Below are 144179 nucleotides of genomic sequence, written 5' to 3' on the forward strand. Positions count from 1 at the left end.
TATTGATTTTCTTTAATTTTTAATCGTTAAGTTGCAAATACTTGGTCTTCATGTATATTTAGGACGTGAACAACTTAACGATCAATTGATTAGGTAGGTTATGAAAAATTGGTGTACCTTGGAAACATTTAGTTATCATTTGACGAAACATAATAGTTAACAATCCCTTCCCGTCAAGACGTGGTTGCGTATTTAAACATCTCGCACACTGTCCGCCAGATGGACACCCTTCTTTAAAAATGTGATTTTCTGTTGGATTGGAGAAAATCATGTGACCTTATTTCTATTCTATAGTGAACCTTTTGTGGTTAATTATATAATTGAATATTTTATCTTATTGGAAGGACCTATTAATATTTATTTTTAACAAAGTTGCATGCTCTATGTTTTGTGAATTTGCAACCTGGTATATATATATATATATATATATATACTCATTCATTTATATTGATGTAATGATAACCCTAAGATTTATTCTTGGTTGAAAAGGAGAGCTCTTATCGAAAAATTCTAGATTGAGTGGATGCTTATATGTAACGTCCAATGAAAAATACAAATGTAAGACTTTCATAGCTAGGACACTAACACATTAATAAATATAAACAAACCTTATTTTTTCCAATTTGCATACGTCCGTTTACGGGACGTATTATGGTCAAAAACGCTTTAACCAATCTGCATGAAACTTTGGTGAATTGTTTATATCTATTGACACGAGCTCCCTTTCGATTTTTATAAATTTTAGATTTTACGTTTCCGAGTTGTGTGGTTTTATTCATTAAAAAAAGGGGATTTTCCAGTTTTCGGACAATAACTCAAAATGCTTTCAGCAGTTTTCACGAAAGTTTGGTGAATTGTTTATATCTATTGACGTAAGCTCCTTTTCGATTTTTATAAATTTTAGATTTTTACGTTTCCGAGTAATGGGATTTTATTCATAAAAGGGGGGGGGGGGTGATTTTCCAGTTTTCGGACAATATCTTTAAAGTACTTTGAGCAGTTTTCATGAAACTTTGGTGACTGGTTTATATCTATTAAGATAACCTCCCTTTAGTTTTTCATAAATTTCTGAAATGACATTGAGAAGTTATTAAACTTTATTCTTTAAAAAAGCGACGGGCGTATCAATGTTTATTAACGTGCTACATGATCAGAAGTTCACATCGTTTACATAGTCCACACGAAGACGAACCAACATTCCAAGGTACAGTTTTCTGACTCCGTACCACCAGTCTCTGTTCGTACTTTTAAATGTTCGGTAAACAGAAAAGCAGAAAATACCATTTTTGAAAGTCTTTGAGCATTAAACCCATGACCTCCCGCATTCGAGACAGGCACGTTGCCACGAGCCAAAGGCGTTTGAGACTGTAGAACCAGAACGTTTGCGATTGTTGTAATTCATATATATATATATACGTAAATCAATTGTTTTATAACATTTTTTACGTATATATATATATATATAGGTTTGAACGTTGTTTTCAATTTAGACTTGTTTATATTTTTTCGTTTGGGCTTGTATTATATTTGCCTTCGTGTTTATATGATCCGTTCATCCTATTTCGACTCTTTTAAAATTCAAGAGTCTATCCTTAATTTAGGTAAATTATATGGCCTTCCAAATACCGTTTCGAATCCTAACATCACTGAAGAGACATTAATTGTCGAAATCCGGATATGGTGTACAAATTTTTGCACCTCATGTTTGCGGTATACCATCTTTTCCGAAAGTTTATTGTTTTCTGTTTGGTAATAAATTATTGTTAGATCCATTTTGTTACATCTTGTGATCCGTTTATTTGGCAATCGCCAATGGCAGTCAGCAGGGTTTAAGAACATCAGTTGTTCGACCTGCTAGTCAAATGCGTTTTTTTTAAATATACTTTTTCACTTTTTTGGTCTTTTGGAAAATGTTGTTTGTGCTGTATTAAGACCCCTCTACCAAGAAATCTGTTTTGCATGCACACGTATAAAAAATGCGGTTTTTATCCAACGCAATCATAGGTTTGAACGTTGTTTTCAATTTATACTTGTTTATATATATATATATATATCGAACTGACGAGATAGAATTTTTCGTTTATAAGAAACGCCATTTCCAATCACCGTCCTGACTACGATATGCATTAGTCATTATGGAAGAAATATAGCTAACAGCAACCGTACGGAGTTCATGAACTTACTTAACCGGATACAAACTTGGCATAAACTTGTCATCATCAATTTGGTTATATCAAATATTGTATTGTAATGCTGATGTTTCAATAAGTTGAGGAAAAACTGAAAAGATTTTTGTATTATGAACTTAAAATTGATCAAAATTTTGTATTCGGAAATTGTCACAGATTCGGAAAACCAGGATTAAATGGCGTAAGACCGATCGTAGCCCGCTTTATTTATCGGAAAGATCTTGAAACAGTTCTAAATAGAGCATAACATCTTAGAGGGAAACCATTCGGCATCAAGGAGCAATTCTCAGGCGAAGTCGAAGCAAGACGAAAGAAATTATATCCCGTTATGAAGAAGGCGAGGCAAGATGGCAAACGCGTGAACCTAGCTAGAGACAAATTATACATCGATGGAAAAGAGTTCATTGCCAAACCGGAAAATTATTTATTAAACAATGACAGTATTAACAAACTCAATCAGCAAAGCCCACCCATACCACCAAGACCAGGAAAAAGAGCAAGAAAAGACTCATATGAACAGGGCTCCGTTATAAACGATGCCGACCAACAATCATCCTCCCAAACTGGGTACACTTCAAGCAACACAGGGCGAAGGAAGTTGGACAGGCCAACAAGAGGAGTGAACTGTAGGGTTTTAAACATTCAGGATATTAAATTGTGTTGTCTAAATGTCTGTGGAATCAAGTCAAAATTACTAATACCAGATTTTGAAGTTTTAATAACGTCATATGATATATTAATTTTTTTAGAAACAAAACAAAACAAATTAGATATATTAAATCTACCAAACGGCTATACTTATATTTCAAAATGTAGGAATAAGTTTCGGAGAAGATCTGGTGGTATAACTGTAGTTTTTAAACAAGAGTTTGAAAACTACCTACAATTTCCTAAAACAGATTCTGAATATGTACAATGGGTTAAATTTTCTAGAGATCTTTTTAAAGATGAGTTTTTGTTAGGATGTGTGTATATACCCCCTGATAATTCAAAATATTCATCAGTAGATGCCTTCTCTGAAGTTGAAAACGAATTAATTTCATTATCAGATAATGATAAAATATATGCACTGGTTGGGGATTTCATTTCAATGCAAAAATCGCAGATCTTCCAGACTTTTGTAGTCCCGATGATAACTTCTTACAAATTATGAACATTAATAGTGATGAAGAAATTCTGAAATATTTTCATGACCATAATAATATTGTTATGACCGGAATATCATTGTACAGGTATACACAGTGTAAATGTAGACCCAACACTTTCGGACATAGACTTTTATAACTTTGTAAGTAAAAAAATGTATACATTGCAAATTCTAGAGTAGATTGTGACAAATATATAGGAAATGTTACTTGCAATGATACAAGTGTTGTGGATTACTTGCTTTTATCCTCTAATCTCTTTTCTTATATAAATATGTTCAAAGTTGAGAGCTTTAATCCCCTGTTTTAAGATGTTCACTGTCAGATTAGTTTCTCACTATTAGTTGATGTAGTTGTTAATGAAACAAATGACATTGTTACACAAAACCAAAATATAAAATGGAATAGTAATAAGAAAACAGAATTTATAGAACACGTAAGAGTAAATGAAGAAACTAATATTAGAAATATAGAAACTTCGTTAGATGAGTTACTCTCAAAATATATTACAGTCTGATATTGATACAGTTGATATAATTTGTGTGATATGTTTAAAAAATCATCTGCTAACGTATTTGGTAAGACATGTAAAAATTCTAAATATAAGAAATTTAATAACAAACCTTGGTAAAATACAAAATGTGCATCGAAAAGAAAGCTTTTTCACAGAGCTAAAAGAAAATATGGGTATTTAAAAAGTCAGCTAAATAAAACTTCATTAAAGAAGGCAAGTAGAGAGTACTGAAGAGAAATGAACAAGCATTTCCAAGATTATCAGATAAAAACTGCTAATACTCTGAGACAAAAATCTAAGACTGATCCTAAAGGCTTATGGAAAATATCAAACAATATTGACAAACCCAAATCTAGTTATAACGACAAGGTTACTTTGGATACTTTTTATGAATATTTTAAAAAGTTGAATGAGAATGCTGATGGGGATGAAGAACATGATATTAATTTTGATAAAATTCCTCCAGAGAATATTGATAATATTCTTAATTCTTCAATTACAGAAGACAAAATTCTGGCTGTTGTGAAAAAACTTAAAAACAATAAAGCCTCTGGATATGATAATATTGTAAACGAACATATAAAAAATACAATTCACTTTATGATGCCTATATACTGCAAACTATTTAATATAATATTAGATTCCGGAAAAAATACCAAGCTCTTGGTCAGAAGGTATTATCCTACCAATCTTTAAAACTAAAGGTAATATTTATGATCCAAGTTCATATAGACCTATCACATTAGTGTCTTGTTTGGGTAAGACTTTCACTGCTATCCTGAATGAAAGACTTAGCAAATTGTCAGATGAGATAGGATTAATAACAGAAGCTCAAACTGGTTTAAGAAAAGGATATAGCACAACTGATAATATTTTCACTTTGTATGCTTTAATTTCTATCTACCAGTCACTTGGCAAAATATTATACTGTACCTTTGGCATTCGATACAATATCTAGAGCCTCATTATGGATTAAGTTACAAAATGCAGATATAACTGGAAAAATGTTCAAAGTACTGCATAGTTTATATGATAATGTTAAATCTTGTGTAAAAAGCAGTCAATAATGTTCTGCATTCTTTATTTGCGACATAGGAGTAAGACAAGGAGAGCATCTGTCTCCTTTCCTTTTTGCAATTTATTTAAATGACCTAGAAGATTTCTTTATCCAATATAATAATTGCAGCTTAGAAAAAGTTGAAAGTTTATGTTTTGATAATCTTGATATTTATGTCAAATTATTTGCATTGCTTTATGCTGATGACACCATAATTCTTGCAGAAACACCGAAGTCTTTACAAAACGCTTTGGATATCTTTGAAGCCTATTGTACTAAATGGAAGTTGAAAGTGAACTTGAATAAAACGAAAGTTGTGACTTTTTGCAAGAGAAAATCCAAACATAACCCAATTTTTAAACTTTTTGGCAATAATCTAGATATAGGAGATTCTTACTCTTATTTAGATTTTTTGTAATTTTAAGTTACAATGTTTCTTTTGTTAAAGCCAAGACAAAATTAGTCGAGCAAGCGCAAAAAGCATTATTTAGTTTGTACAGAAAAATACGCATTATATCATTACCTGTTGATTTACAGATTAGCTTATTCGATACCCTCATACTTCCCATCCTGACTTATGGGTGCGAGGTGTGGGGGTTTGAAAACATTCAGATGATAGAAAAAAATCACCTACAACTTTGCAAAAATAAACTTAAGTTAAGAACCACTACTCGTAATTTCATGTCTTATGGAGAACTTGGTAGAACTCCAACTGAGGTAGCTATTAATTTAAAAATGGTCTGTTTTTGGAATAAACTTATTGTCAATCAAAACAAATTAAGCAGTGTGCTATATAGAGTAATGTATAAGCTTAGTCAATCAGGTAATACTTGTTTAAGTGGATAAATCATTTAAAGTCTGTTTTTGATAACACGGGACTCAGCTATGTATGGACTCAGCAATTTCCAGTTAATTCAGTCCAATTAAAAGTTACTGTAAAACAAAGGCTCGTAGATCAGTTCATCCAAAAATGGTATAGCCAAATAGAAAATTCATCAAGAGGAAAATTTTATGGTCAATTTAAATCAGAATATATTCTGGAAAACTACCTTCTAAAATTATTTCCAAGAGAACGACAATTATTAACAAAATTGAGGTGTTGTAATTTAAAAATACCTATAGAAACTGGAAGGTAGACAAACATTCCAAAAGAAGAAAGAATATGCCACTTATGTCATATAGGAATTGGCACTGAATTTCATTACCTTTTTGAGTGTCAGTTTCCGATAGTCGTAAAAATACGAAACAAACATATTCCTATTTACTTTACTAGATATCCATGTTATCAAAAAATGATAGGTTTATTGTCACTAAGTAATGTAAAAGTGTTAAAAAATCTTAACACTTTTTATTAGTAAACTTAAGAACATTTTGTAAAATGATTGTTTAAAAATGTATTTTTTATGTTTTTTCCTTTGTTATGCCCACCATTGTTTTGTATTGCTTGTTTATATGTAAATATTGTATTCCTCTTGTTACACGTATGTATTGTGTCTGAGTGATCAAATAAAAGTTGTTCAAAGTTGAAAAAAATAAATAATTACAAGTCAGAGTAAACATTAATTAGACAATATAATAAGAATAAATAATTCTGTGAATTGATACTATTCAAAATGTATACAAAATCATTCGGTGGATGAAATATTGTCAACCGTAGATGTTTGAAAGCTTTTTTACATAAAATATTTATTTTCGGCACATAAATGTGAATAAAGAAAGCAGAAAATTTTAACAGACACCAGTCGCATCATAAATTTTGGTAGTAAACCATGTGATATTTAAATATTCATATAAGATATATAAAAAAGGAACTATTGAAAATACGGTTATTGACTTGATACCTAGATACAAGAACACAACGTGTAAACACAGAACAACAAGATACAATATTGATTCTAATGCATCATTTGCACATTTTGAAGAAAAAAAATCTCATCATTGGTGTAAGATACCATACATTGTGAAGTTCATAGTGTTTAACATCGTTCAAAAGCACTGATGATCTTAAATAAAATATGAACTAATCTAAAGTTCCCTATCCTACCTTTATAATTAATATGTCATTAAGGCAAAATACACTCAAAACCAACATTTAAAGCTTCAATCAAGCTGGTAATAATTGTTCAATACATAATTTGTAATACAGCAGTTGTTAAAGAATACAATATTTATGCATTTTAAATATCTCGAAACAAATAATAAAGGTATGGTTATGTGTCTGACCACCACGCCATTCTATGAATGTCACCAATTCTAAGAAACATCATCAATCATACTGTTACTGCTTCTTCTTGTCAGCCCTGGTAGTCATCAACATATATATTTAACAATAAACTGTATTGCGTTTTTTATTTCACTTCGACACGTGCCTTTTATACAGATTGGATGTTTTCTTCTTCGTAAATAGCATTTATTTTATTTTCGTTATAAATCATGTAAGATTTATTCAATGAAACTGAATCATATAATTGCTAAATGCTTTTTTGGATAAAGTTCAAATTATATAAAACATGATGTATCATTTTATTTGAAAATACTATATTTTATTGACATTAAATCATGCAAAATGAAATATTTCTGACAACACATGTTTTCAGACAAGTCAATAAATCATGAAGGTCAAACACAGTTAAATAAATAGGCATAAAGACGAGAATAAAACTGTCCGTTATACCACATTTTTTGAGAATAAAATAAATCATAAATCCAGACATCGTCGTAAATCAAGCTGTTTGGTTTTCTCTTTTGAGTTGCTTCACATTTTGTCAATCTGAGGCCTTATATAGCTTACTGTACATTATTGGTTTTGCTCATTGTTGAAAACCATATAACCTATTTTGTTTACATCTTCGTCATTTAAATACAATTTCCTATCATACAAGGAACAAAATTTCTGAACGTCAAAAGTGAAAATCGTCAATATCGATTTTGACCTCCATTGTGTCGTCGGTAACAATATATCAAAAGCATAGGATGAAGTTTTTTTTAAGATATAGCCCGGCAGCCCGCCCGCCCGAAATCAACACCAAATTAATAATCATCGAAAAACCGTGTAAATTTAATGAACAGCAACATTATTTGATAAAAAAAACTATAAAGTGTCTTTCGGATACAAATAAATTTATTTCGTTTATCAATGTCCTTTGATTTAAATTTCAAAATTTTTACGCTATCGTGTAACATTAATTTGCAATGTTGCATTATACTCGTCTGCGACAAACATGCTTAGTACAGCTGGACGACATTTTTTTTCTGAATAAAGAGGTAATATCATTGAGAACTGTTTATGAGGATTTATTTAGACCTATAGATTTCAAATCCTAGTAGGTTTCAATAACTTTCTGTTTTGGCCTTGTGAGTGAAACCAATCCAGGACACGACTCCTCCGTGACAATACATTATCATATAGTCACAGTAAATTGTTGAAATCCTCAGATATATGAATTTGAATGCATTTTGATTATTAAAGTTAAATTTTCATTGCTTCTTTCATAAATCTTTTAAAGTTTTCAATAAATGTTGAATTAACCGTAGGTCATTGGTTCGGTATCCTCTATGATTTTGTAAATCCTAAACAATACCATCAAATGGTACATTGTGTACATGTATAATCAAATGAATGCTAATTGCATCATTTCTATGTTGAAAAACGCATCTAGACGAAAACAATTAACCAAAAGGCCATTAATAGCATGTCTTGAACATTTAATTTCAAGCAATTTCTAGACTTGGATGGGAATTTCATGTTCAATGGAGTTATTTACGTGCAAGTTAACAAACACAGGAAGACGAAGATTATAGGGATGTTCGGGGCCCGTTGGATTTGTTCATCTTCTGTCAGTATAAATAATGTTATTAAGGTTATTGTAGAAAATCGATGTTGATCAAGACCTTATAATTCAATATTATGGGCATTATCAAAGACTTGGGTACGTAATAAATTCCAGGAAGCCTTTCATTAAAAACGATCAAGCCACATTTCCTCCGATTAACCATATGAATTACAAATAGTGACAGACAAGTTCTATAAACCATTTTTTATTACTTTTTTTCTCAAATATGGTCAATAAAATGATGCGACGTGGTCAAACGAAGTTGATTGTTCTGAAACACAATTTTTATATAAATCTCGCAAAACAATATAAAGATACAATAATGTATTTATAGTTGTATTTTTTTCCAGTTTTCAAAATTTTCGATATTGCATAAGTAACCAATTGAAAATTACTGGGTTCTTCAACAGCAAGATGAAATTTTCACCAGTCTGAGCAGAAAGTTGATGAACCAGGGTTATGTCAAAGAACGTCTCGTCCTTTTTCTTAAAAAAAAATTCATCGGAAGATACCAAGACAAATATTCCGTATCAACTTCACAAATAATACATGATGGTTTTGAAGTATAGATTCTAGGTACTGACGTTGTTTATCATCTTAATTACGTGTTAAAGTGTTCTTTTATTTGTCTTAGTAAATTATTAACCTTTACTGTTTAGTCCATTTTTGGTAATATCCTTTTGGCGTGGCTCGGTACTTATACATCCCGCCATTTTGTTATTGTGCTATGTTCATTTTTTTGTATTCTTGTTTTTATTTTTGCCTATGTGCTTTGTCTATATGACATTGTTTTTCCTTGTTGGCATATTTATTTGTTTTCATAATGGTTAAGCTTATAACACAATGTTGACTGCTGTACCCCTATTTTTGACATTATTACCTATTATGTAAAAATAATGAGATGTGGTATGATTGCCAATGAGACAACTATTCACCAAAGTTTAAATGAAGTGGATGTAAGCAATTATAGGCAACCGTAAGGCATGTCTGTTTGTTGTTGTCAACATTATGGAATTTTATGCGACTGTCAAGTGATTGGTTTAGCTAACTATAAAACCAGGTTTAATCTACCATTTCCTATATAAGGAAATGCATGTACCAAGTCAGGAATGACGTTTGTTTTCCATTCGTTTGATGTGTTTGAGCTTTTGATTTTGACATTTGAAAAGGGACTTTCCGATTTGAAATTTCCTTGGAGTTGTGTATTTTTGTTATTTTACTTTTTTTTCATTAATTCTCAACCGAAAAGTAGAACATATATTGACTTGCTAGTGAAGTTAAAACTTGATACTATTAGGTTTAAACTGGTATTTCTAATGACCCCGCCCATTCTGTATGTACCTGTGCCTAGTCAAGAGACTGCAACTTAGTGGTTGGTTCTTTGGTTGCTGTCGGTTGCTGTCGTTCAATTTTGTTTTTCGTTCTTGCTTTGTTATTAATCAGGCCGTTGTTTTTTCGTTTGAATTGTTTCTCAATTTATCATATTGAGATTTTTTATAACTGACTATACGGTATCGGGTTTGTTCATCGTCGAAGCCCGCACGATAATTGCATTGACAATCATACCACATCTCCTCATTTTATACAAAACCCCTCCTTTTGAAATAAAAATTCTTTTTCATTTAAAACAATATTTTTTTAACTTTTGGATCTATATACAAATATATATACATATAAAACATGTTTTCCTAGTCACACTTACAAATGATTTATCTTCGTATTGCATCGTGCACTATTTGTGTATGCGTTGGGTTGAAGGAGAAACACAATACACGTAGCTTATGATTTTATAAATATAGCTGGTACCTTGGAATTTGATTACCGAAGATAATTTTTTAACTCCGAATTTCTAAGCAGTGCTTATTTTTCGAAAGGTGGTAAGTGATTCGTCACTTCATAAATGATAACGGTAGTTTTCATATGTGAATAGTTCTTAGAAAACAGGAATGTATTAATTGATTGATTGGTGTTTAACGCCACTTTCAGCAATATTGGCTGTTTCGTGGTGGTCGGTTTTTATTGGAGAAGGAAGCTAGAGTGCCTGGAGAGAATCACCGACCTCCGGTAGGAAAACTGATAATCCAAGTCAATAAGATTAGAGTAAAATATTTGAATAGTTCTTAGTAAATGGGAATGTAATATTTTTGTTAGAGTGACTGTGATTTAAAAGCACTCTTGTGGACAACTGTATTCTTTATGTTATCTTTCTAAAACTATTAAATGTGACGCAGGGTTCCCCAAAAACAAATTAATTAAACAAGTAGTGCTTCTTTAATTAATTTTATGGAACTAACTGTTCATAATAATTGTATTACTTCAGGTTTAATACTCACTATTAATTATCATCATTTTTTTTTAATTTCCTCTTTTTTTGCAATACATATACATTTCGCCTCGATCAATGTCACACAAGATTTGAATATAATGCGATATACATTAGATGAAGCCTAAATATTTGAGACTTGATACAGGCTATGATGTGTAGAGCTCATTTAAATCATTTCAAAATAAGAGCCAGATAACATTTTGTACAACTGTTTCACGTAACGTGAAAGTAAAATTATAATGGACTATACAAGAACCGCAAACGTTGCCTCGATGGTCCATGCTCGACTCGAGTACTGGAAGTACCTTGGCAAGGTCTTCACTGCGAACCTGCTATTTTCAATCAATAACGTTTTACCAGCACGTGCATATAAAGTTTTATGTATCTCATAAATATATTATGTCCCAGAACTTCTGTTAAATATCTCGATTTTCTTGATACATGTAGAAGGTTGCTGCGTAACAGAAAACCTCTAAAACAAAGATGTATAATGGTAAAATTGAAGTTTTCTCTTCGAACGTTTAATAGATGCCATAATGACCGGTTAGGTTGATCGTTACACATTTTGTTTGTCTTTGTCGTAGATAACCAAAACTATGTTCCATTTGTTGAAGCAAATATTTTATGCTTTCATTGTTTATGATTTTTACCAGATCTATCACTTTAAATGGCCTCTGACTTTTTCACATATTTTTAATTGCAAGATCATGCTGAGTCGTCAAATTGATTTTTAAAAGTTCTAATACAGACTCCCATTGAAAACTTGGCATCGTATGACCAATTCTGCTTATTTTCAAAAGCTAGACAGACTTACGCCCTGTCAAACAGCAAAAGATAAGGAGATACTTTACAGCCGGAGATGAAGGATACTTTCGTTAATCTATTAAAATGTCTGGTAATTTATCGGGACACATTGATTTGGCTAGCTGTTCAGTGCTTAACTCAGACAATATAAATGTTTGTTAAATTTATAATTTTCTAATGTCCTCCTTGAATTTATAATTTTATTCAAACATGTACAAAATGAAAACAACACGTTATAAATGTCATGCGTCCAAAGCGCTCTTCTGGATTTACCTTCATCAGGAAAGCTCAAAGCCCAATAATTGAAAGCCAAGGATGTATAAGGACCGAAACTTTTGAAAAAAGGTACAACTTGCAACATTTAAAATAGTTATGTCCAAACAAAGTTTCCAGGGCCGAATAACATTTTGATCTTATGGATACTAATAAAAATCACAAACTTTCCAAATCTGCCTCTATACATTAAAGAAATAAAGGTTCATCCCTAGACTTTTCCCACCCGTCAGTTAAAGCTTTACTAAACAGGGCGCCTATACTGCTTCGTGTGATGTACAAATATGCAGTTATATCGGATCGACACGAGGACTATAAATTCGATGCCTCGAGTAAAGAGATTTCAACGATCCGTGCACGTAAAAGAAACCTTGCAACAAATATCTGAGGGGTCAGTAGATGGCCTATTTTAAAGCAATCCTTAAAATTTCCCTTTCCAACAGTCCTCGTCTTCCAAGTGGCAGTCGGAGTTCGCGTCCTTCATCCCGGTCGACCCAGTTTGCAGAACGAAAGGTTTAATAGTTATATATGTCCTGAAGATGCATGACGTACTTGCTAAAGGACATTAAGCAAAAAAACAAAAAACAAAAAACAACCAATGTACCATTTGTTACTTGTCTCATTGGCAATCCTTCCACATCTCCTTATTTCTTTTTTCAGCTGTAAAAAGGCAAATACAGAAACAATTGCTGCAAGGGTGACGTAATCTTGGTGATGTTGATGATATATTGGTGTTTAACGTTCAGTGGCAAATATGCACATCAGGATGAGATCATGTTAAAGTGAGATGAATATGAACCCTGCTTTGTGCTAGACCGAAACGCTGAGACGAATTGTTTACGTGCTTCTTCATTATGTTCATTGTAACCATTCGTAGAAAGACATGTTACCCTACCCTGCCAAATCATTCGGACTCATCAGTCTGTGTTCTTACTCCTATATGCCGCGTGATTAGCGGAGAAGCAGCAAATGACAATTTCCAAGTCTTTGGGTTTGATCCGACAGGAGATTGAAGCCATGCTCTCCTGCACTTGAGGCGAGTACTTTATCACGAGACCGTTAAGGCATTTTGTTACTCTTGACGTTTAACAATTCACTAGCAGCGGTATCCTCCCTTGATTATAAATCAGAGTAAAATATCGCAAAGATAGTTTTTGATGCACATTCCAACCGAAGATAAATATCAAGCAATTTTGATAATTACACTTTATTTAGTTTTCATTTCAAAGAGTGACCTTCACACAAACACTTCTCCCTGGAGTTCTGTTTTGTGATTAGAATTCATACAACTTTGATTTGTCTTCAACAAATATCGTTTACTGAATAATCTTACCGTAAAAAACAATTAAAACGTATATCGAGTATTACATTGGTGTGCGAGAACCTATCGATAGTCGCACAGGGAATAATTACTCCGGGTCTATTTCTTATTCTAAGCGTGACTTACCTAATCCGCTTATAAGACGTAGGTCAAGTTACGAATACAGATGACAAGTTTCCCTTTATATTGTCAATAGAAATCAAGGGGAGTGCAAAAAAATAAACAAAACTAATTTATGTGGTCATAACATATTATAGTCCTGACCACATGGTAATGTTAATGTCAATTATTATCGTTTTTCACAACAAAATCAATTTTATGAAAGATTAATAGTATGTTGTTGACAAGTATGCCTGTTCAAGGAACTGTAGTCGTTTTCTTTTGCTTAAATGCGGGAGGTCGCTGGTTAGATTTCATGATGGTTCAAAATCGATATTTTATTTGCTTCTCCAAGCATGCAGCGTTTAGGTGCAGAAGCCAAGCTAGCTCCAAATAGGAATAATATTTCTGAGTAAGATGTAAGTCCTTCTGTTCAATGTGTAATATTAAAATAAGGAGGTGTGGTATGATTACTGTCCACAAGAAACCAAAGGACAAGGATTTAAACTGCTTTTAGTCTTAGGTACATGATTTTTTTATTAGTTGTCAACCGATTTTTATAGTTTGTTTTTTGTTATACTGTTACATCACTGTCCCAGGTAAGATGGAGGGTTGGGCGTTCGCAAACACATTTGACCTCGCCACGTTCTGTATGTGCGTCTCCCAAGTCATGATCCTGTAATTCTGTGGTTGTCGTTTGTTGCTGTACATCATATTTGTTTTTCGTTTATAGTTCGTACTTAAAATAAGCCGTTCGTTTTCTAGTTCGAAATGTTTTACGTTTGTCACTTCGTGACTTTTTATTGCTTGCTATGCGGTATGGGGTTTTCTCTTTGTTGAAGGCTGTACGGTGACGTATAGTTGCTTATTTCTACGTCATTTGGTCTTTGGTGGAGAGCTGTCTCATTGGCAATCATACTGCGTACATCTTCTTATATTTATAAGTCATCGTACCGTACCGCCTCCAAAAATGAGACTTATCTATTATACCGTATGATACATACACATGTAATGTGATATCGTATTTATTAGTTGCAAAATCTCGTCTTTAGTATCATTAGATATCATTAAATTTCTGCTGTGCATAAAAATCCATTTATCATCCCATTCCATACATACTAGTCTTAATTAGTTGTCTCTAGTATGCTTTTATGATATTATTAAAACATATGGCCTAATTACATATTATGTATGATAATTTTAAGTTTATTGGTTATCTGACTGTTATGACATGTTACCCTACTAGTATCAGAGAACTCCAACAGTATGTCACCTGTATTACTTAGTTCAAATAAAAACGTCAACGGTACTGATTTTACTGAACATGACGTTTCACTAAACTAAAGGATGTAACAGTTCATACGTACAGATACACCAGGATAATTTATGATTGTTTTCACATTCAATGTTTATTTCCTTCTACTTTGATGAAAGTTATGCTTTTAACATATCTGCAAATTAGTGCTTTGCTATTTAATACTTGCATGCATGTGTCTTTGTGTAAACTTATCAAATATACCAGGCTTATAATGGGCGCTTGTGTCTTTGAATGTGATGACCATTTTGCATTTGCATGCTTATGAATTACGTCTTGTGTGTATATCAATAAATGTCTAAGCTGCTTCTATATCATATATTTTTATGTTTGTCAATCCCTGCTTGAAAATTCTGTAGAGCTTTTGTGGTTTATGTTATTAACAATCAGACTTCTATATAGATTAGACCGTTGGTTTTCACGTTTGAATGGTTTTACACTAGTAATTTTTGGGGCCCTTTATAGCTTGCTGTTCGGTGTGAGCCAAGGATCCGTGTTGAAGACCGCACTTTAACCTATAATAGTGGTTTACTTTTATAAACTTTGACTTGGATGGAGAGTTGTCTCATTAGCACTCATACCACATCCTCTTATATCTATAAAAATAAATCTTTTTGTATGTGTATGTTGAAAAAAACATTTTAATGTCATTCAACATACAATATCTTGCATTGTAGAGGTATAAAAGTCGCTGATAGTCATGTAACCGAAAGAAAACAATGCTGTCCGTAAAAATAGTTATTTGTCCTCTCTGTCAAAGTAAAATATCGATCTATACGAGTGGGCTATCGTGGATTCTCCTTATACGGAAGAATGTCATGATAAGAAGAAAAACAATCGAAAAGTCATGGATATGTTATTTGTGCATTTTAGTATAACTGCAATGACAGTTTTACCTCAAAGCCTATAAATACTGGGACTGAAAGAATATATACTAATTTATCATATATTTTCTATATGACATTTTTATAAGACTAACATGATTCTCTGTTTTAGAGAAGGATATAACGATGTTTTCAATTTAGACTTATTTATATATATATATAAAAACAAGTCTAAATTGAAAACAACGTTCAAACCTGATTGCGTTGGATAAAAACCGCAATTTTTATACGTGTGCATGCAAAACAAATTTCTTGGTAGAGTGGTCTAAATACAGCACAAACAACATTTTCCAAAAGACCAAAAAAGTGAAAAAGTATATTTTAACAAAACGCATTTGACTAGCAGGTCGAACATCGGATGTTCTTAAACACTGCTGACTGCCATGGCGATTGCCAAATAAACAGATCACCAGATGTAAAAATGGATCTTAATCTATTAATAGTAAACCAAACAGAAAACAATAAACTTGCGGAAAAGATGGTATACCGCAAACATAAGGTGCAAAAATTTGTACACCATATCCGGATTTCGACATAAAATGTCTCTTCAGTGATGTTAGGAATCGAAACGGTATTTGGAAGGCCATATAATTTACCTCAATTTGGGATTGACTCTTGAATTTCGAAGAGTCAAAATAGGATGAACGGATCATATAAACCCGAAGGCAAATATAATACAAGCCCAAACAAAAAAATATAAACAAGTCTAAATTGAAAACAACGTTCAAACCTATGATTGCGTTGGATAAAAACCACAATTTTTATACGTGTGCATACAAAACAAATTTCTTGGTAGAGTGGTCTAAATACAGCACAAACAACATTTTCCAAAAGACCAAAAAAGTGAAAAAGTATATTTTAACAAAACGCATTTGACTAGCAGGTCGAACATCGGATGTTCTTAAACACTGCTGACTGCCATGGCGATTGCCAAATAAACAGATCACCAGATGTAAAAATGGATCTTAATTTATTAATAGTAAACCAAACAGAAAACAATAAACTTGCGGAAAAGATGGTATACCGCAAACATAAGGTGCAAAAATTTGTACACCATATCCGGATTTCGACAATAAATGTCTCTTCCGTGATGTTAGGAATCGAAACGGTATTTGGAAGGCCATATAATTTACCTCAATTTGGGATTGACTCTTGAATTTCGAAGAGTCAAAATAGGATGAACGGATCATATAAACCCGAAGGCAAATATAATACAAGCCCAAACAAAAAAATATAAACAAGTCTAAATTGAAAACAACGTTCAAACCTATGATTGCGTTGGATAAAAACCGCAATTTTTATACGTGTGCATGCAAAACAAATTTCTTGGTAGAGTGGTCTAAATACAGCACAAACAACATTTTCCAAAAGACCAAAAAAGTGAAAAAGTATATTTTAACAAAACGCATTTGACTAGCAGGTCGAACATCGGATGTTCTTAAACACTGCTGACTGCCATGGCGATTGCCAAATAAACAGATCACCAGATGTAAAAATGGATCTTAATTTATTAATAGTAAACCAAACAGAAAACAATAAACTTGCGGAAAAGATGGTATACCGCAAACATAAGGTGCAAAAATTTGTACACCATATCCGGATTTCGACAATAAATGTCTCTTCCGTGATGTTAGGAATCGAAACGGTATTTGGAAGGCCATATAATTTACCTCAATTTGGGATTGACTCTTGAATTTCGAAGAGTCAAAATAGGATGAACGGATCATATAAACCCGAAGGCAAATATAATACAAGCCCAAACAAAAAAATATAAACAAGTCTAAATTGAAAACAACGTTCAAACCTATGATTGCGTTGGATAAAAACCGCAATTTTTATACGTGTGCATGCAAAACAAATTTCTTGGTAGAGTGGTCTAAATACAGCACAAACAACATTTTCCAAAAGACCAAAAAAGTGAAAAAGTATATTTTAACAAAACGCATTTGACTAGCAGGTCGAACATCGGATGTTCTTAAACACTGCTGACTGCCATGGCGATTGCCAAATAAACAGATCACCAGATGTAAAAATGGATCTTAATTTATTAATAGTAAACCAAACAGAAAACAATAAACTTGCGGAAAAGATGGTATACCGCAAACATAAGGTGCAAAAATTTGTACACCATATCCGGATTTCGACAATAAATGTCTCTCCCGTGATGTTAGGAATCGAAACGGTATTTGGAAGGCCATATAATTTACCTCAATTTGGGATTGACTCTTGAATTTCGAAGAGTCAAAATAGGATGAACGGATCATATAAACCCGAAGGCAAATATAATACAAGCCCAAACAAAAAAATATAAACAAGTCTAAATTGAAAACAACGTTCAAACCTATGATTGCGTTGGATAAAAACCGCAATTTTTATACGTGTGCATGCAAAACAAATTTCTTGGTAGAGTGGTCTAAATACAGCACAAACAACATTTTCCAAAAGACCAAAAAAGTGAAAAAGTATATTTTAACAAAACGCATTTGACTAGCAGGTCGAACATCGGATGTTCTTAAACACTGCTGACTGCCATGGCGATTGCCAAATAAACAGATCACCAGATGTAAAAATGGATCTTAATTTATTAATAGTAAACCAAACAGAAAACAATAAACTTGCGGAAAAGATGGTATACCGCAAACATAAGGTGCAAAAATTTGTACACCATATCCGGATTTCGACAATAAATGTCTCTCCCGTGATGTTAGGAATCGAAACGGTATTTGGAAGGCCATATAATTTACCTCAATTTGGGATTGACTCTTGAATTTCGAAGAGTCAAAATAGGATGAACGGATCATATAAACCCGAAGGCAAATATAATACAAGCCCAAACAAAAAAATATAAAGAAGTCTAAATTGAAAACAACGTTCAAACCTATGATTGCGTTGGATAAAAACTGCAATTTTTATACGTGTGCATGCAAAACAAATTTCTTAGTAGAGTGGTCTAAATACAGCACAAACAACATTTTCCAAAAGACCAAAAAAGTGAAAAAGTATATTTTAACAAAACGCATTTGACTAGCAGGTCGAACAACGGATGTTCTTAAACACTGCTGACTGCCATGGCGATTGCCAAATAAACAGATCACCAGATGTAAAAATGGATCTTAATCTATTAATAGTAAACCAAACAGAAAACAATAAACTTGCGGAAAAGATGGTATACCGCAAACATAAGGTGCAAAAATTTGTACACCATATCCGGATTTCGACAATAAATGTCTCTTCAGTGATGTGAGGAATCGAAACGGTATTTGGAAGGCCATATAATTTACCTCAATTTGGGATTGACTCTTGAATTTCGAAGAGTCAAAATAGGATGAACGGATCATATAAACCCGAAGGCAAATATAATACAAGCCCAAACAAAAAAATATAAACAAGTCTAAATTGAAAACAACGTTCAAACCTATGATTGCGTTGGATAAAATATATATATATATATATTATTATTATATAATTCGTCTTAACAACAGCCCAACAATGTTAGATCTGTAAATTTGCGGAAGCAAATTTTTTGTTCTTCCCTGGCCGGGATTGCGTCCTCATTATTCAGCAATGTGTCAAGCCTAATAATGAGAGACGATTTGTTTTCTTCACAAAGATTTTAAAGATGAGGCCATTGTCTGATCAATAACTCTATTTGACTGTCAACCGTTCATAAGTCAACATTGCTCGTGTCAGCTTGACAGTTCAACAGATCAACCGTTTTCATTAATTGCCTGGATATTTGTTCATTGGACTTTAACTTATTATTTTCTATTAAGTCAAGACCTATCTGACAAAATTTGATTTATGGAAATCTAGATCTAAATTAGTTCTGCAAAGAAGTTAATTAAGGGCATCAAGCATAAAATAAGCCAGTCTAGAAATAAAACACATACAGAACACTGTATTGCACAAATCGTTTACATACAGGAAATGACTTTCGCTAGCCTATTTTGAAGCGATTAATAGCTTTATTTAATAAAGTCGTACTTATTTGCTGGTATCTTTCAACAGACAGATGTTGATAAGACAATATCTATATGTATTTTCTTGATAAATTTCTCTCGGGTTTCGAAAACATTATCTTGCCATTTATTATTTATCAAGGTTGTATTTTATGAGAAACAGTTTGAAGGTTGAAAAAAAAACTTTAAAGAACTGGTAATATTGATAAAAGAGAAACGAGATATCAATTATTAACGATTGCTCATATTTTGAAAAGTAGAATGCATGTACTTAAAAAAATCAATTGAATATAATCTAATTATAGTTTTATTTTATCCCTAGTTTGGGTCAATTGCAATCGCCTGGTCCGTCCGAAACTTTCGTCTCATGCTATTATGTTTCTGTAGACGAAATAATAACTTGATATTAGTTATAATCAATTTTACCGTATAACCGATTTCCAGCTGTTGGGCTGTCACTTTGTGGCTGTTGAACTCTCCTTAGAATAACGTTTTCATCAAATCCACTCAAATGGAACTAATTTTACTTAAGTTTGCAAGAATAATGGATGAGGGTCACCTATAAAAGATCCTTTTTGGGTTTCAGTGGAATGAAAACCATTATCGGCAAAGGTACTCATTGACCCTGTATTGCGTCTGCTTACCCTTCCGGTGCACCTGAAACCACCCCAGTTTTAGTGGTGTTTGAGTAGTTCAGTCTTTAGTTTTCTATATATGTTGTGTTTGTTTACATTATTTGTCTTTTCGTCGTTTTTCTTTATTTGCCATGGCATTGTCAGTTTGTTTTCGACTTGTGAGTTTGAATATCCTTTTGATATCGTTCGCTTCTTGCTCTCTTGTCAGTTTTCTAATGCCTTCTTCTCTTAAACCACATGGCTAAATGTTTCAAACTTTGGGGGGGGGTTCGTGATAATAAAAGCGTGTACAAAAGTTTATAAGTTAATGTTGATCGGATGGCAAACATGGCAGTAGGGGTAGCATATAGTTTGTTTCCTTTGACACCAATGTCAAATCTCATTTTCCTCTTGTCGGAAACTGCTGAACATATTTGAAGAAGACTTTGGAATATTGATTTATCGAAGCTCCCCATTATGCTCTGATTGAATAAAAATCATAACAGCCAGACTTCGACACTTAATGGCTAATAAATATTCAAGTCTTGTTGAAAATACTTAGAAAAATGTTTTGAAACTTTTAGGGCAACACGCACTTATTTGTCGGAATTTTATATATCACAAGTTCTTTTTAACAATTCAGGTTAAATCTGCCAGGTGAGCTAACAAGGTGCAATATAAATCTGGCATATAGTGGGAATGATCTGGCTTGACACGTACTTACAATCTTTATTGCTTTAATCTATTTCTCATGTATAATTGATATAATCAATGAAAAAGATTAGTCTGGTGAAGGTAAAATACATACAGAGTACACAATCATCATACTTACGCGATGCAGTGGAAATGCTGTATTTGAGAACTATCAGTAAATTAGACTTTTTTAGGTTGAATCACGGTATATCGCCATCTTGGATTGTACAATAGCAGTACACAATCGGTTCTTTGCCTAAATCTGCAAATTTTGAGACAGATTTGCAATTTATCTGCAAAACTGTTTATTTTTATAAAGAAAAAAAGTCGTTAATTGTATTATCCAAAATCTTTAAACAAATACCAAACATTTGTGTTTTTTATAATCAATTTTTCAACGTAGCCATTTAAGGGGAGATAACTCTTATAGTATTTTTTTTTTACTGAAATGATAGTGAAATTTTCATTTTTTACTTGTAGCAAGAAAACATGTTTAGTGACACCATTTTTTCCTTTTATTTTCTTAAAGCGTATTATAAAAACTATCTTCTCATTTTATTTCAAAATTCTATTCCATAGATTTCTTTTTATTTACAAAAATGCGTTTTTTCATTAACCATCTATGCAAATTTGGGCAATTTTGCACGACTTGTAGCTTGAAAAATAGCACGGTGACCTCTACTTTTTATTTTATTTTTGAATAAAGCATAGTAAAATCTTCATTTTGGCAAAGTATAAGAAAATTCTATCTGAGGAAATATATACCGATGATCCACCTTAAAAGCTTCCCAGTAGTTATGTAACGAAATTGTTCCGCTAAAATATTATTTTTGCATTAATTAATTGTTAGGGGGCAATAAAAAATCTCTATCCAAATGTGTTCTTTTTCCAGATATACTGATTCCTATACTCAAGCACATAAGATCTGTTATTGGTTGTGTTGAGTTCGTCCAGTAAATATGCTTTTATTCTAACATGCGGTCCTATTTCTATATCGATTTTGATGCGGGCAAGGACTATGGAGTTATCTTGTCACAAAAACAAAACATAAAGCTATTCCATTTAAAAGGAACTAGAAAATGACACGTTACGATTAGAACACATTGAAATGTAATGGTTTTGTTATACACTTGTCGTGAAACCGCTATATGTTGGTGAACATGTTATAAAGCGCCACATTTCATATATGACTCACTCGATTTAAAATTTTGCAAATGCAAGAAAACGCGTGAAATTTAAAGCTATTTGACGAATTGCATAACATCTCATGATATAAAAAAGATTGTATCATAAGCAAGCAATTTTCTATATTGATTTATATTCCAGGCTTGGTGAAGGTAAAAGTCACTATTTTCATTCAGTCTTATCGGTTAATAGCAAACCATCAACACAGGCACATTTTGCTATAGTATGAGTTGTCATGTCCATTTGAAGAAGGCTGTAATGGGTCCAATTCGGTTAATATAACACTAGGTAGACTAATATGATGCTTTAAGACTGGTTGATTGTTAGATTTAAGTCCAGTTGCAAGTATTTCGTGAATATTTAGGATGGAGCAAAAACTAAATGAATACAAAATATAGGTTCTGAGTGGGTCGACTAGAAGGAAAGACGAAAAACTCAACTGCCATTGGAAATCAAAGGGGGCGGACGTTTTGCAGTCAAAAAGAAAATGTATAAATTTAGAGAAAAACACGAAAATAAAAGACATGGTCAGTTTGCGTTGTTGGTTTTCATTTTTTTTCATTAGTTAGGAGTGGAAACTCAAGTGCATTGAAACAATTTGGAATATAACAAAGCAAAGTTACGGATTATTGTCACTTTTCTCTATTTGTTCATTTTTTGTGTTTTTCTATGCGGTTGGGTAGCTATCTCATTTACAAATATCTAACAATTATTCCTTTATCCATACTAACAAATGAAAATTAATGAGACGATATTTAATAAAGTAAATCTTTTTGGTTTGAACCTTCTTGTGATTCAGGTGGTTAATGACGTCACCAATCGATTACTGCTATGAAACTACATTCATATAAAAGGGAATCAAATCAAAGGCAGTACATTGAAAGAGTGGACGAAATATATTGACTTCTTTTTGAAATTATGAACATTTTCTACTAGATAACATATATGTACGTTTCGGCGATAAAGAATATCGTCAGGTAGTAGGTATTCCTATGGGCACTAACTGCGCCCCTTTAATAGCAGATTTATTCCTGTATTGCTATGAATCTCAGTTTATGACCAAACTCAGTACAGCCACATCATTGTTACATTTTGTTGATACATTCAACAATACCTACCGTTATCTGGATGATATTTTTTCGTTAAATAATCCAGAGTTCTTTAAATATACTACCGAAATTTACCCAAAAGAACTTACTTTAACTAAATCTAACATAAACAGCAGCATTTGTCCTTTTCTAGATTTAGACATTTCAATTTCTAAAGGGAAACTCCATACTAAAATTTACGACAAAAGAGACGATTTTCCATTCCCTATTGTTAATTTTCCTTTTTTAGAGGGCGATGTGCCTTTGGCTCCATCATACGGTGTTTATATATCCCAACTCGTTCGGTATGCCCGTGTGTGTAGTGATGTCATAGATTTTAACGAACGTGATCAATGCATCACTGATAAATTATTAAGTGTGGGATTTCGTTACCATAAATTACTTAAAACTTTTACTAAATTTTTTCATAGATACAAAGATTTGATTAGTAAATTTGGCTGTACCTGTAGAAAACTTATTAAAAATGGTATTTCACATCCTAAATTTTATTGTAATATTGTACTTAAAGCGCGGAAATCATTATGTGATCCGTGTAAACTCATCGAACCTTTAAACAAACTTATTAGTAAGGGTTATCGTACCAATGTTGTAATTAGATCTCTGAATATAGTTTACATTGGCACTAATATCGATTTTGTCATTAGCAAATTAAAACATAACTAAATTTGTATTTTCTTTCAAACGGGATGTATAGAGACACACACACGTTCATTTTTATCTATAAAGAAGTCACTCCTAACTATCCTACTACCTGTCGATACATTTATTTTTGGCATTGCACAAGTCATGTCTTCTTTTACTGTTCATGACGTTAAAATACTAAATCCCTGGGATGTATTTTAGTTGATTTTAGTCTCTGATGCATGATTTTTTATTATTAATTGTTTTGGCTTTTAACTAGCTGTCAGTAACTGCGAGTACTCTCAAATCGTACTTTCTTTTTAATTTGACCTGTTGATACTATTTGTAATGCTTTTTTGTTATTTAATGTTAACATGGATCTTGTCTATATACCAGCTTTGATTATTTGGTATTTGATTTACTACAAATTTTCACTTCTTCGTACTATGAACATCAAAATTATTTCATTTTTCCTTAGATGCTGTTCTTGGACCTGTACAGGAAGTTTTATCTAGCACTAATTGTATATTTTTATTGTTGATATTCACCCCATATGTACCAAGTGTTAGATTAGTTTTATTGATATTAAAGAAATTTCTTGGTATTCCTAAACGGAAGATTTTATACACACAGAAGAAGTATACTTAACAACAAAATTATTTTCATTTACCTGTGTATAATATGACGCAGGTTTTTTCAAAAGTGATGATTTTTCTAAAAATTGTTTGAAATTTCACTGTGATATCATACTTTAACTTTGTTTAAACCTGTTTATTTACTTTTGACTTTAATTATTTATCCCTTGTAATTTTTTATTAACTGTGTATATGCATTCAGGTGTCACAGGTCAAATTTATTCGTTCATTGTGTGTTAATTAACGTTTTTTGATTGAGTTAAGCCTTCCAATTGATATTTTATAGTGTGTTTTTCTATGTTGTGATGTTATACTATTGTTTCAGAAAAGGGAGAAGGTTTGGTACCATTAAACCGTTTAATCCCGCTGCAAATGTTTGCACCTGTCCTAAGTTCAAGAATCTGATTACCATATCCAGAAATCAACGCCACTTTCCTTATTTGAATATTATAATAAAGAAATCGGATACGGGTCACGGAAATTATATTGAAATAATAGGGAATTTTGAAAAAAATGTCTGTTTTAACTTTAATTTAAGTGATAGACAGGTTGCGGGGACAGAAAATATATATACACAACAATATACACCATTTAAACGAAACATAATGACTGTCGTTGCAAAAATCAAGGTTCCTGAGCTATTTTAAAAATCGAAGCGAGAGGCTTTTAACATTGCAGTATAAAATACAGGCTGAAATGGCTGAAACGTCAAATATGCAAACTTCGTGTTGAAAATTGGCTAACAAGGTCATTACAAAAACAGGTTGCCGGGATGAAACTTGAAACTTGTAGGTTCCCACGTAAAGTTAAAATGCCCCTATTTCAAGAAGAATAAACTCACGAAAACACGAAAAAATCACTAAATTCACGTTCATTGTTTTGATTTTGACAGCCTGACAACTTTACGGAAATATCAGAGTGATTGTTAACAAGGACTCTGTGACGGGCAACTTATAATATCCGTGTTTTAAAGGTTTTAATGATATCAAACCAGTCCAGTTCAAACTATTATCACGTGGTACAATTCTCATTTACATTTTATGAATATTAATTAGCAAAAGTACTACTAATTTCTTGCTATGCAGTAGTTGTCGTCTGTTTATGTAGTTCATACGTGTTTCTCGTTTTTATATAGATTAGACTGTTGGTTTTTCCGTTTGAATGGTTTTACACTAGTAATTTTTTTGGGGCCCTTTATTGCTTGCTGTTCGGTGTGAGCCAATGCTTCGTGTTGAAGGCCGTACCTTGACCAATAATGGTTTACTTTTATAAATTGTAACTTGGATGGAGAGTTGTCACATTGGCACTCATACCACATCGTCCTATATCTATGGCAGGAATTAATTAACCTCAAAATGAAGCCACTGTTTGCTGTCTTGTTACATTAATGTCAAATACCGGAAAAATTACATATAAATAAAAAAGTTTTGTTTGATTGCCAAAAAATCAACATTCTTCCATAGATCAAATGACGTAGAAGTTAACAACTATAAGTCACCTTAACAATGAGCAAATCCCATACCGCACAGTAAGCTATAAAAGACCCCGAAATGACAAATTTAAAACAATTTCAACGAGAAAACTAATGGCCTGGTTTGTGTACAAAACAATAAACGAAAAACAAATATGATATACAGCAACAAACGACAACCTTTGAATTATAGGCTCCTGATTTGGGACATGCACATACAAACATGTTTGCTGGCGCCGAACCTTCACCATAACCTGGGATAGTGGTGTAACAGGACAACATAAAAACAAACTATAAAATTTATTTGAAAAGGACTTAACTCATGAGATCGATACAAAGCACAAAAAAACTCTTAACATAAACACAAAGGACTCAAAGAATAGATCTGAGAGTACTCTCAGTTACTGAAAGCTAGTTTAAAGCCAATAATAACTACTTAAAAAATATGTATTTAAGACTTAGACTAAAATATCAATCATTACACATGCAACATCTAATGGATTAAGTGTAAAGACGTCATTAACAGTAAGAAAAACATGACCTTGTGCAATGCATAAATTTAGGTAGCAACAGATGATAAGACCGAGAATGTACATATGTCATAGTGTATAACAATAATATTTTGTTTTAATTTATTGATAACATGATCGATCAATATCTATACCGATAAAAACAATATTCAAAGATTTAATTATAGGGTTGAATTAGTAACCGTTTAGAATAAGTCTTGGTAAAAGATCAATATATTTACCCGGATCGAATCTAAATTTACGGGACCGGTAATAAAAAAAAATTACCGTAAATATTAGAATGTGCTATCCCGTTTTTAATAAGTTTTATACAGGTACAGCAAACTTCCATACCAAATCTTTATATATATGAAAGAATTTAAATTTAGTAAAGGTTTAAAGTAATTTGTGGTAACGAAATCCGTAACTTCGTATTTACCAGTAATGCATAGATTACGTTCGTTGAAATCCAAAACGTTACTACAGACACAAGCATAGCGAACAAGTTTTGATATAATAACTCCGTAAGGAGGTGCCAAAGGACCATCATCCTCCGAAAAAAAGGATAATTAACAATAGGAAACGACAACTCGTTCTTTTTGTCGTAGTTTTGATTGTAGTTCCCGTGTAAATCTTAATTCTGAAATATATAAAAGGACAATAATTGCTGTTTATATTTGAATTATTTAAAGTAAGTTCCTTTTGGTAACCTTCGGATGTATATTTAGAGAATTATTTAACGAAAAAATATCATCAAGATAACGGTTAGTGTTTTTGAATTTATCAATTTAATGGAATTTAAACATGTCATTACTGGGTTAGGCTATACACTAAGATTCATAACAGTACAAGAACAAATCTGCTATTAAAGGGGCGCAATTGGTGCCCATACGAATATATACACCCTGTCGATAAACTTTATTGACGAAACATACATTAATGCTATGAAGGAGGAAATTTAGAGCTTAACTCATCTCAGCACATCTCTAGTAAGTATATCGAGCATAATTACCTAATTATATAAGTTTATCATTCTAGAAGATGGCTTTAAAAGAGATGCAGCAAATTAATTTGCAATCATTTTTCAAACGACCATTTAATTGACTAGGAATATTTTTTTTTATTCAAGATTGTGTGGAAGGGTAGTCTATGGAGTTGAATAGTCAATATTGTATTCCAAATTAAAAGGACCACCAAACGTACGTAATTTATCTAAAACATCAAAGAGTTTTTACACTCCAAAAATAGTTAATTCCACTTTCCTGTAGTAATGATATGATTGTTTATTCGGCTTTGAGCGTTCCTGATGAAAGTAAATCCAGAAAAGCGCTTTGGACGCATGAAATTAACAACGTGTCATTTTTTTTACAGCACTGGGTCGATACCTCTGCTGGTGGACTATCAGTCCCCAAGGGTATCATCAGCTCAGTTGTCAGTACTTCGTTACTTACCTGATTTATAACAAGTCTTTTTAAAGTTGTCCGTTTATATATTTTGAAATTATAAAGAAACCAAGGTTTCAACTCCCTCAGACAAAGTTGACCTTAGATGAATTTGGCTATTTGTTAGGTACTTTTTGGTCAAATAGCTCTTCAACTATGTTGGTTCTTATATATCTTCGGCTATCAAATATTTGGCTTTCTCTTATACATCTTCGGCTATCAAATATTCGGCTTTCAGCGTCCCTGATGAAGGTGAATTCAGAAAAGCGCTTCGGACGCATGAAATAAAAAACGTGTTGTTGTCATTTTTTACAGCACTGGGTCGATACCTCTGCTGATGGACTATCAGTCCCCGAAGGTATCATCATCTCAGTAGTCAGTAGTTCGTTACTGACCTGATTAATAACAAGCCTTTCTAAAGTTGTCCAATTATAAATTTTGAAATTATTAAGAAACTAAGGTTTCAACATCCTCAGGCAAAGTTGACCTTAGATGGATTTGGCTATTTGTTAGGTACTTTTTGGTTATATAGCTCTTCAACTGTTTTGATTCTTATACATCTTCGGCTTTCAAATATTCGTCCGGTTTTGAGCGTTCCTGATGAACGTAAATCCAGAAAAGCGCTTAGGAAGCATGAAATTAATAACGTGTTGTTGTCTTTTTTTTAACTATATGACTCTGTTGAGCCCACAGATTTGAATGTGGAATAATTTGTTATTTCATTCTTAGAAACTTCCTGTAGAATTTACGTCATACCACAACCACATGTTTGGCTGCTTTGTCGGTCGTTACGAACAAAAACCGGTCTCCGAGAATTGAAGCTTATTTCTTATTTTAGAAATAGGCGTATAATGTACCCTTTTATCTATTTCCAAAATGTGAAATTCAAATATCCACACTATTCAAACATTGATTTAAATAAGAATCAAGAAATGTTTAACAGATTTCCCCGTTTACACAAATTTTTACTATGGAATGCAAGAGCGTCTTTAATGAGCTGACGAATATCTATTTTAGAAGGATGACGATAAATTTGGTCCGTTTTCAAATTTTTTTGAAGCTATCGGTCTTTAACAATGTTGAGGTCCCCCGTAATTACATAGCCAAAGGGGACCATAATTATCTGAAATTCGACGATTCACTGTCTCAAGTTAATTGAGCATAATTTATCCACACTGACGCCTGATGTAATCAAAATTCAAACTTCTACTGTTTTTTGTATTTAAACGAAATAATTGGTGGTTCTATATTATAAAAAGGGGGAGGTGTAAAGTTTTGAATGATAGAATCATTACATATACTAGATTAGTTGATAAAATCAATACCTCTGTTAATATATTTAATTTTCAGAAAATGCCGTTTATGATCTACATGTTTATCAATACGTAAGAACAGCCTATGGTGACAAAAACTTTAATTATACGCGCACATTCATAGAGTGAGCTAAAAAACAAGCTTATGTCATGCTCCATGAGGATATCATGTAATTTACTAATTGGTATTTGACCAAGTTTACATAATATTGATGCCTACCATTGTTTTTTAGATAGGAGATCGTCAAGTGTATCATTTATACGATGTTTTAAATTAGTCCGTTGATTCCGATTGATGTGTTTGCAATGAGACCTATTAATACGTTGTCTTTATCAACTATTATCATGATATCAATAGAGGAAGTTTTCGATAATTTTACTACAATCATCAAATAGTTAATGCGATATCCTTATTGTTTCTGGATCGCTTTGAGTGGTTGGAATTTTATGATATTGTGATTGTGTTTTCCTAAATTGTTGGTAAACTATACTTTTGAATTTCTTAGATTTTCGGTAGCGGTATAGATGTTCCTGTGCTCTTTTAAACAATTCCCGGCCCGTTTGTTCTGCAAATTGAATACCATACCATACATACAAGTTATTTATATTTTTCATATTGTTGAAGATGTTTAGGCTAAGGCGTTTTTAGATCTTTTTTTGTTGTTTGACTGGTGTTTCAATGACGTCTATTCCAAATTTCCCTTTATTCATTAAGAATTTTAAGTCCGATGGCGAAGGTAAACAACTAAGAGTGGAAAAAACGGATAAATTTGTTTTTGCGTCTGCCGTAGTAGGCGGTAAATTATGATACCTTTAGTTTCCTTTACTAACTGCTTCAGACCATTATACAAACATAAATATGGCTAAACACTAAAGTGTCTAAACATCTATCTTTATCTGCGTCTTCCTTCTTGAAATTAATGTGCTGGTCGCTGCCTCAACAAATTGCTGTCACGAACTTTAACATAAATCAATGATCCTGTGGAGCTACTGAAAGCGGTTCAGGTCAAGTATAAATTGTATATACAAACGGCATATTCATTTGAACAAATAATACCGACAATACAAATTATATTTTCAATTCATTTTAGCTCTAATTTTTTTTTATATAAACCGAAAATACAATTTAAAGTTACAACTTTGTAACTCGTATTTACGATTTCCTAACGCATATTTGCTGAATTTGAAAGTTAGAATTATTCTAACTTCTTATACTGACAACAAGTACTATATTTACAACTTTATAACTAACAGGAACAAGATCTGCTTACCCTTCCGGAAAATTCAATTTACCAAACTAAACAGAAAGAATTAATTATAATTACAAAATTATCACATGCATTTGCGTTTTTAGGAAAATTATGTCATTGCCTTTAATTTGTAGCTATTAGATAAACAGGCATTTTGATGGGATCGTATTGCTGGCGAAAATTTTTCGACCGAATCTTTAAAATATCCCATATCCTTCCGAAATTGGAAGAGACACCCACTTTCGTTGCCTCGTCAGTTCTTAAATCCTAGAGTTATAGGCAGTGCTTTTATTTTTACCTATTAAATATTACAATATTGTGATTGGATCGTATCTCTGGCCAAAACATTCCTAAGGTCCGAAAATTTCGTTTGAATCCTTGAAATATGCCGTATACTCTCTGTTTTGGAATCCTTGTACCTTTTTCACGGTAAGTTTCTTAGTAAAATCGAATAATTAGAATCATTTGATAAAAGTGTTTCTGCATTGACCCTGTCTCCTCGAGTCTCGATGCTAGTACAGTTAACCTCGAATCTATAACAGGGCTATTACACAAACAGCCAGTTATCAACACAATATTATTAACTTGGTGATTCTTAACAATAAAGGTATAGTAGGGATTCAATTTTGAGACACTATTTAGCATTGTACTTTGCCAGCTACTTTTATCTACGTTTGGAGTTTCCAGTCATCTAGTGTGAGTCGGAATGAGCCATGTGGTGCTATATTACGAATAAAGAAAGGCAGATCAACATCCATGCCAAATGTGTGAGTTGATGTTTCTCCAGATATACTTGGTATTAAGCTGAATCGTTCCGTTGTAGATTCAAGTTGAACAAATGTGTAAAATCCCACATCATACTCTACTGTACTTTCACTTTCACTACTATTACCGTCTTCGTGCATTGAATTATTCTACTCCTGTAATGTAGATGTTTGTTTCACAGTTGTACAGAAAATTCTATCATCTGCTGGACTCGAACTTGAATCAATGTTACAATATTTCTGCTCTGCATCATTCCGTTGTTTTGGATTTTAGCTCTTTTTCGAATGTGTTTACCTTATAATTCTCTGTACTTCTATATGAAACTATGAATCAGTTGCTTTTATTTCTTCTTTCCTTTTTTGGTTTTAAGTTCAAGCTCGTTCTGGTTCCCGGTTTTTGAATTTTCATTGGACAAAATTAAAATTATTCGATCACCTATTTCATCAGGTAGATATTGTGTTGAAACTCTTCTGTCGTATTACTTGGAACACGTGTTTCCGCATTCTTTTATTTTGTTTCGATCATGTAATATAGGTTTTTTTGTTGAACATTTTTTTACAACAAATGCTGTTAGTCATCCCCTGCTATACTCGAACTTGAATCAATGCTTCAACATTTTTGCCTTAATTCATCTCGTTCATGTCGTGTTATCATTGGAAATAAAAATTCTGTTTTCACCTTTTTCATCACGTAGTTATATGTTCTGTCAAGTATTTCCGCATTCTAAATTTTCGTTTCGTTTATGTAATGTAGATTTTTTTCAAATTTGTACAACAAATGCTGTCATACCATACTGTACTCAAACTTGCATGAATGCTACCAAATATTTGCCCTGAATCCTGTGTTTTTTATTTGAGTTTAATCTTTTTGATTTTTACTTTAAGTACAATCTCGTTTGCATCTAAAGCGTCAAAATTCACTGCGCATTTAATTTAATCAAGGGTTTACTATTTTCATTTGAATCTTGAGTTTTATATCTCCAGTATGTACAGTTTTGCACATAATGACATCACAATCTGTTGTGCTTTGTATGGTTCATTATTAAAATAAATCATACAAAATCTCCTTTTCGAACTCCAATCTATGCATAACCATTGCTATTATAGACAATATGGTTTTACTTTTAAATACTATTCTCAGATGTTTCACAAAACTATTGGTTAAAGGTTGAGTTTAAAATATTTTGAAAAACATTAAATTCAAACGAAATGAGACCAGGTGCTCCAGAAGTCTCTCATATTTTATAGATGAAAGCATCAAAGGAATACCAGCCATTATTTCACTACATTACGCATTGTCCTAAATATAGAGATATATTGTAAAGGCTTCACGTCACCATTTCTAGTTGAAGTTTTATCTCTCAACAGTTTTAGGATCGTCTTTCATTTACATAGCCAAATTAAATGAAATTCATTGGAAAACATTGCAAGAAAGATGACGATAATTATAATATATGTAAAAACTATTTTATGTGTATCAAAGAATTGCGGTTTTGTATATTGATGTTAATAAACATTGTACGAAATGGGTGCTTATTCCTGTTTATTTGTTGCGTCCTTACATTTTTAAGAAATTCTTTTATCTAATATTAGTCAGGTTTTTTCTTATACCTTGTGTAAAAAAAGTAAAATAAATAAAATACCGAACTCCAAGGAAAATTCAAAACGGAAAGTCCCTTATCAAATGGCAAAATCAAAAACTATAAATCACATATACTTACACGTTTAACTGTTCTGTTATTTATTTATTGGGAAAGTCCTTAATCATTGATTTTACTTTCATAACATTATTTTTCTTTATAAATTATGTATAATGCTTATCAACTACTGACACAGCCAAATGAGTTTAATTTGTTTAATGAAATATACAACACCCTTGACTATTTCATTACCACACCAAACAATTTACATTTAATATAGGTAAAAAGTATTTTCTCGGGAATGTATCAAGACAAAAGATTTATATGTTTAAGTTATGTTTATTGTTCTTTTCCTACGGCTCATACTTTGTGCATGGTTTTACGGAACCATACATTTCTGGCATATAGTATAACCTCCTCAAACAGTTGGAAATCTAGTGACAACATATTTCCTCTCCTGTAATCACTGAAAACTAGATCTTTTCAATGTTTGTCCAATTTTAGCAAGGACGCTATCAATTATGGATTCACGGGAAACCGTTCTGGTAAATAGTAAAAATAGAAATAAGTTGAAATAAAAACAAAACTTCCATTTAATGTTATCATTTCCCTCCTTAAGTACCAAACGACGAGTACAGCAGGCTATAGAAGCTTGATGTAAAATTGGTTTAAAATATTGCTATGCGAATAAATTCCTGGAATACCAACTTCAATTTATTTGTTTACTGACTGTATATCTCTCTGGAACATGCTAATTATCCGTATATATATACAGCTAGATCAGAGAAAGTCGGGGAAAAAATTCCAAAGGAATCGATTGAAATGCAGCAAAGATTGGCACTTTTGAAATTAAGTTACTAAGCAAATTCAAACGGACCTTATCTCGATGTAAACATTGAATGTGAATAGATCAAGAAGACCGCAAATACATGTACAAAAATCGAGACGACCTTTTCTTTAAATTGTATAAAAAATAGTAGAAAGATACCTACTTTATAAGAATGGTTATCTTTAATTTCTTAACCTGCACAGACAGACTTTTAAATTGTTATATTCACGAAAAAGACAATATTTCTCTATTGAATGTACATGTGACAAGAGCAGACCAGTGTGCTCGATAACTTAGGTGTGAAAAAATAAGTATACTTTTGGAAATTGTAACATGGTAAGGACTTTGTGGAACACTCCGAAAACTGGTGACCCGAAAGATCTTTCGATATTGTCTGTACATTTCTTTTCTAAATTTTTACATCAATATGCAGCAAAGATTGGCATTTTTTAAATTTCAATTTTACAAGCTTCTAATGCAATTATCTCGATGAATACTGAACATAAAACATCGTGTATTTGCATGTATATTTCTAATAACACAGTTTAACAAATAGTTTCTTTAAAAAGTACAATTATTATTTAGAAATAAATTTTGATCAGTATCGCCACCGGCATTGTTTTATTATTGACTTTCTCGACTCTATCATAAGGAGAGTGAATTTTCTTTTGTTTTCATTCACTAGATTTCCAACAGCAAAGTCTGAGCTATGATTCAGTTATAGTTTTTTCCACTGATTAATCTGTTGTGATAAATTTCAAATGAAGTCTATGTATTTTGTGCTACATAAAAGATGTGGAAAATAACCTACGACACAAACACCAAAAGACATAATCATACATTAAAGAGGTGTACATAATGTCATAATCAATAGACAATATAACTTATTTTAATAGCCCGAGTCTAGAAAAGTTCCTAATACATATACTGTCGTAGATCTTCCACTAACACTAAAATAAATGAAGACAAAACAGATATGATTTAAGCAACAACTGACCAGGTGTCTAACTAAAATGCTTTCTTGGGCCATGTTTTTACGTGTTGAATTTGCCGTTCAGTTGTTATTTGTTTTACGTTTACCCACAATTCCTCAATTCCTTCTCTTCATAAATATTCAAACCAAGTAGAGCATTTTATTTTTTAAACTAAGTACTAATTGACTCTCAGTAGGACATTTCTATATTAATCATATTTAATAAACCAGCCTGTATATCATGTGTATACATTAATTACTAATACAAAATCATAATTAGATAACAATATACCAGACAAAATCTAACGCATTTTAATGTTAGTACACAAATTGAGAAATAATTGCCATAGTGATCCGCCGAATTAATATAATACAAAGATAGAAAAAAATTATGACAATATTTGACAATGAAATATTCAAAAACAATGATATTTGTTGAAACTGTTTTCTATTTTTGAGATATTTATACATCACAAAGTAAGAGTAATTGACTTTAGATTATTGATGTATATTTTATTCCCATTATTTGAATTTAAGTAGGACTGCTCATTTAAGATATTCAGATCGACGTTAAATGCCAATGCGCATGGACACATGCATCACGACGGATTTCTTGATAACAGAACGAATCTAAAAAGACATCGATGAATTTCATGAAATTTAAAATACAAATTAAATTTGTTTTCACCCCCTTCTTTATCCGCTTTGTTCTGCTAGAGTTTCATTTGCTTTTTTTTTATTACTAATTATGTATATTGAGAATCAGATACTGCTCTTTTTCTTTTTTTTTTAATATAATTATATTATATATATAATTATATAAGATAACTAATCCGTTACTTACCTACACACTCTTTCTATTATTGTTTGTCAAGATGTACGAAATATCCTTATATTTTTTTATTTTCTTTGAACTTTCATCAGTCTAACTGTTGCACTATTTTGGAAGCTAGAAAGTGATAAATGTATATTCAAATGATTTCCAGTCAAGTATACCGAGAATCAGTGACAGTTTTCAAGGAAAGGTTTACCGTTACGATTAATTAACATATTGGCATCTACATGTTACTTTCCTTCCCTTTGGCTAGCTACACTTACTCCATAGGCAATGATAGGGAGAGTATTACCAGCCCAGGAACCAGTACTTCGGTACTGGCATAAAATACAAATAATGTTTGATTAAAATTTGCTGTTATGAAATTTTGGTAACAATTTAAAATTTTTGAATATATCTCCCTCGTACAAACCTCTGATTCCTTGTCCGGATTTGGCTATACGTTAGGTCTTTTTGGGTTTGATTCGCTCTACAACATTTGTATTAGATTTTGAATATTCAAATATTTTGGCCTCGAGCATCACTAAAGAGACATTAATTGTCAAAATGCCCATCTAGTGCCATACAATTAGTACCGTTTATGTTATTCCATCTATTCTTAATATGCCCTTGTCTGTAGTGGTGTTTTACATTTCAATGAACTTTATCTATTTACAACTAATGAATTGTTAATTCAGGGTTTACGTTACCGCACATTACTAATAAATGGTTTATTGATTCTTAAATACTCATAGATTTGGTTTAGAACTTTGGTTGAACCTCAAATGTCTTTTGTAGACGAAACGCGCATCTGGCGTACACAATTTGAATCCTGGTATCTATGGTGAGCGTATTGTAACACATTCGATGTCACATCTTAAATTTAACGAGCTGCTTATCACATCTTGACACTTAATGAATTGAATGTGTACTGGTTGAAATTATAGTCTGGGATAATATGTAGTATTTATTGATTGAAATTGCGTTTTGAAATGCGAGTACTCTTAGATCTGTACATTGTGTTTATATAAGCTTTTTATGATTCGTACCGGTCTGATGATTCAAGAGCTTTTCAACTGTATTTTACAGTTTGCTCTCATACTGTGTTGTTTCACCACTTTTCCAGATTTAAAGGGATGTTGTTTGAGTAATCGTTAATATGTCAAATCAGGTCACATTCTTTATGTGATTGTCCAAAACCATCAACCTTTAATCCAGTGATTATCGTTGGTTGCTGTTTGTCATACTTGTTTTTCATTCTTTGCTGTAGTATAACTTCAGATCGTCGGTTTTCTCTTTTCAATTGTTTTTCATTTTATCTTACTATTACTTTTTAGCTTAATAATGCGTACGGGCTCTGCTCATTGATAAAGGGTGGTACTGTAATTATTCACATCTTTGTCCTTTAGTCTATATGGATAGTTGTCTCGTTGCCTAGCATACCACATTTAATTATCTTTATATCAAATACACCCCATTACTTAGAAGAGGAATATAACGCATTTATTGTTCCGTCCTCTGTGACATTCAGTTCACATTAATTCGACATACCTTTCAAGGTTTGAAGTCAAAGAAGTGCTCCTCAACTTTATGACAAATCATTTAATAGAGTATATGATAATTTTCTACCTCAACAAGTTTTGCATCATGTTCCTTTGTAAAAATTCAATTCAACCACCTTCATTTAATGTTTTCTTATTCTCTCTGAAACATCCCCCAAGTCCTGCATTAACAATATTACAGAGTTCCCTGCAATAAATGACTGCCAAAAAAGTAAAAAGTGATTCCCAAACCTTTCTAAGCTTTTTTTCTCCTTTCACCTATCAACATAAAAAAATCTTATCAAAGAAACATTAAAACAACGCATTTAGACTATTCTTTCTAACGAAAAGAGTAAATCACTTTACAGCAACAGATACGCATTACAACAATAAATTTCTCTTCAGTGATGCTCGAGGCCAAAATAATTGAAAATCCAAAACTATTTAAATATACTGACTATCATATCAATAACAGTTTATTCTTGATATTTCTATTTTTATAAGTGCCTCCAATGTGCTTCAATTCAATTATCGCACCTCAAATTATCTCGAGTTGAATATTCCACTCACATTTCAGTATGCAATATGAAATCTTTCACCACATTGGTTTATTACCCACAAGGCTAGTTTTCCTATACTTATAATTATATTGCAGTTGATTGTGTCTGTATCTCGTATAATAGAATTTCTTTTATATGTAGATCCCGTAACGAAATTATGAACAATTTTCTTCCTTTACAAACATGTATTGCAAGACTGGTATGTTAGATTGGATTATACCTATCAGTCTGCAAATTAACATGGATCTATTTATCAATGAGTACAATATATATATGCGGACAACCGTTTAAATATAAGACTATTCTAAACTCACCATGATCTCGTTAAATGAAGTTGGATACCTTGCATCTAACATGCTTTTCAATAATATATGATCACATCGCTGAATGACCCCCTCCTAAATTATTGAAAACTATCATTCTGCGTTGACAATAATATCTTGGTGTAAATTAATACACCAATTCGGGCTAATGCCCTCAAGGTGTATCTACTACATTTATAATTCACTACTGCAAGCGCAGTTTTTGACGTGTGTTTTATTTAGAGATTTGTATATTTAGAGATTTGTAAATGCCTGAAAATTTATTTGACACCATTAACTAAATAATATGTTTTCAATCATTTTATATCAAAATTTACGCTTCAGTTTAAAATCATTTTACTAGTATTTATAATCCGATTGTGACATTACCAGTGGGGTATGTGTTACTCAACTTTTAGTTTTCTATGTAATGGTCTGTTATTTACTTTTGTCTTTTTGTTGTTTTTATTTTTGCACATGCATGATGTTGTCTGATTTTATTAGACTTTTTTTTTATTTTCGATTTCCCCATCGTTTTGTATAAAAACTGCATTTTTCTTTTGACGGAGAAATTATGACATTTTCCAATAAGTCTTATCTTCTTTGTAATTACGGAACAAGACGTGCATGCAAAAGGAAATGTTTGTTAAACGTATTTGTATTATTATTATTTATTTACAGAACAAAAAGTCCTTGTAAAAAAATAAAGAAAAAGAAAAATGGACTTAGAAGATTTATGAAGACATATTCATATAGAAAATCTATGAAGATATGATAATTTCCCATAGATATTGTTTATTATTTCATGGAAACGTTTCAGATATCTTTAAAAACAAAAAATGGCACTGTGACAAAGAAAAAAAAAGAACTTTTGAAAATCTTAGTTATGAATTTGTTGCAGTTTATTGCAAACCGACTTTGTTGTCACATATCAGTCTAAATTGTATTTTTACAGAAGTATTAATGATAAAAAATGACAATCCGATAATTAAAGTATTTTTTTTAAATTTCTACAAGAGATATTGTTGGTACGATATTTAAGCTTAAAAATAACAGGAATATATTTATTTGATTTTTGTACCCTTAGAAAAATGAAATAAAGCAGGGAAATGACTCTTACTAATGCTTCAATGGGAACTGCAATTGTACCCATAGACATTTCCGTTGAATATTCATTTGTAAAAGTACATACAAATATAGACTAGGACATGGTGACATGGATCAAAGGATTTCCTTTGAATATATGGGAACATTGAGTTATTAGTGAAAATTTTAACATATGTGCTACATCAGTTGCATATTTCTAAGAACAGCTTATACTTAAAAAGTTTGTTAATTAGTGAATGTTAATCTTCACGTGGAAATTGGGTACATTTTATATGGTTGATCTTATCATTCAGAACAAACATACTTTTGTAAATTAATAAAAATTCGCTACTTTCATGTGCAATATCTACACATAGCAGTTTCTTAGGGAGATTTGTGTTCGACGCCTAAATTGCCTCTAAAGTTCTGTTAATTTCTTAATTAGATTTCCCTTGAGGAAATAAGTTTTTCCTCAAAATAAACTTGTAAAAAGTGAAATAAATTTTCCAACAATGGTGTCTAATCCCTAAATATTTAAAAAAAAGTATCAAGAAATCAATGTAAAGTAAGTCCGTTATTTCATTTTACCGAATCTTCCAAAATTTGCTTGAGCTGAATTGCAAACTTGCCCTGACAGTTTATCGACATGTTGTAGGTATTCCTTCGAGCACCAATTACGCCCTTCAATAGCAGACTTGTTCTTGTATTGTTATGAGTCACAGTTTATTGCCAAACTTATTAAAGATTCGTCTTCATTACATTTAATTGATAAATATAAAAAAACGTACCGTTACCATGATGATTGTTGCTTTAAATAATCAAGAATTTTCGAATTTTACTGCGGAAAGTTAACCAAAGGAACTTACTTCAAACTAATCTTATACAGACAGCAATTACTGTCCTTTGCTAGATTTTGATATATGTGTTTCAGACGGGAATTTCAATACAAAAATTTACGACCAAAGAGACGATTTTCGTTCCCGATTGTTAATTTCCCTTTTGGACGGTGATGTTGCTTCGGCTTCTTCTTATGGTGTGTAAATTTCACATCTTGTTCAATATGACCGTGTCTGTAGTCGTGGTTTAGATTTCAATGAACGTATTTCATGTATAAGTGATAAATTATCAAGTCAAGGATTTCCTTACAATAAATTAATGGAAAAAACCTTTTCCAAATTCTTTCATAGTTACAAAGATTTGGTTAGGAGGTTTGACTGTACAAGGTCATGCGTTTCTCAGACTGTTTATGACGACTTTAAACTAAATCAGTTGGATGTGTACTGATTAATATTTTAATCTGGGAGAACATATTGTACATTTAATTGGATTTCGACTGGCTTTCAGTAATTGCAAGTACTATTTCGGGGCTTTGTTTCTAAAAAAAAAAATCAAATAACAAAAAAACCGAACTCCAAGAGAAATTCAAAACGGAAAGTCCTTTATAAAATGGCAAAATCAAAGGCTCAAACACATCTAACGAATGGAAAACAAATGTCATATTCCTGACTTGGTACAGGCACTTCCTTATGTAGAAAACGGTGGATTAAACCTGGTTTTATAGCTAGCTAAACCTCTCCCTTGTATGACAGTCGCATAAAATTCCTTTATATTGACAACAATGTGTGAGCAAAACAAACAGACATACTAGGTAAAAACGTCAAAAAATAAGGTACAGCAGTCAACACTGTAATATAATCTAATTATTTTAAGTTAGTTTCTTGTGTGTGCCTTTACCGATCTTTTGAATTAAGCCAATTACTACTGAGTTTTACAGTTTGTTCTTATGTTGTTCTGTTAAACCGATGTCTAACGTTATGGGAGGGTTGAGCGCTCACAAAAATGTTTAACACCGCCATATTCTTTATGTACCTGTCCCCAAGCCAGGAGCCTTTTGTTCAGTGGTTGTCGTTGATTCATGTCTGTCATATTATATTTTCGTGAATTGTTTTTTTATAAATTAGGCCGTTGTTTTTTTTGGTTGAATTGTTTCACATTTTTTATGTCGGGAGCTTTTTATAGCCGACTATATACGGTACGGGTTTTCCTCATTGTTGAAGGCCGTACGGTTGCCTATAATTGCTTACATCCACTTCATTTGAACTCTGGTGGATAGTTGTCTCATTGGCAATCATTCCACGTCTCCTTACTTTCATATTGTCTCGAACACTGTTATATCTGAATAATACTTGTTCAGACGTTTTATATCAGAGTAGGGGTAATTCTTAAAATTAAACATTTTTAGTTCCGGTTCCCTTACTTAAAGTAATTTTCCAACATTTGTGTATTTTCATCATTTAATTCTTTGTTACAACATACATGAAGGATTTGAATTTCAGGCTGTATTCGAACAAAATTTAAATCTTTGTATATTTTAATGCCATATCTTATATATCTTTTGAGTATACGATTTTTTTTTATGAATACACTTATTTTTTTATACAATCTTTATCTGTTTTGATGGGGTTTGTTTAGCTTAGTCTTTGGTTTGCTATGTAGATTTTGGTATTTGAAGCCCGCCTCCGGGTGCCAGATTTTCTCGCTGTGTTGAAGACCCATTGGTCGCCTAGGGCTGTTTTTGGCTCTTTGGTCGGGTTGTTGACACTTTTGACACAGTCCCCACTTCCATTCTCAGTTTGATTTGGTAGACTTGTTTATCTTTTCGACGTCTTTTTTTGCATGGCAATGTCATTTTTTCTTTGACTAGTGAGTTTTGAAGGTTCCTTGGTATCTGTCGCCTCTTTAAGCGGGCGCTATAATCATTCTGGTTTACTATTACTGAGTATTTGTGTCATAGATAACCAATAAAAAATGAAAAAGCAACCTTTATGAAATCATCGAATGCGGCTTTCTATTCGATTTTTTTTGCCACGAGATACAATTCCATACACCTCAAAGTAAAAGTTTACACATCTGTTATGTGGATATGGAAACAAATGTATAAACGTAATTATTATAATGTCCCATTTTCAAATCAGTTTTATTTTATACCATTAATGCAAGATTCAATTCACTTCAAAATGATAGTTTGCATGTTAACAAGCAAAATACATTAGCTCGAGCATTAGTATGCATTTGAAGTCATTTCAAATAGAAAAAAAGGCAAAACATCACTATATTAAAATATTACCTTAAATTTATGTTTACTTGTTCCTTGCAGTCTTTGCTCCGTTTTGAAATCACACTAGTACGTAAATGTTTTTTCCTTGTTGATTATTCAGAAATTGTGTGTATTCAGTTAAGATCTGCTGAGTCAATTTTTACCTGATTTAGTATAAATTGTAAGATTAATAAAGGTTATGTAACTCTCTAGATATATATAGAAAAGAAATAAACTGTCTGTACGCGAAAGGTACAAACAGTACTAAATTGTGATTTAAAGAAGAACTATGATAAGAGACCAGGCATCATTTGGCATTGAAATTACTAAAACGTTATTCAATTCAGGATTTCCTTTACAATTTATAAGTGAACAGAGCATAAATTCAGAAATTTCAATTGCTATGCCATACACATGTCGAAATTGCAGTGTATAAAATGTAAACGGTTTGATCCCCTTTACAAAAAAACTCATCAAAGATACAAGGATTAAAATGTTGTACGACAGACGCGCGTTTCGTCTACACAAGGCTCATCAGTGACGCTTAAATAAAAAAAGAAGGTTTTGAAGGCCAAATAAAGTTCGAAATTGAAAAGCATTGAGAACCAAAAATTAAAAAAAAAGTTAACGGAAATCCCACAAGTATACGGTACATACAAATAATATTCTTCATTCCAGTAAATTTTGAAGACTTCTCATATCATAAGACAAAACACGGATGACAAAAGTGCAAAGTATCACATAAGCCTTGTGAACATTTTGAAGATGTTATGTAATAAATTTTTAATACTCTTTTCGAATGCATGGGGAAAATTTACCTCATCATACCCTTTTCTTTTTGTAAAAGAGAGGCGGAAGATACCACAGGGATAGTCAAAATCATAAATTGAAAACGAACGGACAATGCCATGGCAAACATTTTCACAAACGACATCTAGGTGCCTTATATGTATGCTAATTTACATGTATCAACGGTGTTCAAACCTTATGTCAAACTTTATAGCTATATGTAGACATGTAAAAAAAATACTAAAACATAGATTACGAAAACCATCTAAGGATTCCATTGATTAAATTTAAACAAAGCCAACCACTAGTTGATCCTATATACACAAAGATATGTGCGTGCTATGGAAGTATTGCTTTATTATTTAATTTCATTCACAGGCTGCAACGATTGACAGAAAAAAAAGTAAATTTTACAAGCTACAATACACATTTATTTGTTGACTGTCATTTCATTGGTTATTTAAGCTTTAAATACATTTTACCTCACTTTTGTTTAATCACCTAAGTCTTAATAGTCAATTTGATATTTTAAGTTTGTTCAGAATGTCATTCATTCACTTATTCAATTCTCCAGTTTTAAAATTTTCATTCTTCTGCAAAAAGATTCCAGCATAGCCTACATATAAGTTGCCTATATTTCTGTTGAAATTATAAATCAATTCTAGTGTATTATATGAAGATTTCCATTATTGAAGTTGTTTTTTCGATCGATGGATCTTTTTAAAGTCTTCTTTTTTTAAAATTAAATAGAAACCGGCATGACTTGGTTGATCGTTAGAGCATTCCTGTGTCAAAGAGGACAACGGGTAATATGTTCGCATTTTTGTAGCAAAAATCCTGATCTCTTCCTCAGGCATGACATCACCGATTAAAACTTACTTTCCTTGTCGTGACATACATGACGGGTGCTATCTAAGCTGCAGGAACTGTCAGAACTTTCGTATCACATGGAGCTCGCATTGATGATTAATAGTCTGTGCAGGTTCTTGTTTGTTTATGGCTATCGTTTTGCCTATTTTTCTTCTACTTATAATTCGATTAGTGACCCGTAGTTATTTTCCCATTTAGCGTAGATTATTTTTGTTGAATTGTTGCGATTTCTCTGTAGTTTTAATATGGAATGTCAAAGATATTAAATTGACTGTTAATTGTGGTTGTCCATTCGAAAGGTAAAGAACCTATAGGTTAATTAAAAATAAAAGCTCATATAGATACATACTAACAATGTACTGGTATGTAAACGTGAACAGATACCGACAGTAAAATGCACATATTTCATCTTTACATTCAGAGTGCCATTTAACATTTTTTGTCATATGGGATATTTTAGAACCATTTTTACGCTTCTAAAACACACGTTATACAATCTTGAAAAATGAGTCAGAAGATACCAAATGAACAATCAACAATCATAAGTCGTAGAAATTCCGATCATATAATAGCAAAAAAACGAAAAACGACGTATAGAAAACCAGGTCTACAAAACACTACATAGAAAACTATAGACTGAGCAACAAGTATCCCACTTAGAACCCGGGTGATATGAGGTGCTCCGACAGAGTAAACAGGTCCTGTTCATTATGTGGCATCAGTCGTCTTGCTCATGGCAAGAACAAATTTCAAGATAAGTGTCAATCGGTGATGTCTCAATCGAGGAAAATTGAACGGAATTGTGGAAACGACAATTTGAACATATCCGTTCTCATATGTGTGACACAGATATTCCACCAAATCATTATGTGTGATGTCCATTAAACTGTTGACGGGATAACTTTACAAATAGTTTCCTGGTAAACAGCAATCCTTTATCAAGGAAAAGAACAGGATGATTGGTTAAGAGGTTAATCACAAATAAGAGGGAGGAAATGTCAAATAAAAAGTCAACGCCAGACCAGCATCTGCATGGCCAACAGAAAAAAAAAACATATTTTTTCTTATGGTGAACTTTTTAATGCGAATCTTATTTTGTTTATGTGTTTGATTACTTTTGTTTGTTTCATTTAATATATGTTGTGTTTTGTTTTGGCTTTTTGTTGTGGTGGTGGCTCATAAATATTGACAAGAAATTTGAATTCGTTAGTCCTTAGAACAAGCGTTTACAAACTGTATAGCAAGTAAACAAGATAAAGAAACTAGCTTATAATTCTAATTTTATCTCAATCTTATAGAAGAAAAAGTAACAAGTAACTAAAGGGACAATGGACACACATTGATAAAATATATTAACAGATAGCACTTTGCCAATAAGAAAAATCTTAAATGACTGCCCACAAAACAATTCACAGAATGATTAAGACCTTGAAACGTGATGTGACAAATGATCACGCTAAAGAAACTTTTTAATTATAATTTTGATATTAAAAGAATGCGAACATCAAACTTCAGAGACATTTCTTTTAACATTTGTTTATGTTATAACCACAACCCGTTTAAACTTATTTTCATAGAGCTAATAGCAATTTAATTAACTTAGAAACAGTTGTTTCGGTGATAAAATAGAACGAAATGCTTTATCTAAATTAATGTTGCAAAAAATCTTCATGACAATCAATGGGTTCCAATGAATCATTTAAGATGTGCATTTTCATAGAGTTCACTAGGTTAAATATCTATAATGAATTCCATTTGGTTTCAAGAAGCTCTTTCAGCCTTTCTGGCGAGTATGTTATTTAAGAAGAATTAAAGGCATTACCAGGTACACACGAGACAACCAATCAAACCGCACATACATTTTGTACAACCACTACAGACTATAAGTTGTTAGATAGGTTCATTCTTTTAATGCAGAAAATTTCGTACAGGGAACTACCACTCACGCACCATTAGGGGAATCCCTATTTTCCTCCTCATTTATGATATTGTATGATGTACAATTATTTTACAAAGAATGTTCTTGCTTGAAAAGTTATATGCGTTTAGTGCTGTCGTCTTTTAAATTTCAAAATGCCACCAAAATATAAACTCTTATATAGATATTCTTAAAGTGTCTTCTTAAGTTAAACGTTATTGTTTTCTGTAGAATTTTCTTATCTCGACCTGATATCTTCAATCTTCCATCACAAGAGGATGCAGTTTACATTGTATATTAAACTTGTTTTATATGCAGGAGAAATATAAACTTTATAGTAAAACCTCACCAAAGATACCAGCCTTATAATTATGTACGGCAGACCCGCTTTTTGTCTACATGAAGTAATTATCACTATCTTAATGAAGACTCTTCTTTATTGTTCAAACGTACATCATTTAGCATAACAACCAAACATTGCAGGAAAACAATCTCATTTCATATTGATTTGATATTTTTCAAAAAAATGATCTATTTTTCATATATTCCCTGTAAGATCCATTGTAAAATAGCGCTCCTAATTTAATTTCGAATCCCAATTATTTGTCAGATAATCATTATGAAGGTTGTTTGTTAACAAATTTGTTATTTTGATTTCTGAGAGAAACTTATCCATATCCACACAAAACGGTTATCCACAAAGAAATATAGCACATAACCCTAAAGAAAAAAAGGTTTAAAGTTAAAAACTTTGTTCCTTTGATATAACTAGAAAGATCATCAAATCATTTGCGCACATAATGGACTTTAGATATATTATATCAAGATCGACATATGACCAAATTTTACAGGAAAACCCTTTCAATATATAAATCAAGATTGACGTAGGTCACGTTTTTCTCTGACTGCTAATGACGTCTTTACACTAAATCCATTGGATGTTGGATGTGTACTGATTGATATTTTAGTCTTAGATACATGATTTTTTTCTTTATGAGTTGTTATTGGCTTTGAACTAGCTGTCGTCAGTAACTGCGAGTACCCTCAGATCTTTACTTAGTGTCCATTTTGTTGTAAGGGATGAGGGATGGATAAATACCCTGCCATGTCCGGTCTGTGTTTATGTTTGATGTTTTTCTTCTTTGTATTGATCTGATGAGTTAAGCCTTTTTAAACTGATTTTTATAGTTTGTACTTAAGGTGTGCTGTTACACCACCGTAACAGGTTAGGGAGAGGGTTGAGTGCTCACAAGAATGTTTAACCCCGCCACATTCTTTATGTGCTTGTCCCAGGTCAGGAGCCTGAAGTTAAGTGGATGTCGTTGGTTCATGTCTGTCATATTTGTTTTTCGTTAATTGTTTTGTTATAAATTAAGCCGTTAGTTTTCTCAATTGAATTCTTTCATATTTTTTCATGTCGGGCCTTTTATAGCCGAATATACGGGGTATGACTTTTTCTCATCGTTGAAGGCCGTACGGTTGTCTATAATTGCTTACATCCAATTTATTTGAACTTTGGTGGATAGTTGTCTCATTGGCAATCATACCTCATCTCCTTATTTTTATATACATGTATAACTACGTCGAACTGTCGTTACCATTCGGATTATCAAGAGTTGGTCCATTGAAATTTTGTTGTGGCTATATATAGAACAAATGTTCGTTTATCAAGCAAAATACGTTTTCACATTATAGAATTTGCATGGAGATTTAATCATCTAACAAGGTCAGTATATCACTTTTTCAATTATAAAATATATAAACGCCTTTCAATTAAACTGTTGGCTTTAAGAAAACCATGTAATCTAAGTCACGAAAGAAATACTTTAAAAACACGTATGAAATGATAGGATATCAACAAAACAGACACATGTAATTAATTAAGATATGTTTACATTGGTTTGTATGTGTGTAAGCGTTTCTGGTGTAGTAGATCCAGAAAAGTTCTTTGGACGCACCAACATTTATAAAAGAGACATAACGTGTTACTTCATTTTTAAGATATTAATATGAAAATAGGTTAATTTTAAAAGATTCATAAACTTCAATATTCTCCATCTTTAGTTTTTTAACGAGAAATCATTCTAACGACTTTAAAGGGACATTAGCTGTCAAATTCATGTTCAACGATTTGACTAAAATTCTCATATTTGATTTATAACCTACTAAGACGTGTAACCAACTTTAAAAGTCTAAAATGAACAATTAACGATGCATGTGTACTTTAGTCTAGACGCCATCTAAATAACCATCGAAGTGACTTCCGAAGACTGCCGACGGTAATATAACCCGATATAAACATAAATATAGATATAAATAGATAGCGAACACGTGTAATTGGATTTTTCTAGGTTTTTTTTATTTTATATTATAGGTTAAACAAATATTTTAATCATCGTCATTACCTGTATAAGAATGAGTTTTTGCGGATCGAATCAGTCAATCAAATGACTTACCCTTGTTTCACTTTCAATATTGACATTCTTTTCCTTTTCATAGCTAGTTCATGCGTAACCCATCTCTAGCTACATTTTTAAGTAATTAAATAAAAGGTCACATGAGTACGGATTCAATGAGGTCGAATTATTCACTTGCAAGTGAATAATTCATCAGCGATATATCATAGCTTATTTTTACAAAACAGAACCAAACTAGCTGCTAAAAGCGAATTATCATTTCACTATTTCACTTTCATTAATGATTGAACAAAAAAAAAAATCAAATTTTATTTTTTTTTATAATTGTAGCTAATGCCCCTTTAGTAATGTACAATATTACACATTTAACTACATTTAACACAGCTTAAAAAGCTTTGAAGCAGATGGAAGAATAAATTACAATATAATACTAGTTCGTGAGTTCCTGACCGATGTTATTGGAATTATACGTTCTAGGTCAGTACAGTTAGTATTGATGATTTCTGGAGGGAAATGTAATTTTACCTAATATGAAAAATCTTTACTACTCCGGATATAATATTTATAGTATATTTAGTATTCTTGTCAAAAGTTCTACTAATTACATAAAACCCTATAGTGACTTTATTTTCTGTTGTGTATGTCTCTTTTGTAATCATACAACAGTTCACATCCTTAGGGATAGCAAACGTCTTTTGAAGGTTATTTTTTTCTTTTTATCCATTTAGTTGTTCCTGTAACTTGTATTCAATAATTTGATAAACTTTTACTATTTATAAGTTAATCGCAATAAGATATCAATCACTGCCTTGTACAGTACAGAATCCCTTTATCTGTTCTACTATTTACGGACGAGAACATTATTGCAAAATATACATCACACTCACTTTCTAGATTTCTTTTTCTTAAGAATTTCCTGATATGACTTTTGTAAAATATATAAAATACGATACATTTTTCTGGAGAGAGTTTATAGGAAATATTCGTATTCTGATATTAAAATTCATAATCTTCCATATGTTTATGATATGTGTTGTAAAAATGAGAAGCTTCGTCAATAATTCATAGACAAATTTTCACAGAAAAGATTTAAATCTGATATTTTTTTTCCGTTTTTAATACTTAATCGATTCAGCATTGCTCATTTGTCTAAACAGCATCAACATTACTTGCTCACATAACTTAAACCACTAGTCCATCAGTGCATTCTAAGGTATAATTTTAAATCTATTATATTCCACAATCTGAAAGACAACCTATGTTCAAATTGTGAAAGTAGATATAACGCACGCAAAAGTAGACTGGATCGTCAGTCAATATAGACACAGGGATCAATAACACTGTTATTCCACAGTGTTTACCTGGTTCTGAATGAGCTCCGTCTAGGTTAAGGTAAGTTGTTTTATTTCCTACATTATATGCATATGTTTTTTGTTATAAATTAACTTTTATACATTTTGTAAATTTTATTATATTATCAAAGAATATTGGTGTTTTTTCCCCAATGAAGTTGTAAGTTTGTAAAGTACAAATTATACTTTGACATCTGTTGCCGATATTTATACTTTCATAACCTTTATACACGGTATAATAGTTGTCTGTCATAATGTAAAATGTATTATATTATTTTACAAATCCAAACGCAACCATTTTCAAGGTTTTTATCTGTATGAGCTGTCAATTTTTGAGAAATGAGATTGCATATATACGATAAGTAAAGTTTATTATTATACATAAACGATGATCTTATCAAAATAACTGGATACAAATATATTTCGGGAAATGTATATGAACTTCAATTCAGATGTACGTGCACACTTATTATAAACACTAGAACTTCAGAGTTTGTTTATGTGCCTTTAAGTCATTATGACTATCAAGATTTCAAATCTGGTGGCCCAAGTGAATATTTGAAGGTGCTATTTTACAGTAACATTTTTGTTGTGATAATTATTTTTATCGATACCAATTAAATAGGGTCAATTTGCTCAATAACTATAATAATTAAATCTTTCTTTTTGCGTTATGTTTTCGAATTGTTAGTTTATGATCTCAGGATTGTTCTTTGATTCCCGATGAGTCCCATCTGTTTTTTTTATAGTTCATCTATGAAAAAAGAAACCACTGTAAAATAGCTTTCATTTGATATTTCTGTGTTCTAGCTGGAATTGGAGAATAGAGAGCAAATTTCTCTGAAAAGGGCACTTTTCCGTCGTTATTTTTTATGATTATTTGTTCCTTTACCAAGGCATAACTTCCTTATAGCGATATACGATAGGGTGATTCGTATGCGTTGAATAAAACATGTTTTATTTGAAGGTACGTACGCGGGTTGTTTACTTCTATTGCCTTCATCCTGTGTAATTAAAGTTACATCTTCAAATGTCAAGTGTATTTAAGATTAAGTTATATAATATATATTAATACAAGTTATAAAACATTATAACAGAAGTTTCTAATGATTGACTAAGTAAATAATTTGTCCAACAGGAAGTATATCTTATTTTTTTTATTCTCCTCAATACCATAATTCATATAATTGAAATTCTTATCCACAGCATTTTTGACTGATTGATTCTTGTCCTTGTCAGATAATATATATTTTGAAAAAGTACACAGTTAAGGAAATATTTTTTCGGATTTCCCACATATTTGTTTTTGTTTGTTTTACAATTTCTTAACTTATATTTTGTCATTGAGAACTTTTTATATTGACGTTTATTTTTGTTTATTCTCATTATTTAGGTCTTTATGTTGCGGACTCATTATCGTATGTCCAAAATCTCCTTCCTATATAAGTCCTATATTTGTTTAAACAAAAGCTGGAATTATAGTAAAACGATGGTCATCTTTCGACAAGGTTAATGAACCCAAAGTGATTTCTTGTCACTTATATGATACAATCATCATTTAATCAAATATACAAATCAACTGAAAATAAAGGCATGTTCTTTCCATCGATAGATTAGATGGGCACCCGTTATATTTGGTTCCAAAGTTATGCAAGAATCCTAGACCATATCAGAAATTTTGTTGTTCATGTGACTGTAACACAGGTAGGAGCTGCCTTGTATAATTACATTGCTGCTTCTCATCTAAAATTGCTTAAGTGTGAGCAATATTACAATAGTTTTCTATCTCGATAAAAGTTTAAGCGTTGTCTGAATACAAAAAAACACAAAAATAGATTCAGCCACCACGACATTTAATCGACATAAGGACTGTCACTTCAAACGAAGTTGTAGAACCTTCTCGGTTTTGGCGGTCAGGACCGACGGAATATAGTTCTTACGTACTAAAAGGAAATTTAAAAACATTGAAGCACGTTCCTTTAAATACACTAGACAGTTATCCGCGCTATGTCTGTTTAATAGAAAGGGGGAGGGTAAAAGACTTTGGAAGGTCAGAGTGTTGATATATTGAAAGCCATGACTTTAATATTGGAAAACGTTTTATTGCAATTTCTTAAATTACTGCGTTTAGGTCTGATCATTATAACCACCTCAGACTGGACAGTAATTGTTACCTTAAATATGTGTCCTTCTCATAGCGAGTCTGAATCAGATGGAATTACGTTTGTTATCAATAAAGTCCACAATCCATCTTATTCTGAAACAACGAATTCAGGAAGGTGTAGAAATATTATGGCACGTTGCTATATTTTGCCATTGCCTGAACTGTTTATTAAATCAAAGTTGATCATTTCAACATGTTCGACTTTACACATATAAGTAATATATTCCAAATATATTTGTATCTGTTAGAAAATTGAATATAATTGATTCTGAATATTAAGCATGATCAAGATCACCATGTACTTTAATAAGCATGGCCCTGCTCTGCCTACATATGACGATGCGTTATTTAGCATCCTGCAAGTACATTCATGCATGGTTATACTGTACGACCTGAAGCAAACAAGAATCGGGACGAAAGACCCGCATTCTTACAGGTCACTTATCAATTTACTTGTTTGGGAGAATTTGCATGACTGTTTATTTATTTCATAAAAGCGCAGTTTCTTGTTGAGAACGATTTAGCGTTTTATGTTATTCATTTACAAATGGACTTATTCTATGCAAATTCATACACAAGTGTATACGTCTTTGCATCAACATAAACTCTTATTACTTGGAGAATTTCACATTTCAAAAGTTCATTCTAAATGCATTTGAAAGTAATCCCGGAGAAGGAATGTGCCTGTAAGAAGAAACTTCAACATGAACAATCTAAACTGTATCTTTCAGAGATATGCATTTTCCTCTAAAATCGACAAATTCGTTCCTATAATATTATAGATGTTTAATGCAAATTTAAAAGACAATGGAAGACTTGTTTATTATTTAAGTCACATAAATCTTGAAGTTTAAGATTAACGAGTTTGTAAATTGAAAATATCCCGACGCCTCCCCGAAAGATTTTTTAAATTGATGTTATTATATTAATTCGAGAGAAAGTACGAAATGCTCTTTGGTATATCTATTTCTACTCTAAAATTGCACATCAAAACGACAGTTTGACATGGAAACAATACAATTCGATCTAAACGAGTCTCATGGCATGGTGTTCCCTCCATGGATGATATAATCACGAAACTTTACTAGCATTGATCAGTCATTTAATAAAAAAAGACTACAAACCTCTTGGCATTAAATCACAAGCAATCACTATTATTACTTTCCAAATTCTAAAGCGTTGATAGATAATGGAGCAAAGTCAGGCACGGTATAGCATGTAAATCAGTACAGAAATTGTTCGCTTCAGGCATGAGGCTGTAGTCTGCGTAAATTATCATCCTTTGACGTTTAACTCTATTTAATGATGGATTTTATATACACTTGTATTGATATGCAATATCCATTTATGATCATGATTAAATTAACCCAAGACACGATATGCATGTACATTATATGTATACCCAGCCTCTAATGTTACACTCTTTCAATTTTGATGTAAAAAATTAGATGTGGAATGATTGCGCAATGAGACAACTATCCAACAGATTTCAAATGAAGTGGATATAAGCAATTATAGGTCACCGTACGCCTTCAACAATGAGAAAACCCCATACGGTATTGTCGCCTTTAAAAGACTCCGACATGAAAAATGTGAAGCAATTGAAACGAAAAATCTTACGGCCTAATTTATAACAAAATAATTTACCAAGAACAAATATGACAGAAATGAACCAACGACAACCACAATAAACTCTGACGCATATATTTTGGCGTCAATCGTGAAAATAACTGCAGGTTATTGACTAACTAACTAAACTCCTTCGTTAACTAAATATATCTGGAAAGATATAGACTTGTAAAAACGCCTAAATGCATCATAAAATCTAGTGTGTAAACTTTTTGAAGAAAAATTAAAAAAAACTTTGTATGTAGCAGTGTTAACGTACAAGTTAAATTTTAAAAGACAATACAAATAATTTTCTTCATCGTTACTTTTTCTTAACACATGTTGCAGTGTGACAACAAATTTTAATGATTGTGTTCACATAATTCTTACCGAGTACACATATCACTAGTCTGTCAATTACATAGGTAGCAAGCGTAAAAATATATTTCTATAGATTCAAAAAATAATCTTGTATGGTATTGGCCATTGTTGCTGTACGATTACTGCTTTCTGTGAGGTGAACAAGTCCTAGTTACATCATAAGGCAATTCATACCCTTGCTTTTAAATAGATGTTTTGTTGTTAACAACATTTCTAATGTGTAGAATTAATAAATCTTTTTATAGAATTCCCTCGTTACAAGCTTATGTTTTAATCATTTCTGTTGACTTTTAAAAGAATCAGATTTCTCTACCTTGATAGAAATTATCGTCTAGTAATTATTTTCAAACTCTTACTCATATTCCAGTTATGAAATAGTAATTGTTTAAAAATTAACTGGTTAATTGATACGTCTTATAATGAGGTCGATGCGCACAGTTAAATCGGTACGCAAAGTAAATGTCAGGTATGAAATCCTACGATACAACGTAATGCTCTTATATATCTTCCGTCTCATTACAGTACACAGTTATTAGAATCCAAGCAGGCTAATGCAAAAATCAAATTCTTGGTATTATAAGGATCATTTGAATTTAGTAAAGTTGGTTGTAAGCATGTATTGCAATGTATTATCTTGTACTTGAACACAAAGGTCATATGTTACTTCAACATATTTAAAAAAAAAAACTTGTTAAATTGTCTTGATTATAATTCAGTAATGTTGGCAACAAGCCATGCTTTCTTTTCATTACGAGTTACATAAACACTTTGTAAAAGTTGGAATGCTGTAAAAATTCAGTGATTTAAAACTATTAGTGCGGTGACGGAATAGGAAAAAGTCGAATATTAAAAGAGTTTAATTACACTGCATAATACACGGCTAAAAATTTGCACAGTCCTAGAAAAATGATTTTACTTGAATTTAAGATTGGTCGTCAAAAAGTCGTATGGTGCAGTTTTTTTTATTTTAGCGTTTAGCTAGCAAATTTGATCAAAAGCAGATTATGAGTGGCATACAGTTTGGCTTTTTGTTCAAATATATGTCTTTTTTTTTATTTGTTCAAACAAAACACATAATGATTTATTCATTATGTGAAAAAGATAATCGTAAAAGCCTTTTGGTAACAAATTATGAAGGTACAAATTACTGTAAACGGGTACATTTTGTCTTTCACCGTATTCCAACATCATACGATAAAGTGCTAATGAATGAATTATATCGTAACTACTAAAAATTAATAAAACTGCAAATTTTCTTTTCGTATACACAAGTTTTTATAAGGTAAGATTTTTTAAAACGATATTTTTTAAACTTTCAAAAATTTCTCCTATTCAATCATTATCTTTAAAAAAAATTCCGGAAAGTTGTGTCCCGTCCCTGATTGGGCTGAATACATAGTTTTCCTCCAAAATTAAGGACTTCATATTACTTGTTTATGTCGATGTTTTATTGTTTCGTTGATTTATTTGGGTGTCTGTAATTTATTTTTGAGGTTGTGTTGATATAGTTTTATTTATATAAGATGCAAAATGCGTTTTTCGGTTGTTTATTTAAGAAATGGGGATCCGACAAAATCCCTAAAGGTGACAAAACTGGGAAGTCCGTTGAAAATTGGCTTTAACATTTCAAAGAAGCAAACTTTAAGTTTAATCCCTTAAATAGTGCTATTTTCATAAAAGCAGAAGTGGGATTATTATCACAATTGTTTTATTTCACTTACAATCAACCGCGGTATTTTGATAGTCGATAGGTGTAATGATGAAATTTGCCCGAAAGTGCGCGGATGATTGTGAATTCGGATAATTCGTTTGGAAATTGTTTATTATAAAAGTGGACACTAATGATGCACACCATAACATAACATTGTTTACAGTATATACTGCAATTGGAAATGCAGAACCTTTTCAAAGACCTAAAGAAAACCATTTTGCATAGATCTTTGATTTCAAATTCAGATATATTGAAGATTTCCTGTCTCTCTATAATCCACATGTATGTAAGTACTTAAGTTCATATACCCCAGTGAGCTAATGATAAAGGATACTACAGAAACTAGAATGTCTGCTTCATATCTTGAGCTTTTATTTGATATTGACAAAGATTGACGACTTCAAACAAAACCTATGACAAACTTTTGACGACAATTTTAACTTTCGACTTGTCAATTTCCCCATGTCTCAAAAGTACTATATCCTTTGCGCCATCGTATGGTGTTTACATATCTCTATTGATGTCTTACGCACGTGCATGTTGAGTCAGTGACTTAATGAACAGGGGTGTACTCATAACATTTAGCTGCTTAAAAATGGCCGCAGATTTCAAAGGGATACTCAAACTTATCGTCCTTCCCTTCGCCTATATCACCCTGCTCAGTCGCCCGTTATTCTCGTATCACGGCTTTGAGACGAGAGCAGGCATTATCAGCGACGTCACAATGTCTGAGGAGAAGTTATCTAGGGAGGAGAAAAATAACAGTAATAGAACGATAAACAGATAATCGGGTTTTCTTCGTATATAGATATCGTAAAATATAATCTGTACTTATTAGTCGATAACAATATCACAACGTCATGGCAAAAGTCGAAGAACGTCGTAAAGACAAACAAAATTCTGCAAAACACTACATAAAAAACTAAAGATCATCACGAACCTTTCTGAAAACCGGGGATTATCTCGGGTGCCCCCGGAAGGTGTAGCAGATTCTCTATACCTTTGTAATTTGGTTTGTGAGAATAAAGATATATACTGCTCTACATTTGACACCTGAGTGTCGAACGTGAAAATGCATATGTGGTGATACGCACTAACTTTTGAGGAAGAAACGGCGACTGAAATAGAAACAAAATAAGTGTCTTAACTCACTAGCAGCATCTTTTCGCGGTTGGAGATCTTTAGATACTAAGTATCAGATCAGATATGAAAATATGACATTTGACTTGTGTCGCATTCCTGTTTGTAACATGCTGATAGTTTTGATTCGCATGGCACGTGATGCATGCTGTTGACGCAATCGATCTGAACTATTTTTGAAGTTCTTGGAATTTTTTGTTTGCAAAAATGAACATCGGTAAATTGCTGTTGCCTCTAATGTTTCTTAGAGACATACAGATAAAATAGCAGCCGGTTTAAGTAAAGAAATCGAAGTCACGGATATCAAAGGTTGTGTTTTGTGTACAATGGTCTGTCTGTAGGTGTGTTTCTTTTTTTGGTCATGGCGTTGACAGTTTATTTTTGACTTAAGAGTTTAAATGTCACTCTGGTATCTTTCGTCTGTCTTTGAAATGGATGTATGTTTTTTCATATGCTTGCATATATTGTAATAAAAAAAGCTATAACAAAGGCAAGGGATAACACACTATAAAACAATATATTCAAGTAAAGGCTTTGTAAGGCAAGCTTTTCATACAACCACTATAAACCTTTACGGGGATTAAAACTTTATTCATTTATTACAAAGACAAGTTTACAGAAACAAGTTTTTTTACCACCAGCAGTGCGATATCAATGCTAACTCTAGTTCAGAAATTAAATCAATTATACAGACCAGACCGTAGGACAGAACTATCACGACAATCGGAAACATTCCACAGACTATAATCATGTGATCATAGCAAGTATATACTGTCGATCAGAGATGTTTTTGTTTCTTGACTTTTGTTGCGAGATATCTAGAGTTGCAAGCAGCAGGACAAACCATTCTTTTCTGGACAGGGTTCATTTGACATTTGTTCTATTTACTGTTACTGTTGTTTTATGTCCCCCAATTTTAGATTGATATGGCCAAAGTGTATTTTGCAAATACGAAATGTTTTTGAAATGTCCACTGATGCTGGATAAAAGCACGCTACATGTGGTACAAAAACATTTGACCACCACTCTATTCCAATGCACAACAGGTTAAATGTCCGAAGGTTAACATCATGTTCACAATATTATTATAGGATTTGCGGTTTAAGAAATTTGTCGTGTTCTTTAATCACTTTAAACCAAATTGAATATTGATCTGGTGTCACTTAGTTTGGGATTGAATAACCGAAACTTTCTCAATATTTAAACGAATAAAAGGCGGTTCTATCATTAAAAATGTCTCTTTAAAGTTGTTAGTCTATTTTATAATAAATTACATTCCTATTGATACATTTTATTTCATACAAACTTCATGACATAGTTCAAACTCAATCATAAGTCTGTTTTGAAATAATTTTTGTTGCCAGTTTTGCATGTACCGAATTCAACGTATATGCCCAAAACTCAAGTTTCTACTTTCATTGGGATATAATAGATAGTTATATTAACAAACACATATGTTTTCATATTTTTCTTTACATTTTGTATAGTTATGACGGCCTTTGTTCTTATTATTTGAAAAAAGATCTTTTTAAACTGAAAATCACCCCCCTTTTTGTAAAGTCGCATACGTTTACTCGGAATTCTCATTTAATGATGAGTTTCCTCTTTTTGGATGAAAAATTGAATAAGGGAGAAGATAGATTCAAGATTTCAATCATTCTACTGCTAAAAGAGTGTTTAATTTGGAATAAGATATTCAATTTTGTTTTTCCTTGAAAACGACATGTGATCTTTGATCTTGATTTCTGAAAATCTGCACCATATTTTCTTTTGACGACCAAATTAATCTCAAAGTACACATATTTTCGAATCGAATGGTATATGATATAGCCGTGTACTATTTTTGACGATTAAATTTTTATAATTCCGACTTTGGTCACCGGCCTATATGAAAGTTCCAGTCATATTCTCCTCAGTGTGTGTGACTGTCTAGAAGTTCGCCAATTTAAATGTATTCTCTGTGTCCGAGGAGGAATACATATTCTGTATATTGTAATATGTTGTCACACTGAGCTCCCAATTGGTTAGTTCTACAACTATTTTTATTATCAGAACGTATTATTAATTATTAGAATGCGATTATATCATATAGTTTGGAATAATTTGTCAAACTGCATTTCAAATATAAAAAACTAATTTGTCAAACTGCATATCAAATATAAAAAAAACAGAAGGTAAAATAATCTATTATTCGTCGTCTGGGGATTTGTTATCATATTAAAGGAACCAAGCGATGCTTTTATACATGATAAGATGGAACAATAGTAAGTTGTTGGTACATATAGGTGACCGCTTGGCTACGCAAAAAAACAACTTTAAGTATGTGTCACTAATGAAACTAATTTTGAATAACTTTTAAGTGAGTCTTTATTATTAACGATTTGAAGTGTTGCCATAGCTGTATACTTTGTTATTATTTCTGAAATTGTAGGCGTTTTGAACAATATTTGTTTTCGTTTAATAACCCGGGAAATTAGCCCAATTAGTATTTCCTGTTTGTAAAAAAGCCATTAAATGTTTTACGTCCTAACGTTTCCTAATTACGATAAGGTTTAAAACTAAAACTTTAACATGTAATTTTAAAGGGGCACTAGCTATGAGTTATACAAAAAATTTAAAATATGATTTTATTTGGTTCAATCATTAATGAAAGTGAAATAGTGAAATAATAATTCGCTTTTAGCAGCCAGTTTGGTTCAATTTTGTCAAAATAAGCTAAGAAACATCGATGATGAATTATTCACTTGCAAGTGAATAATTCGACCTCATTAAATCCTTATTCATGTGACCTTCAATTTAACCCCTTAGCTAGAGATGGATTACGCATGAATTATGCGTGTTCGGTTATCATAAGGAAAAGAATGTCAATATTGAAAGTGAAACAAAGTTAAATCATTTGATTGACTGATTCGATCCACAAAAACTCATTCTTATACAGGTAAAAACGATGATTAACATATATTTTAAACCTATAATATGAAATTAAACAGACCTAGAAAATCCAATTGCACGAGTTCGCTATTTATTTATATCTATATTTATGTTTATATCGCTTATATGACCGTCGGTAATCTTCAAAGGTCAACTCGTTAGTTAATTAGATGGCGTCTAGACTAAAATACACACGAAACGATGATACATATTATCGAGCCAATGCCTTGTAAATTGTTTATTTTAGACTTTTTGTAATTTGGATATACGTTTTAGTATGTTATAAATCAAATATGAGAAATTGAGTCCAATCGGTGAACATAAATTTGACAGCCAATGCCCCTTTAATGTGTAATAATGATCACTTCCCTTGTACGCGTTTCACACACCTGACCAATACAGGACGTTAATGAAACTCGGAACAAAATGTTGTTTTAAATACCAAATATATAAAACATTAAGAAGATACAAGAGGAGAAAAAACCAAAGTGGTATTAAAACTCATGAGTTGAAGACAAACTGACAACGCAATGGCAAAAAACAAAAAAAAACTACGAAAGACAAACAACTATTAATTATAGTGTATTGAAGAACGCACCTTTGTGGTTATCCTACTGATGTAACTGATTTCAATCCCTGTATTGGCTGTGGTCCACGTGTCCTGATTTTTGATGTTTTGTGGACTATTGTTTGTCTTTTGGACATCGTGTTATTTGCTCTGCATATTCTGAAAAATTTTGTCCTGCATTTTTTTTAAGTTGTAATCTCTGTCCTGCCTTTTTTTTATTTTTCATTCTATTCGGTCCTGCCTTTTTTTTATTAGTTTATCCTGACTTTTTTATACATAGATTGTCATCCTGCCTTTTTTTTTTTGCCAAGTTGCTCATCCTGCCTTTTATTTTACTCAAAACACCTGTCCTGCCTTTTTTCAAATTTCATCCTAGGCCCCCCCCCCCCCCCCTTATCATAAAAGCATTTGTTTTCTCCAAATATAGATCAATATCTGCAGCCATAATGAAAAAAGTCACTATAACTATTTGTATTTAAAAGGACTATGGTCCATTAGGGGTGTCGACATTAAATAATTCGTCATATGAAAATACATTGCGACATCTCCTTGTAATTACATGCAATACTGTTTGAACATAGAGCAATTGAATTCACATGGACAACTACTATACGTTTATACAATCTTAAGCAGGAATAAACTGAATTCTTTTAATATTAATTGAAAACATGAATTAAGGAATGAAATCTTTACAATATAACAACTTTGGCTTTATGGCGTTTTTTACTTTTCTTTTTTGAAATATTCTGATCGAGAGTTAGCGAATCCGTCATGTTTACACTATGTGGATAACAAATGAATCTAGATTTTAAGCAAGGTGTACTTTGGATAAGATAATATCTTTTAATTTAAACAAAAAAACAACACTGTTTGTATCTTATTAGATGTATCAAACGGAATCACTACTAGGATTTAAAGATGCTAAATTAGGTACAAATGCGTTGAATTATTCAATGTTTATTTTGATGCAGACCGTCTCTTGCGTATTGTATGATCGCAATTTTAATTATCATTGCAAAATTTACTAGAGTGCAGCCAACATAGTAAATAATCTCCAATGAAAATTTATTCAATGATTTTAATACGTTATTTTATGAAACGATTTCCAGACAAATCTACTGGGATTAACTCTAAATCCGATAGCTTTACGTTTTTGATAATCTGAATTGCTATGGAACTATGGATTAATTAAGACTGTAACCGCTATGGAAAATCCAATTCTATAAATGAAGATTAAACGTTACGGTAGATGTCGAGATAATCATATGAAACTGTGGTTAAAACAGGCACTTTTTCTATAATGGTATCATTTTTGACATATAAAAATACAGAGACGTGGTATATAAGATAAGGAGATATTTTATATAGAATCAGGAGATGTGGTATGATTGCCAAGTAGATAACTATCCAACAGTCTAACTGAAGCGAATTTAAGCAACTATGTTTCATCGTTCAGCCTTCAAAATTCGGCAAAATCCATACCGGATAGTCCGCTTTAAAAAGGTCTGACATGACAAAATGTAAAACAAATGCCATATTTATAATTGCTCAGGGGACAACTATCCACCAGGGACCAAAGAACGAGAATATAAATAATCATTTTTTTGTTTGTCAAGTTTCTGCTGCCTTCATGTATTTTAAGGATGTTCGCTACTCTTGTTTTTGAGTTTTGTCTGATATTCGGAATCCTATAGTTTTATAGATGTAGTGCAAACACAAATTTTGCCCGCTTACCCTAACGTTTCTTTCCATAATTTTATTACATATAGTTTTAAAAGTCATTTTTTAAAATCTTGTATAATCCTTGTTATCTATTTTTATAGTTTTTTTTTTTTAAATGGCACCAATCATTTCCCGCCAAATTTTAAATTGATTATATGTCAAAATCTAGTACACGGACCTGTCTTTTATTTTTTATATCTTTTAAGTTCCGTTATTTATATACTATCAATTTATAATAGTCTTAAAAAGCTTGTTATTTTGAAACAGAGTAGCGATTGTTAACATCCTTAAACGAAATAATGTATTTGATCAAATACAAATTAAAAGTGCGATAGCGTGCTCGTCACGTGTTTCTAACATAATCTTCGTTTAATACTAAATGTATGAAACACCATAAACATCAAAATGAAGAAAATCTTAACATTGATTAATATTATTATGGAAGCCGGATGGAGCCAATTTTGCGTTTCGCGTTGTCGCATTTGTATCTACAAGGCGAAAACGCTAAAGTGACCAAATCCGGCTTCCATATGTTTTGACTAAATTTCAAAAGTTTCTGTTTCAAACAAAATTGGCCACATGTATGCATGGACCACCTTAGTTTTTGCTAGAATGTGTATATGGCCCGTTTACACCGCTTTATAACAATTTTATTTTGATCGAATGGTGTGGCTAGTGTTTCTTCATTTAAGGAACACTGATATGTCTTACAAATGTATACACACAGGCAATATGTGTAAAATTTTCTTAATTGATAAAACAAACAGCAGTCTCACAGTAGTCCTGAATCCTGCTTTTAAAAATTTAATGTCTAAGTAATATGAAAAGATGTTTTGTGGAGTTTTAGAAAAACACAGAAACGTAGCATGTACATGTAAGGACAAGTATGGTATTTGGGATCAATGATTCAATACAGTGAAAGAAGATCTTACTCTTCGTCTGTAATTAAAATCCGAAAGGAACACAAAACAGATCTATATAAGTGCTCACAATTTGCCTGTGTTTATAGTTGGGATCAGTGTTAACCTGTCTTAAAAGCTATCACGAACCTCATCTCAAGACCAGTTTCTGACATAAACGAACTGTTTTGTCAAACACACGCACACACATATAATAATATTAAAAAAAAAGAAAGGAAAGACTCAGACTAAATAAACTTAACATTCTAATAATAACTCAATTGGTTAGAAAATTAATCTTACAGTTAAAACTATACATTTCCATTTCTATTTCACGGAATTTCCATTTAAACGGAATGTGCTTTCCGATGATTATGTACACAATAAAATATGAACTTCATTTGTGATTGCTATTGATAAGTTTTTATGCATTAGGGAGAATAAAATATTAATTAAAGTCCCAGAGATGATGTGTAAATAAAGTTTATGTTATTTCAAACTAAAATAAACAAACTTTATTGCTTTCATCCATGGCTCTAAATCAAATTGTCATTTACAATTAATTGTTATTTTGGTTATATTAAGAGTATTCTTATTTTCTCATAATCAATTATGTATAGAGTGTTTCCTATTTTGTATTGCTTTTACCATAATTCCTATATATCACAATTTGAAAATGTGTCATACACCAAAAGTGTGATTTTTAAGATAAATATTGATTAAGCAGAAATAACATTTAAAAACGAAACACATTTTGATTAGATATTTTCAAGAAATAATTTAGGTTTTATTGTGTAGTATTGTTTTTAGATGTCGTTTGTTTGTTTTTGTTTTATTTTATCACGATTTGTCCTTTTGTTTTTTGTTTGCCTCGTTTTTTATATTTCTGTCCCCTTAAATACTTTATTATTCTTACAAAATATTTTAATTTAACGGTATTAGTTGTTGCAATGGTGTATACCGACAGTTACCTGTTTTATGTATCCTTTCAAATTGGTATAACAATAGATATAAGAAGATGTGGTATGAGTGCCAATGAGACAACTCTCCATCCAAGTCACAATTTGTAAAAGTAAACCATTATAGGTCAAAGTACGGCCTGAAACACGGAGCCTTGGCTCACACCGAACAGCAATGCATATTCAAACACTAACGAAACTTCTTTACAAGTAAAAGACATATTTGATGCACTAGGCTCTTAAACGGACCATGCAGAGAAGTATTAGATTGACATATGGGCTTTTTTTATACAACTCTCCCCATCCACCTATTCGCTTAACATCTGATTGTCTGTTTCAACTGCGCCAGAAAAGTAACATACAAAATGGTGTTTCATCCTTACACATCTGTTGAAATCTAATAACTACTAATAACTATAAATCATTATTCTCCTATTAAAATACGCGTATATTCATATTTACTGTTTAGACACAATTTTGACAGCTTCTGTCAGTTTAAAATTATAAGAAAGCAGTGATGTATCTCCTTTTTTAAAAAATGAAGTGATTGATGCATCACGCAAAGTGTGTTACGTCACTTGTGTCTTTAACGAAATCGGCGTTCAATTCCCCATATGATTTTTACATTAATATGATAATTCTTTTCTTAAACTAAGCTTACCAATTCAAAGTGCTATATGTGCCCTACTGAGTTGAAATGATAACTTCAGTTCGAGAGATAAAGACCATACTAAATAATTCATAAAATTAAAGTTTCATAGAAATATGACCATGGGAAACAGGAAATGAAGTGATGGCATCCGGGTAGTTGTAACATTTTAAGAGACCATCTTGTACATAAACCTTAGTACAATCAGCCAGTGGTTAGGTCAAGATAATAAAGCTCTGAATTAAATTTGTGTTTTGAAACATTTCAAACGGAGTTGATTTTCTTTTTTCGTGTTCCTCAAACATAAAAATGAACTTTCGTGCAGTCTTTGAACAGAAATGTTAAGCTGTTGTAGAGTAAGTCGGATATACAATATTGTATTTTAACAAAGCATTCTTCTCAGTTATTAAAAAAAAACATTACGTGGGCGGTATTGAGATGTTGGCCAGTACGACAGAACTTGAATTCTGTAAAATTATATGCTTTAACTAAATAGATGTACTTAACTTCAAATAATACCGTTATTTGTAAACAAGAATATATGTTCATAGGACACCATGCCCAATTTGTACTATCACATTTCCATGTTCAGTGTAACGTGAAATCTAAGTCAAAACCCAATTTGACATTCATATTAAACAGTTGACTTCATGACGAACATGTGTACTAAGTTTCGTGTTGATGTGATCACAAACAACCACAACCAGAATTTTAATGTGAAACGCACTATCACATATCGACTGCCGATGAACTGCGAGATCGTTGTCGCATATATACTCAACAATAAAAGGAACGCATCAACTTCATTTCTATAGAGAGAAGAAATTTATCGAATATTTGAAACAATATTTCTGTACTAATAAACATCAAATCATGTGAAAACAGAAAAAAAGATCGATTTTACTTTTGACTTTGTTTTTCAGTTTTCTTCTTCGATTATTTTTTCAAATGACCAATCGATTTAATTTTTTCAAATTTTTGAAATAACAGCATAATTGTTGCTATTAAAACGAAAATTTCTCTGTAAACCTATGAATTAATTTCAAGGTTTGGCTTAAACTATACTAGAGTTTTTTTTGTGTGTGCAAAATAAAGAAAACACGAAACTACTTTATATAGGAAAAAGTGTTGCGTTATTTGTGTTGTTGATTATATGTTATAAGTTTCATGTAGATGTGATCATAAACTAAAAAAACCTTAAACCAAAACATTAATTTACCTTTAACTAAAACGTTGAGCTGAGTATTTGGTTATATAGCTCTTCAACTGTTTCGGTTCTTATAAATCTTTGGCTTTCAAATATTCGTCTTGAGCGTTCCTGATGAAGGCGAATGCAAAAAAGCGCTTCGGACGCATGAAATTCACAAAGTTTTTTCATATTTTCTTTCGAAGCGTTTCCAGAATATAAATATACGCTCCATAGTTATATGACACTAATCCCCACCAACTTATAAGATACTAATTTCTAGATACACTAATATATACATCTTGATTTAAACGTTCCAAATATCACTGCCACTGGACTTGGCTGTGTATAAATACATCTCTCATAGTTAAACGGAAGTCCCTTGGTACATATAACAGTTGTATGACTCTTGTACACTAGTTACATCTGACTTGCGGAAAATTACATTGAGTAGAGTTATTGGCAATGTGATGTTGAAGGAAGATTTGATTGCAATCTTCAGTGTACAATATTTACTGAAATGAACACTTAACAACTAACTTCACAAATAGAAATACATTATTTAATGCTTTAGATAATCCTTCTGAGGTTCTCTATGTGTACAAAACTTGTGATTCAGTGACGATCTAATATATAAGAATGATGCTATCACAGACACTGCTTCGCTGAACATTTTGAAATTTTGCGACTGCCTTGATACAATTGGGGGCCTCTGTAGCCAAGTGATCTAGGTAGTTAATCTAGTGTATAACTTGCCTGTCAACACTGAGATTGTGAGTTCGAACCCCGCACGTGGCAGATGCTTTCGACTACAATCTATATTGACTAGCTATAGGACTGCCAGTTTTTCTACCGAATATCGTTGGTTCTTTTCAGGCACTTCGAATTCAGCCACTTATAAAGTCTGGCCGCCACAAAATAGCCAATATTATTTAAAGTGGCGTTTAACACATCAGATCAATCAATGATATCATTGAACAATGACTATAAGGTGCCACTGAAGCTTCAGACCTTGCACTACATTGAATATAAAGATCAACTGAAACTTCATATCTTGCTCTACACCTAGAAATCGACAGTGACTTATATAGAGCATATGTTTACAACCCAGACAACATTTAAAAACATGTGTTTCCCGTTAAGATGCAATTGTATGGAAAAAGGAGGGGGTGTGATGATGCATATAAGGAAGCTACATAATAAATGATTTTCTGTTGCAAAGTTGAAGTCATCCCTTCGAAAAAGTTGGAGCAAACAAAAACAATATCAGAGGTTAACTGAAAATTTATATGTATAAAAATAAGAAAGAGAGACGAGAACAAATTTAAAATAAATCTGATTAATAAACTCCGTAAATATGGATCTTCGGGATAAAGTGTTAGAAATGTTGACTTTCAATCCTGGATACGGGCAAACGTTTTGCTTTGCAACAGCCCAACTACGGACAAACATAAAAGAATTATGTTAAACGTTCAGAGGGTTGTTCTTACTGAACGCGACTACTTATTTATTCATCCTCCTTCACAGCTACAGCTAAATGGATGACATCATTATCATAGGTTTTACTGCCTGGTGCGAGAATCCCAGGTGATCATATTTTTATGTCCCAGTCAACCATAGGGGCAGACTGGGAGAGATTGCACATAGTACATGCATTCACAATATTAATATAAAATCAACATGAAAATCTTTCATCAGCAAATTTCTTAGCTAATCTGAATAAGGCGATATTAAACCTTTGTCTTCGTCTATTTAAGGACTTTTTTCTGGAATTACCAACCTATCTGTATAAGACGATGATAGACTTTTGTCTTCGTCTATTTTAGGATTTTTCTGGAATGTCATCCGCTTTCTTTTCAAAAATTGATCTTCATAATTAAATCTAACACGATTACCAATAGAAAATAGCAATCGTCAAGTAATCTGGTCGATATATTTTACTAAAATTTATCTTTTTTAATTTAAAAAGGTAACATCGGTATATTTACTTAGCGATGATTTAGTTTCTTTGATATAATAAAATCTAATGAAATCGAGCTCATAAAGTGAATGCATATGACTTAAGGCAAATTCCTGTTTTACTATGATATAGAAATGTTTGCTTTTCTATATGAATTAAATATAAACCATTGCTGTGACGTTCGCCTTTTCATTAAGTATTGTAACTTTTTCTAGAAATAATGAATCTTAAATATGTAGCCGAAGTATATGGTAATTTTTCTCTTTGCAAATTTAATTTAATTAATTCTAAATTAGTTAAATTATTATATAATCTTTATTGCAAAATTACACCCATAAGGGTCAAGCAATACAAACAATTATATATTTTAAATACAATGCAATACAATGTAATACAATACAATATAATAGAACATATTTTAAGAGTTCAATTTTAAATTTATGTAAAAAACACAATCATAAGCTTGTCTGACATGGGTTGACCCCCTCAGTTCTAAAGACTGCTTAATAAAGACTCCAATATGACAAACAAGTTCAGGGATGGGGTTTAGAATGTGTTTTAGTTTATTAAATGCATCAATATGTTGAAATAATGGTACATAGTCTTTTAGATAAGCAAAAAAATTGAAACGCAATGATATGTAAATGTCACAATACAAAAAAAAATGAAATTCGTCATCTAGGACTCCACATTTTTTACATAATCTTTGTGCTCTTGGAATGTTTCTGTACCTTCCCAATTCAATGCCTAGGGAATGATCACTGAGTCTAAATTTTGAGAGAAACTGCCTATGTATAAAATTACTGCAATTTAAATATTCCTCAGACTGACAATTAGTTTTTAATTTCCCATAGAAACAAAGTTTGGATGAGGAATCCAATTTTGAAAGTTTATTTAAAGTAGTTTTTTCATATTCCTCTGAAACACACTTTTTAATATTACATTTTAACACGTTTTTTGATTGTTTAAAAGGTACATTAATATTAGAGTAATTTTCTGGGTTTATTTTCATATCTTTAAAAAAAATATCTGCAAATGAGTACCAAGAATAAATTCCTGCGGAATGTAAATTTATGTTTGTTTGTAGAGATTCTTTAACCAGGGGATTAATATCATTACAGTTTATAATTCTATAAAAATACATGAGTGTTTGAGTTTTTATATAAGAGTCCAAAGAAAATCTACCTAATTCTGATCTAGCACCTACACTGTATGTTAGTGGCTGTCTTTTTCAGTCCTAATACTGCTTCACAAAATTTAGAATGAAATTTAGATTGTAAATGTGATTATTGATATCAAGTCAGGAATGTATGTATTTAGATTAAAAATATTACCTTTTCATCTGTCGTCACTGGGACCTACACGATTCAGAAATTGAATGGGGAGGGACACGAAAGTATTTCGTTTGTTTTTTACAATTGAGAGGATTGTAAATGTGATTTATGAACTACTTACTTAAGTAATAACATATTTTCTTCCCTCAAGAAAGCAAACCCTTGCATCCCTACATGTACCTGCGGAGCGAGTGGAGCTTATAAGATATAATTCAACACTGTACACGTTTTACTGTTCCAGAATCTGTCCTTGTTTCTACGATAATGTAAGATACCTCTATCCCGCCTTCAATTTATGTTCCGCTTTGTTGTTGTTATCTATATAAAAAAAGCAACACATTCCATTGAGTGCTTCTGAATAGTGAATGAAGGTCATTCGTTCCCTCCTCTTTTTCTTTTCGTGCAAAATAATTTGAATGCAGACCACCCACCAGCACTGGTTGAGGTAGCTGAACTTTTTTGTCAATAAATATTCTGACACTGTAAACGAAAATCCGACAATTACTCACGTCTTTGAGGTTTTTAATCAATTTTTTTTTCTATGAAGTGCAGTTTCTCAACCCAAAAATAAAGTGAATGCAAGATTTTCATGAATGTATAGATCATAAACAATAACAATTATCATCATGATTGTTAATCAAAAATACTAAAACTAATGAAAACTAAGCGATTACATGATTACGTAGTTATAAGGGTCATTATCAAAAAAACATGCAAAACTATGTTATTTGGTCTTTTCAAGTCAAAAGACATGAAACTATATCAAAATGTATCAAAATAACTATTGCATATGAAAGATATGAATGTTTTGTGATACACTATACACAGTTTACAGCATGAAATGTTATAAAAACATTCTTATTTTTTTTCTCAAACCCTTGGATATAGCCAGAATCAACTGTTATGTTTTACTATAAATCCCTTCAGACCTGAAATAGGGCTATTATTCATATCATTTGTTATTAGAAATGATCACTTTTTATTGCATTTGATACATACAAACATTTTTTTAATGATTTGGAAGGTGTATGTTGGTTTTATAATAAAAAATTTAACCAAAAGGAAAAGTCTCATTTTTTAAGTCAATGGTGTAACCAAAAGACAAATTGGTAGGGTAAGAGTTATCTTTCTCAATATTTCAGCATTTACAATAGTTTCTCCCTTAGCAATGTTACCTGTAAGCATGTTATGCAAAAGAAAACAAACATTTATGTTGAAAATTTAGTAAAAAAATATTAAAAGTAAGTACAAGATATATCGTAATTGAAAATAGTGTCAATGGTGTACCCTTATAAAAATCTTTTTTTTTTTAAATTCCTGAACTTTGAATTATGAAATATATTGATTGTAGAAACATGCACCAGGAACACCATATAAAATAGGGGAATGGATCCCTTATTTTGTAACTAAACCTTAAAATACACCTGAAAATCAATGGTGTTACTGTCAATGGTGAGACCATTTTAATAAAATAACACCATTGACCAGCTTAGTAACACCACTGAATATATTATGACAATCAGCATTTTTTGGTGTTTCTTTCATGTTTAACAAGCGAAACATCATATTATTTATAACAAACAATACTTATTTAACAATGTTTTAACAATATCATGTATTACATATACAAAGTTTTCAAAAACTGGTGTATGCTGGTTACACCAATGACACTATTTAGTAACACTACTGACATTTTTAGTTATTGATATTATGTTATATAATTTGAGATTTTTAAGCCTAGGAATTATTTTTTCTTCTTTTTCTTTTGCTCAGTGTTCTCTGTTTTGTGTTCAGTACTTAATAAAAGTAAAATTTGAAATGTGTTGTCAATGGTGATACTTTTGTGTCATTGGAGTTACTGAAGAGTCAGTGGTGTTACTATATAAAAATGCGATACTTTTTAATTTTTATTCATAAATGAAAGCGTTTTTAGGTTGTATAGGAAGGATTAAGCATATTCTTATCATTTCATCTTATACATTATACATATATTCAATTTAAGTGTATTTTTTAGTATTTACAACAGCCATAATTAGGACAGCCAACTTTTTTACGACAATGTATTCTGAAATTTATGTTTAAAAAGAATGTATAGCTAGAATAATAATGTCAATAAGTAGTAATTTAAACCTTAACAACAAATTGATTTTTTTTATGTTTAACAATAATATTTAGTACCTAAATGCATGTTTTAAATTGGTAACACCATTGACACGATTCTATCAAAGGATGACCTAAAATTGTTAAAATTGAAGGAACCCTTCATTTTTCCCATTGCATATTTCTGAAAATAGTTGCTACCATACTATAGAATAGAGGGACACATTTAAATGTTTTAAACAATGACATCGTTTTTCCAAATATTACTTCATCGAAATTTGCATGTTTTTTGATAATGACCCATAAACAAATCACAAGTCTGACTTGTGGCTTGAATCTTATTAATAAAATAGTTCCGGAAAATCACCATGATAATCAATCGTAATTTATAAAGTTGATCACGAGGGAAATAAAAACAAAATGAAATTTTCGGACAATAGAAATTAAGATTCAATTGAAAATGCATGCGACTTTTAAAGTAACGATATTCAGAGACATATATAGTACTTTATTACATATGGTGTAGCATTCTTCTTTTTTCACAGGTTATTACGATAACGCGATTCAAAGGGTATTTTAGTATATCGGACGTTATGTTTCGATTTAAATATATATTGACGGTCAATATTAACAATCTTGCAAAATATAATGTAAAATTTACAGAAAGAACATTAAAGTCAATTTCCATAATACACTATTTAAATATGGAATTTATTATTATATATAAATTAAAGACTAAAGACGTTGTATATGGTCATGATATGGACCTCGTCAACAGTCGATTGATAAGCGAATTCGTGTTTTATACAAATGAAGCAACGTACAAGAAATGACTATTCCATTCTTTTCGTGCTTCATCCTTGTTTCACTATTAAATATCATTCACCTTATGATTTTAAATCAAACTAAAAATCTAAAATAAATTCCATAAATGTCACCGAGTTCATTTTTTTTCAAATAACTGTTTCGTACTTTACCATCCACTAATAAATATGTTTATGTCTCTGCAATATTCAATAGAATCAAGCGAATTCGTATTTCATACAAATGCAGCAACGTACATGAAATACCTATTTCATTCTTTTCGTACTTCATCCTTGTTTCACTATTAAATATCATTCACTTTATGATTATAAATCAAACTAAAAATAAAAAAGAAATCCATAAATGTCACCGAGTTTATGTTTTTTTTAAATAACTGTTTCGTTCTTTACCATCCACTTAAGAGATGTATTTGTTTTAAATAGGTACACGAAACAAAACATTAGAAATGTCTTAAAAACAACCTAATCAATGTCAATGCTTGGATGAATTATTGATGGTGTATTTTTGTGGTTTGATAGTTCCGGACATATCAAATGAAGTCACAACAGCTCTTATTTCCGAATGGATTTCGCTCTGTCATTAATATTTTAAAGCCGGTAAAATTTCAAAATCAATATACATTGCCTGTTGATTTCTTGTGATGACTGAATATGCTTTCCGTTTGTAAGAGAGGAGGGCGAAAATTAAGTTTTTGACCGCATAAAATTATATGCAGAGTTCAATTTTCATCACCGAGGCAATTATGCCGCAAAACTTTATTGTTCATGAAAAAGAACTTAGTTCTCATTAAACAAATTTGCTGGAACGCTTTGCTTTGGAATTTGCACGGAACCTGTCAGTGCCTCAAGACATGCTGACAGCTGATAAGCACCTCGGAATTACTTTAGAATCAAAGAGGTGTTAATGGAATCTTCGTGTATTGCTTTATTGAGAGGAATTCTGAATATCACTCCTAGAAAGAAACAGGATAGGATTGAGCAGTTAAATGTGCCATATTATTTTCTCTAGAAACGACAATGATGAACTAAAACCATCATGTAGTTAAATTTGTTAAGCAATTACTTTTGAACCATGCAGAAATGTCATTATACTTGTGTTTTGTAAATTCATCATAAAAGCTTCTTAGTTCCTGGTGAAATATGTTTTTAACCGTATTGTTTTTATTCCTTATAAAATTTCCTAATAAAGTTGAAAGGTTTTAACGAGATTAAGTGACAGGAAGTACTAAAACGTCTTTCCTGTGTATATTTTCAGTCTAAGTGGACATTATACTGTACTCTTAGATGAAATCTATTTCAATATAAGTCGGTGTATATTAAAATGGATTACATATATGTACTCTTGGGACAGTTTTGACCAAGATATTGTCATCTTAGAGTGGGTTATGTATTTTTGAATATATTGATGTATCTGCATTAAATTGGGAATCGATGTGTTTTCCATCGTTCAATTTATAACAAAAGCAATTAAGAGACGAGTTCATTTTGTTCGCCATTTGCAATGTCTGCCATACGATAACACTCGACTGATCCGTCCTAGGGCCGTTTTTATAGTAACTACTCAAAGTTATGGAGATCCGAATGGAAAGACCTTCACATTTAATGTCATACAAAATGTTATATAGCGAGTACAATTAAAATTTAGAAGTGCTTCGTGTCACAAGAAATATATTGGTCACAATAACAAGACATTTACCACTTTGCCTGATTCTTAACTTTATCAGCGTTTTTCTATGATTTCATGTTGTATTTGCTGAAATTAAATATTTTAAAAACATTTGTATACCAGTGATCAGATTTATTTCAAAATGTTTATTACATTGGTAATTCATTGTGTAATTGTTGCTGTTTTGGAATTGCAGAGAAACTAACACAGTTTGCATGAAACAAACTGAACGATTTTGAATAATCAAAATCAAATAAAAATTAATATTAAGAAAGTAAGAGACCGATCCATTGAGAAACTATCAAAGGTACCACCTCCCTCAAGAAAGGTTTACATTCGATGTTTATAGCTATTCTTTTAAGCTCCTTTTTTGATGTTATAGCTCCGAGTGTTTTTGCGTATTTATAGATCTCTGGCTTTGAAATTATTGGCTTTGAGCGTTCCTGTTGGAGGTAAATCCCGAAAACATTTCAGACGCACGAAATCTGTCAAGTTTGTTTGTTTTTTTGTTTTTTTACTAACACTTGGTCGATACCATTGTGTTGGCTCTTATCAGTATAAAGAAATGAAAATTTGGTGCATATATATGCTTGTCACTGGACACCATCCAATTAACCATCGCCATGAACTTTGAAATTTGTCAATGGACATGTATGAATTATTATTTAAAAAATTGTAGCATATTCCGCTATAAATTAGATATCCCATACTTAGTATATTTTCTAAACGTTTTTATGTATTTGTATCCAGACAATGAATGCTACACCACAACAGTTTGAACGACAAAGTGTAGATCTGACTGTCGAAGGAAACAACACATACATTGACAAAATTAAATTATTACAAAATGCATCACGGAATATTCAACTGAAGTACGTATGATACCGATTTTAGTGCGACTGACACGTGTTCTAACCTTCATCAGTACGGCATAAAAACATTGTTGTAGGATTGCTTATACAATGCAAATATTCTTACCGGAGTTTAACACGCCAAAGTACATGTTTTAATATTACCTCCCGTGGTTCTTTATCATAAAGATTTACAATTAATGTCATGTTTTATTTATTTATCTTTTAACTTAGTGAATATGTTCAGAGATGTATACAATCAAACACGAAAAAATATCATTACAATTCAAAATATATTCCACTGAAAATATCCATTTCTTTGCAAAGTTCACGAATCTGATCATTGTACTTTCACTTCTTCTAACACATTTTTAACAAACTACATTTGAAAAGTAAATAAAGATTTCTTTTCCTTTGATTTATGGCGCATTGTTCTAAATTAATAATCAGTGTAATATAAACCGTTTTAGAGATAATACAAATTCTACAAGTTACATGTACTATAAATTCACTTCACAAAGAATTGTTCTATTGTAAGTAAGACCCCGCTTTCTCTTAAAAGTTTGTAAAAGGTTTTGATTTTTGTTGAAGTCCATACTGTTACCAGTAGTTGTGTACAATCCTTGTATTTTGTCTTTGGTGAATAGTTTTCTTGCTAGCATACCACCTTAATGAAAATAAGGACAATTAAATTGTTAAGAAATGCAATATAACATCATCAACTTGAATTGTCAAGGAAGTCATATATGATGCTAACTGTTGCCGTTCACACTTTATTCTGCAATCAGTTAACTATTGTACAAATAACAGGTACACAAATAAATGTTTGCTTTATTTGTACTTGTACAAATACAGTCTCCTGTTACCCCGCTTCCATGTTGAGCAAGCGGTAATGTGGATATTTCTTTTTGCGTACCAGTTCATTTTTGGGGTCCTCTTCGCGGTCCGCGTTTAAACTATGTCGATTTCTTTGAAAAATTAGAGACAATGATTTAGATTTTAACAACTAATGTTTCAAGTGTTGGATGTAAATTTCAGGATAAAAACAATATATGTACATTGTCGGAAAATATAAAATTTATTTGTACTCGCTACGAAACAGGAGAAAAGCTCGGCGAGCCTCGCTTTTCGTCCTGTTTCTTAAGCTCATACAAATAAATTTTATATTTTCCAACAATGTACATATATTGTATATTGGTTAATCAGACGGAGAATAAAAACAAGTTATTTTGCTAATTCTTCCTATGGCCGTATACTATACATACGCACATGTCTTGCAGACTCGATATAATAAATATATTTTGCAGATGGGTTTCATTATTTCTCGAATAGCAATACAGTTCTAACATGTACGTTGAAATATGAATATTTTGGAGTCTGAAAAATTTCATTTGATGAAATAAACACTTTCTTTTCTTTCACTCTTCTTTATTCCTGTTTTTGTGGGATTCAATCGTCTGCTTTCTGTGTAGAGTTTTGTGAAGTAGTGGTTGTCATTCTACTGGTCATGGTGTTGTTGTTGTTTTTTCACTATATATATAATTTTTGTTGTCCCATTTGGTTTTAAGACTTTCCATACGGACCAATGCTTCGGATTTAATTTCACTCTAGACCGATTGTCTTCGATGCAAACATTTCACAGATATGCAATATTGTATCAGAGGTTTCGTTAACAGCAATATATAGCGCTATGTTATTTTGATAAAATGGATATAGTCTAAAAATCTTTGAAGTATAATTCTTAAATATTCTAATTTCACTAGCTTTCGTCAACCCTCAGCCCTGTGATCGAAACAAACACATTGTATAGGCCGTATCTCTTCTGATATTATTAGCAAAATTGTCTATAGTAAATATCACATTGACTTTTCTTAAAAGTGTATCATAAACAAATGCAATTTACCACTCAGTAAGCATTTATTCGCGTTTTACGTTTAATAATATATAAAAATATGAAATCCCCGACTTGGAAATGCAAAGTTAATACAAATGTAATATGGTACTCTGCTATAATGAATTGCCAATATTAGGAATCTGTAGTAATGTTGTATAATAGTACTGTATGACAAGGATCGGCGAGGAAAATGATTGTTTACCAATGTATTTGAATCATATGATGATTCTTGTAAGTCCTTTGCTTTTTCACTTCCTCGTCCCAAGATGTTGGCGACTAATTTTTCTCATCTTTTTTGTCATGTTTAACTTTTATGACTGTTATGACTGTTATGACCTATGTTGTATAAGGGGAGGTTAAAGCGCCCACCAACAGGTTCAATCCCATCATATTCTAATCGTTGGTTTCTGTCTGTTCATAAATTTGTTTTGTTCGCGGATTGCTTTTTCAAAAAAGCAAATTTATAGTTTTCCTTCCGAATTGGTTTTTCATTCTGATATCACGAAGTTTGTCATAGCTTACTATCAGTATGAATTTTTGCTCATTGATAAGCTGCGTGGTGACCTGTAGTTGTTACAGATTCTTGCCTTTTGGTCTTTGGTGGACATTTGTCACATTAAGTATCAAACTTCCTTATTTTTATATTAATCGCCGTCATGTTTTTGGAATTCACATGTTATATGCTGATCTATAGCTTTCCAGTCTTAAGGGACAATCACTTTAGATGTTTCAGCGTGCATGTTTACTGCTTAGACACCTTTATCGTGCATACAACATTAACTTGAACAAGTTTATAACACCCAACGGTCTTGCTTATTGCATTCTTTAAGAAAACTTGACGTTTTGATGTACATCTCAAAAACGCCTTGAGAATTAATAGCGGTTTTATATGAATCTTTCAGATGTTGTAACAAAGTCGGTGTTGATTTTATTGAACAGTTATTCGTTATTTGTTCAATTCAGATAAAGTTAATGATGTTTTATTAAAAGGTTACATCATTCCATAGAATCATGTTGTCAGCAATGTTTTGATGTGTAAGTCTAAGTACCTTACAATTGTTTTATATAGACAATATCCTACGAATACAGAAACTATTGTTAAAAGATTATTTTACTTTATATCTACTCTTTTTCAAAGTTATAATATTCATCTCAGTTTTGTTTTCTACCATCATAACAGCTAAAATTGCTACTGATAAAATTTTATTTCTGGTCGTCTTTGTGTTACGACCTGAACAATTCAATGTATCAATTAACCGTTTCAATAAATGCATTCCGGGAATTTTACACTTTTCAACTTCAGCTAATAAATAAATGTAATTTTTCTTTCGGCAGCAATATATGCCAAAAAAATATCATAATATTATAATAAATCGAAATCATTTTCATGAACATTGAAGTTTTGTACTTAATAAACGAATGCCCTGTACGTTCATGATTGCTTTCTTTAATTTGATTATGTATATAATTCAAGATAATTTTCTGTGAAACCATCACCCCTTTTTGTCATTTTCGAATTGCATAGCAAGATTGATACACTAATGGCCATCACTAAAAAAAATTCTCGCACAGTTAATTTGATATTGAATTAATTTCCACATTATCAGGTACATGCATCTCCGAAATAAAGGATTTTCTTAAACTGTATTTTAATTCTTTCCGTTACCCATTCTTACTGTTTGACTGTAAATGGTCATTACAATTGATGGCATAATCTCGTTTGAACTCCGAATATAAATGGTGCAAGTTCTACTCGCCAAATGCTTTATTAAGTAAAATCTAAATAAACTTTTTGTAACGTTAAGAGTTGTTGATGCTATGTATGGCTGCATCGGCCGTAGAATTAATTATCCCTTCCATAAGGCATAAAGGGTTTGTAATTATGGGACATTTTAATTTGCACTAAAGAAATTAAGGTAATGATTTTTTGCTTTTAAATTTTCAACAGCAAATTTAAAACAGTAAATTTTCGTCAGGTTTATTACCAACGTTTGTGATAGAATGGAAGCGTGTAATTTACTTGTAATTAAATCACAGGGGGAAGTTTCTATTCATCAAGTGAAAAAAATTTAAGCCAGTTCTTTTTAATTGAGAATGCGAAATTGCTTTTTGTGGAAGCTTCCTCACTCGATGTTAAGGCATCAAATTAACCAATATACTGAATTGCAACTTCTGTTAACCTAACTATAGTATGTATTTATGTCCCTTCAAAACAACATTTTACTCGTATTTGCGTCCAAATGTAAGAAGGTATGAATGCCCTTTACCGTCAAGGTCCGTTTTTCGCTACCGTTAACGTCAAATGAGCCTTACTTTTTTATCATCATTCGTCAAATCTCATTTTGTAGATAGTGTTAGCGTCAAAGGGAGTAAATGTTTATCGTTAACGTTATTTTAACAAATATTTTACTGCCATTCGTCATGTGGGGTACCCAATTTCACATAAGTAAATGTAAATTAAGTCAAGTTGAACCATTAAATACAAAATAATAAGTGTTACTTAGTATGGGAAAAAAAAGGAAACAAAAACCTGCAACGCTTTTTCGTAGAGTTTCAGATGCACAACCTTTCTAGATATGCTATAGAAGCAGATATATTCAGACATTCATAGCTTCACTCAATCTATCTAAGATAATGTACAATCGAACCCCTGCAGGTACCGTAGATTGTTCAATGCAATTGTGTTTTTTTTCTGTGAAACAAAATTGATTAAATATACATTTTTACGAAATATTTGTATCATTTGTGTCCTTTGATGCCAGATATATCCATCCACAACAAGTAGCAATAAGCGCAATCATTTAGATATTTGGTCAGTAGGTTACCATAATGCCTCTCAATTACATTGGGTGAAGTAACATGAGCAGTTAGTCTTGTGCAACAAGATGTTTCTATTACTCGGACAGTTAAATCGCTAAATCCGATAAAGAGATGTGGGCATGATTTTCAAATATAAATTGACTTTTATTTGAATTTTTGTAAGTGTGAAAAGTGCAACGGATTATTTCTAACCTTTAAAATTACATGCAATCTTTAGAGATGACTTTTGACATTCCCATGTCGTTAAATTGATCGTTATTATTCAGGCAAAGTTTATGTCTGATTAGAAGTATGTTCGTCAAATTTAATATTTTTCACTCCAAGGATTAAATATTCTTCCGTATCTTGAACAGTTTCAAATGCTCCAAAACACAAGTTGTATATTCATCAAGTTGTAATTGGGAAGTAATTACAAATTCTTTATCAGATTTTATGCTGATATCACGATGATGTCCGACGGGGACGCTTTTCAAACCGCATTTTGTTTAACTTTATTCCATTTTTTGTCCTTAAGGATGTACTGTTCGCTCGTTTGTTTCAAAATAAAAGACTGTTATAAATTGATAGTATATACATAACGGAACTAACAAAGCAAAAGAAAAAAAGAAAAAAGAAAGGTCCATGTCCTTGTTTTTGAGATATGAGCCATTGAAAATTTGGCGGGAAATGATTCTCTCTAGATTTTTCTTACATTTAACATTGACATCTGTATTCTTTTAAAAACTTTGAAAAATTACAAGTATTTTATAAGTTTTTTAAAAACGGCTTCTTAAACTATATGTTATAATATTATGAAAAGAAAGGTAGGGGTTTGCGGGCAAAAATTTTAATAGCACTACATGGACAAACCAGAGGATTCCGCATATCTGACAAAAGTTACTGTAGATTAAAGACTAGAAAATGAGGCTTGGTGTATTTAATGTCTACTGGTATGATCTATTGGGAATGTTCCTAATCTTCCATGTGTAATGGGATTTAAAATCAGTGCACTACTTTTTAAAAAAAACTTTGATGATTTTAATCAATCATTTATTTACCTGCAACAGGTGAAATAATCTATTATATGAAATAATTACATAACTGTGTGGAGAGAATGGCTTATGTAAACATTTTTAAGACCAAGATAATTATGCTAAAAATATAGTCTACATTAAAAACATATGAACCACAAATATTTATTTTAATGCTGAGTTATAGCTACTGAAATTTTAAAAGATAATTTTGGCAATTACTAGTTAAAGTAAACTGATTTCGGACCAATCATACCAATATTTCGGACCTAATTTCTATTTCAAAAAACAACGGCAGACATTATTTGTTAACAAAGCTCTGTTCATTACCGGTTAATAAGTTAAATAAAATTTTAGAGGATTGCAACACAATTTCATATAGCAGTCCTAAGTATGAAATCGTTCAAATTATAATGGCATATTGTTATTCTAAACTGTTTCCCAAAATTGATCGCCCTGAAGATCATAAAAAACAGTTTATTAAAATAAAGTATGTCAATAAAGTTTTTGATTTTGTAAATATTGCCGGTATTTTTAACGACCATTCTGTTAAAGAACAAATTCCGGGATATTTTGATAATACTGAGCTCCCTCTTATTTGTTATATTTACAAGAAATCTACCCGGAAATTTGTGTTTAATTATAGCCAATTGTGTAAAGATGTTAATATCAGTGAAAATACACCTACTTCATGTAATTGCAGTAATTCCGAATACATTTATGGACCCATTTCCCATGTTATAACAGGAGATCTTAACATCGTTCAAGACCGAGAGTTAAAATCATTCCTCAGTAAAGGACCTAAATATCGTCCCCCGTCAATTATTAATTGGAATGAGTGTCGTAATATCATCCACGACTCACTCCATACTTACTGTTTGAAATGGATAAAACGGGAAAAAGCTGACAAAAAATCTTTGGACTCTTTTTTTAAATCAGTAATGAACATAGTTGATATACGTATTCAACATTTTAAAGAACATTTTACTCTTAACAATAACCACAATAAACCTATTTCTCGTATCAAACATAAACTAAAAGAACTAGCCAAGGAATTTGTTTTTGTCCCGGCCGATAAAGCTGCTAATAATATTATTATTGTTTGACGTAAATTTTACATTGAGGTTCTGAAAAAAGAAATCACCAATTCACCAACATTCCAACTGACTCCATTTTCAGAAAACGACATCTGTAACAAACATAAACTTTTAGCTACCGCTTTACAAGCAGAACCAAATACAATGAAAGTCCCAACTATGTATTGGCTTCCGAAGCTACACAAAACACCTTACAAATATAGATTCATTTCGTCTTCAAGCCATTGTTCCACTACTAAATTGTCTATTTTTCTTACCAGTACACTTGGTACAATCAAAAACCTGATAATAAATTGTTCAAATAAGGCCTTCGAAAATAGTGGAATTAATTACTTTTGGAGTGTCAAGAACTCGTTGGAAGTACTTGATAAATTGCATGCATATATTGGTGATTTTGAATCTGTTCAAAGTTTTGATTTTTCTACCCTATATACCACATTGCCTCACATTCTCATTAAGAAAAAATTCACACACCTAATTAAATGGGCATTTAAAAAGTCAGAATGTGAATATATATGTTCAAACTCTTTTAGGTCATTTTTTAGTAGCAATAAACAAAAAAAACTATGTCAATTGGACATGCTTTGATACTATATATGCCCTTGAATTTTTACTAGATAACATTTTTGTTCGCTTTGGAGATTCCGTATATCGTCAGGTTATCGGAATTCCAATGGGGACTAACTGTGCACCACTTATTGCGGACCTTTTTTTTTATTGCTATGAGTTACAATTTATGACAAAAATCAGTAAAGACCCATCGAAACAACATCTGATACACAAATTTAATAATACTTTTAGATATTTGGATGATATTTTGGCTCTCAATAATGACGACTTCAGTATGTATACTAAAGAAATTTATCCTGTTGAACTTACTTTAAATAAAGCTAATACTAACAATGACCACTGCCCTTTCCTCGATCTTGATATCTATATCATTAACGGAAAGCTTAATACTAAAATATATGATAAAAGAGATGATTTTTTCATTTCCTATCGTTAATTATCCATTTTTAGATGGTGACGTTCCCTTGTCACCATCTTACGGTGTTTATATATCTCAACTTGTACGATTCGCTCGTGTATGTAACAATGTTTTAGATTTTAACGAGAGAAATTTATGTATTACTGAAAAATTATTACACCAGGGTTTTCGATATCACAAACTAGTCAAAACATTTACTAAATTTTATCATCGGTATAAGGACATCATTCGTAAATATAGCTCAACATGCAGACTTCTTATACGTTCAGGTATTTCACATCCAATTTTTTATGGAAATATTCTTTATAAAGCACAAAAATGTCAGTATTCACCTCTGAAACTAACAAAACCTTTAAATAGACTTATTAAGAAGGGATATAGTTACGATACTGTTGTCAGGTCATTAAAGATTGCATATTTTGGCGTTAATATTGATTCACTTATAGGGTCTTTGCATCGGCACTAAACACATTTATTTAAAAACCAGTTGTTGGCATGACACGGGTTATGTTCTTCTCATATATGTTATGATGGTATGATACTAAACCCCTAACGGGAAGGATTGTGCCTGATATTTATATGATGAAGACATAATCTTTCAATCAGTTTAATCGAAGTCTGGAGCTGGCATGTCAGTTAACTGCTAGTAGTCTGTTGTTATTTATGTATTATTGTCATTTTGTTTATTTTCTTTGGTTACATCTTCTGACATCAGACTCGGACTTCTCTTGAACTGAATTTTAATGTGCGTATTGTTATGCGTTTACTTTTCTACATTGGCTAGAGGTATAGGGGGAGGGTTGAGATCTCATAAACATGTTTAACTCCGCCGCATTTTTGCGCCTGTCCCAAGTCAGGAGCCTCTAGCCTTTGTTAGTCTTGTATTATTTTTAATTTTAGTTTCTTGTGTACAATTTGGAGTTTAGTATGGCGTTCATTATCACTGAACTAGTATATATATTTGTTTAGGGGCCAGCTGAAGGACGCCTCCGGGTGCGGGAATTTCTCGCTTCATTGAAGACCTGTTGGTGGCCTTCTGCTGTTGTCTGTTCTGTGGTCGGGTTGTTGTCTCTTTGATACATTCCCCATTTCCATTCTCAATTTTATGTTTCACATGTTACTAAGTTAACGATTGAAAGATTCACGCAATACTTTAGAAATACTTCCACAAACATTAATTTTGAATGCAACATAACGTTATTGCAAAACGTTTTCTTAAACTCCATATAAAAGATGAGCTCTAAATAATCTGGATTAAATTGCAGAGGGGTATTCGGACATAATAAAGATGTAAAATGTATTTTGAAGCTGATGCATGTATTTTTAACAATTTGGTAAGTTATTTCCAACCATGTGAATATGGTTTTAAATATATTAACTGCTGGTTTGGTTTAGTAGCCCAAGTCAGATAATTTTACTTTCAACATTTTAGCGAAGCAGTGACGTACGTGTCACTGATGAGTCTTTTGTAGACAAAACGAGCGTCTGACAAACACGACTATAAGACTGGTACCTTCGATGAGGTTTTGTTCTCAAGTCTTAAGTAAAAAGCGAAAATAAAACTTACATCCCTGGGCTTTCAAGTTAAAATTGTGCTACAATTATTATTATATGTCGAAACAATATAATACTTTACTCAGGTCTTATAGTAAGTGTCCAGCATTTGAAGGTGCGGTGATCCTTATAGTACAACAAACTTAGACAATTTAGTTTAGTTGCAATCTCAAATTTGCCAATCCTGGTAGTAGAACCTGCAATTTGTCATTTTGTTGTATAAATTGAACATGCATGTTGCCATTATCCAATAAACAGTTCAAAAACTGTAATGCCTGTTAAAGCATTCAGAAATTTGCTCATACATTTAACCTAACAATGAAAACAGCGTCGAGACATTAACATTATTAAATTTCAACCATAAACTGAATTCAATGCAAAATACCCTTAAACAATTCAAGATTGAAACGTTTTTGTAATTCGTCATATAAAAACACAACGTTGTCGAGATAATAGTGATTTAATGTCTTGCCACTTAATGAAATGAAATATTAGTTTCTTTTCTGTTTGGAAGTATCAATTCGTTAAAATAACAATTTAAAACAAAACTTCTGTAAGTCAACAAGGTACTTAAGGAAATGGAAATCTTAATGACAGAAAATAAATAATAGTTCTTCCATTTACTTTGTTTATCAACGAAAAACAGTTTTATATTTGCTGAAATATTTGTACTTTGGTCTTTTGTAGATAATGTCTATATTGGCAATCATACTACATCTCCATATTTTTATATTTGTTATATGTATTTGAAATATTGCGTTCTCTAATGATTGTTTCTTCGTTGCATGATTTTGCTGTTTATAATATAGGTCGATGATTAACCATCCGTATCATGTTCTCTTATACCTTTAACTCGGTTGACATACGATATAATAGCCTTCTGGAAAGACATTTTTAAAAAGAGATCAAAATTTATAAAAGCATCAATAAAGAATATGTGAAAATGAGAAAAATCGCATGTATTTTATTGATATGTCTGATATGGTGAAAATCATCTGTTCGACACAAGATGCACCCTTTATGAACTCGACAAAAAGCTTCATATTGTGAATCGCAGCTGATATTTTACATATCCAAGATGCAGAAAATCCGATAATCGATACAACATGTGCCGTGGATATGTCATATGTTACAAGTCGTCGTGTTGGTGTATAACACATTAAGCAATCCTGCCAATCTTAGGATTATGTGTGCCTAGACTTTACAAATATCACGGATAAGACATAAAATGGCATGACGTATGATGGAATTTACCTGATAGAACTCATCAGAACTTTGGGACGAGCTACACAAATAATATATTTATATTATCGAAACGGTGTATTAAAGAGTATAACAAAAATACCGAGCTTCAATGTAAATTCAAAATAGGAAGTCCATAAAAATTGACAAAATCAAACGTTAAGACTTTATCAACCAACAGTCCGAATGGAAAACAACTGTAATATTCCTGACTTGGTACAGTCAGGCATATCTCAAAGAAAATGGTGGGTTTAACCTGGTTTTACAGCTAGCTGAACCTCCCACTTGTATGACAGTTTTTTTATTGTTCCGTTATATTGACTAAATTGGGTGAGCAACTGACATAATAGATTAACGTGACAATAATTGGTTACCTGTGTTCATATACATCACAGACATAAAACACAACTGACTAAAACAAAATTCAAACGAACATGCATACAAATTAATCTAGCAAACTAATCTAACAAAGACGCCATCAAAAATGTTTTTGTAGCTGATAGCTAAATTGTATTATATTAAGATTTTGTCTTTGGCAATTCATAAGAGTTGTTATAGTAAAATTATGAATTGCCAAAGACAAAATTTTAATATAACAAGAGTATGACTCTCCTATAAAAATCTAAATGGTTTTATTGTTGTACGATGGGTTACAAAAACAAACCTGGAGAAAATTCTCTTATCGACATACTTATAAGGATTCGGTCATAAAAGTTAACTTTACTCAGTTGTCGGGGGACCAAACATTCAAGCTCGAAACGCCAAATACAATATTTTAATTTATTAAGTCGGAGTACGATACTCGTTCTTAATTATTTTATGAATGTAAGGCGAGATCTCATATACAGATATGTTGTTGTTTAATAGTTGTATGATAGGTGATCTAAAGAAAGCTAGAGATAATGTTATGACTTTTATGCAGCTGAATTCCTCTTTTTTTCAGCGTCGTTTTGATCCTTTTTAATGTTTTGTTTTTTGTTTTTCATACAGCTCTGATTTCGTTCATAAATCTTACCCTCTGGACTGTGCATAATTTATTTATCGCTACTCTGTCAGAAATTTAAGGTCACATTTAAATGACAAAATTGCCAAATAAAATTTGCTTAGATAAAGATAATATATAACAAATTACAATAATTCCAAAATTATAAACAATTTTTATTTGATTAAACAACTCTAATTTATCTTATTTACGACTGTCCTTCGTTAGGATATGACTGAAATCATTATCACTAATTTAAAACATTTTTTCAATTTAAACGATAATGTCATTTAAGATGACCTTTCAGGGTTCAAACATATACAATAAATCAGATGAACGAATTGTGACCTCAAGAGTTTTTTTGAGGGAGGTTGTTGTCGTTGTTCGTCCGATTGACATTTTGCAACATATCATTTTATTCACAATATCAAGGTCGTTATAAATATTTTTCTGTTTTGAACATGGCGAATGATGAAAACTAAATCAAACTAAAGCACTAGCTGTAACTTATTGTTATCTCATTGGCGTTTATCCTGCATTTCCTTGTATAATCATATCTTTAAAAAGACAAATCATTCTCTCTTCCCACACAGCCCTTGTAGTTTGAGTTCAAACTATAATGGATATATAACTTGAACGCTATATGTACAAATCAATTGAATTCATACACTCATTTTGAACCATTGGTATACTATCGTTAACAAGGACATACGTTGTTGGCTATAGCTGTTGTGATTTACTAAGTACATATAGTTGTTGTCTTTGGTTGCTGTATGCAACATTTGTTTTCGTTCATTGGTGTAAGATAACTCAGACACTGGTTTGTTTAATTGTTTCATATTATGTTCACCAAGTGTTTGGAGGGCTTCATGTTGCTTAGTCTTTAGTTTCTATGTAATGGTGTGTACTTGTTTGTCCTTTCACCGTTTTTCGGGGTTTATTGCCATGGTGTTGTCATTTTATCTGAAATTTTGAGTTTTGAATGTCCCTTTGATATCTTCTGCCTCTTTTTATGTCATACCATGCTCTTTATAGCTTACTGTATAAGGTGTAGGTTTTAAAAGCTTATTATTGAAGGCCTTACGATGACTTGCTATTCCTATAGTCTATTGATAGCTGTCTCATTGGCAATCATGCTACATGTACATCTTTTTGTTCTAATACTACTACTAATTGAAAATTGCTCAGTTTGCGCTTTTATTTTGTAGATTATCGAATTGAATAATCCATCTGTAGCAGCTAAGAGAACGGAGCAAACCTATAAATAAACTAATGCTACAAGTATATTGTCACTTCTACATAATAGTTAAATCATTAACCATCCCAACTGACATAATGGACATATAATTGATTTTTATAGCATGCTGTCTCCCTCTGGTCATGTCTATATATATATTTGTAGCTTTCCATTTCTCGAGTTTAATGGTCGAGTTGCAGCATTCTGTCGAGTGTAAAATTATTTAATTCTTCTCCCAATAGAAACTCCAGCACATCCACGTGCTTGCTTTTGATAAATGTGTTCATATATATACACAATAGTCTGCCCAGCGCAAATATTGGTGAAATGTATACTGTAACCAGTTCCGTAATGACAATTTACAAAGACGTCTTGTAAAAGACATTAAATCAAACACTATAAACAAGGCTTGGAGATGTCTTTCAGTTAAAGAAAGCTTAACAAAAACAATTATGGGTTAAGAATTAGAGAAAGAATTATTTACACCCTATATTCACTTTAAATCATTTACGATAAATAATATAAATGGATTTGCTGATAGATGATCTAAATATACAATGAGAACATATCGTGTTTACTTGGTAAATTATCATTTTCGTTTAACATTTTATATTTTCAACAAATTCTAAAAAGTTTTGTATCTTATTTTGAGGAAAAAATCTTCGGAAGTTACTAACTGCAACCCAGGAATGGTATCGTTATGATGAAAAGAATCGCATTAATAAAGATTATTTTATTCACTTTTATACGTTATATTAAAGGATCTCATAATTATGAGATGATGTTTTCGGACGACCAGTGGCGTAAAATCAGTTTAACCCTACCACGATTTTTTTTTCTTGTACAAAAACTGTGTTGACATGAATAAGTGGAAATTTAATGTTAATTTTGTTTGACTTAAATGGAAGAGCAGTTTGGTTGCATGCGTCAGATACTTTACTACAATTCCGTTTTTTTAACGAAAATATTTGAAATAGTTTGAAATTTCACGCTTGACTTCAAAAGACGAATATGAGAAGGAACACAGAACCTTACTTCATTTATTTTTTATATTTTTTTAAATTTATTTGTTATAAAAATAACCTAGATTTTCAAAATTCATTAAGTTGAGAGAATTCTCATGTCATGTTCTGATTAAATTGTAATCATGTCTAGATTGTGTGACGTATCTTCTTTGCTTTTCATTTGTAATTTGTTAAGATCAACATAATCTTGTAGATTTCAGCGCTCTATCATCAGTGGTATGTGGCTTTATTCCAGTACAATTTATAAATTTTATGTAAAGTTTGCATTCTTCCAATGTTTTTGTGACATTTATCTAGACAAAACACTTTTTCCAATCCATGTGTCGGGTTGTGATAGTGATGGCGTGAGAATTTGTCACTTCTGACAGATGGGATGCCTACATTAGAGAATTTTCTGCTTGGTTCTGTGACAAAATTGGTTATTTAATCTGATAAATACTCCTCATTCTGATATGAATGAGGTATAAGCAGTAGCGAAAAATTCCATCATCACTTCTTCTAGTCCGTTATAGTAGCAAATTATTTTCAATATAAATCTATAATGATGCAATTTGTCCTTTTCAGAGAACAGGATAATGGTGTAGTAACAGTTTATTGTTGATGGGTTTATAAGTCACATTATGGAGCTGATTGATAGCACTAATGATATTTGTTGGGATATTACAATAATAACGCACCAGTAATGGACGGAGGATGGCGACATCTTTCATCGTACAACGCTCTGGCCGAGAACATTGGAAATTGATACAGATTACAGTGTTTTTTAACTGTATTTGCATACTACATGGCACAGCTGTGACTCAATCAGTACGATCGGCAACGATACCGGGGAGATTTCTTTTTGGTGGACTTTTTCCTGTTCATCAGAAGGGTGTAGACGGAACTTGTGGTGCGATTAATCCTGACCGTGGTATTCAAAGGTTAGAAGCCATGCTCTTTACTTTGGATGAAATAAATTTAGATCAAAACATTCTTCCTGGAATTCGAATCGGAACCGAAATATTTGACACGTGTGCAAGGGAAACAATTGCATTAGATAGATCGTTGGAGTTTATACGCGGAACTTTTACATCTCTTGATGCTTCCGACTTCCGGTGTGAAGATGGATCCCTTGCAAAGGCAAATAAAACACCTAAAGCTATAGCAGGTGTTATCGGTGGTTCGTATAGCTCTGTTTCTGAGCAAGTTGCGAATTTATTACGGTTATTCAAAATCCCACAAATAAGTTATGCATCCACAAGTGCAAGATTAAGTGATAAAAAGCGTTATGACTATTTCATTAGAACAGTCCCACCAGATAATTTTCAAGCCAAGGCTATGGTTGACATTGTGTCAAAGTTCAATTGGACATACGTATCCACAGTGGCATCAGAAGGAGAATACGGAGTTTCCGGTATTGAAGCATTTGTAGAGGAAGCTAATGCGAGGAATATTTGCATTTCAGAGTCAATCAAAATAAATTCCAATGCTAATAAGAATTCGTATATTGAAGCAGTTCAAAAATTAGCAGCCTCACCTGAAAATGCCAAAGTTATCATCTTATTCCTTAGACAGGAAGATGCAAAAGGTATTTTAAGAGCTGTTCATGAGAAAAATATGTATGGTCGGTTTTATTGGATAGCCGCTGACGGTTGGGGTCAGCAAACTGCTGCTGTGGCAGATCATGAAAGAGCGGCTGAAGGAGCATTGACTTTAGAATTACAATCTACTTTTCTACCAGAATTCGACAAGTACTTCTTTAAATTAAACCCACAGGACAATAAAAGAAATCCTTGGTTTAGGGAATACTGGGCAAAAGTTCATAAGTGTAGTTGGCCTAATGTTACCCATCCTATAACTAATCCGTTGGCCAAGTTTTGCACTGGAAAAGAACAATTGTCACTTTCTGTGTACAAGCAGGAGAGTAAAGTCCAATTTATTTATAATGCAGTGTATGCATTAGCAATAGCCTTGCACAATATGTATGCGGATGTCTGTGGAAATAGGACGGAGAAGGCAGAGTTGTGTGCTGAAATGACAAAACTGAATGGAGAAACACTATTAAAGTTATATTTGTTAAACACATCATTTATAGGTGAGTAATAACTAAAGTAAACCCAATGACAGGACCTGGTCCAGTTTTTTTTTCAGATAAATACCAAAATATTTTTGACGAGTGTAGCAAAATACGACACTGAATGTATGTTTTCTTTTATAAATCCCTTAAAGGTTATACTGCAAGATATCTACTCTAAAGTGGGCAAATTGCATGTCTATATTCAAGTTACAATTAGTATTCACGATTGAATTAATTCATACATACCATGGTGGGGCAAGCAAACGTAGAATAATTCATTGGAAAAGAAAAGGACATTGAGTGGGTGTATCTGAGAAGATAATCTTTTAAAGTACATACGAGGAAATAACTGTAATAGATCAAAGAATATTGCTTTTATTGTTAATCCTAACAGTTGTGCTTGGAACACGATCTTAAAACATATGATCTGAAAATTAACCTATTTAGTGCTTAACTCTATCGTGACATCTTTTACAGAGTCTGAATGTCGGGTGATACATGCTTATCAGGAGACGCTTGCTCTGTCGATGCACCTGGTATTGATCCACTTTAATTGTATTCGAGTTCCTCAGGTTTTGTTGTTTATATTACAAATGGGTTTTAGAGTTTAGAACATTTATTAACTTCTGTTGGCTGTTACGTAAAATACGAACTACAATAAGCCTACAATAAGATCAGAAGACGGCCGCTTAGTGCTGTTCTTTGAAGTTCATGTATAACCGCTACATATATGCCTTTGGAGAAGAAACAAATATTTTGAGCATGTATTAGGGACTAATATAATATATGCTATGGTTCATAGTATTTAAGAGAGAAAATTCTGGTAGTTGTATTTGACAAAACGGATATATTTGAAGAAGGTCGAACCTTAATTATTTTATTTTTTTAACAAATTACAGTTGAATATTCTAATAATGAGTCGAGGTTTAAAAAGTTGATATACGAGAATTTTCATTTGGCCCAAGAAAAAAATTTGTCATAAGAACAGATACATGTATATCCTCATCCTTTTGTGGATCGTTGTCTTATTGGCATCATAGTACATCTCTGTATTTAGATATGTTATGCATTAATAGATCTTCTTCACAAATGTTTGATTGATATAAATTTAATGTAAATATATCCTTTTCCATACTTGGATGCAGATTGACGTGTTCTGTAAGGGTACAAAATCTCACAAAAATCCGAAAAAAACACCCAAATAAGTTTACATTTTGTACCTTGCGTTGAGAGTTGTTTGCAAGCATAAATGATTTTGAAACAGATTTTGACTGTTGGCCAGTGAGTCTTTGAATCCATTGCCAGACGAGAAAATGGACCTTTTATTAGAAGATATGTCATACTATTCTTCTTCTTCTTCGGTGGCTGAGTGGTCTACGTAGTCGAACTACTGTATCACTAGCCTAGCAACACTGAGTGTGTTAGTTCGAATCCCGCCCGTGTCAGGTGTGCTCGAATCCAATCTTAATTGACTAGGATTGTTAGTTTTCCTACCGAAGGTTAGTAGTCTCAGGGCACTTAACTGGCTTCCTACACCAATAAAAACTGACCGCCACGAAATAGCACAATAGTGCTGAAAGTGGCGTTAAACAACAATCAATCAACCAATATTCTTCTTCTCACTGGCCACATTCAACATGTTCAATATTCTGGCAAGTTGTGCATGGTTACTGGTTAAAAACAAAATTGTTGAATATAGTAAATTAGTAGTGTTGGTTATTTGAAACTTCAATGTCACATGTAACTTTGCTGTGGCGATATTCGGAGGTAATTGGTACTATCCTTCTCCTTTTCCCAAAGACAAGGAAAGCCAAAATTAATAAAATACACAAATTGCCAAATTCCTCCCCCTTTTCACTTGAGTCCTTTTGTCTTAAAACTTCGTATCTTCATTATCCGAAATTAGCATATCTAATCAATTTTTATATTGATTGAAGCTATTTAATTTCTTTTATCTAGCCAAGTAAATTTATCCAATCCATGATATATGATCACTATTTTTACAACATCTCGATATCGGTAATTTAATTACTGATTCGTACTAGGTTTGTTGACATTAGACTAATGGCAGATAACATTTCTTGTTGTGAATCAAATTGTCGGTTTATTTTATTTTTTTTAACTCTTTATGACTCAAACATTAAAATTAGTGTGTTGCAAACAAATTCCGTTATTAAAATTGGAATCCACAAATGGGGTGCCTACAACGTTGTAATTAAATGTCATGCGCAAAATTAGACGGGGAAGCCACCTGAAATTATTCTCAGCTGCTTTAAGTACTGTGGTATTAGGTGGAGAGAGAGAGAGAGAGAGAGAGAGAGAGAGAGAGAGAGAGAGACTTCCCAAATCAAACAACCAAACATCATAACCTTCTTTCAGTCTAACAACTTTGCAGAACTTACAAACTGATCCATGTTCTCATAACCCACGTTTCTGTAATAACCTGCGTCAGCTTAGCTCAAGCCAAGTGTCTGCAGGGCCCGTATGTACAATACTACTCAAGTTAAGATTTTCCTTTGTAAACAATTAAGTTAAGGAAACTCGGCCCTTTTTACCTCAGTGGTATGCATAAAAATCTTAAACTAAGTATCAGTCGAAAGGATGCTTTTGTGCAGAACATGGATAGATTAGTTACTATTTAATTGTATAATAATTATATCAGATGAGTGATATTTTGTGTCATTATTTCTAAGTATCAACAATTATTGTAATTATCTTAAAATCACGTATAATCACCAAATCAAGCGATAACAGAGGATAGTTATATTAATTTCGATATTTTTTCTTTTGATTCCTCTGTTCGTGCATGTTTACACAAATAACATTGAACTTTTATATTATTAAAATACACCCCCTGGTATCAATTGTTTTGTACAAAACAGTATGAGGGGAGCGATGAGGATCTTCAGGTATGATACATCCTGTTTTCTCGGGGAGGGGGCAGTATCTTATATAACTTTCAAGTGAAACACTTAAATACGCTAAGATGGTGATAATACGTTACAGTAAACATATGAATTGGGAAATGTGTGTTTTAGTTAAGATTGAAGGACTTTCTGAAAAATACCATCGTTTTGATATGAATTCATGTATAATTGAACTTACCCTCTTTTTATTATTGTTTATAGTAAATATTAAATATAAATAGATTTTAAAAAATCTTGATCATGTTTGATAGAGTTGAAAAGTATATGGTTAAACAAAAAAACAAAACCATGCCCCTCCATCCAGCAACACACATGAGTGGTCGGTGCCTTCGAGATGGGATGAATCTGTTTGCTAAATACAATGATTTGGAACCCTTTATCAGAATATGATTTTACTAACATATACCATTATAAAGCTGGATAATATGCTACAAGATAATGTTGAGTATCCGCTTAGCGACTCCTCATGCGAGTGACGGTTTTGTTTGCTATTTAAAAAACTCCTAGTGGATAATTTAGAACTATTTTGATATTTTAGATTTATCAATCCATGCATAAGTTGTCCCACTTCTTTTGGATCTTTTAAGAATCTCTCCTTATGGAATTTTCTGTACTTATTAGATTGTGATATATTTGTTTTTTCTTTCCATACTTAAGGGTGGCTGGGAATAGAAATACGGTCATTTTGGTCTTCTGACGACCGGCAGTAAAACCCTTGCGAAAGTGGGGCGTCCGTTTGGCTGTGTGCGATGTATAAGTTCGCAGCCACGTCCGGTCAGAATGGGGACGTTTAATCCGATGCCGATGTAAAAAGAGTGCATGTTGCAATGCAAAATTTGATCCCTATCCAATATACCTTCTTTTTTCAGTGGCAGTCCAAATTTCCCCGACCTTCAACCCGTATAGCCTCTTACAGGATCCAACTATATATATCGAATTTATTGTTAATTTGTTCTCGTCCTTAACATGCATGAAATATTTACCACTGGGCGTTAAGCATCAATAAATCAATCAATTTCATTCCAAGAACCTTTCGTCTCTCCTGTAGTAACAGGAGGGGGAAGTTTTGCATTACAAATATATTTTTCTTCCCAGGCTCGATCATCAAAACAACCTTTCTTCTCTTATGCGCCAATTTGGAATTCGTTTTGATATTTTAGTTGGTTACGTATTCTTAATTGTTTTACACACGAACACCAATTGAACCCCAGTTCTTAATAAAAGTATGTATTGTTCAATCAATGTAAATATATCATACGGTAGTTAGAAAAAGGTTCCGATTTAAGTATTGATTAGTTAAGTGAAGACTCAAGTAATTTTATGCATACGACTTAAGAATTTTACTGAACTAAGGGAATTCTTAGTGAAATCTAAGTTTAAGGAACACTTAAGATGTTTTATGCACACGGGCCCTAGTCCAAATCGTCGAATAATAGCGTAGAACGAGATATATGCAATCTTAGTTTTAGAACTACTAAATGATTTATAAGGTTCAAGTAAAATTTCAATCTTTCTAGTACTGAAGCCCCTTCTACTGGGCGGATAATACCAATGCAGACTGACATCCCTCTAGCAGCGAAATCGATTGTTCAATAGGTACGCTCGACTCCAAAAGTGTGTAAAGCAATATAATAATGCAATATCATTAATGCAGATACAAATCAAAGAGGGCTTAAACAGAACTGGCATGGCTATCTACATACATGAAGTCAAATTTACTTGAAGTATTATCAAACTTAATTTTTAAATAATACAATTATATTATTTATAAAGTTAAGTGAAAATTAACAATTTAACCATTCACCATTCCAGTAGGGAAGCACTTTTTAATTGTTTATTTGTACCATCAAGAATTGACAGTCTAGCTAGTAATAAAATTTGTAGTACCGATTTGAAATGACGAAATGAACAGACAATTAAGCATAAACAGACAAGATTGTAGCTAATGGAAGATCTTTATTTAGAGAGGCTTACGTATTGCAATTATTGTAAGCTTTGATAATTCCTGGTTTTGCTAGTGAAAAAGACGTCACAAGCATATGTTATTTGCAATTAAAGTTTACACGTGTGTAATTCTGCGTCATCTGATTTTTATTTACACACTCCTTTATTTTTTTTCTGTAGGAAGTTCTTCAATATAAATTATCTTTCCAGACAGTTTCAATAGAAACGTGTATTGAATATCTTTTGATCTTTTATATTTACAGTAATTATATCTAAAAAATTCCGATTTGTATCCGTTTGAAATAATATTTTACCATTGCAATAAGTACTAGAAAAGACCATATTATCATGTTTACCAAACAAAACTTGTCCATATGCTTGCTGAATACTTTTTCGTCATTGAACTCGAGGAAATAAACAAACTATCAAAATATTGAACATTCAAATCAAACATTCAACAGAGAAGTAAATGCATTAGATCATTTTAATAAACCATTTTTTCAAAAGAGTCATTCAGGATTATTTTTTCTTTAATTGTTTTATCAAAGGTTTGAACGAGATGCACATATACAAGTGCATTCAATACTTTCGGATTTCACTGACATTTACGTGCATAGTCGATGCAAATAATACATTAGAAAGGATGTTTGTAGACTTTAGTCTGCTATCCAATGTAGATGCAAAGAAAATACATTAGAGAGGATGTATATAAGCTTTTAAATTAGTCTGCTATACAATCCATTTCACTTACCAACTAGTCCGGGCGGAATATTACAAATATAATATATTTCCTATATTTGTATTCACTGGGTGTAAGGTGCTAACAGAGAAAACTTTTTAGGTATTGATTAGAATCTTCTTCAAAACTGTTGACTAAAGTTATATACTAAACTGTAGGTTAGTGTTTACAATCACACCGTTGTTAATATAACACCATGCCGTAAACAGAGTCAGGTGAAAAAAATAATGTTACACTCGCTGACTCTTCTTTACTTATAAGGTGCTTATTTTTAAACAGAAAAACCTTGTCAGCTACAAATGTACCTACATTCCACTTTTATTAGAATAGCAATTTTAAGCAAGTAGTTGGTATAACATGCAAAGGCTAACATGGTTAACTCGATTCGATGTTACCTTCTTAATTGTTCACTGTCATATGAAAACAAACACTAATTAGTTATGTTTATGAATTTAGTCTGTAAATTGTTTACCATTTTCTTGTAACACTGTACATGTGATAGCTGGTTTCCCATTCTTTACTAACGGCATGACTGAAGTTATGTGCAGAAGATACCATTTTATTTTCATCGTAACGTCATTATATCTATTTAACTCATAATGCATTAACGGCGTATTGTGATGCATTGAACACCGATACTACAGTTCCAGAAAATAGAGGCGAAAGATACAAAAGGAACATTCTCAAACTCATAAGTCGAAAACGAACTGGCAATGCCATTGCAAAAAAAAAAACCGACCAAAACACACATAGAAAACTAGAGACAGAGAAACACGAATAAAAAACGGGTATAATCTCACTGAGGTGCAACTGACGGATAAGCAGACTCTGCTCCACATGTGTCACCTGTCGTATTGCTCATTAAAAAACACACCCGGTGCTAAGTCTACTTCGGTAGGTCACATTTGAGGAAAAAGGACGGGATCGTGGTTACAACAATTGTAACATATTCATCGTCATCTGTGAAACATATATTTCAAAACAGTTAGCCAACTCGTGATGCGTCTAAAATTTTCGAAGGGATGATTTCAACGTTACCACTTGGAACTCTTGGTTAAATAGCTTCCTTGTAAATAGACACCCACTATCAAGGAATTCGTAATAGGACATGCAAGCTCTTGAATATCGTATTAACTGGGAGATATATACAGCATAATTATGCTGATCTTCCTTGAATATTGCTACATAGAAATGGAAAGTTCACAGTTGAGTTGAGACGCTGAAAGCATCTCTTTTGTCGTAAAGTTTTGTTCTCAATCGACCCTCATTGTCTACTTCTAGATATGCGACAGACATAACTGCATCTGGTGTATCCTTTATTTCCAATATTGGAATAGATGTGTTCAACAAAGCCATCATACTTTGGATTATTTAGCTTTATGGCAGAACATGAAGTTAAAAGGATTATACTAGCTTATTTTTATTCTTCATAAGAAGCTCCTGTATCAAGTCTGCCTTGTATAAATAAAGGAAAAAGTCGGCAAGAAGAGGAGCTCAATTAAGTTAATATATGACTTAATGATCTATCATTTTTCCCATCACGTTAAGAATATCTCATGCGATTTCAAGTTTGAAAAGCTCATCCAATTCTTCTTAATTTTCAGCTCGTTTCTTTCCAATTCCATTTAATGCCCATAAGTATTTCATTGTATAATTTCATTTTTCAAAGATAAATCGTTTTATACATTGCTCATATATTTTCGTATATTTATTGGTAATGATAGGATTAAATCATCAACGAAAAACATGATACTGGAATAAATTCGCCACAGAATAACATAATATGTTCAAACATGTGTGGGTTTTTGTTTTTGATTTAATTTGATTTGGAAGGGACTTGCTGTAAATGTACTAGCGTCTGAGACAATATTATACAATTATTGTCTTTTGATGAGGTAAATGTGTGGTTTTATTGACTTTTGAAAAACTGATATTCAGTGAGGCCAACGGCCGAAGTGAATATCAGTTTGTCAAAAGTCAATTAAACCACAGATTTACCGAAACAAAAGACAATAATTGTTTTATTCCATATTCCGAGATAGTACCGAGAGAAATGTATGTAATGACAATTTTTTATCAAAACCAATTGTACATCAAACGATTTTAACATAATTATACACGTAAAAGCACGCGACGTTTTGCGTGGTGAATATACTTTTTCCGCAGGTGAATATGCTTATTTATTCAAAATCCAATTCATATAGAAAACCCTACTAAAGTTCTATCAATATGTAATAATCCAATTTACACTGAAAAATTACTCTAACAAGAGTGAATAAGATCGGGATTACTGTGTACACTTTCTGATTGGATATACAGCGGTCGATAATGGAGGGAAAAATACACTTATAATGTAAAAAATATAAACAACACGTTATAAATTTTATGCGTTCGAAGCGCTTTTCTAGATACATCTTCATCAGGGACGCTCAAAGCCGAAAATTTGAAAGCCGAGGGTGTATAAGAACCGAAACAGTTGAAGAACTATATGATCAGGGAAACGCGGTTATAGTTTTTCCTAATGTAAATATAGCTTAACCAAATAAGATTAACAAGACCAGCGATAGGACCAAATTAAAACATCAACTGTAAATGAATACCGAATACTTCACCTAATGAATGTAAACAGCAAAGAGGCACATATATGTATCTCATGAGATCCAAATACTTCAACCCATAAATACGAAAAGCAGAGGGACCAATTAGTATTTACGTATAAACATCATGAATAAAAACAACAGAGAAAAAAAATTAAACCTCATAAATAAAATAAAAAAGCAGACAGGATCAAATACATAACCTTATGAATAAAAAAGCTGACAGGATCAAATACATAACCTAATGAATAAAAGTTGCAGACGAGACTTGTCCTAATGAATTAAATAGCAGAGAGGACCAAATACGTAACAACAAGAATACAAAATCAGAGATGACCAAATACAAGACATGATAAACATCAGAGGTGACGAAACATAACTTAACGAATAGTTGAGTAGAGAGGATCAAATACATGTACCATACATTATGAATTGAGTAGAGAGGATCAAATACATGTACCATACATTATGAATTGAGTAGAGAGGATCAAATACATGTACCATACATTATGAATTGAGTAGAGAGGATCAAATACATGTACCATACATTATGAATTGAGTAGAGAGGATCAAATACATGTACCATACATTATGAATTGAGTAGAGAGGATCAAATACATGTACCATACATTATGAATTGAGTAGAGAGGATCAAATACATGTACCATACATTATGAATTGAGTAGAGAGGATCAAATACATGTACCATACATTATGAATTGAGTAGAGAGGAAGACCAAATAAAGAACCTCAATAACAAATTAGCAGGAATGACCAACTGCATTACCTCATAAATAAAATAGCAGAGAGGAGCACAAAATAAATAACATCGAGAGGGGGTCCTTCATTTCTGTATTCTTTAATTTTTTAGGCCATTTTTCTTTATTCATTATACTTTTTGCCCATTACTAGTAATTTCTATTTTTTCATTTCGTAGCACCTCACTATTCTCTATTCTTCACTTTTTTTGTCCATTATTCTCTATTCTGTATCCATCCACATCATCATAAAATGATGTAATTGCATGAATATTGATGAAATACCATCTCTCGTAGAATTATATTGAACTCGTGCAATATAAACATCTACTGGGGACAATATTCACCAATAATATTAATGCAATAAGCCTATATTAGCCCTCAGTTCTCTTCAACTTCGTACTTTGATTCGAGCGTCACTGCTGAGTCTTTTGTAGACGAAACGCGCGACTGGCGTACAAAATTTTAATCCTGGTATCTGTAATGATTTTATTTAGTAATACTTTTGGTTTATTGCTCTTCAGTGTCTGTACTTTTCGGCATTCGGTGTCTAGTCCACATTGGCAAGGCTATTTTAAAATGGCATAAAATCAATGATCTATCATAATCTTTTTCGTATGTTTTTTTAATGTATATATTGTCAATGGAGCAGTAAAACATGGTAATAATAGTTATATACCATACCAGACATAAGTTTATCAGATTAAAAAACGGGAAGTTTATAAGCCATACATATAACGTTCGTTACCTTAATCTATAATCTATCATAATATCACCCTACCACGAATCATTTCAAGGTCATATGATATGGAAGATGGGTCAGATAAGCCAAGCACACTCGTCACCTTGCGATTGGAAGAGGGGAATGAGCATCGCCGTTTCAACTTCATCCTACATAAAAAAAACAGTTTTACCCCTACATATATTCCGAAGTCAGGAACCTCTTCAAAGGTTGTCTCACCAGTATTTCATATATTTATTTTTTTGTTATTTCTAAAATGTAATATTGATATTAGAACTTTACCTTGATAGTTTCTGTTTAACTTGTTCATACACTTTTTAGACCCACTTTGAGATTTACGGATTGGAAAGACACAAGACTGTAAGCTGTCGTTTGGTTTGTGTCTTCTTGACGTAAATATGCCGCACCTTTTATTTATTTATGCATTTTCTTTTTATATACTTACAGATAAATACGGCGCACTGGTAAAATTCAACGAGAAAGGTGATGCTTTAGGAAGATACAATATCATGAATTATCAACTTAATAGAAATACACGATTATATGAGTACGTGTTAGTTGGAAACTGGTCTACTTCGCTGGAGCTTGAGACAGAAAAGATCGTCTGGGCAGGCGGAACAAAAGATATCCCATCGTCAAGGTGCAGCAGGCCATGTGAATACGACGAATATAAGCATGTTGGAAAAAATGGAAACTCGAATCAGTGTTGTTGGATGTGTATCAAATGTAAAGAATATCAATATTTAAAAGATGAGTTTACTTGTAAAGAGTGTGGCTATGGTGAATGGCCGGATCTGGATAAAAAAGGTTGCCATTCTCTCGCTGAGAAATACATGCAATGGAATACAATTTACGCTATAATCCCAATCGTTTTAGCATGTGTGGGGCTATTTTCAACATGTACTGTTATAGTCACGTTTTTCAATTTTAGAGACACGCCCATTGTAATGGCGTCAGGACGCGAACTTAGTTATATGTTGTTGTCAGGTTGTATTTTGTGTTATTTAATAACATTCGTGTTGATAGCAAAGCCTTCCACCTTTATATGTGGAATTCAAAGATTCGGTGTTGGCTTTGGTTTTTCTGTGATGTATTCCTCGCTACTGACGAAAACAAACAGAATTTCTAGAATTTTTGATAGTGCTAGACGGTCTGCACGGAGACCGCCATTTATAAGTCCAAAATCACAAATTGTGATAGCTAGTATTCTCATATTTATACAAGTATTATTCACTGCTATCTGGTTAGTATTAGAAAGACCAGGAACCAGATTGTATACTCCAAATGAGCGAAGGGATGAGGTTATCCTGAAGTGTAGGACAGACGATATATCATTCCTCATGTCATTAGTGTATAACATGCTACTTATTATCATATGTACATACTTTGCTATTAAAACAAGAAAAATCCCGGAGAATTTCAACGAATCCAAGTTCATCGGATTTGCCATGTACACTACATGTATAATTTGGTTAGCATTCATTCCGATATATTTTGGAACTTTAAATTCATTCCAGGTAAGTTTTTAATTGTTTATGTTTGACGATCATTATGGTGCAAGAACAAGCGTTGTTTTAGAAACAGAATTTCGAGGAAAAGATCTCAACAATGTTATCTGTATCAAATTATAATATGGCGATGTGGTATGATTGCAACAAACCACCAGAAACCAAAATGGCGAGTGTATAATCAACTATTGGTCATCATACGCCAACAATAAGCAAAAAAAAAATACCATATATTAAGCTTTAGCGTTTTTTTACATAGTTAAATCGGAGTATGAAAAATTCAAGAAAAATGTACAAACGTTCAAATACACTTATAATATAAAGAAATCAAGCTAAACAAGCAATGTATGTCTCAAACTAATTATTTTTGTTGTGGTACTGCACCAAAAACTGTCATCTTCAACCATGCCATATTCCAAAACTACACCTTTCCCATTCTTTTCAGCATATAACTACCGCCATGTCCATCCCTGGTCAACATATAACTACAATTATGATGACAATTAAAAACATAAACTTTTAAACAAACTGAAATAGAAATTAAATTTGTGTTCTTACACTATTTTTAGACATTTTCAACTACCCCGGATACAAACGGATAACTCTTGTCGTGTTCCTATACAACGTATACTACTGGGTAACTCATGGCGTGATCTAGAACTGGTTACATGAACTTTGAACAGGCTGTATACATTTTGATAACCTTTTTTAAACTATTCTTTAGTTTCATGCACTTGCGATCTGAATGTTTAAAACAGTTTTACTCCTGTTATATTCTTACATTGGCTACATGCGCTTCTGACCAGGTTATATACAACTTTGGAACTCCTGTTAGTTATTGTTTTCCATTGGTTACATGCAATTTCAACCAGGCTGTTTAAAACTGGGTTACTCCTGTTATGTCAATTCGATGGCTGATCGCATTTTCAACTAGGCTGTATACAACAGGTTTACTCCAGCTATTTTGTAGCATTAATTACATGCACTTTTGACTAGATTGTATACAACGTGGGAACTCCCGCTATGTTCTTTCAGTGGTTGATTGCACCATAGGCTGTATACAACAGATTTACTCCTGTTATGTTCTTTCATTGGTTGCATGCATTTTGGACCAGACTGTATACAACTGGGTTATTCCTGTTATGTTCTTTCAGTGATTGAACGCATTTTCGACCAGGCTGTTACTAACTGGGTTACTTCTGTTCTTTCCCTGGTTGCACACACTTTCGACCATGCTGTATACAACTGGGTAGCTCCTATGATGATCTTTCACTTGTAGCACGCATTTTCGACAACGCTGTAGTCATTTGGATTTCTCTTGTGTTGATCAACGCACTTTCAACGAAGCCGTATAAAACTTGGTTACTCCTAATTATTCACTCGTTGCTCCCACATTCGACCTGACTGTATATAACTGGGTTACTCCAGATATTTCAGTAATTGCTTGAAAAAATCGACAAGGCTGCATACAATTTGGGTATTCACTGGATGCACGCACTTTCGACTAGGCGGTATACAACTGGGTTATTCCTGTCAGTATCCTACACTAAATACATGAACTTACAATGGATAATGTCATGTTCTCATGTTTAGGCTGAAGGTAAATTTACCCCAAAGATCGCAAATCAAGCATCGCTCTTAAAACATGGCATAAAAAAAGAAATTCTAGGGCCGTATGGAACAATATTCTTGCATTATTTTTATATAGATTATACCTATAGATGTTCGTGTACCTACCTGACTTAATGTTTTGTATTAGGAATCACTTGATAAAAGACTAAAAAAATAAAATATTTGCGATGAAGATACTAACCAACGGGTTCCCAGGATTAACTTTTAGAAGTTTTACGATACAATCATCTCGACTAGCAAGTTGGTATCTGTTAGATAGAAAGCAAAGAATTTGTTTCCTTCATTTTATAATGATAACTACTGATGGGAATATTTATCTTATATGATATGTTTAAAATAGTTTGTTAATTCTAAATTATCGCCTGTAATCTTGAAGATTCATGTCAGATAGTCAGATGCTCAGTAGTCAGTACTTCGGTCCTGACATGTATATAACAAACCTTTCTTAAATTGTCCGTTAATAAATTTGAAATAATTAGAACCTAAGGTTTCAGCTCCCTCAGGCAAAGTTGACCTTAGATAGATTTGGCTAATTTTTTATAGGTCCCTTTTGATAATATAGTTCTTTAATTAACTGTTTCGGTTCTTGGTCATCCTTGGTTTTCAAATATTCTGCTTTGAGCGTTTCTGATGAAGGTAAATCCAGAAAAGCGCTTCGCACGCATAAAATTTATAATGTGTTGGTTTCATTTTTTTTCAGATGCAATATCCTTTTTAATGCCCTTTTTTCCTTAGGTTAAGTAAAGCATTTAAAATATGCAGCATTTTAAAAATAAATCCAATTTAATCTTTTAGTGCGAACTGAACTTATCTAATAACAAAATAAATCGAGAAATTACATCTACTATTAAAAAATGGGCAATTGCCCCATATATATTTATCTTACCCCCTATACATTTCTAGGAATATGATTGGTTAAAAGCAACCGCGTGGAGGCCGTGTATATGTCATATGGGGTTAGTCGGCGTGGTTTATTTCAATACACGGTTAGTAGTGGTGTTATGTCACTTTGTAAAATCAACACGGTGTTGAGGAAAAATCTGAAAGGTTTCAACAGACGAAGAAATTGATGATGAACGATTGAAATAAATTCATAAAAGACATTAAAAGCTAACAAGTTGTTATTGTTGGCATTTGTTTTTGTATAGACCTGTGGAAGTAGGTTCTTGATATTGAAGACTTGATCACTTTGATATGCCACTAGTCTAAATACCACATGTTAAGTTAGTAGGTAAGATAAATTCATTACACAGTGTGCTAGTGAACTAATACGTTATATATGGGGTCAGTAAATTCCATATGGGGATTCGAGCTTCTCACCCCATATGGAATTTACTGACCCCATATATATCGTGTTAGGTCACTAGCACACTATGTAGCTAATAATGCCAAACCCTGGGACTAAATACTCCCTCGAATGTTGACAATTTTTCACAGACAAGAACTTGCACCTGTGTGGATATTTATCTATAGATATATATAGTCATATTACAGGTAAACATTTAATTTCTTATTTCCTGTCTTATACCGTTGTCTATTTTTATTGGACATGGTATTTGATTGCACCGTTGGTATTTTCAATCTCTTAATAAAATTCTAAATTCAACTGCAGACTAAAGGTATATATTTTCGACATGTTTCTTGGAATTATGGATCGAAATAACTATTTTTGTCCAAATAAAACATTCCAGATATTGTCGTTCTTTAAAGGAGTACAGTTGTGATATAAAAATATTTTATAATATTTACTTGCTATTCAGAATATAATTAAAATTAATTGCACAATTATAAGCCCAAAAAATATATTAATCAAACATCACATTGGGACCTATGATAGCTTACTAAACATTATGGAATTTTCTCATTGTTGAAGGTTGAACAGTGATCAATAGTTGCTTACATCTACGTCATTTGATCTCTGGTGGATGGTTGTCTCATTGCAAATTTTTCCTACTCTCCTTATTTTAAACAGTTTTGTTATAACGCAAAACTGCTACAATGTTTCTATATTAGTATGACTATTTAATGTGTTTTCATTATTTCTATCAAGAGACGGATCATTCGTTAACAAGTATCTATTTATCCACCATCAATGAAATCTGCAGTACCAATGATGATAAAAGGTCTAAATTATTTTGTAATCTTTTCCATCTGCTACAACCAGTTATTCCTTGTACTCTATGGACCATTTTGTTATCAGAACAATTTCATGCCTAGATAGACACGGAAGATCTGTATCGATTCCTGACTTGACATGGGGTTATATCATCTTATGAATCTACATTTTTATGGACAGCCTGTTCCGTTTAATTTCTTATTAAATGGCACCCTACTAAATAGAGAGGTTTTATTCTGATTGCGCTAGGTCAAAGCAATAAGTTTACATTTATAAAAGAAACCGATATCGATATGTGTTTGTAATTGATTGTCTTATTATAGAGGTTTGTTCAAGTATTCCCAGGAGAATTGAATGATCTTCCAAATAAATGTCTTAGTTTTTCTCGGGGTTAACTAAATTTGTCCATCAACTGTTAAAAATGAAAGTAAATGAAATTTGAGAAATTGAAATATTTGAACATTTATCAGATTTGATTCTCAAAACGGAAGTTTTGTAACGCTATACATTGATGGTAATAAAACAAAGCTAGACGAAGACGACAGATTAGCTGTAACCATGTTACCCAAGACACTAAATTTATTATAACCTTATTTGATTAATTCATTTAAGTTATACAAGTCTGTGAAGAAATCTTTAATATTAGATCATCTTGGCAAATTATGCCAACCACCTAGACAGGTCTTGGACGAGTTTCTTTAACACATGAAAATCCCAGTATCTTTATTGATACTGTTAAATAAAAGAAACTAATATAAAAAGAAATAGTCCGATACTTGTTATCGCTAATTGATTACGGGCATGATAAGACTGGTATTTTTATTGTTTTAATCAGTATTCTACATTGACATAAGACGGCAGCTATACGCCTCAGTACGCTTTAAACTAATATAGGAATCTGAGTTTAGATGATTTATAAAAATAAGAAGATGTGGTATGATTGCCAGTGAGACAACTTTCCTTCATAGATCAAATTACGTAGATGTTAGCAATTGCAGGTCACCGTACGGCTTTCAAAAATTAGCGAAACCCATACCGCATAGCAAGCTATAAAAGGCCCCGAAATGATGAATGTAAAACAATTCAAACGAGAAAATTTAACATCCGGATGTATGTACAAAAACAATAAACGTAAAAACAAATATCATATACAGCAATAAACGACATCCACTGAATAACAGGCTCCTGATTTGGGACAAGCACATGCAGAATGTGGCGGGTTAAAACATGTTTATGAGCGCCCAACCCTCCCTTAACCTATGACAGTAGTGGAACGTTACAGCAAAACATAAGAGCAAACTATAAGAATCAGTTGAAAAGGGCTTAACTCATAAGATCGATACGAAGCACAAAGTATAGATCTGAGAGTACTCGCAGTCAATGAAAGCTATATAAGATGTGCCAGTATTTTTGGGGAAAATATATAGATGTATAAAGAAATCTTAAGAAAATGAACGCAATAGCTACACAAGTAAACAATACCAAATTAATCACTAGTAAACGAGTTTTAGTCTGAAACGGTCATTTTGATCTTGACATCACCTGAAAAGTCTGAACAATAAATTATCAGACGATTGGCTTGCAGTTAATTCAATACTGTTCAGTAATTTTTCAGACAATTCAGTATATTGTTGATCTGTACAGGTAAATAACAACTACTGACCAGTCTGAACATAGACTGAACAGATCTTAATTGACTGCAAGCGAATGGTTTGAACAGTATTGAAATTACCGCAGTGGACAAGTCTGGAAATTGAATGAAAAACTGAAAATGACCTTATCATTTATTGTTTAGTCTTTTAAGAGTTGTTCAGATCATAATTACAATTTCAGACTAACATTTGTTTACTATAGTGAAAACAAAAGACATATAGGTGTTTACGCACTGTCAATCTTTTATGTTACTCTATACTTTAAGCCATTTTCTAATTGCCACGAATAAAGACAGCTTTTAACTGAATCGTATACAGGTTAACATCATCACAATATTCCTACATTGACAAAATCTTAATGAATTATAAAAAAACATCCTGACATAAGACAGTCAGATACACTACCATATGGCAACGGTGTATACCCAAGCTTCCCTCTTTATCGATTAGCGAAAAAACAAACAACTGAACGTAGAAGAAAGACCACATTTAAGTGTAACTAAGAATCTGCGTTAAACATACCCCCAAAAAGCAGCAGCCAAGACAAAACAAACAACAACAGCTATATATAAAGAATTATTTACGACATAAGTATACCTTGATAATGAACTCTTGCAGTTACAATGTAATGAAAGTTTTACTCAAAGTACCTTGTCTGTCGATATAAAAAGTATGCGTACTAACAGTCTAATATCGACAACTGCCCTTTTAAATTTATGTCATACTGGAACGTCATTGGTGATACAGGAATCATAACCCGATTTACTTGATAAATTTCTTTTTAAAATTAATATGCCCATAGCATTGAAATACAAACAGTTTTACTTAAATAGACCTTTCAGCCCATTTTCAAACTGTGAATAAGTGAATTGAGATCAATCCGAAAAATACAAGACACAGGGATTAAACATAGAATATGATAGTTATAACCTTTGTCAATAAGTCTGTTTAGTCGAAAATAAGATTGCAAAAGCAACACTTAAGTCTATATACCTTATGAATATGTTAACTATAAAAAGGTGATTGTGAAAAATGGATTTTACATTTCATTTAAGGAATTTGAACCTTTCTTACGGTAAGCAAATATAAATGTGATCTGCAGTAAAAAATTATATATTTGCAATAAGGCTTTTTATGCTTAATGAAATATAAGTCAATTAATTAAAGAGGCGAGGTTTTCCCCCCAATTATTATTGTATTTTTTCCCTTGTGCGTAAAATATTTGCCACTGGAAACCAAAAAAAGCCAATAATCAATCTTTTCTGCGTTAATGGTTTGTTTTTTTTAACGTGTACAGACATAAATCTGAAGAATATGTTAAGTGCACTTGGTGTTGTATAAAATTAGTGAAATCCATAATAATTGTATTTGTCTTTTGTTCACAGATCCAGATAACAACATTAAGTGTGTCTATCAGTCTGAGCGCAACAGTCATTCTAGTGTGTTTGTTTACGCCAAAAATGTACATTATAGTCTTCCATCCTGCCAAAAATGTTCGAAAACTAACTATGAATTCAACAAGTACAAAGAAACCACAGTTAACTACTAGTTCTGTACTAAACAGTAACAATTACGGTTAGTATTATACATTTATAAGTAGTATATGTATGGCTAGGGACTCGTGGATCATTTTATTCTAGCAATACGATGTAGAGATTTCAACTTATTTCGATAATTTTGATAAGATCTGATATTGTATTGACCTTTGTTTCATTGATATCAAAATCAATAGTTTCTATTCGAATACAAAAGATGCGTTCATTTGTAATACGCTTAAATCTGATAAAGTTTTTAAAAAAGACAAGAAAAAAAAACAAGCAAAATTCAACAGCTGGTCAAAGTCGTCTAGTTTATTGTTATATTGAGCTGCTGCTTTGTAATGGACCTTTTATTAATATAGTGGCCTTAAAGTCGACATTTATACTCTCTCGATATAATATTCCAACTATTCAAATAATCAAAAGACTTGAAATCTTTATCAGTTAATAACGTATAGCAATGCAATAATTGTATTTGAATATGAGCATTACCTGACATCTTACAAACAAAGCAAAAACATTAAATGTAAAAAGCTTCAATTATAACAAACAAAAGAAAGTTTAAAGAGAATGAGCTCCTCCCTCTGATAATCTAAAACCATTTGAATCTCGTGGCTACCAATCGCTAGTACACGAGTGCATTCAATCTGATGTTATATGGGTTTGAATAAGTATGTACATGTAGATGCATGTACTTAAATGCCATTTCAACTTAAATGGAAGAAGGAACAAATTACTTGAGGATTTGTCTGCATTATTTAACGGAGAACTATTAATTATTGCAAATATGTTCTGTCGGAAACTATCTGTTATGTTAGTTGACACGTCTCATTGATTAATAAAGAGAAATGTTATAATTGACTTCTGAGAAGAATTATACTTTATACAAATGTATTGTCTAATATTGTAATACAATAAATACAATCTAATGAAGTGTTTATTGTTGATGATTGATTTGCTCTAACTTCCCTCTCCATTGTTATCTAAAGTTATTATTTATCAATATTTCCTTACTTGGAATTAATTAGTATTTCGAAGTCCGATGGTAGTATATATATTAGCGAGGGATGCTGGCTCACTGCTAGTCAGCCGACCCGAAGCAGAGATTAGTACACGGTCCAAGACCTGCATTTGTACAGTTGATAAGGTTATAAATGATGTTCGCTGATCAAACTTAATATTTTGGAACCCCTCTGTCTTCTTCCTAATCTAGCAGAAGCTCTTTTATTAGGACCCTGCCGAATGGCGGACGCCCTATAGTGATCAGTCTGTCCGTCCGTCCGTCCGTCTGTCCGTCCTTAACAAATTGTGTCCGCTCTATATCTAGAGAACCGTTATGATTTCAAAGTTTATACTTGACATGTATATTGACCAACACCAGAGGGTGTGGCATAATGTATGTACAACTTCCTAGGTCAAAGGTCAAGGCCAAAAACCTTGGTTTTAGTTGACAACCCCATGTCCTATGGTAAAAATCGTGTCCGCTCTATATCTTGAGAACCGTTATGATTTCAAAGTTTATACTTGATATGTATACAAACCAACACCAGAGGGTGTGTCATAATGTATGTACAACTTCCTAGGTCAAAGGTTAAGGTCAAAAACTTTGGTTTGAGTCGACAACCCCATGTCCTATGGTAAAGATCGTGTCCGCTCTATATCTTGAGAACCATTATGATTTCAAAGTTTATACTTGATATGTATATAAACCAACACCAGAGGGTGTGTCATAATTTATGTACAACTTCTTAGGTCAAAGGTCAAGGTCAAAAACTTTGGTTTCAGTTGACAACCCCATGTCCAATGATAAAGATACACATTTTTTACCACACATTATTCACAGCGGGGCCCACAGAGATGGCTCCCATCTCAATGATATCTAGTTACTCATTATGTACCATGCATGCACTATAGGTAAAATATTCAAAAAATAATTAGGCAACAGTTAAACATTTATTTCTTCTTTTTTCAAATGCCTGTATTCTAAAATTACAATCGATTACATTGGCCTATTTATTAATTGCTTTAATTTTGGTGTAAGGTATCTCATCAATGGAAAAGAAATTCAATTATGAAAAAGTTGGATTTTTTTTTAGATTTCTACTGTACACATCATAAAAGGCTTAAATTAAACCATAAAAATATCATCTGAACCGCATTATTATGTTACAGTAACCAATCTAATTAAAATACAGATCCTAGTTCCCCACTTTGCTTACAAGGATCTGACATCACAATGTTCTACTTTCTGTTCTGGTAACTACTAGCCAATGAAATTTGTGAATGTGTGTACTTTTAAGACTAAACTACAGACTCCGAAAGGTCTTTAAAATAGTAAGTAAAAATATGCGTTGTTAGATCCTTGTAAGCTAGGCGTGGATACAGGATCTGTATTTTAATGAGATTGTAACTGTAAGATTGATTGATATATTTTTGCTTGCTTAACGTCTATTGGCAAATGTTTAATACATTTTCAGGACGGGGTTACATTAAAAATGAATTCATAAGGAAGGTTTTCAAGGTTGCTACTGAAAAAGGGTACACATGTTTGTTAGGATATACATACATACAATCTGTAATCTATGAATAGGTATTAATAGCATATATCGTTTTATTTTTAATTCAATGATTAAATTTTTGTAGAGACTCTTGGCACCAAAACCATTTTGATTCAGTTTGTATATTGGCAAATGTATTGTTCAGCTTGATGCCAATGGAACTTTCAAAGAAACCTTAAAAACAGATAAAATTCTAAATTCAATGTAGATTAAAACGTATATTAAATAATCTTTAGGAAAATGTTTCTTTAAAGCTGCATGTTCTCTGTAATTTTCCATGTAAAGCACCAATTAGAATTAGAGTTGGGCGAAATGAATCAATTGTATCTTTCAGAATTGAAAATTAAGCATTAAGTTTCGAAAGAAATGGCACATGACGTCATTTTAAAGTTGTTTTTTTTTAAATCAACATTCACTGAGCTGAATTAGCGTTTGAAGATGAACCTACAGTATACGTTGGTGATTAATAGTGTTAAACATCAGTCCTATTGGGCATTCAATTTTCATTAGTACAGAATAAAGGATTATGTATTAATCACTTATATTACATTACGCGTAGTGTTTTCACAGAAGGGAGTGATACACTTAGCGTATTCGTTCTGTTTAATTGTTAATTATAGAATTAATTCGATGTTTTTTTAAGACTTCGATTTCTGAAAAGTACATCGCTTCAAGTTTCTGTAGTTTCATTCCATGAAACACAGAAATCCATCATGGCTAATTGTCTTTTTCTGTAACCTGAACGTTTAAGTATTTGGTTTTCTGGAAAGAAGAAATCAATAGATGAGAATGCATGGCATTTAGGTGCAGTAAATGTAATTAAACATAATGAAAACGTTTTAATTGATATGGAAAATTAATATTTTAGATAAGTAATGAACGCTCACATATTATATTTGTACATTTTTAAATCAATCGTACTTGATGAAGGTTTGTTGTTCAATCTTGAAGTACATACTGATACATATTGGTAATCTATGTCAATTTCACCCACAACTTGTCGATTCCCTGGAGTAATTAGAGTTTAGCTTAAACATATAATATTTCATCAAAAATACATTATACATGGAATACATCATATAAATTTTATCTAACGGGATTTGGCGACAAGATATGGAAACTTTTACAAATCTCATCTCCTGTAAATTAGAGATTTACATTCAGCATTGACGCTTGTTTTTTGTCAACAACCATTACACATTAATTAATCTTTACGTGACCTTTAATGGCGTTGTTTTGGTTGCTCTCTTATATGCATATACTCTTGACTCCTTTGATTTATGTTTGAATATTTTGCTTCGCACACAAGTTTGTCAGAGTCAAATACATTCGTCTTTACTCCTTGTTTTGAACCAGCACATGTATCGTCACTTTTCGGTGGCAGCATATTTCCTGAAGACAATTTCATTATATTGGTATGTACCTAATTTGAAATGTAAATTAACATACATAGGGAAATTAAAGTTTTTATTGATATTTCTCGAAGCACATCTAAACAAAACGTCCATGCGTATTTAGAACGAGAACCAACACAATAGATATCCAATAGGAACATTATATGCTGGATAACTCGAAATTTAATTTCGTTCTTTTTCTCTGCCCTGAGGACATGCTGAAATCAAAATTACGCCTAAACAACTATTACAGTGATGATTATAAACAAAATCTCCAGTTATCTCATAAATAGAAATTCAACTTAAATTTAAAAAAAATCTGGTAAATTCCTTTATCTAATCTTACCTATGTGTTATGTATCCTTTTCAAAGAACAAATTATTTTCATTATATCATTAAATACTTGATAACTCGAAATACAATTTCGCCCATTATTAAGGTATTAGACAAATAGGAATTTTCCTAAACATTTCGTACCGAAAAGGTGTTAATAACATAGTAATGTTCATCGTTCTATCTCAAATGGTGTAAACTGTGTCAATGGACAATCCATATTTCGGTTTTATACACTTTGAGATTCATACTTTTTTAACCTTCGAGTATAATGCTCCGTGGGTGGCACACAAATCTCTATACCATTGAGCAATATGAGCAGGTACCGGTTACTATAGGAAACTCTTTAGCCGTTATTTGTGCCTTTAAGAGAGATATAAAAATTTCGAAAATATAATTTAGTTTTAATATTATGCTGCGGTTCTCGATACCACTTTGTTGTTTGCTGAGATTGTCCTAGCTATTATGTTCAGACAAACAGCGCACATTATTACGTCCGCTTCACTGAGCACGGGAATAACCAGAAAGAGATTATGTCAAGTAGACGAGTGTCTATACAATGACTAAGCTGTAAATAACATTAATTGACTTGTTTTCGTTTTATCCCGATTATTGAAAAAAAAATGAATAAATATAAACCTTTTACCACGATACATTTTACTGTCGTACAACAGAAAATTATTGTCTAAACTTCCTTGATAAACAGAATCTACATTTTTCTCTAGACTAAAATGGAGTAATTAGTCCTAATAGCCGATATGATCGTAAAAGAAGCTGTGAATAAAATGTGTTCTTCTTCATATAAAATAAAATGGCAATAGAATTATATTTTCCACTTGTTAGAATTTACATAAAATGTTCAAAAAGTGATTACTTCCTCTGATATGAAAGTTTTATGACTAAATAATATCATAATTATGGTAAGTTGCAATAATGTTGTATTAATCGGTTTTATATTAAGTTCACATTTAAATTTCTTCATTTTTTTTTTCTTAACTTTCGAAAGGCACGAAATACTTTTTTTTTTATTGAGGAAGGATCATTTATTGACGATATCATCTTTAATTTACGAACAAAAACACAAACAAGGATTTTAAGCATTAAAATATTAATCATGTAATTTGACGAAATGTTAGAATTTTTAAGTTGCCGTAAACGAATACTTATTATATAATAAACTGTAGATAGGTGGACTATTTCGGTAAAATTCAGTCCTTTTAATTCTTCAAATGAAACTTTTTTTTTCGATATTAGGATAATCTGAGTATTGACTGTTGGAATGTCAGTAAAACGAGTAGCATATTATTTTTTTTGTTAAATGAATTATACATACACTTTTATAGCGTATCTGCATCTACCTTTTATAATTGAATGTTTTGTTGCTGTTAACTTAATGTTCGGTGGCAAGTATTTCATGTTTTTTTTCAGAAGAGACGTAATAAGCAAGGTGTGTTTCGGTTCCCTCAGGAAGATATAAGTTACGTGTATTTGTTAAATGCAAAAGAAGGTGCAAAAATAGACGATGTTTTAGAAAAAAGATAAAAAAAAATCAAGTTTCTCGAAACTTTATTTCACAACCAGAACCATTGAGGTTTTGTATACTTGATAGATTCGACGTTATATTGGATATAATGCGTTATGATTTATTTATTCAATGTCATTTCAAAGTCTCTAAATTAAAATATGATTTCACGAGGAAATAGAAACATATTTGATTTCTTTGCTTTACAATGAAACCACCTGGATCACTTTACCAGGCTTTAATTAAAATCTAATACATGTATGTTAACAATAAATTTCATGTTAAACCCATTGGTTGATTATTTTTTTGAATGGTATAATGTAAATACACGACTATTTTTATGATTGGATTTTTAGAAACAATGAACCAAATTTTCATGGCGTTGTCAGATTGTTGTGAATATCACTTCGGTATCTTCCGCCTCTCTTTAATGTAACATACTACTTAACTATGTCACACCAACACCTCTTTACATGTTTTTAATAGATTGATATGTATCTATTTGATTTTCATTTTAGGTGTAGCACTTAGGCAATCAACAGCATCTGCCACATAGTTTATAGAAACATGAAATAATTGATAAATTTGGCTTTGAATATTTACAGATGGCAGTGCTGGAGAACGAATAAAGTTAAGTGTAAATTATGATGAAAGATTTGGCGTGACTACAACAGAGAAGGAAGGCGAGACAGAAAATCTTGATATGTTATGATAGCAGACTGGATCTTTCTTACAAGACAAGTTGATGACTGACACACAGACAATTTGTTTTGTTAAACTCACGGACTAAAAATCGATCGAATTCAGAATAAACTCGCCTACATTTAATTTTTATACAAAAGAAGTGTTAGACAAGCTTTATTTCTCTGAATTGATAAACATGTCTTTTTGTTAGTTATAACCATGTATTTGGTACTTTAATGTTTAAATAAATTCAATTGCAAAAGCAGAAAAAATATGAAGTTTAGTATTTACATGTACATGTATCTCTTTTCCGTTTTAGGGAGACAAGTAGACTGGAAAAGAACACAAAATTATTTTTTTTCCTCGAGTAGCAATACAAGTAAGAGCAAACGGCAAACATATCATTCTGAATTGATATTGTTCAATGATTTTGCTGCGCAGGTTTCAGTTTTATCATGATTACATCGATGCGCAATGACTCTTAAATTCCCTTTTTATCGATTGTAAAGAAGTGACAACTGTAGGTATTCTGTCTGGTACTATGATTTAAAAAGATTTTGTCCATATAAAAATAAGAATAGAAACATATTTATTTAGTTGAAGAGACACGGCTGACTTTTAACTGTTGTATGTCATTTTGATGTCATCTCATCAATAATTTGTGCATATAGAGAGAGGGTTTCAATATAAATATGAGATGTAAATCTCAAGGGCAATTAATCACAGATCGAAATTAAAGTGTTACAAATTTTTTTGTTTGCTTTAATCAAAGATAATTATGTCCCCAATATTTGTAAAAACATGGCACATATTTATTTGTATCTTTAAGCATCTGCCGATATATATGTTTTAGTTGTTTTTGTTTCGTTATCTTCATCTCGTGATGTCGCCACATTAAATTTCAATCAATTATTTATTTATTTTTCACGATATTAATAAAATTATTTATCTTTGAATATCATCATTTTATTATACAGTCATTATAAATGATAGATTTTTTTAAAATAAAACTAATTTATATTGTATATTTATATTTATATAGCGTTTTTAGTACAGAAATGTGAACTCAATTTTACACATGTATATGTTTATTGAACATCGTCTTGCCAAAACTTTTTTTTTGTATTAAATAGTATATTTTAGACAACTGAGTAGCTGACCGATGTTTAAATCTCACACGTCGATTAAAATTAAAGGGGCATTATATATACATCTGTCAAATTCATGTTCACCGATTTGACTCAAATTCGACTTATAACATACTAAAACGCATATTCAAATTATAAAAAGTCTAAAATAAACAAGCTACGGTGCATACACTCGATAGTATATATCAGCATTTCGTGTGCATTTTAGTCTAGACGCCATCTAATTAACCATTGAGGTGACCTCCGAAGACTGCCGAAGGTCATATAACCCGATATAAACGTAAACATAGATATAAATAGATTGCGAACTCATGCAATCGGATTTTTCTAGGTCTGTTTTATTTCATATTATAGGTTAAAAATATATTAATTATCGTTTTTACCTGTATAAGAATGAGTTTTTCTAGATCGAATCAGTCAACCAAATGGTTTACCCTTGTTTCACTTCCAATGTTTACATTCTTTTCCATTTAATAACTGAACACGCCTAGTTCATGCGTAACCCCTCTCTAGCTCTAGGAATCAATTAAAGTTCACATGAATACGGATTCAATGAGGTAGAATTATTCACTGTCGATGTTTCTTTGCTTATTTTGAAAAAAACTGAACCAAATATTATTTCACTATTTCACTTTCATTAATGATTGAACAAAAAAAATCATATTTTATTTTTTTTATATCTCGTAGCTAATGCCCCGTTAAGACAAATCTAGGTTAACAACAAAAACTGATGGTATAGCATGGACGAGAGGAGCGAGACATGGTGTGTCAACAGGGTAAGCGTCTCTTGCTTTGATGCTTCATCCACCATGCGAATCCGCACTCAATCAAAATGTCACGATTGAGAAGGACAAACATTGGTGAATTACGGATTAGGCGACTATTCTGATATCTAATTAAAGGGATTTAAGACTGCAAAAACAAGTCGCTAGTGAGTTGTGGTAAAGATATATTGTATCGGTCAACCAATTCGAGATGGTGACCTTAAACTTGTGTAATGTCGATTTCAGTCATTCTTACTCACACTCTGTTGGAGCACTATTGTGTAAGGAGCATATATAGTGGTTCTTTTTACCAAGATTTTGTAGTTTTTTTTTGTGATCATTATCATCATTATGATTAACCAAAGACTACATGGTGGGTATCTTTTCCGTTAAAGAATGATAAGAATGCATGCCTGACAAATTTTTATATGTATTTGAGAATCTATCGGCTGATATTGCTTTTAAGAGGGGAAATAAGTTGAAAACCATTTCATGAACTGTTGATTGGACGCATTGTGGTTTACCAGTGTACGCCGTAACACAACTGACATTACTGGTTCCCTATTGCATGTATGTTGCTTGGACGTATTGGGGTATACAAGTGTACGCCGGAGCACGTCTGACATTACTGGTCCTCCATTACATGTCTGTTGACTGGACGTATTGTGGTTTACCAATGTATGCCGGATCACGACTGACATGTCCTCCATTGCATATCTGTTGGTAGGACATATTGTTATATACGCCGTAACACGACTGACATTACTGAACCGTCTGCTGCAATACATTATTTGTTTTTGTTTTTTCGGTGTTTTTTGTTGTTGAATGTTCAATATACGATTGTCCTGTCGATTCGTTGCAATCTTTAGAATATTTTTTCAACACCATAATTTGAAATTTGGTTGATGTCAATAATGCTGATTGGCTTTTTGGCATAAATATTGAATACTGTAAACATTTAAGGATCAATTAACCGTTTAAGTTTGTTCTTCTAGAAACATAGATAAAGCATTTAAAATTCTGTACATACATTTTACTTTTCATATACAGATTCAGCATACATATGTTTAAAAAAACTATGTATTAAAAAATTAGGGGACCCAAAGTTACCGTCTTCCGGATATATACGGCATTTAAAATGTTCTACTGCAATGATTCGTAATTCTAGATAAAAGTCTGATCATCTCCTTTTCACAGTCTAGAGTTACGCGCACAAGAAAAACCTTAATCATTAAAAAAAAAAACATTTCTCATTTTAATACTAGTTTGTTCAACCTTTCCGTCATTACTTTATATCTAATCACTACTTTCTTTTTTCTCATAAATCATGAATTGATTCAACTTTCAAATGAAGTTGTGAATCAATATACTCTAAAAGGTTGCTAGGAGCATTCAATTTTTTTGCTATTTCTCACTTTGATACACGATGACTAGCTTTAATGTTTTTACTGAAATACAAGTATCGAAGTGATTAAGCTGAAATTTGTTTTGAACGATACTTTTTGCAATATTGTCCTTGATATCTTCTCTCTTATTTATATGTTTACTCCCAACATCATTCGTAGAATACTGATTTTAGTGTGAAGGAGCGTGAACATGAGACCAACCCAGATGCTTTGTTGTATGACCAAACGGAACCATTTCATTATTTGTGCGTTGTGGTTTTGTCGTACAAAATGTACTTTTTGTTTTGTTTGTGTATAATCAGTGTAAACAATTTACAAGTTTGTACAAAATATCCATTCGCCCCTCCAATCGAAGAAAGCATTTAACGGTTATATGTGCAATCAACTGTTATATTTGTGGTTACACATTTAAAGAAAATGAAAGAAAGAATTAAAATGAGTTAAACTTATGTGTGGCGAACAGAAGATTGTGTACAAGATGTAAACAAATGTAAAAGTAAGCTTAAAGCTTTAATTTTGTACATTAAAGAAAACAAGGCCTGTAGCTAAATGGTTTGTGTGTTTACTTAAGTGTAAAAATCCCACACCTTAATGTATCTTGTCCGAATGTTTATGCTTTGTATATATATACAATGAATATAATAGTTGTAAAATGTTTGTCATAATATCAAATCATCTACTGTACATTTGTAACATATAATTATACAATAAAAATATGCTGTAATTAACATTTCCCCCTATTTTTCCTTCTTATTATATAAAAAAAAGAATTTAGAGTGGAATTTTAAAAATAAGAAGATGTGGTATGACTGCCAATGAGAAAACTCTCCCCCAGAGACTAAATGAAGTAGAAGTTAACAACTATATGTCACCGTATGACCTTCAACAATGAGCAAAACCCATATCGCAAAAATAAGCAATAAAACATGTAGACATATGTAGAAACAACCACTGACGAGGTTCTTCTCTTGGGACAGGCATGTGAATATGTGACAGGTTTTATTTAGTTCCTTTTAATACCAACCGTCCCTTTTATATATTCTCGATCAGTGGAGCAAAAAAACAAAAGGTACATATAAAAGAGGGACGAAAGATACCAGAGGGACAGTCAAACTCATAGATCGAAAACAAACTGACAACGTCATGGCCAAAAATAAAAAGACAAATAATAGTACAGATGACACAACATAGAAAACTAAAGACTAAGCAACACGAACCCCACCAAAAACTGGGGGTGATCTCAGGTGCTCCGGAAGGGTAAGCAGATCCTGCTCCACATGTGGCACCCGTCGAGTTGCTTATGTTATTACAAATCCGGTAAATAGTCTAATTCGGTAAGTCACATTCGTGAAAAGGGAAGGGTATTGTAGTTACGACATAAGGAACATAACCGATATCATCTGTGAAACGGTTATTCCATAACGGTCAACCAACTCGTGATGGCGTCCATAAAATTTACGAAGGGATGACTTCAACTTCACCATTTGGAACTCTTGGTTTAATAGCTTCCTTGTGAGCAGCAATCCTCTATCAAGGAAATCATGATAGGAAACACAAGCCCGGGAATATCGTATCAATTGGGAGAAATATACTCCGTATGCAGGCGCTGCTGGAATGTTGCTACATAGAAATGGAAAGTTCACAATTGGGAAGCTGAAATCATCTCTTTTGTCGTAAAGTTTTGTTTTCAACCGACCCTCATTGTCAATTTCTAGATGTAAGTCAAGATATGAGGCAGACTTAACTGTATCTGTAGTATCCTTTATCTCTAGTTCGAGGGGATGGATTCGTTCAACATAGTCACCAAATTTTGTATTATTTAGTGAGAGAACATCATCTATATAGCGGAACGTAGAGTTAAAGGATATTGCTTACTTCTTATCTCTCTTCCTAAGAAGCTCCTGTATGAAGTCAGCCTCATAATAATAAAGAAACAAGTCGGCAAGAAGAGGGGCACAATTGGTTCCCATTGGAATTCCGACAGTCTGTTGAAAAACACGTCCTCCAAACGTAACAAATATGTTGTCAATCAAGAAATCAAGCATCTCTTGATAATGTCAGTTTCAGAGAATTTTTTGTTTGAATCAGAGTGATTCTTTACAAAGTAGGATTTATCCCTCCCCAAGACAAGATACTTGTATCTACGTTCGCCATTCTTTTTAATGAAACAAAGTAATACCAACTCTTTCAATTTGTCTTTTAGTTTGGAATGGGGAATACTTGTGTAAAGTGTAGAAAAGTCAAATGTTTTAATACTATTGCAAGATGAGAGAGTCTTAGATTGTATGTACTCTAAAAGATCTTTGGATTTTTTTAGTATCCACATCTGATTCACGCCACCTCTAGAATAGGCAGTTTCACAATAACTTTGGAGCCCGGCTTTGATTGCTGATAGAATAGATGTTAATAATTTAGAAAGAGGTTTCGTGGAGCACTTGGAAGACCCAGCAATATACCGTTGTTTGTAAGGACACTTATGTAGTTTAGGTATCCAATACAGTGATGGACGATCCAGTTCTTCGTCTTTGGTTGAAATTCCAACGGAACATAGAACAGACCTATGATTATCTAGGATTTCCTCTTTGGTAAGTGTCGTGAGGGTATATGTTGAGTTTCAAAGTGAATTGTCAATACCTAATTCATTTATCAAGCAGTTTATGTAATGATATTTACACACAAAAACGATGTTGTTTGGGGCTTTATCTGCGGGGACAACAACATATTTGTCATGGAGGTAGGACAAGTGTTTTGCAACATTTGGGTCTTTAAAAATTGATGTAGCGTGGGTATTGATATGCCCATTTAGTTTCTTAATTCGGATTTGTATCAACGACCTCACAGCCTTAATCCATTCGGAAAGAGTATCTACGTCTTCTTTCTCGCGTTTAGCCCATTGCCTGGCATAATCCTCGACTGAATCCATCAGTATTTTGAAGTTGTATTTCCAATTGATGGATTTAGGCTCACGATATTTCGGACCTTTGGATAACAAATTTCGCAGGGAAGTGTTATCGACAATGTTGAGGTCTCCGGTAATAACGTGGCCAGCCGGATTATATGTGAATTGGGAGCTAGCACAGGTGCAATCAGGAGGTTTAGACTTGAAGTCGTCAATGTTGAGATCCTGCAAAACGTGTTTGTAATTGAAAATTTTAGTTGCAATTGGTTTGGTATAGGTATAAGAAATTATTGGTACAGACTGATCTTTAAAATAAGGAGGTATTTTCGACTGAACTAATTTATGATGAAGGATATTGCCTAAGTTGACGCCATCGAGACCTTTGTTGGCAAAGGAAAGTTTAAGAAAAGATCTTTTCTCTTTTTCATCTTTTCCAATGCGAACTGGTTTGAAAATTCTGTGACTTGCAATATCCGAAATAATAGCTGTAAGTTTGTATTGGTTTGAATGAGGGTTTGTAACAGTGGTTTCCAAACATAAATTGAACAGAGAATGAAGTTTTGAAAGGGGTAATGAATACAGTTTCGTGCGAATGTGATGAATACCTAACGGCTTTTGTATAAATGGCAGCAAGTCATTAATAGAGACATCATGCAAAGTAGGTGATGTATAATGACGATGACCATGACTGCGTCTACGTCGAGGAGTAGAGTTGAAAATATTCATCACATTCATCATACATATAAAAGAGTATATAACAAAAATCAGTAAAGGATTGACTCTGGCATATTGTATCTTGTCCGAATGTTTATGCTTTGTATATATATATACAATGAATATAATAGTTGTAAAATGTTTGTCATAATATCAAATCATCAACATGTGCATTGTTTCTGCTGTTCTGACCGGATTAGTTCCAGTATCCCTGTTATTATTTAGTGAAATTTCAGCGAAAACGTTCAATAAAAAGTAAACATAAAATAATTGAAATCGACTGTTAGTCATGTTAGTTTCACATTCTACAACTTCACAATCAAAAGTGTAAATAAACATGTTTTTGGGAAGTCTTCTTACCTTCCAAACTTTGATTCATTGAGTATATAATATACGATTCTAATCGACATGAAGTTAAGTACATGGACACGACGTACAACAATAGAGAGACAAAAAATCAGTAAACGATTGTTGAGCTGCCATATTGTATAGGTACATGTGCATTGTTTAAGACTATGTTGTCCTTTGGATGTCTCATGCATATTTTTTGTCGATGAGTTGTTTCTCGTTATTTTACATTTAAGCTGTAATAAATATTTCTATAAGTACAAAATGAGTAAAAAGTGAACATTTTTTATTGTGTATTTTATTATTATTTAAGAGTTGGGCAATTTTCCTATACTTTCGTTTGCTCTTTAAATCATATCTTTATGTTTTTTTTTATCTTTGGTAGTTTCATTTCAGTTTTTTCACAAATTTGCTCTCTTGACGTCTTTTGCCTATTTGACTCGGTTGCTCTCATTGACACATGTTCAGCATCTCTATTCTCCACAAGGAAGCAACATATAACAAAACAGTCGTCGATTTATATTTATTTAATGTGATGTACCATGTACATTTGTAATAAGGTTTAATTTTACAGTTATAGTTTCTTGTTTGAAATTGTATACACCAGAGTTCATGTTACGCTTTAATTCCTATGTTTGACCAGCATTGGCAAGTCTACTTCACAGTAAATAAATATTTCAGTAATTTGGTATATTGCAATTTCTAATGCTACGAATTGCTCTTCATATCTAATTGAAATAGTGTAGCCATTTGAATAGAGTAGGTATTGTGAATAATGCTCTCCTAATGCTTTATAATCACTTGGTTCCCATCATATAGTATTCATTCATTCAACCTACATACGTTTTTATATCTTCTAACAGACGGTTAAAGTTTTCTTATGTACTTTGGATTTTAAGCTCTCAAACGTTTTATTTTTTGGTTTTTCAAAGATGTTTTTTTTTTTACATTGCATGTGAAAATTGTTCTTAAAACTAGTGTTGTACGTACTTTCAAGTATATTGTTGTTTTCTACATAATTATTTGTATTGCAATATCCTATGTATCTAGCAGTTTTGATTTTGTTGTGTACAAATATCGCTTCTTATTTTCAGATACTTCATTAACGAACATGCATATGTTTTGGTCACATAACCAGATCTCAACCAATGTGGTCTCCAGTTTTCTCCCTTTCTGCAATATAATCAATGCTGAAAAAAGGGTATGTATTTAGTTGTGCGGGATGTATGAATATACAGTCACGTCCGATCGTAGTTTGGAAGTTAAATTCGATGCCTCGTTTCGAGAATGTGCCAAGCACCGTGCAATTTAAGGAACATTTGCAACAACTTCTTTGGGGGTCTGTAGGTGGGATGTTGTAGGGAAAAATAGTTTACCAGTCTCCAACATACTCTTTTATCCAGTGACCTCAATCCAACTAGCCCACTTTGCAAAAACCTTCTATTGGATTTATTATTAATTCGTTCTTGTCCTTAATATCCGTAAAATATTTAGCACTGCACATAAACCTAACAACAATCCATCAATCAACAAGATGAGTGTCTTTATCATTGGCCGTTATGATTAATACAATGTAGAATATAGGACTTTATATATTTATAAAGAACCCAAAAATATAGTATAAGAAGGGATTAGTGAGAATTGGTATTCAGATATAAGAAGATGTGGTATGAGTGCCAATGAGACAACTTCCATCCAAGTCAAAATTTATAAAAGTAAACCATTATAGGTCAAAGTACGGTCTTCAACACGGAGCCTTGGCTTACACCGAACAGCAAGCTATAAAGGGCCCCAAAATTAATAGTGTAAAACCATTCAAACGGGAAAACCAACAGTCTAATCTATATAAAAAACGAGAAACACTTATGAAACACATCAACAAACGAAAACTACGGTACATCAGATTCCTGACTTAGGACAGGTGCAAACAATTGCAGCGGGTTTATTCGCATGTTTCCGTGCAATTTCTCTAATATTACAAATACTTACTCCTCTTGTGTTGAGGTATTTCGTATATTTATACAATTGTTCCACCTTAAAAAAACTTAATTGCAATTTTGCTGTTCTAACCGGATATATTATTTCGAGTGTCCCTGTTCTTTTTTAGTGAAATTTCAATGAAAACGTTCAATAAGAAGTAAATATAAAATAATTGAAATCGACTGTTAGTTTTACATTCTGTAACTTCAGAATCAAAGGTGTAAATAAACATGTTTTTGGAACGTCTTCTTACCCTCCGAACTTTAATTCATTAAGTATATAATATACGTTTCTAATCAAAAAGAAGCTAATTACATGGACAAGACGTACAACATTAGAGAGAAAAATGTTTATAAAAGGCAGGCACTACCAAATAGAACGGCACGAAACAAGTATTCATTTAAAGTTTTATGAAAATTTCAATGTTTGTACATAAGCTACACACAACATAGTTCTATGGTCGTTTCTATATGCTGTTCAACTTCCTAAGATTCGTTGAAATAAGCTCACACTTAACAACAAGATTAATACTGCATTTGCATGTCTGCAAACGGTAATTTTATTCATAGATAACTGATACGTATGTCGTTGAGGAAAGATTTGCGAAAATTATCAATAAATTGCATATAAAAAAACCGGGGAATTGTTCCTATATTTTCGATCAGTTGTTAGCCAACGAGTCTCTGTAATGGTAACAACTTCAAACATGATACTTTTCATGTCAAGCACTCTTTACCGACAAATAATTTAAAAAAAAAACATACATCTCAAACACAGGCGACCGCTTGCATCAATTTTAACAATGGTGCATGTATAATGCATCGATTGGCAATATATACGAAGTAATCCATAAATTGCATATGAAACTAGCCAACCCTTACCTACAACATTTTACTTTTGACAACCTTTGCAAATAAAACAACTTCAAATAAAAAGAAATCGATCACAGTCATCAAAACCTTTGTTAAAAAAACCTGACGGCTTAACTCAAAGAAAAGGATGTATGCTTTGACCAAAAATGTTATTCTGATTTGCATTCAGTTAAACTGAAACGGGACTAAAACACAAAATGTACTTTGATTTAGCCTGCAAAGATATTGGCGGTTTCCCTTTTTCGTATACCTTGATAAACAATTACCAAGTGCATGTATTTGTATAAAAATAAGAAGATGTGGTATAATTGCCAACGAGACAACTCTCCTCAAGAGACCAAATGACACAGAAATTAACAACTATAGGTCACCATACGTCCTTCAACAATGAGCAAAACCCATACCGCATAGTCAGCTATAACAGGCCCCGAAAGGACAAATGTAAAACAATTCAAACGAGAAAACTAACAGTCTAATTTATGTACAAAATAATGAACGAAAAACAAATATGATACACAGAAACAAACGACAACCACTCAATTACAGGCTCCTGACTAGGGACAGGCACATACAAATTGTGGTGGGGTTAAACATGTTAGCGGGCGCACAACCCTCCCCCTAACCTAGGACAGTGTTGTAACAGTACAACATAAGAACAAACTATAAAAATCAGTTGAAAAAGGCTTAGCTCATCAGATGGATACAAACAGAAATACAATATAACAAAAACACAGAGTGGACGTGGCAGGGTACTTATACATTCCTACAACAAAAAGATACTAAGTACAGATCTGAGAGTACTCGCAGTTACTGACAGCTAGTTCAAAGCCAATAATGACTAATAAAATAAATCATGCATCTAAGACTAAAATATCAATCAGTACACATCCAACATCAAATGGATTTAGTGTAAAGACGTCAGAGAAAAACATGACCTTGTGCAACGCCAAGATACAGGTATCGAAAGATTGTAGAGCCATGAATGTGTATATGTATATAAAAATAATATTTAGTTTGATTTTAATTTTCTGATAACAAAATCAATATTAATACCAATAAAAACAATATTAAAAGATCTAATTACTGTGTTGAATTGGTGATCTTTTAGAATAAATTTATTTATTTATTCAAATGATCGATAAGTCTACCCGGATCGTATCTAAATTTCCGGGCTCGGTAAACAACATCTTCGTAAAAATTAGGATGTGCTATCCCGTTTGAAATAAGTTTTCTACAGGTATAACCAAACTTCAAAACCAAATCTTTATATCTTTATACATTATAAGTAATTTGAGGTAACGAAATCCCAGACTTAATAATTTACCAGTATTGCATATATAATATTCATTGAAATCCAAAACGTCACAACAGATACGGGCATAGCGAACGAATTGTGATATATAAACACCGTAAGATGGTGCCAAAGGAACATCACCAAAAAAGGACAATGAACAATAGGGAACGAAAAATCGTCCCTTTTGTCGTAAATTTCAGTGTAGAGTTTCCCGTGTGAAACTGAAATATCTAAATCTAAGAAAGGGCAGTTATTGTCGTTTATATTTGATTTATTCAAAGTAAGTTCCTTTGGGTAAATGTCGGCAGAATATTTAGAAAATTCTTGATTATTTAACGAAAAAATATCATCCAGATAACGGTAGGTGTTGTTGAATTTATCAATTAAATGTAATTCAGACGGGTCTTAATTGAGTTTGGTCGTAAACTGTAATCCTTCTAAAAACTATTCCAGTATAAATCCACGGTTATTCTAGTGAAAACAAAACTTGTTATTCCAATAAAAATCCATCAACTTTTAATATTTTAAATGAATCTGTACAGGCTTTTAGTTATAAGTTTGACTCAAAAAGAGATAAGAGGAAAATGTCAGTGGTAACATTTCAAAAAAGGAATATACAGCTTTCAAATTTACTGGGGATATTCTTTGTCGGGATTTTTTTTTCGATATCCTATTTATAATTATAGCTCTTTTTATCCCCTTACCAACCATTTTCCTGTTAGTTTAATGTTGATCATACGTTTGTTTTAAAATGCGTGAAAAACATTAGACAATGTTTTAAGGACGGATAAAAGAAATAAATCAGTTTCATCGTATAATAACTAATACCGGTATTGCTCTTTAAATAATAAGAAGGATGACATAGCTATATAACTTTGAATCATCCAACCAAGTGATATAGTTCCTGAATTGTAAATGACAAAAAATACACGCGATCCTGATTGATGCGTTTAGGGATTATATCTTACAATGTATGTATGTAGAAGGTCTTTGACTATTTCAATGAGATTAGCTAATGGTTGCCATATGACTTATTTAATAACGTGAATAACTTGATGTAAAAAAATATAACTTAAAAGGAGATTAAAAAAAACTGTTAACACTACAAGTAGAGGAAGTTATCATGACTGATTACAATTATATATTAATTGAATACTATGACAAATAACCGTAAACAGTATGTTTCAAATAATGGACATCAGATTTGAAAAATGATGCTTCATTGGAGAGTATTCTAATGTAGATTAACTCATAATAGATACTAGGCTGATATTTTTGTACACCAGACGCTTGTTTCGTCTACAAAAGACTCACCATGGACGCTCGAATCACAAAAGTTAGAAAGGCTAAACAGACGACAGTAATAGTAACAGGTGCCACATGTTGAGCACGATCTGCTTACCCTTCCGGAGCACCTGAGACAACCCCCAGTTTTTGATGGGGTTCGTGTTGCTCCGTCTTTAGTTTTCTATGTTGTGTTTTGTGTACTATTGTTTGTCTGTTGGTCTTTTACTTTTTTAGCCATGGCGTTGTCAGTTTATTTTCGACTTATGAGTTTGAATGTCCCTTTGGTATCTTTCGCCTCTCTTTAACAGACAATTGTGAATGTCTTGTCTCTTTTATAAGTATTCATAAGAAATTTAACCTATAGGTAAATATTTAATCTGTAATCGCCAGAACTTTGCTTTATGTCAAGTGAAAGTCTACCAAAAAAGTATTATGTGCTGTATTATCAGTTTATTTTTATTTTCTGTAGGCTTAAGGTAGAATGTGCTTTAGTGAGAAGACTTTTCTTCCCTGATATATCTCTTGCGTGGTCTAATGCATAATCCTGTTAATTAGCTTTTAGAAGGCGTTACTATGATACTTAATCTAAATGGGAAATACCAGTGCGAATATGGCATTTCTTTCTGAGTAGCTTACATCATGTTCTATATTACTTCCATCATTACATGAACATCAAGTGATGCAATCTTACTAATTTCCTCTACCAATCAAAAGTTAAATTGAAAATTCCCGATGATCCTACTACTCTTCTTGACACAGAGAAGCATATTCATTATACAAGTCCGTTACTTTTTCGTGAATCAGCCAAAAAAAAAGGCGTTCTAACATAATCATATACGTGCAATTTATAAAATATTAAATACGTTAGTACCGATGAAGACAAAATTCAAAGATCTTACGACTGTGTTGAGTTGATAACTTTTCACAATAAATTTACAATGATCAATGAGTTTAGTTGGATCTTATCTAAATTCGCAGACTCTATAACCAACATTACCGTAAATTTTAGGATGTGATATCTCGTTTGTTTTAAGAAATCTGTTAGAAATACTTGTGTTGAGAGATTTCGTATATTTATAATATTTTTCCACCTTAAACAAACTTAATTGCACTTCTGCTGTTTTAATCGGATTAGTTCAAGTATCCCTCTTATTATTTACTAAACTTTTAGTGAAAACGTTCAATAAAAAGTAAACATAAAATAATTGAAATCGACTGTTAGTCATGTTAGTTTTACATTCTATTCTTCAGAATCAACGGTGTAAATAAACATGTTTTTGGAACGTTTTCTTACCCTCGATTTATTGAGTATATAATAAACGTTTCTAATTAACAAGAAGCTAAGTACATGGACAAAACGAACAACAACAAAGAGAAAGATTTCTAATAAAAAGCAGGCACTACCAAAAAAAAAAAAAAAAAAAACGACACGAAACAAGTATTCATTTAAAGTTTTATGAAAATTTAAATGTTTGTACATAAGCTACACACGACATTTTTCTATGGCAGAAGAGCCGTTTAAGGGTATAAAACGAGCTTACACTTAACAGTATGAAAAGAGAAATGAGTAAAATTTCAAAAAAAGAATATACAGCTTTCGAATTTCATAAGTAAGTTACTGGAGATATTCTTTGTCAGAATTATTTTTTCGATATCCTATTTATAATTATAGCTCTTTTTAACCCCTTACCAACCCTTTTTCCTGTTAGTTTGATTGTGATCATACCTTTTGTTTTACAATCCGCAAAAAAAACCCATAAAATAAATTTTAAGAACGAATAAAAGAAATAAATCAGTTTCATCGTATAAAAACTAATATTGCTCTTCAAATAATAAGAAGGATGACATAGCTAAATAACTTTTAACCATCCAACCAAGTGATTTAGTTCCTGAATTGTAAACGACAAAAAAACACGCGATCTTGATTAATATGTATAGGGATTATATCTTACAATGTATGTAGAACGTCTTTGACTATTTCAAGGAGAAAAGCTAATGGTTGCCATATAACTGATTTTATAACGTGAATAACTTGCTGTTAAAAAATATGTTAAGAGACGAGATTTAAAAAGGCTGTTATCACTACAAGAAGTGGAAATTATCATGACTGATTGCAATTATGTGTTTATAAATTTATCTTTTGTTGACGAAAGGCGCGTCTCGCAGACAATATTATCAGTCTGGTATCTTTGATGATATGTTTTATTGAATGTCACTACGACAAATAACCGTATACGCTTCAAATAATGGACATAAAATTCGAAAAATATTGCTCCATTGGAGAGAATTTTAGAGGAACAGACAATTGTGGATGGCTTTATGTTTAAGTCTTTCAAAAAAAATTTATGTATTGTATAATAATTTTATTTTATTTCCTGTAGGCTTGGCGAAGATTGTGCATTAATAAAAAGAATTTTCTTCTCTGATATATCTCTTGCGTGGTCCAATGCATAATCCTTTTATCAGTTTTTGAAGGCGTTACTGTGATAGTTAACCTAATGGGAAACACCATCACAAATTTTACATTTCTCTCTGCGTAGCTAATATCATGTTCTATAATTACATCCATGCTTACATAAGCATCACGTGATGCAATCTCACTTATCTCCTCTATCAATCAAATGTTACACTGATAATCCCACTACTCTTCTTAACACAGACAGCCATATGGATAATATAATAGATAGATATAAGGAGATGAAGTATGAGTCCCAATGAGACAACTCTCCATCCAAGTCACAATTTGTAAAAGTAAACCATTATAGGTCAAAGTATGGCCTTCAACACGAAGCCTGGCTCACAACGAACAGCAATCTATAAAGGGCCCAAAAAATTTATAGTGTAAAACCATTCAAACACGAAAACCAACGGTCTAATCTATATAAAAAGCGAGAAACGAAAAACAATTATGAACCACATCAACAAATGACAACCACTGAACGTTAGGTTCCTGACATAGGACAGGTGCAAACAAATGCAGTGGGTTTAAACGTTTTAATAGGCACCAACCTTCATCAAAAAGTCCGTTTCCATTTCATGCAACAGCCAAATAAACAGTCGTTCTTATTTATTGCAATACGTGCAATACGTGCAATACGTGCAATTTATAAAGTACAAAATACGGTAGTACCCATGATGACAAAATTCAAAGATATTACGACTATTTTGAATTGATAACCTTTCAAATAAACTCACCATGATCAATGAGTTTACGTGGATCGTATCTTAATTTACAGACTCTTACAAAAATAAATTTATTGGAAATTAAAAACATTTTTGTCTGCAAGTTCAGATAATCATTGAGGATTAAGTAATATCTACTGTGTAGTAATTTTATCTGGGGATTAGCCATCTGGGGTCTAGGGCTATATTGTACATCATGAGTGTAGAAACTTTATCTCCCGCCTATTTCAGAAAAGGATCATCTTTTATTAGGATTTCAGTGGGATAGTAAATATTATTATGACGCATCTCTACCAATGGGGGCATCCTCGTCCTGTCAGTTATTTGAAGCTTTTTCAAAGGCACTTCAATGGATTTTAAATGAGAAATTTCACATTCATGGGGTATCTCACTTACTGGATGATTTTTTCTTTGTAGGAAAGTTTAGTACTAATAATTGTTTGACAGCATTACCCACTTTTATGAGCCTTGCTGAGAAAGTTGGGGTTCCCATAAAAATGGAAACAACAGAACTCCCAACAACCTGTCTTGTAATATATGGGATTGAAATTGATTCCGTACAGATGGTTGCTCGTTTACCTGATGAAAAAATTAAAAAAAACTTCACCATTACTCAATAAATACAAATGTAAACGTAGTGTAACTTTACGAGAGTTACAGTCATTATTTGGTCTTTTGAATTTTGCCTGTGGGGTCATTGTTCCGGGTAGAGATTTCTTACGCAGATTATTTGATTTGACTATAGGTCATACATCTCCACATTATAGAATAAAGTTAAATTCTGAAGCAAGACTAGATTTTAAATTATGGGATTTATGTATTAAAGATTTTAATGGCAAATCATGTTTTTTATATAACAAATGGGTTTCCTCAGATGTTTTGAAACTTTATTCAGATGCCACAGGAGATATGAAATTTGGCCATTACAATAAAAGAACTTTTTCCAATTGTTTTGGCAATTGATATTTGGGATTCATTTTTAGCCAATCATAAAATTTTGTTTTTAACCGATAATGCAGCGGTTGCTGCAATTATAAATAAAACATCTTCAAAAGAAAAGAATATTATGAAATTGGTCCGGAGATTGGTACTAGTTGCTTTAAAATACAATATTCATTTTCGAGCTAAGCATATTCCTGGAAAGACCAATGTAATTTGCGACCTGTTGTCTCGTTTTTCTTTTTAAAAAGTTCATCGGATAGCTCCATGGCTAAATCCTTCTCCTGTGTACATTCCACCTCAATTTTTGAATCTGTAACTGATATATTCATTTGTTTTTATTTTATCGAACATGCTGGACTTACTAGTAGAGGTCAACATGGTTTGCTCTGCAGTCTATTGTACATTTTAGTATGTTTGGGTAGAGGTCAACATGGCTTGCTCTACATTTGTTTTTCATTCAACATGTCCAATACATGGTGTTTTGTGAAATAAATATATTTTGTTCGTTTTTTCTATATTCTAGAAATTTTAGTGAACATTTTTACATGACTATTATTAACAATTTGTTTTTATTTTCACATGTATTTTCGTCTATATGGACAGAAGAGTTCAACATGGCTTGCTCTGCATTTAAGTGGTCAGTAATGGCTTAATTTCCTTAGCTTTATATACTGTCTTCCCTAGTTCTGGACAGGGAGTCCTCGGGTGGGGATCCCCTTTGGGGATTTGTGGCATTTTCTAAACCCCACCTTTGCGTTTTAATGTCATTGTCATTTATTTGCTACTATTGATATTGTTAATATGTCAATCTCAATAGTAGCATAAATTTTGAATAAATGACATTTTGCTCAACTTGAGTTTTATATTAACAGCAAACTTAGCTCGGCCTCCCTACAGGTTGTTGAACATCATCTTGAGGAACCTTGGCTGTCAAAAATAAATTTATTGGAAATAAAAACATTTTTGTCTGCAAGTTCAGATAATCATTGAGGATTAAGTAATATCTACTGTGTAGTAATTTTATCTGGGGATTATCAATCGGGGGTCTAGGGCTGTATTGTACATCATGAGTGTAGAAACTTTATCTCCCGCCTGAGGCCAATGTATGCTATGGTCAAATAAGGAAGTGGATTAGCCAGTTATTGGGATCCGGAGGGACAATTAAGATCAGATTATTGCATGAACTTGGACATGCAGTCATTCAGCTAATTTCTCTGAAAGAAGAAACATCTTTTATTTGAAACTTGTAAAATATTTTGTAACTTTTTTGCAAAAACCCACCCATCTTCCACCCAATTTTAATGACAGTTTTAATCATTAATTTTTACTGTTATCATTCTATCATCTTGAGATACTGGATATGTGATGCTTAACAAGATTATTTTTATGGTATTTGTAGTAGTATTTTACTATTTGTTACTGTAATGTATGATATACTGGTTGTGGCATTTTCTAAACCCCACCTTTGCTTTTTAATGTCATTGTCATTTATTTGCTACTATTGATATTGTTAATATGTCATTCTCAATTAATGATAAATTTTGAATAAATGACATTTTGCTCAACTTGAGTTTTATATTAACAGCAAACTTAGCTCGGCCTCCCTATAGGTTGTTGAACATCATCTTGAGGAACCTTGGCTGTAGAAAACAACATTACGGTAACCCTTAGGATGTGACATCCCGTTTGTATTAAGAATTCAACAGGTGAAGCGTTACATCAAAACCAAATCTTTGTATCTATGAACACATTTAGTGAAAGATCTAAGTACTTTGGGGGTAACGAAGCCCCTGTTTTAATAATTACCCTGATAAACAGAGATTACGTATATTCAAATTGACTACGTCACTGTTGACATAGACATAGCAAACGAGATAGTAAATAAACACATCGTAAGAAGGGGCCTAAGAAACATCACCGTCCAAAAAATTTAACAATGGGAAACAAAAAATCGTCACGTTTATTGTAAACTTTAGTGCAGAGTATCCCTAACTTGTTTTTTAAAATACATAATTCCTGAACTTGTTTATTATAGTACTAAATTTCCTGAAATTGTTATTAAAGTACTAAAGTTATATAACGAATCAGTTTTACAATGTTTAAATCCCTTATGAATTAATAAGAGATTACTAATAGAGACCAATATAAAAATAAGGAGATGTGGTATATTTCAGTGGTGTTTTATCTCAAATCTGGAAACCGATGAACACAAAATTGATTAATGAATTCCTATAATTTGTTCCATCTTCCGAAGAACAAGATAGATAAGAAAACACCAAAATAAAAATTCAAATTCAAAATATTCATTTTCATTACAGTTACAGTATTGATTGATGTTTAATATAGAGTTTCAGAGAAAATCCTACCAAATCATCTCAAATTTGTTGAAGGTTTTCTTTAAAATTTGGTGAAAATTATTGTAGATGTAAGGAATATACACAGCCCATAGTCAAAATCACGTAAGAACACATAGAGTTTAAGCTAAAAACGATTATGTTAAAAAAAAAAATTTCTAAATACACAATTCCCTTAAAAAATGCCTTTTGATTTAGATAATAATAATTCCACCACCATGCCGTTTTTATCTTTTTCTTTTGTAATTTAGAAATAGAATTTAACCCTGGAATTTTAAATTCTGCTGTGTCACCTTTTCATCGTCTCATATACAATATTTATGTAGTTTTTTTTGTAAATTGAAAAAATATTGGATCTTAAACCTCCTATCCGAGACCACGCAAGTTCCAAGACGATATCTTTAATTTCTTTGTATTCATAGTATAACATTTTGCCGATTGATCTACCAGTTTTTTTTATCATTTGGATCAGACTTTAATCTTTATCTTCGTTTATATTGGAGACTTCTGGGACATGTAAACCTATTTACTTCAATGAAACATTGTAGTACAACGTATCGGTGCTTTTGTCAGTCTCTAAGTGTATGAACGCACCTCTACGTTGCAGTTGTACATGGTAGGGTCCAGTTTATAGCTAGTTGCTGTTGACGTTATTCATAACTTGTCAAGACTAAGTCCGATTTAAAGTTTGATACATGGTATGTAGCACTGACATTTTTGTTGAAGACTGAATAACAAGACAAAGGATAAAAACAGAGAGAGTAAAAACTCGAAAGTCGAAGAGAGACCGACAAGATCGTGATTAATAACAACGAAAAGATATACAACAGTCTACACAGCGCTGCATAACAAAATGATCTCGGGTGCTCTTAAGGGTAAGCAGATCCTGGTCTACAGGTGTCACATATCGTGTTGCTAATTGTAGATACAGTCTCATTCGATGATGTGACGTTATGTATGTTTCCTCATGGTGTGTATAAATAGAGGGAGATGTTTTCTTTTTTCATTGTGTTGTTTGAAATGTAGCTTATAGAATCTAAACTTCCTTAAGCTTATGTGACATGTCAACCAATTTTAAAGTTATATGAAACATTGTAGTTAAACGTACCGGTACTTTTGTCGGTCTTTAAGTGTACGAATGAACCTCAGAAATTTTCCAATTTTACCATTCGCTTTTTTACTTTGACATTCCTCAGAGAGACTGAAAACCAGTAAAACATTGTAATCTATAAAATAAAAAAGAAGTTAAATGGAATATGTATGTAGTATCGTAACGGTATCGTTAGCTTTTATAGTTTATTTATAATTATAGTGACCAAAACTCCAATCGTAGCTACGGTTCAAACAGAATACATCACTGCAGTTGATAAACGTTAGAAGAAATATAACTCCAGAATTTTCCTTTGTCATTGCATGCTAAAATCCGGATCCCAAAAGCATTTCTTGGAACTTGTTATAATTTAAAAACACGAACTCCTGGAAGAAATATTACCTATCATTGATTTGTGACATAAAAGATTTTGTAATTGTATTTGAGAAAATCCCACGATATCAAAGTCTTGAACAAAGGTTGTTTTATCTTGAAGTGATTATTAATATACAAGACACCTAGTTAAGTTAATGACATAACATGCTAATACAATTACTTAACAAACTTTGATGTGATAAATGTCATCACGAAGTTATAGAAAACAAAGTTCGTTGAGTATAAAAAATAACGGAGAAATAACAGAGGTCATGTTAAGTGCAGAAATGGCTACGCATCCAACGACATGCTGATACCATACTCGAGAACCTAGGCCTATGTAAGAATTTCTACTAACAAAATTAAGTCCACAATACACAAGTATTATTATTGTTCAATGTATATAATCGTAATAGAAGACTTTTTAAGGGAGCTATAAAGAGGAAGAAAATATCAAGAGAACAAAAAAAAGTCCAGAAAAACAGAAGACACAATGACCAAATAGGATAATTACGAAAAGAAAATCAGTAATCCACAAAACACTAAAAACGAACAAAGATTGAGCAACACAAAAAACACAAAAAAAAAACGGGTAATAAACTCAGGTACTATGGAACAACGATTGATGCCATATACCAAACTACCAATGTTTTTTGCATATGGATTGTCGTAATTAGGGATTTTTCTGACATCGTAGCTTGACAATGCTAAAGGACCTGTGGATTTTAGGGAAAATGTATTTGCAGAGAGAGGCAAGCAGAAGAAATTTATAAAATACTGCATTAACTGTGATTTTTTTTTAGGTATCCTCTATGTTTTTCCCTTTGTGTGTGTGATAACAATGGGGATACGTTCATAAAAAAATTAAACCTAGATGGTCATATATATAAAGTTGAAAAGGGTTAATTGCGAAAATACCTGTCTTAAAAAAGTCAAATTACGTGCGACACATGGCTGTTGAATCTCTCTGAAAACAAATAGAAATGTTTAAGTTCAACATTTAAATTTATTTCAAGTATTCTCTTACCAGAACGTTAAAAAAACAGTCACAAGTGAGAAAGCGCACACTTGACCAAACGTCTTCATGAAGTGTAGAAAATGCAGGTGTGTTTTGGTAAATCCTACAGCAGAGAAGGCAAATACCACGATGGTTAAATAGGAACGAAATACCTCTGATGTAAGAAATAACAAACAAAAACACTTGTTTTGAGTAACGAATTGAAATGCAGGGTATCAAATGTAATGACGTTATATGTTCAATCAATGTCAAAATAATAAGGTTGCCTCCGACTATATCTTTCGCAGACTGTCAAGGTCAGGTTTTCGATAACTGAAATGTAAAATTATGTCGTTAGCTCTCTATGACTTCTCAATAGTCACCATTTTATTATCCTCTAGACATTTCTTTTATATTAACTCCAGAATGTTTTCTCTCTCGGCTTCATTGTAGATTAGTCGTCTTTTCCAAATCATTTTTGTTATACGTTTATATCAATCCTAAGGTTTTGACGCCATAAAAATACGTTTAATAAATCAAGTATTTGTCAACAAAAGTAGCATTAGATAGTAAATTCAACGTTATTCATCTTTAATGTTGCCTCTGAATTGGTTAATTTATTTAGACTTTGTATATCCATTTGTTATAAAACATATTATATAATTAATCGATCAATTCATCTACTCTAAAATTTGAACCGTCATATTCTGTCTGGAGTGGTTCTTCTGGTTAAAATGACCAGCAACTGTTATTCTCTCTGTTATGTTTGATGTTAGTTATGTGCTGTTTGATTCTGTCATTGGATCTTTCTGGTTTCGCAATATATACATAGCGTTAACGCTTTTCTCGGAATAGTCAGTAAATAAGGTTCCTTAACTTTGCATCCTCGTTTGTTGAATTTCTAGCTTTTCTTTTTTCATTGTTATTTTCAATTACTTTGATTAGCTATCATGTATTATAAATGCACTTAATTTTTTTAGCTAATAGGGATGGCACATGAACAATTATTTCTTAGTGCCATCGTAAAAGTACAAAATGTAAAATATTCATTTTTTACCAATGTCAAGTATTTCAGATAACCATCATATGAGAACCTTTTGTAAACTAAAAGTTGTTCTCTGAATTCTCCATGGTTCTTTCCCATTGTCGAACTTTCTTTGCTTCTTTTGTATATTGAGAGCTGTTTCCTTGCTTTCCGTTTATTTTTTTCTCTCAGAAAAGACGAATACAGTTTAATTAAATCATAGAAAACAGAATGCCTTTTCTTGATGGAAGAAAATTTACATTCAGTTATTCAGACTAAAATCTGTAATATCTCTGTTCTTTCCGGTTCCTTCTGCAACTCAGCAGCATTGCCTATCTCATTTACAATTGTGTCGTGTGAGTTTTTAGCTTTGAGCCTTTTTTTAGACTATCTATATTTAGTGAGATTTAGAAAAAGAGACGAAGATACCAAGGGGATTTTCAAAACAATGAAGTCAAAGAGAAAAGTGTCAATGTCATGACAGAAAACGAAAATTGACGAAATGACAAATAAGTCCACAAAAAACTACATAGAAAACTAACTACTGAGTAACAGCAACCCCGTCAAAAACCGGTTGATTTGAGGTGATCCGTAGGGTTAAGTGAACTATGTTCCATTTGTGGAAACTGACGTGTTGCTCGTGGTAAGTAGGTACGATCTAAAATCTCATTCGATGATGTCACACTATAAGAAAAGACGTCGCAGTTGTTGTTTTGACAACTGGAATATATCCATGGTCATTTGTGATACAGATGTTTCATAACTGTCATCAAATCGTGATGGTGGCCATTAAACTTTCCAAGGGATAACTTCAACTTTACCATTAGAAACCCTTGTTTCAATAGCTTCCTTGTAAGAAGCAAACCCCGGTCAAGAAAATCATGATTGGAAACGCAAGCACTAAGATTTCGTTTTGTACAGTTATGTTTGTATTCACATTTTTTTTCATATTTGTTTAGAACTTCAGAATTTTTTTGTGATTTTCTACCGTTAAAAGAGCCATACTTGTAGAACAAAATAGAACTCCATGACCGAAAATAAGACTAAAGACAATAGCCACAAAGAACTAAAGATTTAACAAAAACCGAAAGGCGCAAGATACGCAAGGAACATTTAATAAAATCGAAGTCAAACCGACAACGCCACATCAAAAAACGCCAGGAAGACAAACAACTGTTACAGTCCACAAGACACGACTAAGAAACCAAAGATTGAGCAACACGAACACAAAAGCCAAAGGTAATCACACAAAATCAATCCTGAGCTCTTATCTACTTCACCTTTAACCTTTTTAGCTTGCCGTATTGTATATCAGTATGTATTGTACTAAAAGCGCGGAAATGTGATCCGTGTAAACTCATTGAACCTTTACACAAACTTATTAGTAAAGGTTATCTTACCAATGTTGTAATTAGATCTTTGAATATAGTTTACATTGGCACAAATATCGATTTTGTCATAAGCATATTAAAACATAACTAAATTTGTATTCTTTTCAAACGGTTTTTTGGGATGTATAAATACACACCCACGTTTATTTTCTATATAGATGTTACTCTATCTCTATATCACATTATACATATTTATTAACAGGTTAACTCCTAACTATCCTATTGCCTGTCGATACTTTTATTTTGGCATTGCACAAGTCTTGTCTTCTTTGACTGTCCATGACGTTAAATAACTAAATCCCTGGGATGTGTTTTAGTTGATTTTAGTCTCTGATGCATGATTTTTTATTATTAATTGTTTTTGGCTTTTAACTAGCTTTCAGTAACTGCGAGTACTCTCAAATCGTACTTTCGTGTGTTAATTTGACCTGTTGATACAATTTGTAATGTATTTTTGTTATTTAATGTTTACTTATTGAGTGTTATGTTTAGTCTCACTATTTTTTATATATACCTATTCTGACATTGGACTCGGACTTCTTTTAAACTGAGTTTTACTGTGCGTATTGCTATGTGTTTCTTTATTCTACATTGGCTAGAGGTATAGGGGGAGGGTTGAGATCTCACAAAACATGTTTAACCCCGCCGCATTTTTGCGCCTGTCCTAAGTCAGGAGCCTCTGGCCTTTGTTAGTCTTGTATGTTTTTTAATTTTAGTTCATTTATATGTTTTGGAGTTTAGTGTGACGTCCATTTTCACTGAACTAGTACACAATTTTATTTAGGGGCCAGCTGAGGACCACCTCCGGGTGCGGGATTTTCTCGCTGCGATAAAGACCCATTTGTGGCCTTCGGCTGCTGTCTGCTCTTTGGTCGGATTGTTGTCTCTTTGACATATTCCCCATTTCCATTCTCAATTTCACCTTTGATAAGTGTTTAGTATGACGGTAAATTTTCACTTTTGTTCTCGGACAAGGAACAACAATTATTTATTTTGTAAAAATTATTTCCGTACTCCATGTATACCTTACAACAAAATTATTTTTATATACCTGTGTACGTTATTTTATTTGGCGGCATTTTGTCCAAGGTTATGGTTGTCTTTTTGATATTGTTTTAAATCTAACTCCCTTGTTTTATTGAGTCTCCCAACGAAGTTTAGGAAGACTTATTGTTTTTGCTCTTTTCTCCATGTTTGGCTAACATGTCTAGTGGTGCAATCTGGGTTTTGTTTGTGCAATGGGGTTTATAAAGGGGTACTTTGAGGGGCAAAAAGAAAGGAGGATTTTACTATAGAACCCTATAGGATTTAATTTTTTTAAATTTTCAAATGATTATAAATTGAAAACAGTTAGTGATAGACACAATCTTTATAATTGAAAATGTTCTAAATGATAAAGCACATTAATGAAGCAAAAGGTTAGTCCTCAGGGGTTATCCCCACCCCCTGCCATTTGAGAAAGTTTTGATATCTTGTAAGTGGTCAAGATTCCCACCCCTAAACCATATATATTTTGGTTTGTCATGATAAAGCACATCATATGAAATACAGGGTGAGTCCCCAGGGGTCACCCCCACCCCCTGCCATTTTAGAAAGATCTAATATCTTGCAAGTGGTCAAGATCCCCACCCCTAAACCATATATATTCTGGTTTTTCATCCTAAGATGTTTGAATGATATACAGGGTTAGTCTCCAGGGGTCATCCCGACCCCCTGCCATTTGAGGCAGTTCTAATATCTTGTAAATGATCGAGATCCCCACCCCTAAACCATATATATTCCTGTTCGTCATATCTCGAACATTTAAATGATGTATAGGGTCAGTCTTCAGGGGTTTCCCACCCCAAATGTTCTTATATCTTGTAAATGGTCGAGATCCCCACCCCTAAAACCATATATATTCCTGTTTGTCATATCTCGAACATTTGAATGATGTATTGGTTCAGTCCCAAGTGGTTCCCCCACCCCAATGTTCTATTATCTTGTAAATGGTTGAGATCCCCATCCCTAAACCATATATAATCCTGTTCTTCATGTCTCGACGATTTGAATGATATATAGGGTCAGTCCCCAGGGGTTCCCTCCACCCCAATGTTCTAATATCTTTTAAATGGTGGGGATACCCACCCCTAAACCATAGATATTCTGGTTTGTCATGCCAAGATGATTTGAATGGTATAAAGGGTAAGACTCAAGGTGTCTTTCCCACCCTTGTTGTTTGAATTTGTTTAAATATCTTGTAAATGGTCAAAATCCCCACCCCTAAACCATATATATTCCTGTTCGTCATATCTCGAAGATTTAAATGATATATAGGGTCAGTCCCCAGGGGTTCTCCACCCCAATGTTCTTATATCTTGTAAATGGTCGAGATCCCTACCCCTAAACCATATATTATCCTGTACGTCATGTCTCGAAGATTAAAATGATATATAGGGTCAGTCCCCAGGGGTTCCCCCACTCCAATGTTCTAATATCTTGGAAATGGTCGAGATCCCCACCCCTAAACCATATATATTCTGGTTTGTCATGCCAAGATGATTTGAATGGTATACAGGGTAAGACCCAAGGTGTCATCCCCAACCCCTGTTGTTTCAATTTTTTAAATATCTTGTTAATGGTCAAGATCCCCACCCTAAACCATATATATTCCTGTCCGTCATTTCATGAATATTTGAATAATATACAGGGTCAGTCCCCAGGCATAACTAATGTATATAACTTTACTGGACTTTGTCCAATGTCAGGCGACCCTGGGAATGACGAATTACGGGAGCTTCGCTTTGGATACTTCGTAACAGCATCCTGTTACAATCATTTCTTGTTAATTTTGTATTTACATTGTGTCATAGATCAAATTTATTCGTTCAGTGTATGTTCAATTGTTTTTGTTAATATGTTTTTGATTGAGTTAAGCCATTTCAATTGATATTTTATAGTGTGTCGTTCTATGTTGTGATGTTACACTATTGTTTCAGGTAGGGTGAAGGTTGGCGCCTATTAAACCGTTTAAACCCGCTGCATTCGTTTGCACCTGTCCTAAGTCAGGAACCTGATGTTCAGTGGTTGTCGTTTTTTGATGTGGTTCATAAGTGTTTCTCGTTTTTTATATAGATTAGACCGTTATTTTGGGACCCTTTATAGCTTGCTATTCGGTGTGAGCCAAGGCTCCGTGTTGAAGGCCGTACTTTGACCTCTAATGGTTTACTTTTACAAATTGTGACTTGGATGGAGAGTTGTCTCATTGGCACTCATACCACATCTTCTTATATCTATGTAAAGAATGGCGAAAGATACTAAGGGATATTCAAACTCATAAGTCGAAAACAAATTGCCAATGCCAAAACGTAAAACGACGATCAACAATTCACAAAATACAACCCAGAAAACTAAATGCTGAGAACACTAACCCCACCAATAATCGGGGGTCTTCTCAGGTGCTCTCGTAGGGTAAAACGATCCTGCTCCACAATGTCGTTTAGAGTCTTCTTTGCGCGTTTCGTTTTATGTTGTTTTGTGTTGTCACATGAGCTTACATTCGGAAATAAATGAATTGCTTCACAAAAACGGAAAAACTGGTAACAAAATGTTGGTCTTTCGTTTTTAACGTTTCGTACTACATTTGTGTAGCATTACCGCCGGATGTAGATACCCCCGAAGTTGTGAAGTCAGGTAAGGTCAAATTCGTCTTGTTTTCATTATATTCTACGTTTCGCAGACAAGTAAAAGTTTTGTGATACTGATTCATAATAATGCAGCTACTATTTAGGGCTGATTATGGTTCTTAATTGGCTTTCTCTCTCTTCAAATCGTCAGAATCGGACCGGCTGGTATAAAGAATCAAGTGACGAGTTCAACCCTGTTAAAACATATTTATCCTTTAACTATTCATTTGACGTTTTCGAAGAACAAAGCTATAACATATATAAGCTCGATGAACACTGTATTTCGAAATAATCTATTATTACAAGAGACATGCATGTAAATAAAACGGATAAGTTGTACGGGAAATAGAATAGATACTTTTTTGCTATCATTGTGTCTTTGGTTAGCGGATACCTATATCCGGTGGTGATGCTACACAGCGAGTTCTATCATAGCAATACTGTTGAATCATTACTATCTTAGTTTCATTCTCTTAAAAAATCTGTAAAATCAGCTAACTCTTTACAATTTTTTGACCTTCATCTGTGCAGAATTCCTTTGGGTAATTGATGTTTGGTCATAATTTTCAGTTGACAACTGAAACCTAAGGCAAACATGCAATATATATATATATATTTAAATTGCTAGACCTTGTGCTAGCTGTTTGTACTGTACATGTGCATTGCTTATTTATGTTTCAAGTTTGCCGTTGTCTATATAATATTTAATTTTGTCTTATGACCTTTTACCACGTAAAAACTATCTCAAACACATTTAAAAACTAGGAAATTTTACCAGTCATTCGTTTTGAAATTTCGAATCTATTTGCTACAGTTTCGTTCTTCTATAATATCATTGTTGTTAAAAAATATTTTTTAGTGTCATCTCCTCCTCCAGTCTGTCAAATCAACTATCCTTGGCCACTGTTGGACTTTATTTGAGTATGAATAAAACAAAATCCCTTGATACAGAGAATTGTTCTTAGCTTTCAGTTCATAGCTTAAACATTATGCAAATATATATATATATATATATATATATATATATATATATCAATTGCAAGATCTTGTAGTAGCGTTTAACATGTTGTACAGTTAAATTTCCATTGCTTATTAAAATTTCAGGTGTTGTGTTGTCACATCAATACCCATCAATCAACTTACATGTATTTCCTACACGTTACGCAACTAGGAAAATGCGAATTTTGTTCCTATAGGTATTTGTATCTTTTTTGTCGTTTTCTTGTGATTGGTGTTCGTCAAGCCTACTTGTCTAACTTTAGTATCTGGACATGTTACAATATAAATGCTTATAATATATTAATAGTCACTGGTTTGGATTTCAAAGCTATTTCCCGACAAATCAAATTTCATGTAAATAACGTCTAACTTCATGAAAAATGAAAATCTTGAAGACGACATCAGATTGATTGTTGGTTGCTGAACGTTCAGTGGCATCAGATAAACCATACCATTGCTGTTGTTTATCTGTAATCTGTACTAAATTATTATTATTATGTTAGCATAACTCCCTAAATTGCAGATACATTATTATAATCAAAATTAATGTAGTCATTCATAGTTACTTAAAGGAAAAAGATCATACAGCATCATCGACCCAAGTGTGATTATATTATTGAAAGAGGAATAACTCAATTTTTTTGTTAGTGTCAGTTGAATCTGTATGTTTTAGAAAATCGTTATAGTAAAAGTGCTCCAACTTTTCTATCATTAAAGCAGTTGTGCGTTGTC

The 144179-nt window shown here is 32.2% G+C and overlaps 1 protein-coding gene across 2 annotated transcripts; it reads left to right on the plus strand.

The window, feature by feature from the left end:
- Nucleotides 1–49389: 49389 nt before the first annotated feature.
- Nucleotides 49390–118761, plus strand: LOC127723520 (metabotropic glutamate receptor-like). Of its 2 annotated transcripts, XM_052230162.1 has the most exons (5): nucleotides 49398–49553; nucleotides 88580–90089; nucleotides 100226–101295; nucleotides 108072–108261; nucleotides 114637–118761. In XM_052230162.1, the coding sequence occupies exons 2-5, from the start codon at nucleotides 88709–88711 to the stop codon at nucleotides 114741–114743; spliced, it is 2748 nt and encodes a 915-aa protein (XP_052086122.1). In that variant the 5' UTR covers nucleotides 49398–49553; nucleotides 88580–88708; the 3' UTR covers nucleotides 114744–118761. The 2 variants fall into 2 exon arrangements, with proteins under 2 accessions (XP_052086130.1, XP_052086122.1); XM_052230170.1 differs by lacking the exons at nucleotides 100226–101295; nucleotides 108072–108261; nucleotides 114637–118761 and having other exon boundaries at nucleotides 49390–49553; nucleotides 88580–90097.
- The last annotated feature ends 25418 nt before the right edge of the window (nucleotides 118762–144179 follow it).

The sequence above is a fragment of the Mytilus californianus genome, unplaced genomic scaffold (assembly GCF_021869535.1).
Source record: "Mytilus californianus isolate M0D057914Y unplaced genomic scaffold, xbMytCali1.0.p SCAF_1, whole genome shotgun sequence".
NCBI lineage: Eukaryota > Metazoa > Mollusca > Bivalvia > Mytilida > Mytilidae > Mytilus > Mytilus californianus.

What these genes read in the sequence shown, in the direction of transcription:
- LOC127723520 (XM_052230162.1), top strand. Translation starts at nt 88,709, where the DNA reads ATGGCGACATCTTTCATCGTACAACGCTCTGGCCGAGAACATTGGAAA. An exon ending in GTTAAACACATCATTTATAG is followed by an intron (nt 90,090 to 100,225) that starts GTGAGTAATAAC and finishes ATATACTTACAG; the next exon opens with ATAAATACGGCGCACTGGTA. An exon ending in GAACTTTAAATTCATTCCAG is followed by an intron (nt 101,296 to 108,071) that starts GTAAGTTTTTAA and finishes TTTTGTTCACAG; the next exon opens with ATCCAGATAACAACATTAAG.